The following is a 144179-nucleotide window of genomic DNA, read 5'->3' as shown; positions in this document are numbered from 1 at the left end:
TCATCGTTTTTTGCACTCCACACCACCCTAGGTCAGACAATGGCTATTTGCAAATCAGCCTTGACCCTGTGCCTCATGGGAACAGTCCAGCCAGTACTACCAAGCCATGCTTCCTAGACCGGAATCAAGCATCCAAGGACCGGTTTCTGGCTATCAGCCTTCTTCAGCCTGGATAGCTTGACTCCAGTTATGTGGGGAGCCTGGGACTCACGTCTGAGCATACCCAGCCCACTCGGGGTGAAAATTACAAAAAACACAGTTGATGGACAGAATGCAGAACAATGTCTTACATTCACCCCAGTACAAAGATCTAGGCCTAAATCCATCATTTTTTTGCACTCCAAACCACCCTAGGTCCGACAATGGCTATATGCAAATCAGCCGTGACCCTGTGCCTCATGGGAACAGTCCAGCCCGAACTACCAAGCCATGTCCTTCCTAGACCGGAATCAAGCTTCCAAGGACCGGTTTCTGGTTATCAGCCTTCTTCAGCCTGGCTAGCTTGACTCCAGTGATGTGGAGAGCCTGGGACTCACGTCTGAGCATACCCAGCCCACTCGGGGTGAAAATTGCAAAGAACAGTTGATGGACAGAATGCAGAACAAAGATCTTACATTCAGCCCAGTACAAAGATCTAGGCCTAAATTCATCGGTTTTTTTGCACTCCACACCACCATAGGTCAGAAAATGGCTATATGCAAATCAGCCTTGACCCTGTGCCTCATGGGAACAATCCAGCCCGAACTACCAAGCCATGTCTTTCCTAGACCGGAATCAAGCATCCAAGGACCGGTTTCTGGCTTTCAGCCTTCTTCAGCCTGGATAGCTTGACTCCAGTGATGTGGAGAGCTTGGAACTCACGTCTGAGCATACCCAGCCCATTGGGGCGAAAATTGCGCAAAAACACAGATGATGGACAGAATGCAGAACAATGTCTTACATTCACCCCAGTACAAAGATCTTGGCCTAAATCCTTGTTTTTTTGCACTCCACACCACCCTAGGTCAGACAATAGCTATATGCAAATCAGCCTTGACCCTGTGCCTCATGGGAACAGTCCAGCCCGAACTACCAAGCCATGTCTTTCCTAGACCGGAATCAAGCATCGAAGGACCGGTTTCTGGCTATCAGCCTTCTTCAGCCTGGATAGCTTGGCTCCAGTGATGTGGAGAGCCTGGGACTCACGTCTGAGCATACCCAGCCCACTCGGGTGAAAATTGCAAAAAACACAGTTGAGAGACAGAATGCGGAACAATGTCTTACATTCACCCCAGAACAAAGACCTGGGCCTAAATTCATCGTTTTTTTGCACTCCACACCACCTTAGGTCAGACAATGGCTATATGCAAATCAGCCTTGACTCTGTACCTCATGGGAACAGTCCAGACCGAACTACCAAGCCATGTCTTTCCTAGACCGGAATCAAGCATCCAAGGACTGGTTTCTGGCTATCAGCCTTCTTCAGCCTGGATAGCTTGACTCCAGTGATGTGGAGAGCCTGGGACTCACGTCTGAGCATACATTGCCCACTCGGGGTGAAAATTGCAAAAAACACAGTTGATGGACAGAATGCAGAACAATGTCCAACATTCACCCCAGTACAAAGATCTGGGCCTAAATCCATCAATTTTTTGCACTCCACACCACACTAGGTCAGACAATGGCTATATGCAAATCAGCCTTGACCCTGTGCCTCATGGGAACAGTCCAGCCCGAACTACCAAGCCATGTCTTTCCTAGACCGGAATCAAGCATCGAAGGACCGGTTTCTGGCTATCAGCCTTCTTCAGCCTGGATAGCTTGACTCCAGTGATGTGGAGAGCCTGGGACTCACGTCTGAGCAGACCCAGCCCACTCGGGGTGAAAATTGCAAAACACACAGTTGATGGACAGAATGCAGAACAATGTCTTACATTCACCCCAGTACAAAGATCTGGGCCTAAATCCATCGTTTTTTTGCACTCCACACCACCCTAGGTCAGACAATGGCTATATGCAAATCAGCCTTGACCCTGTGCCTCATGGGAACAGTCCAGCCGGAACTACCAAGCCATGCCTTTCATAGAATGGAATCAAGCATCCAAGGACCGGCTTCTGGCTATCAGCCTTCTTCAGTCTGGATAGCTTGACTCCAGTGATGTGGAGAGCCTGGGACTCACGTCTGAGCATACCCAGCCCACTTGGGGTGAAAATTGCAAAAAACACAGTTGATGGACAGAATGCAGAACAATGTCTTACATTCACCCCAGTACAAAGATCTGTGCCTAAATCCATCGTTTTTTGCACTCCACACCACCCTAGGTCAGACAATGGCTATATGCAAATCAGCCTTGACCCTGTGCCTCATGGGAACAGTCCAGCTCGAACTACCAGGCCATTCTTTCCTAGACCGGAATCAAGCATCCAAGGACCGGTTTCTGGCTATCAGCCTTCTTCAGCCTGGATAACTTGACTCCAGTGATGTGGAGAGCCTGGGACTCACGTCTGAGCATACCCAGCCCACTCGGGGTGAAAAATGCAAAAAACAGTTGATGGACAGAATGCAGAACAATGTCTTACATTCACCCCAGTACAAAGATCTAGGCCTAAATTCATCGTTTTTTTGCACTCCACACCACCCTAGGTCAGACAATGGCTATATGCAAATCCGCCTTGACCCTGTGCCTCATGGGAACAGTCCAGCCCGAACTACCAAGCCATGTCCTTCCTAGACCGGAATCAAGCTTCCAAGGACCGGTTTCTGGCTATCAGCCTTCTTCAGCCTGGATAGCTTGACTCCAGTGATGTGGAGAGCCTGGACTCACGTCTGAGCATACCCAGCCCACTCGGGGTGAAAATTACAAAAAACACAGTTGATCGGCAGAATGCAGAACATTGTCTTACATTCACCCCAGTACAAAGATCTGGGCCTAAATCCATCGTTTTTTTGCACTTCACACCACACTAGGTCAGACAATGGCTATATGCAAATCAGCCTTGACCCTGTGCCTCATGGGAACAGTCCAGCCCGAACTACCAAGCCATGTCTTTCCTAGACCGGAATCAAGCATCCAAGGACCCGTTTCTGGTTATCAGCCTTCTTCAGCCTGGATAGCTTGACTCCAGTGATGTGGAGAGCCTGGGACTCACGTCTGAGCAGACCCAGCCCACTCGGGGTGAAAATTGCAAAACACAGAGTTGATGGACAGAATGCAGAACAATGTCTTACATTCACCCCAGTACAAAGATCTGGACCTAAATCCATCGTTTTTTTGCACTCCACACCACCCTAGGTCAGGCAATGGCTATATGCAAATCAGCCTTGACCCTGTGCCTCATGTGAACAGTCCAGCCAGTACTACCAAGCCATGTCTTCCTAGACCGTAATCAAGCATCCAAGGACCGGTTTCTGGCTATCAGCCTTCTTCAGCCTGGATAGCTTGACTCCAGTGATGTGGAGAGCCTGGGACTCACGTCTGAGCATACCCAGCACACTCGGGGTGAAAATTACAAAAAACACAGTTGATGGACAGAATGCAGAACAATGTCTTACATTCACCCCAGTACAAAGATCTGGGCCTAAATCCATAATTTTTTTGCACTCCAAACCACCCTAGGTCAGACAATGGCTATATGCAAATCAGCCTTGACCCTGTGCCTCATGGGAAAAGTCCAGCCCAAACTACCAAGCCATTCTTTCCTAGACCGGAATCAAGCATCCAAGGACCAGTTTCTGGCTATCAGCCTTCTTCAGCCTGGATAGCTTGACTCCAGTGATGTGGAGAGCCTGGGACTCACGTCTGAGCATACCCAGCCCACTCGGGGTGAAAATTGCAAAAAACAGTTGATGGACAGAATGCAGAACAAAGATCTTACATTCAGCCCAGTACAACGATCTAGGCCTAAATTCATCGGTTTTTTGCACTCCACACCACCATAGGTCAGAAAATGGCTATATGCAAATCAGCCTTGACCCTGTGCCTCATGGGAACAGTCCAGCCCGAACTACTAAGCCATGTCTTTCCTAGACCGGAATCAAGCATCCAAGGACCGGTTTCTGGCTATCAGCCTTCTTCAGCCTGGATAGCTTGACTCCAGTGATGTGGAGAGCTTGGGACTCACGTCTGAGCATACCCAGCCCATCGGGGTGAAAATTGCGCAAAAACACAGATGATGGACAGAATGCAGAACAATGTCTTACATTCACCCCAGTACAAAGATCTTGGCCTAAATCCTTGTTTTTTTGCACTCCACACCACCCTAGGTCAGACAATAGCTATATGCAAATCAGCCTTGACCCTGTGCCTCATGGGAACAGTCCAGCCCGAACTACCAAGCCATGTCTTTCCTAGACCGGAATCAAGCTTCCAAGGACCGGTTTCTGGCTATCAGCCTTCTTCAGCCTGGATAGCTTGACTCCAGTGATGTGGAGAGCCTGGGACTCACGTCTCAGCATACCCAGCCCACTCGGGGTGAAAATTGCAAAAAACACAGTTGATCGACAGAATGCAGAACAATGTCTTACATTCACCCCAGTACAAAGATCTGGGCCTTAATCCATCGTTTTTTTGCACTCCACACCACCCTAGGTCAGACAATGGCTATATGCAAATCAGCGTTGACCCTGTGCCTCATGGGAACAGTCCAGCCCGAACAACCAAGCCATGTCTTTCCTAGACCGGAATCAAGCCTCCAAGGACCCGTTTCTGGTTATCAGCCTTCTTCAGCCTGGATAGCTTGACTCCAGTGATGTGGAGAGCCTGGGACTCACGTCTGAGCAGACCCAGCCCCCTCGGGGTGAAAATTGCAAAACACACAGTTGATGGACAGAATGCAGAACAATGTCTTACATTCACCCCAGTACAAAGATCTGGGCCTAAATTCATCGTTTTTTGCACTCTACACCACCCTAGGTCAGACAATGGCTATTTGCAAATCAGCCTTGACCCTGTGCCTCATGGGAACAGTCCAGCCAGTACTACCAAGCCATGTCTTCCTAGACCGGAATCAAGCATCCAAGGACCGGTTTCTGGCTATCAGCCTTCTTCAGCCTGGATAGCTTGACTCCAGTGATGTGGGGAGCCTGGGACTCACCTCTGAGCATACCCAGCCCACTCGGGGTGAAAATTACAAAAAACACAGTTGATGGACAGAATGCAGAACAATGTCTTACATTCACCCCAGTACAAAGATCTGGGCCTAAGTCCATCATTTTTTTGCACTCCAAACCACCCTAGGTCAGACAATGGCTATATGCAAATCAGCCTTGACCCTGTGCCTCATGGGAACAGTCCAGCCCGAACTACCAAGCCATGTCCTTCCTAAACCGGAATCAAGCTTCCAAGGACCGGTTTCTGGTTATCAGCCTTCTTCAGCCTGGATAGCTTGACTCCAGTGATGTGGAGAGCCTGGGACTCACGTCTGAGCATACCCAGCCCACTCGGGGTGAAAATTGCAAAAAACAGTTGATGGACAGAATGCAGAACAAAGATCTTACATTCAGCCCAGTACAAAGATCTAGGCCTAAATTCATCGGTTTTTTTGCACTCCACACCACCATAGGTCAGAAAATGGCTATATGCAAATCAGCCTTGACCCTGTGCCTCATGGGAACAGTCCAGCCCGAACTACCAAGCCATGTCTTTCCTAGACTGGAATCAAGCATCCAAGGACCGGTTTCTGGCTTTCAGCCTTCTTCAGCCTGGATAGCTTGACTCCAGTGATGTGGAGAGCTTGGAACTCACGTCTGAGCATACCCAGCCCATTGGGGCGAAAATTGCGCAAAAACACAGATGATGGACAGAATGCAGAACAATGTCTTACATTCACCCCAGTACAAAGATCTTGGCCTAAATCCTGTTTTTTTTGCACTCCACACCACCCTAGGTCAGACAATAGCTATATGCAAATCAGCCTTGACCCTGTGCCTCATGGGAACAGTCCAGCCCGAACTACCAAGCCATGTCTTTCCTAGACCGGAATCAAGCATCCAAGGACCGGTTTCTGGCTATCAGCCTTCTTCAGCCTGGATAGCTTGGCTCCAGTGATGTGGAGAGCCTGGGACTCACGTCTGAGCATACCCAGCCCACTTGGGTGAAAATTGCAAAAAACACAGTTGATAGACAGAATGCAGAACAATGTCTTACATTCATCCCAGTACAAAGACCTGGGCCTAAATCCATCGTTTTTTTGCACTCCACACCACCTTAGGTCAGACAATGGCTATATGCAAATCAGCCTTGACTCTGTACCTCATGGGAACAGTCCAGACCGAACTACCAAGCCATGTCTTTCCTAGACCGGAATCAAGCATCCAGGGACTGGTTTCTGGCTATCAGCCTTCTTCAGCCTGGATAGCTTGACTCCAGTGATGTGGAGAGCCTCGGACTCACGTCTGAGCATACCCAGCCCACTCAGGGTGAAAATTGCAAAAAACACAGTTGATGGACAGAATGCAGAACAATGTCCTCCATTCACCCCAGTACAAAACTCTGGGCCTAAATCCATTGTTTTTTTGCACTCCATACCACCCTAGGCCAGACAATGGCTATATGCAAATCAGCTTTGACCCTGTGCCTCATGGGAACAGTCCAGACCGAACTACCAAGCCATGTCTTTCCTAGACCGGAATCAAGCATCCAAGGACTGGTTTCTGGCTATCAGCCTTCTTCAGCCTGGATAGCTTGACTCCAGTGATGTGTGGAGCCTGGGACTCACGTCTGAGCATACATAGCCCACTCGGGGTGAAAATTGCAAAAAACACAGTTGATGGACAGAATGCAGAACAATGTCCAACATTCACCCCAGTACAAAGATCCGGGCCTAAATCCATCAATTTTTTGCACTCCACACCACACTAGGTCAGACAATGGCTATATGCAAATCAGCCTTGACCCTGTGCCTCATGGGAACAGTCCAGCCCGAACTACCAATCCATGTCTTTCCTAGACCGGAATCAAGCATCCAAGGACCTGTTTCTGGTTATCAGCCTTCTTCAACCTGGATAGCTTGACTCCAGTGATGTGGAGAGCCAGGGACTCACGTCTGAGCCTACCCAGCCCACTCGGGGTGAAAATTGCAAAAAACACAGTTGATGGACAGAATGCAGAACAATATCTTACATTCACCCCAGTACAAAGATCTGGGCCTAAATTCATCGTTTTTTGCACTCCACACCACCCTAGGTCAGACAATGGCCATTTGCAAATGAGCCTTGACCCTGTGCCTCATGGGAACAGTCCAGCCAGTACTACCAAGCCATGTCTTCCTAGACCGGAATCAAGCATCCAAGGACCGGTTTCTGGCTATCAGCCTTCTTCAGCCTGGATAGCTTGACTCCATTGATGTGGAGAGCCTGGGACTCACGTCTGAGCATACCCAGCCCACTCGGGGTGAAAATTACAAAAAACACAGTTGATGGACAGAATGCAGAACAATGTCTTACATTCACCCCAGTACAAAGATCTGGGCCTAAATCCATCATTTTTTTGCACTCCAAACCACCCTAGGTCAGACAATGGCTATATGCAAATCAGCCTTGACCCTGTGCCTCATGGGAAAAGTCCAGCCCAAACTACCAAGCCATTCTTTCCTAGACCGGAATCAAGCATCCAAGGACCAGTTTCTGGCTATCAGCCTTCTTCAGCCTGGATAGCTTGACTCCAGTGATGTGGAGAGCCTGGGACTGACGTCTGAGCATACCCAGCCCACTCGGGGTGAAAATTGCAAAAAACAGTTGATGGACAGAATGCAGAACAAAGATCTTACATTCAGCCCAGTACAAAGATCTAGGCCTAAATTCATCAGGTTTTTTGCACTCCACACCACCATAGGTCAGAAAATGGCTATATGCAAATCAGCCTTGACCCTGTGCCTCATGGGAACAGTCCAGCCCGAACTACCAAGCCATGTCTTTCCTAGACCGGAATCAAGCATCCAAGGACCGGTTTCTGGCTATCAGCCTTCTTCAGCCGGGATAGCTTGACTCCAGTGATGTGGAGAGCTTGGGACTCACGTCTGAGCATACCCAGCCCATCGGGGTGAAAATTGCGCAAAAACACAGATGATGGACAGAATGCAGAACAATGTCTTACATTCACCCCAGTACAAAGATCTTGGCCTAAATCCTTGTTTTTTTGCACTCCACACCACCCTAGGTCAGACAATAGCTATATGCAAATCAGCCTTGACCCTGTGCCTCATGGGAACAGTCCAGCCCGAACTACCAAGCCATGTCTTTTCTAGACCGGAATCAAGCATCCAAGGACCGGTTTCTGGCTATCAGCCTTCTTCAGCCTGGATAGCTTGGCTCCAGTGATGTGGAGAGCCTGGGACTCACGTCTGAGCATGCCCAGCCCACTCGGGGTGAAAATTGCAAAAAACACAGTTGATGGACAGAATGCAGAACAATGTCTTACATTCACCCCAGTACAAAAATCTGGGCCTGCATCCATTGTTTTTTTGCACTCCACACCACCCTAGGCCAGACAATGGCTATATGCAAATCAGCTTTGACCCTGTGCCTCATGGGAACAGTCCAGACCAAACTACCAAGCCATGTCTTTCCTAGACCGGAATCAAGCATCCAAGGACTGGTTTCTGGCTATCAGCCTTCTTCAGCCTGGATAGCTTGACTCCAGTGATGTGGAGAGCCTGGGACTCACGTCTGAGCATACATAGCCCACTCAGGGTGAAAATTGCAAAAAACACAGTTGATGGACAGAATGCAGAACAATGTCCAACATTCACCCCAGTACAAAGATCTGGGCCTAAATCCATATTTTTTTGCACTCCACACCACCCTAGGTCAGACAATGGCTATATGCAAATCAGCCTTGACACTGTGCCTCATGGGAACAGTCCAGCCCGAAACGACCAAGCCATGTCTTTCCTAGACCGGAATCAAGCATCCAAGGACCGGTTTCTGGCTATCAGCCTTCTTCAGCCTGGATAGCTTGACTCCAGTGATGTGGAGAGCCTGGGACTTACGTCTGAGCATACCCAGCCGACTCGGGGTGAAAATTGCAAAAAAAACAAGTTGATGGACAGAATGCAGAACAATGTCTTACAGTCACCCCAGTACAAAGATCAGGGCCTAAATCCATTGTTTTTTTGCACTCCACACCACCCTAGGTCAGACAATGTCTATATGCAAATCAGCCTTGACCCTGTGCCTCATGGGAACAGTCCAGCCCGAACTACCAAGCCATGTCTTTCCTAGACCGGAATCAAGCATCCAAGGACCCGTTTCTGGTTATCAGCCTTCTTCAGCCTGGATAGCTTGACTCCAGTGATGTGGAGAGCCTGGGACTCACGTCTGAGCAGACCCAGCCCACTCGGGGTGAAAATTGCAAAACACAGAGTTGATGGACAGAATGCAGAACAATGTCTTACATTCACCCCAGTACAAAGATCTGGGCCTAAATCCATCGTTTTTTTGCACTCCACACCACCCTAGGTCAGACAATGGCTATATGCAAATCAGCCTTAACCCTGTGCCTCATGGGAACAGTCCAGCCGTAACTACCAAACCATGCCTTTCCTAGAATGGAATCAAGCATCCAAGGACCGGTTTCTGGCTATCAGCCTTCTTCAGTCTGGATAGCTTGACTCCAGTGATGTGGAGAGCCTGGGACTCACGTCTGAGCATGCCCAGCCCACTTGGGGTGAAAATTGCAAAAAACACAGTTGATGGACAGAATGCAGAACAACGTCTTACATTCACCCCAGTACAAAGATCTGTGCCTAAATCCTTGTTTTTTTGCACTCCACACCACCCTAGGTCAGACAATGGCTATATGCAAATCAGCCTTGACCCTGTGCCTCATGGGAACAGTCCAGCCCGAACTACCAAGCCATGTCTTTCCTAGACCGGAATCAAGCATCCAAGGACCGGTTTCTGGCTATCAGCCTTCTTCAGCCTGGATAGCTTGACTCCAGTGATGTGGAGAGCCTGGGACTCACGTCTGAGCATACCCAGCCCATCGGGGTGAAAATTGCGCAAAAACTCAGATGATGGACAGAATGCAGAACAATGTCTTACATTCACCCCAGTACAAAGATCTTGGCCTAAATCCTTGGTTTTTTGCACTCCACACCACCCTAGGTCAGACAATGGCTATATGCAAATCAGCCTTGACCCTGTGCCTCATGGGAACAGTCCAGCCCGAACTACCAAGCCATGTCTTTCCTAGACCGGAATCAAGCATCCAAGGACTGTTTTCTGGCTATCAGCCTTCTTCGGCCTGGATAGCTTGACTCCAGTGATGTGGAGAGCCTGGGACTCACGACTGAGCATACCCAGCCCACTCGGGGTGAAAATTGCAAAATACACAGTTGATGGACAGAATGCAGAACAATGTCTTACATTCACCCCAGTACAAAAATCTGGGCCTACATCCATTGTTTTTTTGCACTCCACACCACCCTAGGCCAGACAATGGCTATATGCAAATCAGCTTTGACCCGGTGCCTCATGGGAACAGTCCAGACCGAACTACCAAGCCATGTCTTTCCTAGACCGGAATCAAGCATCCAAGGACTGGTTTCTGGCTATCAGCCTTCTTCAGCCTGGATAGCTTGACTCCAGTGATGTGGAGAGCCTGGGACTCACGTCTGAGCATACATAGCCCACTCAGGGTGAAAATTGCAAAAAACACAGTTGATGGACAGAATGCAGAACAATGTCCAACATTCACCCCAGTACAAAGATCTGGGCCTAAATCCATAGTTTTTTTGCACTCCACACCACCCTAGGCCAGACAATGGCTATATGCAAATCAGCTTTGACCCTGTGCCTCATGGGAACAGTCCAGACCGAACTACCAAGCCATGTCTTTCCTAGACCGGAATCAAGCATCCAAGGACTGGTTTCTGGCTATCAGCCTTCTTCAGCCTGGATAGCTTGACTCCAGTGATGTGGAGAGCCTGGGACTTACGTCTGAGCATACCCAGCCCACTCGGGGTGAAAATTGCAAAAAAACAAAGTTGATGGACAGAATGCAGAACAATGTCTTACAGTCACCCCAGTACAAAGATCAGGGCCTAAATCCATTGTTTTTTTGCACTCCACACCACCCTAGGTCAGACAATGGCTATATGCAAATCAGCCTTAACCCTGTGCCTCATGGGAACAGTCCAGCCGTAACTACCAAGCCATGCCTTTCCTAGAATGGAATCAAGCATCCAAGGACCGGTTTCTGGCTATCAGCCTTCTTCAGTCTGGATAGCTTGACTCCAGTGATGTTGAGAGCCTGGGACTCACGTCTGAGCATGCCCAGCCCACTTGGGGTGAAAATTGCAAAAAACACAGTTGATGGATAGAATGCAGAACAATGTCTTACATTCACCCCAGTTCAAAGATCTGTGCCTAAATCGATCGTTTTTTTGCACTTCACACCACCCTAGGTCAGACAATGGCTATATGCCAATCAGCCTTGACCCTGTGCCTCATGGCAACAGTCCAGCCCGAACTACCAGGCCATTCTTTCCTAGACCGGAATCAAGCATCCAAGGACCGGTTTCTGGCTATCAGCCTTCTTCAGCCTGGATAACTTGACTCCAGTGATGTGGAGAGCCTGGGACTCACGTCTGAGCATACCCAACCCATCGGGGTGAAAATTGCGCAAAAACTCAGATGATGGACAGAATGCAGAACAATGTCTTACATTCACCCCAGTACAAAGATCTTGGCCTAAATCCTTGTTTTTTTGCACTCCACACCACCCTAGGTCAGACAATGGCTATATGCAAATCAGCCTTGACCCTGTGCCTCATGGGAACAGTCCAGCCCGAACTACCAAGCCATGTCTTTCCTAGACCGGAATCAAGCATCCAAGGACCGGTTTCTGGCTATCAGCCTTCTTCAGCCTGGATAGCTTGACTCCAGTGATGTGGAGAGCCTGGGACTCACGTCTGAGCATACCCAGCCCATCGGGGTGAAAATTGCGCAAAAACTCAGATGATGGACAGAATGCAGAACAATGTCTTACATTCACCCCAGTACAACGATCTTGGCCTAAATCCTTGGTTTTTTGCACTCCACACCACCCTAGGTCAGACAATGGCTATATGCAAATCAGCCTTGACCCTGTGCCTCATGGGAACAGTCCAGCCCGAACTACCAAGCCATGTCTTTCCTAGACCGGAATCAAGCATCCAAGGACTGGTTTCTGGCTATCAGCCTTCTTCAGCCTGGATAGCTTGATTCCAGTGATGTGGAGAGCCTGGGACTCACGTCTGAGCATACCCAGCCCACTCGGGGTGAAAATTGCAAAAAACACAGTGATGGACAGAATGCAGAACAATGTCTTACATTCACCCCAGTACAAAAATCTGGGCCTACATCCATTGTTTTTTTGCACTCCACACCACCCTAGGCCAGACAATGGCTATATGCAAATCAGCTTTGACCCTGTGCCTCATGGGAACAGTCCAGACCGAACTACCAAGCCATGTCTTTCCTAGACCGAAATCAAGCATCCAAGGACTGGTTTCTGGCTATCAGCCTTCTTCAGCCTGGATAGCTTGACTCCAGTGATTTGGAGAGCCTGGGACTCACGTCTGAGCATACATAGCCCACTCAGGGTGAAAATTGCAAAAAACACAGTTGATGGACAGAATGCAGAACAATGTCCAACATTCACCCCAGTACAAAGATCTGGGCCTAAATCCATAGTTTTTTTGCACTCCACACCACCCTAGGCCAGACAATGGCTATATGCAAATCAGCTTTGACCCTGTGCCTCATGGGAACAGTCCAGACAGAACTACCAAGCCATGTCTTTCCTAGACCGGAATCAAGCATCCAAGGACTGGTTTCTGGCTATCAGCCTTCTTCAGCCTGGATAGCTTGACTCCAGTGATGTGGAGAGCCTGGGACTTACGTCTGAGCATACCCAGCCCACTCGGGGTGAAAATTGCAAAAAAACAAAGTTGATGGACAGAATGCAGAACAATGTCTTACAGTCACCCCAGTACAAAGATCAGGGCCTAAATCCATTGTTTTTTTGCACTCCACACCACCCTAGGTCAGACAATGGCTTTATGCAAATCAGCCTTGACTCTGTGCCTCATGGGAACAGTCCAGCCCGAACTACCAAGCCATGTCTTTCCTAGACCGGAATCAAGCATCCAAGGACCCGTTTCTGGTTATCAGCCTTCTTCAGCCTGGATAGCTTGACTCCAGTGATGTGGAGAGCCTGGGACTCACGTCTGAGCAGACCCAGCCCACTCGGGGTGAAAATTGCAAAACACACAGTTGATGGACAGAATGCAGAACAATGTCTTACATTCACCCCAGTACAAAGATCTGGGCCTAAATCCATCGTTTTTTTGCACTCCACACCACCCTAGGTCAGACAATGGCTATATGCAAATCAGCCTTAACCCTGTGCCTCATGGGAACAGTCCAGCCGGAACTACCAAGCCATGCCTTTCCTAGAATGGAATCAAGCATCCAAGGACCGGTTTCTGGCTATCAGCCTTCTTCAGTCTGGATGGCTTGACTCCAGTGATGTGGAGAGCCTGGGACTCACGTCTGAGCATACCCAGCCCACTTGGGGTGAAAATTGCAAAAAACCCAGTTGATGGACAGAATGCAGAACAATGTCTTACATTCACCCCAGTACAAAGATCTGTGCCTAAATCCATCGTTTTTTGCACTCCACACCACCCTAGGTCAGACAATGGCTATATGCAAATCAGCCTTGACCCTGTGCCTCATGGCAACAGTCCAGCCCGAACTACCAAGCCATTCTTTCCTAGACCGGAATCAAGCATCCAAGGACCGCTTTCTGGCTATCAGCCTTCTTCAGCCTGGATAACTTGACTCCAGTGATGTGGAGAGCCTGGGACTCACGTCTGAGCATACCCAGCCCACTCGGGGTGAAAATTGCAAAAAAACAAAGTTGATGGACAGAATGCAGAACAATGTCTTACAGTCACCCCAGTACAAAGATCAGGGCCTAAATCCATTGTTTTTTTGCACTCCACACCACCCTAGGTCAGACAATGGCTTTATGCAAATCAGCCTTGACTTTGTGCCTCATGGGAACAGTCCAGCCCGAACTACCAAGCCATGTCTTTCCTAGACCGGAATCAAGCATCCAAGGACCCGTTTCTGGTTATCAGCCTTCTTCAGCCTGGATAGCTTGACTCCAGTGATGTGGAGAGCCTGGGACTCACGTCTGAGCAGACCCAGCCCACTCGGGGTGAAAATTGCAAAACACACAGTTGATGGACAGAATGCAGAACAATGTCTTACACTCACCCCAGTACAAAGATCTGGGCCTAAATCCATCGTTTTTTTGCACTCCACACCACCCTAGGTCAGACAATGGCTATATGCAAATCAGCCTTAACCCTGTGCCTCATGGGAACAGTCCAGCCGGAACTACCAAGCCATGCCTTTCCTAGAATGGAATCAAGCATCCAAGGACCGGTTTCTGGCTATCAGCCTTCTTCAGTCTGGATGGCTTGACTCCAGTGATGTGGAGAGCCTGGGACTCACGTCTGAGCATACCCAGCCCACTTGGGGTGAAAATTGCAAAAAACACAGTTGATGGACAGAATGCAGAACAATGTCTTACATTCACCCCAGTACAAAGATCTGTGCCTAAATCCATCGTTTTTTGCACTCCACACCACCCTAGGTCAGACAATGGCTATATGCAAATCAGCCTTGACCCTGTGCCTCATGGCAACAGTCCAGCCCGAACTACCAAGCCATTCTTTCCTAGACCGGAATCAAGCATCCAAGGACCGGTTTCTGGCTATCAGCCTTCTTCAGCCTGGATAACTTGACTCCAGTGATGTGGAGAGCCTGGGACTCACGTCTGAGCATACCCAGCCCACTCGGGTGAAAATTGCAAAAAACAGTTGATGGACAGAATGCAGAACAAAGACTTACATTCAGCCCAGTACAAAGATCTAGGCCTAAATTCATCGTTTTTTTGCACTCCACACCCCCCTAGGTCAGACAATGGCTATATGCAAATCAGCTTTGACCCTGTGCCTCATGGGAACAGTCCAGCCCGAACTACCAAGCCATGTCTTTCCTAGACCGGAATCAAGCATCCAAGGACCGGTTTCTGGCTATCAGCCTTCTTCAGCCTGGATAGCTTGACTCCAGTGATGTGGAGAGCCTGGGACTCACGTCTGAGCATACCCAGCCCATCGGGGTGAAAATTGCGCAAAAACTCAGATGATGGACAGAATGCAGAACAATGTCTTACATTCACCCCAGTACAAAGATCTTGGCCTAAATCCTTGGTTTTTTGCACTCCACACCACCCTAGGTCAGACAATGGCTATATGCAAATCAGCCTTGACCCTGTACCTCATGGGAACAGTCCAGCCCGAACTACCAAGCCATGTTCTTCCTAGACCGGAATCAAGCTTCCAAGGACCGGTTTCTGGCTATCAGCCTTCTTCAGCCTGGATAGCTTGACTCCAGTGATGTGGAGAGCCTGGGACTCATGTCTGAGCATACCCAGCCCACTCGGGGTGAAAATTGCAAAAAACACAGTTGATGGACAGAATGCAGAACAATGTCTTACATTCACCCCAGTACAAAGATCTGGGCCTAAATCCATCGTTTTTTTGCACTCCACACCACCCTAGGTCAGACAATGGCTACATGCAAATCAGCCTTGACCCTGTGCCTCATGGGAACAGTCCAGCCCAAACTACCAAGCCATGTCTTTCCTAGACCGGAATCAAGCATCCAAGGACCCGTTTCTGGTTATCAGCCTTCTTCAGCCTGGATAGCTTGACTCCAGTGATGTGGAGAGCCTGGGACTCACGTCTGAGCAGACCCAGCCCACTCGGGGTGAAAATTGCAAAACACACAGTTGATGGACAGAATGCAGAACAATGTCTTACATTCACCCCAGTACAAAGATCTGGGCCTAAATCCATCGTTTTTTTGCACTCCACACCACCCTAGGTCAGACAATGGCTATATGCAAATCAGCCTTGACCCTGTGCCTCATGGGAACAGTCCAGCCCGAACTACCAAGCCATGCCTTTCCTAGAATGGAATCAAGCATCCAAGGACCGGTTTCTGGCTATCAGCCTTCTTCAGTCTGGATAGCTTGACTCCCGTGATGTGGAGAGCCAGGGACTCACTGAGGTTCCGTGTCAATTGTAAGTGATGTTTTCGACTCGCACGAATATGGTCGAGTCTGGTATCTATGAACCGCAAATGACGAGTTTAGTAAGTGTGTGCAGTTTCGCTGTGCTAACTTAAACCGTTCGTTTGTTATGTGGGTTTCTCATCTGTACCCACGGGTTCCATCTTAGATACGGCATACATTTTGTCTCTTGCCCTCAAGTAGCCAGCGAACGGACGCTGTCCGCTTAGCGACCCTGGGACTCCCAAGATATTTGCGGAAGACACATGTTCCTTGTAAGTGTCTTTATGACGAGGGGGATGATACTGTAAGGCAGATGGCTCCGCTCGAGGCTCATCTCGCCGTGCCGGTTTATTGTCTCAGCCGTGCATCTCATTAGGCACGTCCCTTTGATGCCTGTATCTCGTGTTTCTCGATACCTCCCCTTTTACACCCTTTCCGATCTCCCCACTGTCTCCGTCTTCCTCTGCACCTGTCTTTGTTCCTATTTCGATCTGTTTTACTGCCGATTGGAATGCACTAATGTTGGGAAGATGGGTTTTTACAGTTGGGAACCACCAAATGTTTCCGCACTTATGTTCCGGACCTTATGTGTATCAAAGTGACCAAAGCGACCCCTCTGGGGGATAATTATGGGAACCGGGTTGTAAACTTTTGTGTACCATGTTGTCTTATGGGTAAAATCTCTATAAAAGGAGCGATCCACAGAACCAATTTGAAGCAGTCTCCCCAAGTTGCACGTGTTGTACTTGTCGTGACTTCTGTGTTCCCTGCAGTAAATAAACCTTGAATCTTTGACGCCGAAGGAAGTGTCCCGTGTCTCTGTCATTCGTACGCCGGAGCAGGTTACCCACGAAGGTTTCAGGTGTTGTGCCCTGGCACCGCTGGGTCTTAAAGAACCCAGTCCTTCAGTTGGCGCCCCACGTGGGGCTGCATCAGTGGTACCGGTCCAAGCCCGACGATCGTGAGGAACTTCGTGTGAAATCTCCGAGGGAAGGTGCACTCCGCTTCATCGATCCTGTTGTCGAAACAAGTGGCCCGAAGACTTTTCCCGCGAAGATTCCCGCCTCCTGACGGCTGCGACGGACTGCTGCCCTGACTGTAGACCTGTTTTGGCGCCTGGCGTAGACCTTGGTATAGCGAGACGATTGACGGGCCTTCCTGGAGACGCCATCGATCTTTGAGTTAAGTATTTGTGGGTCGCTCCCAGAGTTCTTGGTTGTTGACACTTTAGCGAGTGTTTTTGTTGTTGACGCTGTGTGAGTGTTTTTGTCGGTGACACTTTCCTAGCGTACTTTGTTGTGTTATTTGACGACTGCAGCCGCCAAAAACCGAGGGTTTTTGTTCTTTGCTGCGACTTGGTAAATCCCGTAACCCTTGAAGTTTGTGAAACTCGGCTAGTGTGCAAGATGCCTGGTCGTAGTACTTTGTTCAGTTGTTTCAGACCTTGTGGTGTGGATTCCCGACTGGAGGACTTGTGTCCGATACCTCCGGTTGGAACTCCGACTTATGAACTGTACAGTAAACATGGGCTAGGCCCGATTACTTTTAATGAATACTGGATCAAATACACGAAGAAGGACGGTGACCTTCGCTGGCCACCACATGGTAGCTTCGAGGCCCCGATCTTAGATAATCTAGAGGTTAAATTGTTCGAAAGAAAGTCAAGGCCGGCCATGTTTGATGCCTTTCGGTTGTGGCGCAAAGAAGCCCGACAGAAAGAAATCAGACAGACTAAACGAAATCAGAGAGATAATGTCGCTACCATTGTAAAGAAAGCAGAGCAGTTTCAGCATGATAAGGAGGTTAAGGAAAAGGAAGTGTTTGACAGATTACAGCGTATGACTATAGATAAGTGCTATCCTGCTTTGCCTACGGAGTCGGAAAAGAAGGATGAGTCAGTTGAGGATCCTTTAATGTCCTATCTTATGAAATCGCCACCTCCGTATGTACAGGGTACCACAGCCCCTGTGATTCCCCCTGTACCCGTTCCTGCACCTATTCTCCCTTTGCCTGTTCCTCAACCTGCACCCGTTCTTCCGACTGTTCCTGCTCCTTTGGCTGTTGCTATTCCGACTGCTCCTCCGCTTCCACATACTCCTGCTCACGCTACTGCTCCTGCTCTGTTAACTCCTGCTGTTGTTTCTGTCTCTACTCCTTCACTTGTTAGTCCTGTGTCCTATACTTCTCCCTCTACTCGTAGTCGTAATTCTCCTCTTGCGGCTAGTTTCTTTCATTCGCTCGGACCTGTTCTTGGGTCCGCTGGTTCAGATGGTCCTCAGAGACGTAGTCAGCTTCCTGGTAATAGGGAACGTGCTTCGCTATATAATATGGCGATGGGTTGGATGACGCACCCCCTTAGAAATCCACCACGTATTGTACTCGACACGTTTTGTCAGTTCAATATACCGACCCAAAGATTTGTGTTCGAGGAAATGTGTAAGGTCCTTCGCGATCAGATATCGGCCGACGCACCTGACGAGGTGCTGACCGCTTTGTCTGATCTACAGCTTCAGTTCTCGGCTGGATTGATAGTGGATACCAATGTTCGACGTGCTGTTGAACGGTTGCTATCTTTTCGTCCCACTCCTATACCTCAAGCCTTGTTTGTTGAGGATGTCGAAAGACAGCCAGATGAGTCTGGTCAATTTCCTATGCACGAAGTTCCTCCGGTTTGGATGCCACCAAATCCTAATGCTGCTCCTCCGACACTGGGGCATTTCCAGAGAGTATGGATACATCTCCCATGGAAACGCTCGGAAGTGTTACAGGTGAAGCAATCTTTGCCTGACCCTCGCAAAAATCCTACAGGGTATTACAAAGAATTATCGCAGCTCGTAGACGCTACGATAATGAATCTTGCCGATATTGACATGCTGTTCGGCAATGTCGTACCGCAACCGGTATGGGCTAAGATTCGTCAGGAAAACCATCCGAATGAATTAGGTGGTGCTTGGGCTGCCATTGTAGCGGCAGATGCCGGACAAACTGGTGGTGCTAAACCCGACCAGCTGATTGTTGATCTTCCTCAAAGGATAATCACGTTAATGAAAACTCTTATGCCAGCTATGAGGGTAAATTGGGACAAATTGTCAGCTTGTAAACAGAAAAAGGACGAGAGTGTCTCCGACTTCTTTACGAGGTTCGAGGAGGCATTCATCGACCATAGTGGTCAGGATATGAGCACTGAGGGTGGTCAAAGGTTGTTCGTGGATAAATTTGTTTCGAACTTATTGCCCGATTTGAGCAATAAATTAAAGAATTCGGAAAGTGCATGGGCCGTTTCTACTTCAGCTCAGATATTGGCTACAGCGCAATATTATGAGAACAGAGAGAAAGAAGAGAGCGACCGTGCTGATAAAAAGACGAAAGAGCTAAAAACTAAAGTGCTGCTGCAGCAAGCGTATCCTCCACGTTCGAATCAGAATACTTCGCAACAAAATAGATCACAGCCGCAATCGAACAGATCACAATCTCGTAATGACTCCTCTTCCCAAAGATCTTCATTGGGATACAATCAATGTGCCTATTGTAGACAGGACAGTCATATCAAATTCAATTGTCCTGTTCTACACGAACGTAATAGTGGTAACTCATCTAGAGGAGGTCGTGGTGGTTCGCAGCAGGCACCACGTGGTAGAGGTCGTGGTGCTCAGAACGATCGCTCAGATAACTCATCAAATTCCGATAATTGTTTTGATCAACGTGGATCGTCGCAAGGACGATCTGCACAGTACAATGTAGACGATTATTACGTCGATCAGGGAACTGACGACAGTAATTACTAGGACAGCCATAGACAAGGAGAGGGAGTGGTATCAGTTCCGGTTGATCAGAGAGGGCCTTACGTCGCAGTTGCTACATCGGGCGTCGTTGAGCCTTTTCTGTTGGACACTGGTGCAGCGAAAAGTTCCATTAAGCATTCGAAACTCCCTGGCGCACCTTTGTCTGGCTTAACAAATGTTTCCGTTGGATTCTCTGGCGCCCCGGTTAGCAATCCAGTTTCGCGCCCTTTGCCCCTTACAATTGGGCCTCGTGAGCTAGAAGCTCCGTTGATTTTAACCACGGGTTGTGGTGAAAATCTTTTGGGCCTGGATTTGCTAAAACGTTTGTATGCAACTTTGTATTGTTCTCCTGCGGGTGTAAAGCTTACGTTGGGAGAGAGGGTTGTCTCTCCCATGTACTTGTCTCTCGATAAGCTTCCACCGGAATTGAGTTCTCTTCCTGCGTCTTTGTGGGCAACAGGTCCCAACGATGTGGGCCTACTTGATATCTCACCTTATGTTGTTCAGTTGAAATCTAATGTGCGATTGCCACGTATTCCCCAATATCGTATCTCTCTTGATGGTGAACGAGCATTGTTAGCAATCATCTATGATTTGATCGAGAAAGACGTTATTGAGGAAACACGGGGAAACGTGTGCAACAGCCCTGTACTGCCCATTCTAAAACGTACAGATCCTTCGAAACCACCTGTTTATCGTTTTGTTATCGATTTACGGGAGGTGAATAAAATTGTGATTCCTCAGTTCCCCGTTGTGCCTGACATCATGGCATTACTGACTCTGATTCCAGCTTCTGCATCGTGGTTTTCGGTGATTGACTTGAAGAATGCGTTCTTCAGCATCCCGATTGCAGAAGAGAGCAGAGACCTTTTCGGTTTCTCTCTTGGTGGACGCAGCTTCCGGTTCAAACGCGCTCCTCAGGGCTACTGTGAAAGTCCATCGATTTACAGTCAAGCCTTGAAGGGTCAACTGGATGCGTTTAGGTTGCCGGCTGGTGCGGCCTTAATCCAATACGTCGATGACCTATTGGTGGCTGCAGATACTCAGGACATTTGCAAAATTGCTACGGTGTCGCTGCTGCAACATCTCTGCGAGCTAAATCACAAGGTGTCACCTTCTAAACTCCAATATTGTTGTCAAGAAGTAACCTATCTAGGTCACTTATTGTCAAAGGAGGGAAGGCGGTTGACCCCAGAGAGAATTGCAGCGATTGCGCGAATGGCTGTGCCAACAACCCAAAGAGATGTGCGTGCCTTTTTAGGTATTACGTCGTACTGCAGGCAATGGATTCCTAATTTTTCATTGCTAGCGAAACCATTGGTGGCTCTTACGTGCAAGGATGTTTCGACTCCTTTACCATGGACGGAAGAATGTCAGAAAAGTTTTTCTGAATTACGTGATTCATTGTGTTCGGCTCCTGTGTTAGGTACTCCTGACTATAGCAAGCCGTTTACATTATATGTTCACGAGAGAGAAGGTTGTGCTTTGAGCGTCTTAACGCAACCTTTTGGTGGTAAGCAACGTCCATGTGCATATTTTTCCTCGACCTTGGACCCGGTAGCTAGAGCATTGCCGAGTTGTTTGAGAGCAACAGCGGCAGCCGCGGTCTCCATCCGACAATCAGCAGGATTGGTCATGGATAATATGCTTACGGTGATGGTTCCGCATGCAGTCGATACTCTTTTGAATCGTACGAAAACTCAGCACTTGACGAGTGCGAGGTTGTCTGGGTACGAGTTGACGCTGTTGGCAAGCCACATTCAAATAAAACGTTGTAATGTTCTGAACCCGGCAACTTTGTTACCAATTAGCTCAGGGTCAGATGAAATAACAGAACACGATTGTTATTTGAGGACAGAGGAGGAAACGAAAGGTCGAGTGGACCTTAAAAACACCCCATTGGAAGATCCAGATGGTACACTGTATGTGGACGGTTCATGTTTCAAGTTGCCGAATGGTGATGTGACTACTGCTTATGCTGTTGTAACGTTGAATACTGTTGTTGAGACTGCGAGATTAAATCAGAATTCTGCCCAAGCTGCAGAGCTGATCGCTCTTACTAGAGCGTGTGTGTTAGCGAAAGGGAAACGTGTGAATGTGTTTACCGACAGCCAATATGCATTTGGCGTCGCACATAGTTTTGGACGTTTGTGGAGAGAGAGAGGTTTTCTAACATCGCATGGTACGAAGATCCAGCATGGCCAGCTCTTGAATGATCTTTTGGATGCACTTACGTTGCCTAAGCAAGTTGCGATTGTCAAATGTAGTGCGCATCGTAAGGTGACGGATGATGTTGGTCGTGGTAATGCGTTTGCGGATGAGACTGCTAAGGAGACTGCCCAGAACCTTAGCACTCGAATGTATGTGACGAGTTCGGTTAGGTGGCCTATAGAATCGAGTGTGTGTGAAGACACTATCGAGAGTGTGAAAGCAATTCGGAATGAGGCCACCGAGACTGAAAAGACGAAGTGGAAAGAAAGTACGGGAAAGTTGGATGCGAATGGTTGTTGGATTGATTTGTCGGAACAGAAAAGATGGATGTTACCGGATGCGTATGTACTGGCCGTTGTGACAATGGCGCATGGGTTAGCACATATTAGCGCGAAAGGTATTTGCAAGTTGCTGTCCCCTGTGTGGAAGAATGATGGTATTACGAAATGTGCTGAACGCTTGGTTAAGAACTGTATGGTGTGTATGATGTACAATCCTGGCAAGGGAACCCCAACTCCTCCTGGCAGTTTTGCTCCCCCTTCATGTCCCTTTGAGGTGATTCAATTGGACTTCATCCATATGGAGCGATGCAATAACCTGAAATACGTTTTAGTTGTGGTTTGCGCATTCTCCCGATGGATCGAGGCCTATCCTCTCAAAGACAATACTGCTTTGTCTACTGCGAAAATCCTACTGAAGGAATACTTTCCTCGGTATGGAATGCCTAGAATCGTGTGGTCAGATAACGGAAGTGAGTTTGTGGGGAGTGTGATGAAGAGTGTATGCAAGGGCCTTGGAATTAATCAGAAATTCCATAGTGCCAACCATCCCCAGTCAGCTGGTTTGGTTGAAGGGTATAACGGCACTCTTAAACTAAAGCTAGCGAAGATTCAGGCTACGACTGGTCTCTCGTGGCCTGACGCTTTACCCTTAGCATTACTGTCAACAAGGGCATCTGTACACTCCCGAGTAGGGCTTAGTCCCTATGAAATAGTGTTCGGTCGTCCTGCGAATGTTTGGGGGGTTCCTAGGCCAGGTATTTTTTGTGATCTTGAGTATCCAATGTTGATCGATTATCTTCATGACTTGACTGCTAAACTGAGGTTAATTCACCAACAGGTTCACGAAGCATTGCCGACGCAGACGGAGGGTCCAGGCCACCAGCTCCAGCCCGGAGATTGGGTGGTGACGCGGAACTTTTCGCGCAAGACCAACTTGGACCCGAGGTTTACTGGACCCTACCAGGTCCTCCTTGCCACGAGAACTGCAGTTCGTCTTGAGGGGCGGAAGAATTGGGTGCACGCCACCCATACAAAGAAAGTCCCTATCCCGTTGCCAGCAGACTCGTGGGTGAGGAAAGGCATTGCATCAACTGAAACCGAAGGTTTGCCGGCGTTTGTACCTTTCAGCGACGCACAACCTGTCGGAGAATCCTCAGTGCAGCAGAAAGACACTGTTGAACATTTGTCAGCAAAAGACTCAAGACCAGAATATTCAGCTGATCAACAGGACGTGGTCCCTTCAACGGATCCTTTGTTTGACGAACAGACGCGTCCTGGGAAAACCCGATACTTTTTGCGATCCAGTACTAAAGACTAATAAAAGATCGTGTTCTGTCCCTTGATAATTGCATTATCCCGTTTTCCACGATCAGTTTGAACATTCGTACCATTGTAATTATTTTGTACATATTCATTGAGCTTCGTTCCTTACACTTTTTGCTTCCACAGCTGAGAAACATTGTTTTCGCATATATATATATTTGTGAAATAAAGGCCGTAGGGCCGCGCGCGTACTTCCTTCTGGTTAGTAGGTCTTGACGCTAGGTTAAAGACCGTCGGTTCCTGGGAACTCCTAGGGATTGACTGTTGCTACACAGAACGAAGTGCGTCAAGAAACGTTGCGGACTGTCATAGGGAATGGCATTTTCGAAGCTGACGGATTTGGAAGGAGCTCAGGCTCATAGATTCAAGCTGCAGCAACTCAGTCGTACCAAATGTTTTATATTCCAAATATTCGTATTGTTTCTGACTGTTTCTGCATTATTGGCGGGTGGGGTGTATTACACGATGTCTTACTTCTTACCTTCTGCTATACCTACTCCTACCCCTGACCCTAAACTTACCTCCACTGCTTCTCCTCATTCTTTTCATATCTTACCTGAACACGAGCAGGCTAGACGTGCAGAATTCCGCAACAATTCCTTTATTCAGCTCCTCCATCAGCATCAGTTAGTGGTTAACACTACTAATTGTTGGGTGTGTGGGTTGATGCCACATACTACGGATAAGGGAATTCCATATCTGGTGTTACCGTATAGTTCCCAAGGGTCTGCTCGAGCATTTCAGACAATGTTTCGAAGCGCACTGGGTTTCCACCCCATTCGAGAACCACGTTCCCCCTACTCTGGTCCTACCTCGTATCAAAAACCTTTGTCTATAGCAATAGAGGATTTAGATAGCGATATCTATGATCCCTCGCTTATTCCTGAAGAAGAGGTACAAGCCTATAGGGTCCTAAGTAGAGGTGAATATAGTGTGTTCACTAGTGAAAAGCAGCTTAAAAGCTCGCCTCCGATATGGGTCGTACCCCACATTGGTAATTTTTGTCTCATAGGTCGTGGCCGAAGATCGAAAGCCCGACTTGGAGAGAGTGCTTGCACTGAAAATTACATTCTGCCGATGGTCTCGTCCCCTGTGTTCCTGGCCGCCAAGGGTACATACTTTATCTGTCATGATCGTGCATATGCATGGTTGCCCTCTGACTTCATGGGCTCATGCTTCATCGCAAACTTGTTGCCTCCGACGTTCACTGTAGATGCAGATTATCACAAGACTAGAGTTGTGAGAGGCGTAATTAGCGAAAAGGATACTGCCGGTCAAGAGGCAGGAGACTTTTTCAAGGGTTTCCTCCCGTTTTGGGGACCTATGGTTAATAGTAGGAACCTGAGACAGTTGACTCGAGTGGTAGAATCGACAGCTAATATTACTGCCAGTGCCCTTGGTAATATCACCACTGAACTTCAGGCGGATAGACTTATGACGTTACAAAACCGTATGGTTTTAGACGTGATCTTAGCAGATCGAGGTGGGGTATGTAAGGTGATCCATTCGAGCTGCTGTATTTTCATTCCTGATAACGCTCCGACTGTCTATCAAGCCATCTCGAAGTTGCATAAGATCTCCGAATCCATACACGTGGATGTAGGGGATTGGACGCTACTTGGGTGGTTTTGGGGCTTGATGTCGACTTGGGGTTGGAAGATTCTGATGATCATCGGAGTCGTTGTAGCTTTCCTGTTCACGTGTTGCCTTTGAGTGCAGTGCGGTCCTGCCTTATGTGGTCTCTGTGCTACGACGTGTATGAGACAGCCACCTGTTACCGAGGGGACTCGGTTGGACAGAGCTATGCTACAACAACATCTGGATGGTCTGATGAATATCGAATATGATTCCGACTAGTGCTTGCCTACATGAGGGCAAAAGGAGCGTCTGAGGTTCCGTGTCAATTGTAAGTGATGTTTTCGACTCGCACGAATATGGTCGAGTCTGGTATCTATGAACCGCAAATGACGAGTTTAGTAAGTGTGTGCAGTTTCGCTGTGCTAACTTAAACCGTTCGTTTGTTATGTGGGTTTCTCATCTGTACCCACGGGTTCCATCTTAGATACGGCATCCATTTTGTCTCTTGCCCTCAAGTAGCCAGCGAACGGACGCTGTCCGCTTCGCGACCCTGGGACTCCCAAGATATTTGCGGAAGACACATGTTCCTTGTAAGTGTCTTTATGACGAGGGGGATGATACTGTAAGGCAGATGGCTCCGCTCGAGGCTCATCTCGCCGTGCCGGTTTATTGTCTCAGCCATGCATCTCATTAGGCACGTCCCTTTGATGCCTGTATCTCGTGTTTCTCGATACCTCCCCTTTTACACCCTTTCCGATCTCCCCACTGTCTCCGTCTTCCTCTGCACCTGTCTTTGTTCCTATTTCGATCTGTTTTACTGCCGATTGGAATGCACTAATGTTGGGAAGATGGGTTTTTACAGTTGGGAACCGCCAAATGTTTCCGCACTTATGTTCCGGACCTTATGTGTATCAAAGTGACCAAAGCGACCCCTCTGGGGGATAATTATGGGAACCAGGTTGTAAACTTTTGTGTACCATGTTGTCTTATGGGTAAAATCTCTATAAAAGGAGCGATCCACAGAATCAATTTGAAGCAGTCTCCCCAAGTTGCACGTGTTGTACTTGTCGTGACTTCTGTGTTCCCTGCAGTAAATAAACCTTGAATCTTTGACGCCGAAGGAAGTGTCCCGTGTCTCTGTCATTCGTACGCCGGAGCAGGTTACCCACAAAGGTTTCAGGTGTTGTGCCCTGGCACCGCTGGGCCTTAAAGAACCCAGTCCTTCATCACGTCTGAGCCTACCCAGCCCACTCGGGGTGAAAATTGCAAAAAACACAGTTGATGGACAGAATGCAGAACAATGTCTTACATTCACCCCAGTACAAAGACCTGGGCCTAAATTCATCGTTTTTTGCACTCCACACCACCCTAGGTCAGACAATGGCTATATGCAAATCAGCCTTGACCCTGTGCCTCATGGGAACAGTCCAGCCAGTACTACCAAGCCATGTCTTCCTAGACTGGAATCAAGCATCCAAGGACTGGTTTCTGGCTATCAGCCTTCTTCAGCCTGGATAGCTTGACTCCAGTGATGTGGAGAGCCTGGGACTCACGTCTGAGCATACCCAGCCCACTCGGGGTGAAAATTACAAAAAACACAGTTGATGGACAGAATGCAGAACAATGTCTTACATTCACCCCAGTACAAAGATCTGGGCCTAAATCCATCGTTTTTTTGCACTCCAAACCACCCTAGGTCAGACAATGGCTATATGCAAATCAGCCTTGACCCTGTGCCTCATGCGAACAGTCCAGCCAAACTACCAAGCCATTCTTTCCTGGACCCAAATCAAGCATCCAAGGACCGGTTTCTGGCTATCAGCCTTCTTCAGCCTGGATAGCTTGACTCCAGTGATGTGGAGAGCCTGGGACTCACATATGAGCATACCCAGCCCACTCGGGGGGAAAATTGCAAAAAACACAGTTGATAGACAGCATGCAGAACAATGTCTTACATTCACCCCAGTACAAAGATCTGGGCCTAAAATCATCGTTTTTTGCACTCCACACCAACCTAGGTCAGACAATGGCTATATGCAAATCAGCCTTGACCCTGTGCCTCATGGGAACAGTCCAGCCAGTACTACCAAGCCATGTCTTCCTAGACCGGAATCAAGCATCCAAGGACCGGTTTCTGGCTATCAACCTTCTTCAGCCAGGATAGCTTGACTATAGTGATGTGGAGAGCCTGGGACTCACGTATGAGCATACCCAGCCCACTTGGGTGAAAATTACAAAAAACACAGTTGATGGACAGAATGCAGAACAATGTCTTACATTCACCCCAGTACAAAGATCTGGGCCTAAATCCATCGTTTTTTTGCACTCCACACCACCCTAGGTCAGACAATGGCTATATGCAAATCAGCCTTGACCCTGTGCCTCATGGGAACAGTCCAGCCCGAACTACCAAGGCATGTCTTTCCTAGCTCGGAATCAAGCATCCAAGGACCGGTTTCTGGCTATCAGCCTGGATAGCTTGACTCCAGTGATGTGGAGTGCCGGGGACTCACATCTGAGCATACCCAGCCCTTTTGGGTGAAAATTGCAAAAAACACAGTTGATGGACAGAATGCAGAGCAATGACTTACATTCACCCCAGTACAAAGATCTGGGCCTAAATCCATCGTTTTTTTGCACTCCACACCACCCTAGGTCAGACAATGGCTATATGCAAATCAAATCCACACACAAAAGGGAAAGAGGGCCAAGATAATTATACTCCCATATCCCAGACCCCCTCAAAATTAACTATAATTACACACAAACAAAAGGGGCATGTGGAGTGTACAAACTCAAGGAAGGGAAATTCCCAAATTTGGAAAAACTGCCCTCACTCACATACCGAAGTATGTGACATGCTTCATCATAGGGCCTGCTACAAATGCCCTGGTGTAGCCACATCCAGGGCGGAGCATTAGGGAGGGGAAAAAATAATAAATTCCACGTAACACGACATACAACACAATCAGTACGTACAACGAGCAACATACATGAGTGATATAATGTGCAAAAGAACACCTCGTGGATCTGATGTAAGTGCGACAAAAAATAGTGCAGTAGGAATGTGAGTTAAAACTGATTAGGGGTGCCAATAGAAAGAAATACTTTATTAGACCCAATTGTGGTACCCTTATCAGGATTAAAAAAGAAAGAGGATGGGAAAAATGTCTCGTGAGAAATAAGGTTTCTCAAGACTTCCCTCCTACCACTGCTCGAGTCAACATGTTTCGACCGCTCTCCTTGTGCCCCGAGAGGTCACTTCGGTCTTCCTCAGGACTGTCGCAGTCAAATTACCCGCGTCGTAATGCGATCACCGGGTATCCCGAATGGAGTAGGTCTCAAGAATCCATACTCTCCTGGGTATTTCAATGGTTTAGTGGAGACACCGTCCCCAAGAACTCGGGGGAGACATTCACTGGAACAAAGTAAGGGATAATGACCGAATGTAAGAGCTCTTCCCCCTATAGCATTACTCAGTTCCCCCTGAGAATAATAATTAACTCAGGTCATTCTACAAAATGATAAGTGATATTCACAGTATTACCACACACTCTCATACGTATGTCATTTCAATAGGGATGGTCTTACTAAACCTTCCTCAAGATTAACTTCAATTCCTGGTTATGAAGTATAACCAACGATAAGATCATGAGTTTAATAGCACACTAGCGGTCTCCTAGCCCAGCCTGGGACCCCATATGTCAGCACACCCCACACCTATAAACCAACACGTTCTATGGCAAATTAGTATTAATGCTCCAAAGAGGTATTGTCAGTTTGGATCTCAAAACTTACCGAGTTTATGAAGTACATAAACTCGAACTGGTGTCCGTCCGGGAGGTCTGCCCATGAACACAATCTGCAAGGGATAACGAATGCGTGGTGAATGGCTATATCCCTTTCGTCAATGATATTGTTGTTCTAGATACTGGGTACACCGCCAGGATGTTACAAGTCTCTCCCCGTGCCCCTTACCGTTCAGTACGGCTCGGCCTGCTCACTGCTGCTCGGATCGGGTAACACCACGTAGATGCCAAACGCGGTGTCCATTTCCTGTATTTACCCATCCGGTTCGTTTGCAGCGTCACACGTCACGTACGTGATGGCGTTGTGACGTCAGCGTAAAAGAACGGCGGGACCTTCGGGAGTTATAGTTCTAGTAACTCCGGTCCCCCGAAAAATTAAGACTACCTCTGGGTCTAAAATAAACCCATAAGAAATCCAGTAGAGTAAGGGGAACAAAGAACCAGCCCATTTAGTGTTTCAGGGGATATGTAAAGCATGCAGTCTGTTTGCAACGTGGGCTGATAAAGATCGAATACGCCCCCGAAAAGTGTTAGTAAATGGATAAGAGATGGCCATCCCTATACACACTGCTAATAACAAATTCAAGCGGTGAGTCAGCTGTAGGGATTCACCCTTATCGGAAAGATTGGTATATTGTCGCACTTTGGTCAAGGGGCGACCCTTTATCTAAATGGTGATTTCCTGTAAGGTGTTATTCATTAGAAATCACACAAAACCACACATTGATTATGTATATGGTATATTTCCATCAGAATGATGTAGCTTCACCCAGGCTGAATCATGATCCTCAACAATAGAGAGGGTGGATCAGTTCAAGTACTACTCATGAATTGTAGCTCATAAATTGCGATGGCTTATTATGGCAAACCGGGCTTCCTCAAAAAATATATGTGTATTATAGAGGAATAGTAATATACATTAGTGAAGTGAAGTGAAGTGAAGTGAAGTGAAGTGACGTGAAGCGAAGTGAAGTGAAGTGAAGTGAAGTGAAGTGATCGGGTTTTATAGAGCGCGTCTGCTGCCCGAGGGCGTCCAAGCGCTAGTAGTGGAAAAAAGATTCTGAGGGGGGAAAGGGAGGGAGCAGGAAGGGATAGGTAGGAGGGGGCAGGGGGGATTAGTTTCTGAATAAGAGTGTTTTAAGTTCTTTGCGGAAGTGCAGGAGGGTAAGGTTGGATCTGAGTGGGAAGGGAAGAGAGTTCCAGAGTTTGGCAGCATTCAGAGAAAAGGACCTGCCTCCTGCTCTAGCTTTTTTGATTCTTGGGACTACGGCGAGAAATGCATTCGTGGAGCGAAGGTTTTTACCGGGACAGTAGGGGGAGAGAAGGGAATGATTAATTTCCTGGCTCGCTCTGTGAAATGCTTGGTGCGATATGCAGAGAGCTTTGAACTTTATTCTCTCTCTGACGGGGAGCCAATGGAGAGATTTGATCCCTGCCTTGACTGACTCTCTGCGAGGGATCTGGAGGAGAGTGCGGGCAGCACAGTTCTGTGTTCTTTGCAGTTTTTCCAACACGTACTCTGGGGCTCCTAAGTATGGAGCATTGTTGAAGTCCAGCCTAGATTGTACGAGGCCCTGGATGACCACTTGCTTGGCTTCAAAGGGTAGTATTGGCAGGATTTTTTTCAACATTCGGATAATCCTGAAGCAGGTTGCAGCTGTTTTTGTTGCCTGAGTATTTAATGTGAGTTTGTTATCTAGCCAAACTCCTAGGCTTTTTATATTTTCCTTGGGAGTTGGCATTGGTCCCAAGCTTGCGGGCCACAGCTGGTCGTGGGTGGTGGGAGGAGGAGGGCCGAGGATCATAATCTCGGTCTTATCGCCGTTGAGTTTTAAGGATGACTTTGTCATCCATCTTTTGACATCCTCCATGTATGCTGCCAGATTGGATTGGGGGAGCACGCTGCTTTTCTGTGTCAGGGAGACCACCAGCTGGGTGTCGTCCGCGTACGATATGATTTTGATACCGTATTTTTGGACGACTCCTGCCAGTGGCCTCATGTACACGTTAAACAGCGTGGGACTCAGTGAGGAGCCCTGGGGCACACCGCAGTTTAGGGGTCTGCTTTTAGAGTAAGAATCGCCGTCAAAGACCTGGAAGGTTCTGTTGCTGAGAAATGAACTCTGCCAGTCTAGGGCGTTTCCTGAGATGCCAAGATCGAAGAGTCGAGCTAGCACGGTTTTGTGGCATTCTGTGTTGAATGCTGCGCTTAGATCGAGGAGGACCACTGCCACTGTCCCCCCTCGATCCAAGATCTTCATAGCTTCTTCTGTAACGGCTAACAGCGCTGTTTCTGTGCTGTGTCTAGGGCAAAACCCTGTTTGGAATGCATCCAGTAAGAGGTTCTCCTCAAGGTAGTTGGTGAGATGGAGGTTGACGTACTTCTCCAGGATTTTGCTTGCCCATGGTAGCAGGGAAATTGGGCGGTAGTTATTAGGGTCTGCTGGGTTGAGATTCGGCTTTTTTAACAATGCTTTCACCATTGCTTGTTTCCATGCGGGGGGACCACCCCTGATGAAATGGAACTGTTGAGTAAGTCCAAGAGGCTAGGAAGAATGATTGGGTTGACCATATTCATCATCTTAGGGGGTGCAGGGTCGAGGGGGGAGCCAGATTTTACCTGAAGTGCAAGCGATTTGAGTGATTCCAGGTCTAATAATGGTAATTCACTCAGGTGAACTTGCGCAGGGTGTTCAGTAGCGCATGTGGGTTGTGGTAAGACAGTTTCTGAGTTGGGGGTTGCAAATGAAGAGTATATTTTATTTATTTTTTGGAAGAAGAATTCAGCTAATTTGTTGCAACGGGAGATGGAGTCAGGGGTTGTGATTGTAGATGGGGGGGTTTTGGAAAGGGTTTTAACTACCTGATAAATTTCTTTGGGTTTGGACCTAGCTGCCATGATTTTCTCACTGTAGTAGATGGATTGAGCGGCGTTTATTTCTATTTCATAGGCTCTGATATTTTCTCTGTATCTTTCTTTGTCGGTGAGGGCGTATCCCAGGCGCCACTTTCTCTCCATTTTTCTGCACTGTCGTTTTAGTTCCCTGAGTTTGTCCGAGTATCAAGGGGCGGTTTCTTGGGCTCTTTTTAGTTTGGTTTTTCTTGCGGGGAGGATGGTGTCAATGGAGTTCTCTAACCATTTGCTGAAGGTTATGCTGTTTTGTTCCGAGTTTTTGGAGAGGATAGGTTTGGAATTCGAGAGAAGGCCAGACCACGCCTCTAGCGGAAGTTTCGACCAATTTCTCATCTTCCGTGTTGTGGGAGGGGGGGCAGGGTGGCGTTCTCTGTAGACCAGTTAAAAAGGATTAGGTGGTGATCCGTCCAGGGTAGGGGAGTAATGGAGCCGACTGTTAGAGTGGGGCAGTTGGTAAAGACTGGGTCAAGCAAGTGACCTTTGTCGTGAGTAGGCACCTTTACTAACTGTTGTAATTGGATCGCAGCTAGACTGGAAGCGAGCTCGCTGGCGGTGCAGTCGGTGCTGACATCAAAATGAATATTGAAGTCGCCCAACAGCGTGAAGTTCGAGGAGGACATAGCAGTTTCTGCAGCGAGCGAAGGTAAAGAGGAGGGACAGTTGTTCAAGGGGCCTGGTGGGGGGTAAATAAGAGCACCTGTTAGGCTGTCGTTAGGAGTGAGCTTGAGGCAGAAGGACAAGCTTTCGCAGTCCAGGTTTGGGTCAGAGGTGCAGTGGCATTGATAGATAGATTTATAGATAATGGCGAGGCCTCCTCCTTTCCCGCATGGGAGGTCCCGGCGTTCGATTCGATAGTCCGATGGTAAGGCTTGAATTATATCTGGGTCGCAGTCTAGGGTTAACCAGGTTTCGGTTAGAAAGAGGACATCAGGGGATAGTTCGTCTAAAAGAAGTGAGATTTCTATTTTGTGTTTTGGCATAGACCTGCAATTTAGAAGCAATAGGGTAAAGTTTTGCTGTGGCTGCTTAGGTTGAGTCTATTTTAAGTTAGCATTACACTGTTGGCAGTAGGTGGGAAGATTAAGAGGATGATATCGGTGGAGGCAGCTATCCTTCAAGGGGGGTTTCAATGTGAAAAGGGTGGCAGAGTTATATTGCATCCTGTGAGAAGGATCAGGGGGGGTGGCCCCTGTCACCGGCCGGACGCGGACTGGCGCAGACGGGCTTGCCTTAGGCGCTCCCGCAGCGCTCGTCCGCTGCGCTTCCGGTAGATGCACATTTTGTCGTAGAGGGGCAGATGCTAGGGGGGGGCGTGGCCTTGAAGGGGCGTGGCCAGGCTGCACGCCGGCGATGGCGGCAGCTAAGGTTTGTTTTGCAAAAGTCCGCTACAGCGTTTAATCGGCTGTGCGGGTGAGTAAAGTGCGGGCTTCTGCCCCAAGAATGGCTTGAATAATGTGAGGTTAAAAAGCACAAGTAATCAGTGACTTTCAATTTTTAAAAAGCGACGCAGCTACTGCTCCCGGCTTCCGCCTCATGAGTGAGTTTTCCAATTAGGCGCTAGTTTACAGTGTTGTTTTAAGCTGGGCGGGGGGGCGTGGCCTCGAAGGGGCGTGGCCAGGGTGCATGCCGGCGATGGCGGCAGCTAAGGTTTGTTTTGCTAAAGTCCGCTACAGCGTTTAATCGGCTGTGCGGGTGAGCAAAGTGCGGGCTTCTGCCCCAAGAATGGCTTGAATAATGTGAGGTTAAAAAGCACAAGTAATCAGTGACTTTCAATTTTTAAAAAGCGACGCAGCTACTGCTCCCGGCTTCCGCCTCAGGAGTGAGTTTTTAGTGTATACCAAAGAAGGCCCCTAATGAGAGTTATTCCTTATTCCATGCCCATTCATCAAGATCGTGACCTACATAGTTTAGTGAAGTTCTGTATAGTATATTGCCCCCAAAGAAAGTTGTTTATTCAAGAGACACCCTCTAAAGTAAATGAAAGAGTGAGGGATAGGGGACAATAGCCGTACAAAGGCGGGATCAAATACTTTATAATTGTCTTCCCAATGTCTGCCACGGGATCTCATCATTTAATCCCATTATGTTACTTCTTAAACGATAGACCCAGCGTTGCTCTCGCTGCAGTAGTAATCTTTGATCCTCCATATGCTATCTGCTAGGTTTTACTTTTTCAATCACGGTCCATCTGATGTCTTCTATGCTGTGTCCTAGTTCTGCAAAGTGGGACGTACGTTTCGTGTTCGTTTTCCCACACCGTATGGTACTCCGATGTTCCGTGATTCTAGTTCGTATTTTTCTGCTGGTCATCCCTACATACATATTTTGGCAGACAGGTTAGCAGATAGATCACTCCCTGGGAATTACAATTGGTGTGTGTTCTCTGTTCCCAGGGAGTGCGGAGTCCTAGATTGATAGAAGTGGAGTTGTTCGTCAGGTGGCAAACACTACATGCCCCACACCGTGTATGTCCCATCACTTTAGGTAGGCGTGTCACTGTAGAAATCTCTCTCACTGTTCCCGGGTCCCTTGGTCTGGTGTGTATCAAAAGGTCCCTTAAATTTTGACTGCTACTGAAGGAGAAAAGGGGTGTTTCCATTTTCATGCCCCCTGTATTAAGGATCTTCCAATTTTTTAGGACCGGTTTTCTGAACTGTTGGGATGCCGTGTTAAATGTGGATACAAAGACCAGTTTCTTGGTCTGAGGTCTCATATTTTTAGACAAGACGGTTTCACGGTTGGCATTGAGCGCTCTCTTCCGTGCTCTTTTGATGACTTTGTTTGTGTGTATATGCAAATCAGCCTTGACCCTGTGCCTCATGGGAACAGTCCAGCCCGAACTACCAAGCCATGTCTTTCCTAGACCGGAATCAAGCATCCAAGGACCAGTTTCTGGCTATCAGCCTTCTTCAGTCTGGATAGCTTGACTCCAGTGATGTGGAGAACCTGGGACTCACGTTTGAGCATACCCAGCCCACTCAGGGTGAAAATTGCAAAAAACACAGTTGATGGACAGAATGCAGAACAATGTCTTATATTCATCCCAGTACAAAGATCTGGGTCTAAATCCATCATTTTTTTGCACTCCACACCACCCTAGGTCAGACAATGGCTATATGCAAATCAGCCTTGACCCTGTGCCTCATGGGAACAGTCCAGCCCGAACTACCAAGCCATGTCTTTCCTAGACCGGAATCAAGCATCCAAGGACCGGTTTCTGGCTACCAGCCTTTTTCAGCCTGGATAGCTTGACTCCAGTGATGTGGAGAGCCTGGGACTCACGTCTGAGCATACCCAGCCCACTCGGGGTGAAAATTGGAAAAAACACAGTTGATGAACAGAATGCAGAACAATGTCTTACATTCACCCCAGTACAAATATCTGGGCCTAAATCCATAATTTTTTTGCACTCCACACCACCCTAGGTCAGACAATGGCTATATGCAAATCAGCCTTGACCCTGTGCCTCATGGGAACAGTCCAGCCCGAACTACCAAGCCATGTCTTTCCTAGACCGGAATCAAGCATCCAAGGACCGGTTTCTGGCTATCAGCCTTCTTCAGCCAGGATAGCTTGACTCCAGTGATGTGGAGAGCCTGGGACTCACGTCTGAGCATACCCAGCCCACTCGGGGTGAAAATTGCAAAAAACACAGTTGATGGACAGAATGCAGAACAATGTCTTACATTCACCCCAGTACAAAGATCTGGGCCTAAATCCATCGTTTTTTTACACTCCACACCACCCTAGGTCAGACAATGGCTATATGCAAATCAGCCTTGACCCTGTGCCTCATGGGAACCGTCCAGCCCGAACTACCAAGCCATGTCTTTCCTAGACCGGAATCAAGCATCCAAGGACCGGTTTCTGGCTATCAGCCTTATTCAGCCTGGATAGCTTGACTCCAGTGATGTGGAGAGCCTGGGACTCACGTCTGAGCATACCCAGCCCACTCGGGGTGAAAATTGGAAAAAACACAGTTGATGGACAAAATGCAGAACAATGTCTTACATTCACCCCAGTACAAAGATCTGGGCCTAAATCCATCGTTATTTTGCACTCCACACCACCCTAGGTCAGACAATGGCTATATGCAAATCAGCCTTGACCCTGTTCCTCATGGTAACAGTCCAGCCCGAACTATCAAGCCATCTCTTTCCTAGACCGGAATCAAGCATCCAAGGACCGGTTTCTGGCTATCAGCCTTCTTCAGCCTGGATAGCTTGACTCCAGTGATGTGGAGAGCATGGGACTCACGTCTGAGCATACCCAGCCCACTCGGGGTGAAAATTGCAAAAAACACAGTTGATGGACAGAATGCAGAACAATGTCTTACATTCACCCCAGTACAAAGATCTGGGCCTAAATCCATCGTTTTTTTTGCACTCCACACCACCCTAGGTCAGACAATGGCTATATGTAAACCAGCCTTGACCCTGTGCCTCATGGGAACCATCCAGCCCGAACTACCAAGCCATGTCTTTCCTAGACCGGAATCAAGCATCCAAGGACCGGTTTCTGGCTATCAGCCTTATTCAGCCTGGATAGCTTGACTCAAGTGATGTGGAGAGCCTGGGACTCACGTCTGAGCATACCCAGCCCACTCGGGGTGAAAATTGCACAAAACACAGTTGATGGACAGAATGCAGAACAATGTCTTACATTCACCCCAGTACAAAGATCTGGGCCTAAATCCATTGTTTTTTTACACTCCACACCACCCTAGGTCAGACAATGGCTATATGCAAATCAGCCTTGACCCTTTGCCTCATGGGAACAGTCCAGCCCGAACTACCAAGCATGTCTTTCCTAGATCAGAATTAAGCATCCAAGAACTGGTGTCTTACAGTACAAAGCTTTATTTTGATACAGAAATATCTTAAAAGCACAAAACAATAAAAATACAATTCATGTTGTTAATAAAAACACTTGATAAATAGTTAAAAAGATGAGTTAAAACAGTATTAAACCATTTACAGCTTTGAGTTAAATGAAAAAAGAAAAACAAGGAATTGCCTAAAAAAGGGTTCATCACATAGGTTTAAATCTGATCACCCACGCCCAGCTAAGAAACTTGGCTACCCCACACGCCAATACTGTATTAGGGTTAGATTGTAAGATTCGTAGTGCTGGGGCATAGTAGGCGACAGACTGGTTTTAGCCATTTGGATCTAGGCTTATTGTAGGCACTGCAGACAAAAAAAACATGTGGGATAGTTTCCAGTTCAGTGCTGCAGTGCGGGCAGGTGGCAAGCGTCTGATAGGGGGGTTTCCATTTAGAGGTGCGTTCACGGGCTGGTAGGGTTCCCATTCTAAACTGAACATATAAAGCCCTATCTTTAGGTTTTCTAATAAAGTCCATGTAGGGTTCAAGCAGGGGTACTTATGCAGTCGAAACTCGTCAGTGAGTCTGGCCAAGTTATCCGCTCTAGATTCTTGGGCGTCGACCCACCGCCAGTAAGGCAGCTTGACTTTCAGTTTGGATAATGAAGCACCAGACTCCCACTCCACCCATAGGCCAATGGCTGTCAGAAGTTCCTTTATTTTAGAGAGCCAGACTATTTTGCGTGACCCCTGCAAGCTCATGACTTCTTTAAGGCCGTCTGCGTAGCTCTCTAGCTCCGGTGTGCGCCACAGGCAAGCCCAATAAAGAAGCGGACGCAGAATTATAAGATCTTTAATAGATCTGCGTCCGAGGTCGTATTGAACGGGCTTGCTAGGGGTTCTCCTGGGGATGGACAATAGCTCCTTATAAAATTTGTTTTCTGCCATTACGAGGGGGTCAACATTATTAAAACCCTAGAGCTCTGCCCCGTACAGTGCACTGCCTACTGCTTTTGCAGAATAGATCTCTAAAGCAGGAGCTATGGGTCTTGATACTGAGGATCTGTGCTCCCTGCTATGGCGCCCACAACCCGTTTATGGTTTAAAGTCATTTTTTCAATGTGGGGGTTCCACTTGAGTTGGTCGGATATCCTAATCCCAAGATAGTCGAACATTTTGACCCGCTCTAGTGGCTCTTCGTTAAGAGTGAGCGTACGATTAGCTTTTCTACTGGGATTAAAATAGAGGAGCTTGGTTTTAGAAGTGTTAATAGCCAAGCCCCTTAAATTACAGAAAGCACAAAACCGATCCAGTAGTTTTTGAAGTCCCATGGGCGTTTTAGAGACTAGTAACGGATCATCGGCACAGAGCATGGCAGGAACTTTCACACCGGCCAAACTAGAGGCATCAGCATCAATGTCAGATAAAAAAGAAACCACCCCATTAACAAATAAGGAAAAGAGGGCCGGCGCCAGAACACATCCTTGGCGGACACCTCTGTTCACCGGGATTTTATCTATTATCTGCTCCTTCGTGCCCCACCGAATGCGTTCGTAAGTTCCATCATGCATGCGGGCCAACAAGTGCAGAAGGGGCAGAGGGAACCCCATCTGATGGAGAACCGCCCACAGTCGCCCTCGGGGGACCAGGTCGAACGCGGTCTTCAGATCGATGAAGGCCAAGTACAAACCACCCTTGCTAATCGAGACTGTCTTCCAATGAAGTAGTAACAGCCTGAAAGCCTGATCTACGGTGCTTGTACAGGCCCTGAAACCCGCCTGGAAGGGGGAGATAATATTGTTCTCCTCTGCCCAGGATAGGATTCTTTCAAGAAGGACTCTGCCAACCACCTTCTGACCAGCATCAATCAAGATGATCGGACGATAGTTGGCAGGGTCACCCCTTGGCCCCTTCTTATAAATAGGGATCACTTCTGCTCCCCTCCATGAGTTTGGGACTGGAGACCCAAGGAGGAGGGCATTAGTCAGAAAGAAGAAGAATTTGGCCCATTGCTTGGGGCTGGCACGGAACAGATCCGCAGGGATGCCATCCTGGCCCGGTGCCTTGCCTTGGACAATTTTACTGATTGCAGACTCTACCTCCCTCTGCCCTATAGAATCAATAGGTGGGGGTGCATTGTGTTGGGGTAATATGCATTCTGCTGTCGCTTCGATGTTCTCAGGGACCCCTACCCCTGCCTACAGTTTCCTAAAGTGATCAAACCATTCTCAGTCGGTGATATGGTTAGGTAATAAATCTGTTCCATCATCATTATTTTTTCTTACTAGAGCCCAGAATCGTTCCCCGTTCCTATTCTGACTACTCAGTTTTAGCTCTTCCCAGTGGGAGTCATCCCAGGCCCTCTTTGCCACTAATAGTGCACGTCTGTAAACGGCTCGGGCTAGGCGAACCTCAGTTGGATCTCGGGTTTTGATGGCGCAAATCAATTTAGACTTAGCCCCTCTACATTCATGGTTATACCACTTGGCTGTGGGCTTCCTATGCTTCAGCTGGCTTGCCCCACGTCCATCAAGGAAGAGAGCGACCATCCTGTCTATTGTCTCCTCGTAGACCATGTTGGCCTGGACTGAGCCGGGATCATCAGAACAGAGTGTAAAAAGCTTCTCCGTCTGATCTCTTACAATTTCCCCCAAGGCGTTTGTCTTTTGCTCATTGATGGCAAATTTATGCCATTTAATGAACCTTTTGCAATTCGAGGGTACTATTTCTCTAGTCGCCATTGTTAATCTATTGCTAGACAGGGAGTTCCCCACAGTTATCAGGTTGCACAGGCTAAGGGATAGAGGGTTATGGTCGCTATGGATAGATGGAATAACTGCCATATCAGACACATATCTCCACAGTCTCTTATCTACCAGAATGTAGTCTATTCTACTGGGGCAACTAACCCTATTATAGGTATACGCACCGGATAAGTCAGACGGCGTGCGCCCATTCACTGCTACCAGAGCATGTTCTAACACCATGGCATTCATTTGGATAATGACAGGTGTCCACTTTTTAATCGGCACCGTCGTCAATTGCGGGATTCCCCATCTCGCATCTTCCTCCAGTAGACCTACCACGCCATCGGCAGCCAACGGCTCAAATGTGCAGTTGAAGTCGCCAGCAATTAACAGCAGAGTATCTGGGGAGCAGTTACAGAGTGAATCTGCAAGTAAGGCTATGTTTGGAGATTTACCACCCCCTGGTATACTTCTAGCATAGATGTTAAAAACTTCCAGGGTCACTGGGGCTTGGGGAACCCGAATCGTTAACCTCATCATGTCATGGGAGATGTTAAGGGAGTAGGAGATCTTACAGTTTAGTGAAATTTTGACCCAAACAAGCAAGCCACCAGACGGGCGACCCCTTCTAGAGGAAGTTGCTGGGACATGGAAAGTGGAATAGCCAGGCTTGTACACTGGTTCCAGGCACCATATTTCTTGGAAGATCCACAGGTCATACCTTCCTGTTAGTTCGTTCCAATCGGGAAGAGCTATTTTGTTCCCAAGACCTGCGACATTCCAAAAAACAACGCTCAAATCTCTACTCTTACCATTGATGTATAGTGTGACAGGTTCAGTCCCATGATCATCGGTGGGGATCAGGATGTTGGGGCTGGCCGAAACTATGAGCTCCTCAAGCCCAGCATTACCAATATCCAGCGGTGTAAGATAGTCCACCTCAGTTCTTCTCTCACATAAGGTACGATCAGTGCCCTGGGCCTTGTGGTTGTCATCCCCAGTTACCAAAAGGGAGAGCATTGATAGAGGGTTGCCACAGTCTACATTTGACCTCTGTGGACTGCTGGTTTGGTTTTCTGCAGTCTCAGTTGGAATTATAGGAGGGAAAGACAATGCTGGAGATTCCATGAGTCAATCGACAGCCTCCAGTGCGCTGTACCGATTGTAACAGGAAATGGGGGGTTGGGTAAATTGGGGGCTATACCATTCATCGCTACACTGACTACCGCCATAGTTAGACCACCCTCCTCTGCGCTGTATCAAATTCCATCCCTCTACTCCCCCGCCACCCGGGATGAAGTAGTTCAAGTCCCTACGCACCTCATGCCTCCTCCCTCCCCGGGTATGGTTGGTATCGCTCAGCCAACTCCAGCCATTATCCAGCTGCTCCCCAGGCATATCAAAATAGGACAGTGGTCTGGCCACAATCGCAGTACCATTGTTTCCTGGTTCCCCCAAGCAAATGTGCTCTACAGTACGAGGATCCTCAAAAGTCACTACAACACAATCTCCCTGCAAGACTTTCCTATTGGGGCCCACCCAGGGGGCTCTCTCAATCATCAGGATGTTACTGCGGGTGTTGGGTGGTAGTGGGTGGATGTTTGCTAGCCAAAGGCATACCTTGTTTTTAAGTGCCCAGAAAGGTTCTAAAGATGTCGGGCCAGTTCCGGTACACCTGTCAAAACGATTACAAAGCGACAGGCTTCTGGTGGTAAATTGATATTTAGACGCTTCTGGCTCTTAGCAGGATGGGATGAGTCCGATTTTGGAGTGGGGGCAGCGTGACTATTTATCTTAGTTTGATTAGTGGGCTCAGCTAATACGTGGGGCCGGGCACCCCCTTTGTTGGACTCAGGATTGGGGCAGGTCGGCAGTGGAGTCTTGGGTGTGTTATTTTTTGTTACTGCTGGGCGTTTGTTGACTAGTTGGGGGTTACTAGCTGGGTCAGTTGCATTTGTTACCCTATTAGCACGGTGTGATACCTGGGGTCTTAGATCCTTTTGAAATTCCTGGAGCAATTTTTCTATTCCAAGAAGCCTGGCTTCTAGGGGAGTAGGTAGGGTTTTAATGACATTGGTCAGGGCGTGGGCTAAGGGCTCATCCCCTTCAAGCTGAACCTCCTAGTCTATCAGCTCCTGATCTATCAGCTATAGGGCTATCTTCAAGGATAACAGCCATGGTGTTATCCAGGATGGTGTCATGGAATATGCTCAATGGTAAGCGTAGGGCCTCATTTCGAGGCTCTTCAATCCCCGTGTTGTTCCCATTGGGTACTCTATTTGGTTCCCTCACCTCTTCTATGCTGTCTCTCTCACTATTGTGAATGCCAGTGCTTCCGAATTTTGTTCCACTGGCTATCTTGGTGTTGGGGATAGTAGGCTTGGGTTGCCTACATTTAGGGATAGCCCCCTCCCGCTTCCCCCTCTTACGAATAGTTGAGTTATCGTTTTTGGGATCAGCCAAAGTGGCTGTTGGACTAGAGTCAGGTTGGGTATGGGACAGGGGCTGAGTATCAAGAGGTGTAAGGTCTAGTGTTGCTACTGCTGACTGGCTGTTGGTAACGTTATGAAGCCCAGCATGGATCAGTACAGAGTTAGTATTGCTTATAGAGGTGTTGGGGGTACGCACAGATCCGATATGGCCCAGGGATGACCTTTTGGCTGCTACTAGTTCTTGGGAAACCCTTCTTTCCATCAATACGATTCCTTGGTCTATTAAAGAGTTAGTGCGGACGATAAAATCGTCAAGAGTTCCAGTCAGTTTTTTCCTAGCGCCCGCCGCAGCCATGCTTCTAGTTTCCCGGCATTCCATAGGCTATACCAAATACTGAAAGCGATAAATCTAAGAACGGGAAAAGGAAAAGAAGTCCCTCTTTCAGTACCCAACAACGTTTGTAATTAGCACCAATAGGGGCCCAAGCAGAAACCACCATAGGTGGACAGATGTAACCAGTGGGGGCTTTCAGTTCTGGTGGTTAAGAGTCGATTTTCGGCCAGGGGCTATGGTGTCTGGCTATCAGCCTTCTTCAGCTTGGATAGCTTGACTCCAGTGATGTGGAGAGCCTGGGACTCACGTCTGAGCATATCCAGCCCACTCGGGGTGAAAATTGCAAAAAACACAGTTGATGGACAGAATGCAGAACAATTGCAAAAACAACAAGTGATGGACTGAATGTGGATCAATGTCACATACTCCCCCAGTCAAAAGATCTGGGCCCAAATCCATCGTTTTTTTGCACTCCACACCACCCTGGGTTAGACAATGGCGATATGCAAATCAGCTCTGACCCTGTTGCCCCATGGGAACAGTCCAGTCCGAACAACAAAAGCCATGTCCTTCCCAGAACGGAATCAAGCATCCGAGGACCGGACCGGTTTCGAGGTAACACCTCTCATCAGCCCGGCTAGCTTGACTCCAAGTGGTGTGGAGTGCCTGGGACCCACGTCTGGGCATCCCCAGCGCACTTAGGGCGGCAATTGCAAAAACAACAAGTGATGGACTGAATGTGGATCAATGTCACACACTCCCCCAGTCAAAAGATCTGGGCCCAAATCCATCGTTTTTTTGCACTCCACACCACCCTGGGTTAGACAATGGCGATATGCAAATCAGCTCTGACCCTGTTGTCCCATGGGAACAGTCCAGTCCGAACTACAAAAGCCATGTCCTTCCCAGAACGGAATCAAGCATCCGAGGACCGGACCGGTTTCGAGGTAACACCTCTCATCAGCCCGGCTAGCTTGACTCCAAGTGGTGTGGAGTGCCTGGGACCCACGTCTGGGCATCCCCAGCGGACTTAGGGCGGCAATTGCAAAAACAACAAGTGATGGACTGAATGTGGATGAATGTCACACACTCCCCCAGTCAAAAGATCTGGGCCCAAATCCATCGTTTTTTGGCACTCCACACCACCCTGGGTTAGACAATGGCGATATGCAAATCAGCTCTGACCCTGTTGCCCCATGGGAACAGTCCAGTCCGAACTCCAAAAGCCATGTCCTTCCCAGAACGGAATCAAGCATCCGTGGACCGGACCGGTTTCGAGGTAACACCTCTCATCAGCCCGGCTAGCTTGACTTCAAGTGGTGTGGAGTGCCTGGGACCCACGTCTGGGCATCCCCAGCGCACTTAGGGCGGCAATTGCAAAAACAACAAGTGATGGACTGAATGTGGATCAATGTCACACACTCCCCCAGTCAAAAGATCTGGGCCAAATCCATCATTTTTTTGCACTCCACACCACCCTGGGTTAGACAATGGCGATATGCAAATCAGCTCTGACCCTGTTGCCCCATGGGAACAGTCCAGTCCGAACTACAAAAGCCATGTCCTTCCCAGAACGGAATCAAGCATCCGAGGACCGGACCGGTTTCGAGGTAACACCTCTCATCAGCCCGGCTAGCTTGACTCCAAGTGGTGTGGAGTGCCTGGGACCCACGTCTGGGCATCCCCAGCGCACTTAGGGCGGCAATTGCAAAAACAACAAGTGATGGACTGAATGTGGATCAATGTCACACACTCCCCCAGTCAAAAGATCTGGGCCCAAATCCATCGTTTTTTTGCACTCCACACCACCCTGGGTTAGACAATGGCGATATGCAAATCAGCTCTGACCCTGTTGTCCCATGGGAACAGTCCAGTCCGAACTACAAAAGCCATGTCCTTCCCAGAACGGAATCAAGCATCCGAGGACCGGACCGGTTTCGAGGTAACACCTCTCATCAGCCCGGCTAGCTTGACTCCAAGTGGTGTGGAGTGCCTGGGACCCACGTCTGGGCATCCCCAGCGCACTTAGGGCAGCAATTGCAAAAACAACAAGTGATGGACTGAATGTGGATGAATGTCACACACTCACCCAGTCAAAAGATCTGGGCCCAAATCCATCGTTTTTTGGCACTCCACACCACCCTGGGTTAGACAATGGCGATATGCAAATCAGCTCTGACCCTGTTGCCCCATGGGAACAGTCCAGTCCGAACTACAAAAGCCATGTCCTTCCCAGAACGGAATCAAGCATCCGAGGACCGGACCGGTTTCGAGGTAACACCTCTCATCAGCCCGGCTAGCTTGACTCCAAGTGGTGTGGAGTGCCTGGGACCCACGTCTGGGCATCCCCAGTGCACTTAGGGCGGCAATTGCAAAAACAACAAGTGATGGACTGAATGTGGATCAATGTCACACACTCCCCCAGTCAAAAGATCTGGGCCCAAATCCATCGTTTTTTTGCACTCCACACCACCCTGGGTTAGACAATGGCGATATGCAAATCAGCTCTGACCCTGTTGCCCCATGGGAACAGTCCAGTCCGAACTACAAAAGCCATGTCCTTCCCAGAACGGAATCAAGCATCCGAGGACCGGACCGGTTTCGAAGTAACACCTCTCATCAGCCCGGCTAGCTTGACTCCAAGTGGTGTGGAGTGCCTGGGACCCACGTCTGGGCATCCCCAGCGCACTTAGGGCGGCAATTGCAAAAACAACAAGTGATGGACTGAATGTGGATGAATGTCACACACTCCCCCAGTCAAAAGATCTGGGCCCAAATCCATCGTTTTTTGGCACTCCACACCACCCTGGGTTAGACAATGGCGATATGCAAATCAGCTCTGACCCTGTTGCCCCATGGGAACAGTCCAGTCCGAACTACAAAAGCCATGTCCTTCCCAGAACGGAATCAAGCATCCGAGGACCGGACCGGTTTCGAGGTAACACCTCTCATCAGCCCGGCTAGCTTGACTCCAAGTGGTGTGGAGTGCCTGGGACCCACGTCTGGGCATCCCCAGCGCACTTAGGGCGGCAATTGCAAAAACAACAAGTGATGGACTGAATGTGGATCAATGTCACACACTCCCCCAGTCAAAAGATCTGGGCCCAAATCCATCATTTTTTTGCACTCCACACCACCCTGGGTTAGACAATGGCGATATGCAAATCAGCTCTGACCCTGTTGCCCCATGGGAACAGTCCAGTCCGAACTACAAAAGCCATGTCCTTCCCAGAACGGAATCAAGCATCCGAGGACCGGACCGGTTTCGAGGTAACACCTCTCATCAGCCCGGCTAGCTTGACTCCAAGTGGTGTGGAGTGCCTGGGACCCACGTCTGGGCATCCCCAGCGCACTTAGGGCGGCAATTGCAAAAACAACAAGTGATGGACTGAATGTGGATGAATGTCACACACTCCCCCAGTCAAAAGATCTGGGCCCAAATCCATCGTTTTTTGGCACTCCACACCACCCTGGGTTAGACAATGGCGATATGCAAATCAGCTCTGACCCTGTTGCCCCATGGGAACAGTCCAGTCCGAACTACAAAAGCCATGTCCTTCCCAGAACGGAATCAAGCATCCGAGGACCGGACCGGTTTCGAGGTAACACCTCTCATCAGCCCGGCTAGCTTGACTCCAAGTGGTGTGGAGTGCCTGGGACCCACGTCTGGGCATCCCCAGCGCACTTAGGGCGGCAATTGCAAAAACAACAAGTGATGGACTGAATGTGGATCAATGTCACACACTCCCCCAGTCAAAAGATCTGGGCCCAAATCCATCGTTTTTTAGCACTCCACACCACCCTGGGTTAGACAATGGCGATATGCAAATCAGCTCTGACCCTGTTGCCCCATGGGAACAGTCCAGTCCGAACTACAAAAGCCATGTCCTTCCCAGAACGGAATCAAGCATCCGAGGACCGGACCGGTTTCGAGGTAACACCTCTCATCAGCCCGGCTAGCTTGACTCCAAGTGGTGTGGAGTGCCTGGGACCCACGTCTGGGCATCCCCAGCGCACTTAGGGTGGCAATTGCAAAAACAACAAGTGATGGACTGAATGTGGATGAATGTCACACACTCCCCCAGTCAAAAGATCTGGGCCCAAATCCATCGTTTTTTGGCACTCCACACCACCCTGGGTTAGACAATGGCGATATGCAAATCAGCTCTGACCCTGTTGCCCCATGGAAACAGTCCAGTCCGAACTACAAAAGCCATGTCCTTCCCAGAACGGAATCAAGCATCCGAGGACCGGACCGGTTTCGAGGTAACACCTCTCATCAGCCCGGCTAGCTTGACTCCAAGTGGTGTGGAGTGCCTGGGACCCACGTCTGGGCATCCCCAGCGCACTTAGGGCGGCAATTGCAAAAACAACAAGTGATGGACTGAATGTGGATCAATGTCACACACTCCCCCAGTCAAAAGATCTGGGCCCAAATCCATCGTTTTTTTGCACTCCACACCACCCTGGGTTAGACAATGGCAATATGCAAATCAGCTCTGACCCTGTTGCCCCATGGGAACAGTCCAGTCCGAACTACAAAAGCCATGTCCTTCCCAGAACGGAATCAAGCATCCGAGGACCGGACCGGTTTCGAGGTAACACCTCTCATCAGCCCGGCTAGCTTGACTCCAAGTGGTGTGGAGTGCCTGGGACCCACGTCTGGGCATCCCCAGCGCACTTAGGGCGGCAATTGCAAAAACAACAAGTGATGGACTGAATGTGGATCAATGTCACACACTCCCCCAGTCAAAAGATCTGGGCCCAAATCCATCGTTTTTTTGCACTCCACACCACCCTGGGTTAGACAATGGCGATATGCAAATCAGCTCTGACCCTGTTGCCCCATGGGAACAGTCCAGTCCGAACTCCAAAAGCCATGTCCTTCCCAGAACGGAATCAAGCATCCGAGGACCGGACCGGTTTCGAGGTAACACCTCTCATCAGCCCGGCTAGCTTGACTTCAAGTGGTGTGGAGTGCCTGGGACCCACGTCTGGGCATCCCCAGCGCACTTAGGGCGGCAATTGCAAAAACAACAAGTGATGGACTGAATGTGGATCAATGTCACACACTCCCCCAGTCAAAAGATCTGGGCCCAAATCCATCGTTTTTTGCACTCCACACCACCCTGGGTTAGACAATGGCGATATGCAAATCAGCTCTGACCCTGTTGCCCCATGGGAACAGTCCAGTCCGAACTACAAAAGCCATGTCCTTCCCAGAACGGAATCAAGCATCCGAGGACCTGACCGGTTTCGAGGTAACATCTCTCATCAGCCCGGCTAGCTTGACTCCAAGTGGTGTGGAGTGCCTGGGACCCACGTCTGGGCATCCCCAGCGCACTTAGGGCCACACCACTGGAGTCAAGCTAGCCGGGCTGATGAGAGGTGTTACCTCGAAACCGGTCCGGTCCTCGGATGCTTGATTCCGTTCTGGGAAGGACATGGCTTTTGTAGTTCGGACTGGACTGTTCCCATGGGGCACAGGGTCAGAGCTGATTTGCATATCGCCATTGTCTAACCCAGGGTGGTGTGGAGTGCAAAAAAACGATGGATTTGGGCCCAGATCTTTGGACTGGGGTGAGTGTGTGACATTGATCCACATTCTATCCATCACCTGTTTTGTTTGCAAATTCCGCCCTAAGTGCGCTGGGGATGCTCAGACGTGGGTCCCAGGCACTCCACACCACTGGAGTCAAGCTAGCCGGGCTGATGAGAGGTGTTACCTCGAAACCGGTCCGGTCCTTGGATGCTTGATTCCGTTCTGGGAAGGACATGGCTTTTGTAGTTCGGACTGGACTGTTCCCGTGGGGCACAGGGTCAGAGCTGATTTGCATATCACCATTGTCTAACTCAGGGTGGTGTGGAGTGCAAAAAAACGATGGATTTGGGCCCAGATCTTTGGACTGGGGTGAGTGTGTGACATTGATCCACATTCTATCCATCACCTGTTTTGTTTGCAAATTCCGCCCTAAGTGCGCTGGGGATGCTCAGACGTGGGTCCCAGGCACTCCACACCACTGGAGTCAAGCTAGCCGGGCTGATGAGAGGTGTTACCTCGAAACCGGTCCGGTCCTTGGATGCTTGATTCCGTTCTGGGAAGGACATGGCTTTTGTAGTTCGGACTGGACTGTTCCCGTGGGGCACAGGGTCAGAGCTGATTTGGATATCACCATTGTCTAACTCAGGGTGGTGTGGAGTGCCAAAAAACGATGGATTTGGGCCCAGATCTTTGGACTGGGGTGAGTGTGTGACATTGATCCACATTCTATCCATCACCTGTTTTGTTTGCAAATTCCGCCCTAAGTGCGCTGGGGATGCTCAGACGTGGGTCCCAGGCACTCAACACCACTGGAGTCAAGCTAGCCGGGCTGATGAGAGGTGTTACCTCGAAACCGGTCCGGTCCTCGGATGCTTGATTCCATTCTGGGAAGGACATGGCTTTTGTAGTTCGGACTGGACTGTTCCCATGGGGCACAGGGTCACAGCTGATTTGCATATCGCCATTGTCTAACCCAGGGTGGTGTGGAGTGCAAAAAAACGATGGATTTGGGCCCAGATCTTTGGACTGGGGTGAGTGTGTGACATTGATCCACATTCTATCCATCACCTGTTTTGTTTGCAAATTCCACCCTAAGTGCGCTGGGGATGCTCAGACGTGGGTCCCAGGCACTCCACACCACTGGAGTCAAGCTAGCCGGGCTGATGAGAGGTGTTACCTCGAAACCGGTCCGGTCCTCGGATGCTTGATTCCGTTCTGGGAAGGACATGGCTTTTGTAGTTCGGACTGGACTGTTCCCATGGGGCACAGGGTCAGAGCTGATTTGCATATCGCCATTGTCTAACCCAGGGTGGTGTGGAGTGCAAAAAAACGATGGATTTGGGCCCAGATCTTTGGACTGGGGTGAGTGTGTGACATTGATCCACATTCTATCCATCACCTGTTTTGTTTGCAAATTCCGCCCTAAGTGCGCTGGGGATGCTCAGACGTGGGTCCCAGGCACTCCACACCACTGGAGTCAAGCTAGCCGGGCTGATGAGAGGTGTTACCTCGAAACCGGTCCGGTCCTCGGATGCTTGATTCCGTTCTGGGAAGGACATGGCTTTTGTAGTTCGGACTGGACTGTTCCCATGGGGCACAGGGTCAGAGCTGATTTGCATATCGCCATTGTCTAACCCAGGGTGGTGTGGAGTGCAAAAAAACGATGGATTTGGGCCCAGATCTTTGGACTGGGGTGAGTGTGTGACATTGATCCACATTCTATCCATCACCTGTTTTGTTTGCAAATTCCGCCCTAAGTGCGCTGGGGATGCTCAGACGTGGGTCCCAGGCACTCCACACCACTGGAGTCAAGCTAGCCGGGCTGATGAGAGGTGTTACCTCGAAACCGGTCCGGTCCTCGGATGCTTGATTCCGTTCTGGGAAGGACATGGCTTTTGTAGTTTGGACTGGACTGTTCCCATGGGGCACAGGGTCAGAGCTGATTTGCATATCGCCATTGTCTAACCCAGGGTGGTGTGGAGTGCAAAAAAATGATGGATTTGGGCCCAGATCTTTGGACTGGGGTGAGTGTGTGACATTGATCCACATTCTATCCATCACCTGTTTTGTTTGCAAATTCCGCCCTAAGTGCGCTGGGGATGCTCAGACGTGGGTCCCAGGCACTCCACACCACTGGAGTCAAGCTAGCCGGGCTGATGAGAGGTGTTACCTTGAAACCGGTCCGGTCCTCGGAGGCTTGATTCCGTTCTGGGAAGGACATGGCTTTTGTAGTTCGGACTGGACTGTTCCCATGGGGCACAGGGTCAGAGCTGATTTGCATATCGCCATTGTCTAACCCAGGGTGGTGTGGAGTGCAAAAAAACGATGGATTTGGGCCCAGATCTTTGGACTGGGGTGAGTGTGTGACATTGATCCACATTCTATCCATCACCTGTTTTGTTTGCAAATTCCGCCCTAAGTGCGCTGGGGATGCTCAGGCGTGGGTCCCAGGCACTCCACACCACTGGAGTCAAGCTAGCCGGGCTGATGAGAGGTGTTACCTCGAAACCGGTCGGGTCCTCGGATGCTTGATTCCGTTCTGGGAAGGACATGGCTTTTGTAGTTCGGACTGGACTGTTCCCATGGGGCACAGGGTCAGAGCTGATTTGCATATCGCCATTGTCTAACCCAGGGTGGTGTGGAGTGCAAAAAAACTATGGATTTGGGCCCAGATCTTTGGACTGGGGTGAGTGTGTGACATTGATCCACATTCTATCCATCACCTGTTTTGTTTGCAAATTCCGCCCTAAGTGCGCTGGGGATGCTCAGAAGTGGGTCCCAGGCACTCCACACCACTGGAGTCAAGCTGGCCGGGCTGATGAGAGGTGTTACCTCGAAACCGGTCCGGTCCTCGGATGCTTGATTCCGTTCTGGGAAGGACATGGCTTTTGTAGTTCGGACTGGACTGTTCCCATGGGGCACAGGGTCAGAGCTGATTTGCATATCGCCATTGTCTAACCCAGGGTGGTGTGGAGTGCAAAAAAGCGATAGATTTGGGCCCAGATCTTTGGACTGGGGTGAGTGTGTGACATTGATCCACATTCTATCCATCATCTGTTTTGTTTGCAGAATTCAGAACAATGTCTTACATTCACCCCAGTACAAAGATCTGGGCCTAAATCCATCGTTTTTTTGCACTCCACACCACCCTAGGTCAGACAATGGCTATATGCAAATCAGCCTTGACCCTGTGCCTCATGGGAACAGTCTAGCCTGAACTACCAAGCCATGTCTTTCCTAGACCGGAATCAAGCATCCAAGAACCGGTTTCTGTCTATCAGCCTTCTTCAGCCTGGATAGCTTGACTCCAGTGATGTGGAGAGCCTGGGACTCACGTCTGAGCATACCCAGCCCACTCGGGGTGAAAATTGCAAAAAACACAGTTGATGGACAGAATGCAGAACAATGTCTTACATTCACCCCAGTACAAAGATCTGGGCCTAAATCCATCGTTTTTTTGCACTCCACACCACCCTAGGTCAGACAATGGCTATATGCAAATCAGCCTTGACCCTGTGCCTCATGGGAACAGTCTAGCCTGAACTACCAAGCCATGTCTTTCCTAGACCGGAATCAAGCCTCCAAGGACCGGTTTCTGGCTATCAGCCTTATTCAGCCTGGATAGCTTGACTCCAGTGATGTGGGGAGCCTCTGACTCACGTCTGAGCATACCCAGCCCACTTGGGGTGAAAATGGCAAAAAACACAGTTGATGGACTGAATGCAGAACAATGTCTTACATTCACCTCAGTACAAAGATCTGGGCCTAAATCCATCTTTTGTTTGCACTCCACACCACTAAGCATGGGCGAATTTTGCGAATCTCGCGTTCGCGAATTTTGCGGATTTGCGAACTCGCAATCCGCAAAATCCGCGAATTCTCGCAAATTTGCAGATTTTTTTTTGTGTGTTCGCGCGGGTCTTTGCCAGTTCGGGAGGGTTTTGTTCAATTTCGCAAACGCGAACTTACCTGTCGGGTCGCAAGTTTTGCAAACTTGTTGTTTCTACGTGTCCAGCCTGTTTGGGACACTCTTCTTCATCACTGCCACTCTCTGTCACCACTGCCACTCTCTGACTACTCATGCCACCCTCTGGCCCACCCATGCCACCCTTTGTTTCATCACAGCACATTCTGGTTGTCCAGTCAGTGTACATTATTGTGGCAAAGCAAAGCACACCTTCCCTGCCTCAAGTGACCTGAATTAATTTGGGGCTGATTAATGTGTCACAGAATATTTTTTTAGCTGGCACCTGCTTCCTTAGTGCTTCCTGATTAGTGATCTTTTGCACTTGCTAAGTGCTTTCATTGTTGCAAAATTAGTTACAACACCTGCCCTGCCCCAACTGACAATAATGAATTAGGGGCTGATTAATGGATTTGAACTTCCAGCCTGGCTCCTGCTTGTCTCCCTTAGCTGTAATTCAGGACCTTTGTGGCATATGTGTAACTATTCTGAGGTTCAGAGCAGGGTCACATAATAGTTGCAACTGAACTCTGGAGGGGCCCCTCAGGAAGCACTACAGGAAATGGCTACTAATGATGAGCCTGAACTTTTGAACCTGGTAAGTAGTTTCAGTTTTGCTAAGATCGTATTTCTGCAATTTAGCGCTTATTCGCGGGGCGCGAAGTTGTACTGGGAAGCCGCGAACTCACGCGAACAGTGCGAGCAAGCCATAAAATCCGCTGCTCGCGGATTTGCGGATTTTGCGGGAGATTCGCGAATCTCGCGGATTGCGAATTTACCGAAAATCCGCAAAATCCGCGAGCGAAACGGATTTTCCTCCCATGCTTACACACCACCCTAGGTCAGACAATGGCTATATGCAAATCAGCCTTGACCCTGTGCCTCATGGGAACAGTCCAACCCGAACTACCAAGCCATGTCCTTCCTAGACCGGAATCAAGCATCCAAGGACCGGTTTCTGGCTATCAGCCTGGATAGCTTGACTCCAGTGATGTGGAGAGCCTGGGACTCACGTCTGAGCATACCCAGCCCACTCGGGATGAAAATTGCAAAAAATACAGTTGATGGACAGAATGCAGAACAATGCCTTACATTCACCCCAGTACAAAGATCTGGGCCTAAATCCATCGTTTTTTTGCACTCCACACCACCCTATGTCAGACAATGGCTATATGCAAATCAGCCTTGACCCTGTGCCTCCTGGGAACAGTCCAGCCCGAACTACCAAGCAATGTCTTTCCTAGACCGGAATCAAGCATCCAAGAACCGGTTTCTGGCTATCAGCCTTCTTCAGCATGGATAGCTTGACTCCATTGATGTGGAGAGCCTGGGACTCGCGTCTGAGCATACCCAGCCGACTCGGGGTGAAAATTGCAAAAAACACAGTTGATGGACAGAATGCAGAACAATGTCTTACATTCACCCCAGTACAAAGATCTGGGCCTTAAATCCATCGTTTTTTTACACTCCACACCACCCTAGGTCAGACAATGGCTATATGCAAATCAGCCTTGACCCTGTGCCTCATGGAAACAGTCCAGCCTGAACTACCAAGCCATGTCTTTCCTAGACCGGAATCAAGCATCCAAGGACCGGTTTCTGGCTATCAGCCTTATTCATCCTGGATAGCTTGACTCCAGTGATGTGGGGAGCCTCGGACTTACGTCTCAGCATACCCAGCCCACTTGGGGTGAAAAATGCAAAAAACACAGTTGAGGGACAGAATGCCGAACAATGTCTTACATTCACCCCAGTACAAAGATCTGAGCCTAAATCCATCATTTTTTGCACTCCACACCACCCTAGGTCAGACAATGGCTATATGCAAATCAGTCTTGACCCTGTGCCTCATGGGAACAGTCCAGCCCGGACTACCAAGCCATGTCTTTCCTAGACCGGAATCAAGCATCCAAGGACCAGTTTCTGGCTATCAGCCTTCTTCAACCTGGATAGCTTGACTCCAGTGATGTGGAGAGCCTGGGACTCTCGTCTGAGCATACTCACAGAGTGAGTAGGGCTAGGTGGTTGGACAAGCTAGGGTTTTCTTTGAGAACTAAGTAAGTGGTGACTTTAAGTACAGAATACTAGAAACAACTTTACTGCACATGCTATGTTGCATGTATGGTACGAGGGTGGAACGTGTGTTAGGTATCCTTGCAAATATTTTCAGACGCATATAAAGATGGACGGACTCCGCTGCAAACAGTGGAAGTAACGATGGCTGGCACATAAGACGAATAATGCAGTCATTTTGAACACTTTGTGCGGACATTATAAAACGCACAATTTGGCATTTAAACAAGTGACATCCTAATATTGCTCTCTGTAGGAGAATAGGGTCTGCTATCCTATGGTTACCCCAAATTTTTGCTTTTTGCTTCACTGGTTTCTGACTTAATGTGGCTGTGGGCCTGCTAATCAGACCCACAGCCTGCTGTTCTCTCTCTAAATTACTGCCAATGCACTTTAGGTGCATTACGAATTGGAACTGGTTCACCTTATGAGCCCCTGTATTAGTGCACCCTAGGTGCCCAGGGCATAGGTGTATCCAAGGCCTACCAGGGGCTGCAGCATGTATTGTGCCACCCCTGGCCTGGCCTCCATATTTGACACAACTGGCTGATCACTCAGCTGGGGTAAGTCGGTGTAATCACCTCTTACTTAGGTACAGTATGTCTGTGCCTAACCCTAAACTGGACACATATGTTCCTATCAGCCACTCCTATGGAAGGCCTCATCAATCCTGGAGGCAGAGTGCTTGGAAATATGTGAGATGGTGCTCTGGCATGAGCTGAGCCTGTCTGCAGCTGTCGGGAACAACTCCCTAAGCTGTTCCGGGATATTGCCATACCATATACTCTTAAGTGCATTATAATCCTCGCGGTTAAATGCTATCTTTGGTTTGGCTTTATCAAAACATGTCGAGTAAGGTGTCATACGAATTGGAATACTATCCCCTCGCCAATTCTGGCGACGGGGATAGCATTCCACCCTTCTAGAGGGACACGACATGTGCGTAGCCTTAACCCCGGTTAAAGTTAAACAGAGCCTCAGCTTCACAAAATGGACGCTGCCACCACAGACACAAGTCTGGCCTCCTGCTGCTGACCGAAACTCGGCAGATGGTGGCCTGGACAAAGGGTTTCCTGCCTTGGGAGGTGCGAGCACCACCCCAGACAGGATTTTGTGTATTGGGTAGGACAGGGCTGAATAGAATCAGACATGCCCGGGGCACACAAGGTGTCCCCGTGCATAGGCCAGTCCAAACCGGTTCTGGGGCCTTCCAGCCCCAGTCCTGGCGCGGAGCTGGACAAAGGAAAGGGGGTGTAACCGCCCCCCTTCCTGGTTCCTCCCAGAGGAGGGACCTAGTAGGTGATCCACCCCCAGTTTGGGAATAAGAGGGGGAGCAGTGCCATTGCACAGCAGATCATCCCGAAATCAACTTTAAACAAGAAGAAGACTGGACTTCGACATTCTGCTGCACAGAAGACTGAAGAGAATCTCCCTTGTGGCCTAGGAGTGGCCACCCTGTGAACACAGGTACCAACCAGCAACTCGACGTCTGCTTTGCCGCCACCTCCCGCCGGAGACCGAGCCCAGAGCCCGACAAGAACCAGACTCCCAGACCTCTCAGAGCCCGATCCACAGTCCCTGCGAAGAAGGGACCCGTGGAGGCACCGAGTGACGTGGGACCGGACCTCTTGAAAGACACCCGAAAAGCTGACTGCGCAGCTTCTGAGGCATCCTCGACGTTATGCTTTGGGGATTGAGAACCCCCACCACCGAGCAGCCCTTGCACCGAAGATCAGCCCTCCAGCATCTCCACGATCTGCGTGGGGCCCTTTTGCATTGTGCCACTCGACGCGCCATCCCGGCCACTAGCCACGCGGCCAGCGGCCATCTTGGCAACGAACCCGAAGATTTAAACAGCAGGTCTGGTTGCTCCAGACCTACCCAAGCTCCTGTGAAAAGGAGCACCCGCTCTGACCTTGCTGGTCCGAGTGAACAGCATCTTTCAACTTCTGCGTGGCTTGCATTTGCCAAGGCCTGTTTGCTCCGATCAGGTCGCCGACACCGCCAACAGCGAGAAGCCTATGTGGGACAGCTCGTGACCGACTCCTGGACGTCCTCGACCCCGGGTATCCACGTGGCTGCAGAAAGAAGCTACCCGACAACGCCTGTTTGCACCCGACATCGCCTGGTTCCAATCTGGTTCCACGGTAGTCACTGGCTAGTGACTTTGAACACTGTCCCCTCTGCTTTCAGGTCTTCACATCTTCAGATCCACCCTTGGATCCACCGGAACTCTTCTCATCGAGCCGCCTGCAGCATCTTCAGCTCCAAGCACCATCGACCAGCGTGACGAAACCCGACACATCTTCGACCCTGTGCACCCGCTTCCTGTGGGTGAGGTAACTCAGCTCCGCCGGTGCTCCTGCACTGGTACACATCCCAAGGGCCTGTGTTTTAAGTTTCAGCTCCGTAGGTCGCTCGGAAGGTTCCTAACTTTCTAACTTTGTGCTTTTTACGCACCATAGACTTTGTATTGAGAAGTGCGTGCACTTTGAACACTGCACCCGAGTCCCGTGGGCCTTTCCCGACTTAGTTAACTCCAGTCTCGAATAGCTCCAGCGATTCCCAAGGCCCTAGGCCTCTTCACTTTCCTCTTGGTATCTCTTATACCACTTTCTTAGTATATGGTTTAGGTGGCCCCTAGGGCTCATCCATATTGTGCAACTTTTGTGTATTTTAAACTGTCTTGTGATTTAACGCTTGTGCTTCTGTGCTCATAAAGAGTCCAGGGGATTTTAATAGTTAATAAATCAATATATATTTTCAATATATATCTGTGTGGTGTCCCTTTCATTTGGTATTCAAGGGGGTTGTGTATGGTATAACAGCTGGCTTCACATGCCTTTCAGAGTTTAGCCTAAGACTGCTTTGTCCACGTTACCACTAGGATAACTGGTCTACAAGGTTGAATTACAACCATCATCATAAGGGTTGCTTGGCATGGTACAAAGTGATCACTAAGAATTAGTGAGCATTATATACCAGGCCAACTTCTCACACTCTCACATTTAGAGCACCTAACTTTGTCCTTGTTCTTACCTGCTCACAACTAAGGGTTTCTTTAAGGAAGTTAGAGGAGAGTTTGCGTGCTGGCTGTCTTTAAAGCAGGCCACATTTAAACTTCTCTTCCTATGTTTTATTTTTTGTTAGTATTTCTTATGGTTAGAATAACTTAGTAAACAAAATATTACTTACTTGAAATTGGCTGTGTCTAGTTGTGTTTAAGACTCTTTCGTTGTTGTACTCACGTACAGTGACATGAGTAATTTTTCCATATTGTCCAATGTGTATTGTAAAGTTGGTCGCTTCCCTCCACAATGTAATTTTGACGTAGTCCGTTGAGTCTTTTAGCGTTATAGACTTTACGAAAGTTTCCTTTCCATTAATAAATAAAATTTGGTTTTGTTTCTTCTTCCTGCAAAAAAAAACTTTATGAATATACTAAACATTTGGCTGCTGTTAGTTTGTTAGTGTAAGGTGTTATATAATAATTGTTTCTTCCCTCTCCGCCCAGGAGAAATCTTATGTCCCTACAGTGTGAGGCTTAGTCCCGCCTCTGCTTCCATTGGCTAGCTCCATAAATGGAGGCTAGCCATTGGAACAGAGATCTGTCGGTCGTGGGCGTTCCCGAGATTTTTTTCTCTCTCCACCCACTTCTGATCGTCATCGCGGCGGTGGGTGGGTGTTATATTTTTTTTTTCGAGTCGGCCTGTTTTCTTCTTTTTCCAAGTGTTTGTTGTTGGAGTTGGCTGCAAGATTTGAGTTCCCACAAAGCGATCAGGTAAGGAGCATTTTTTTTATAAATGTGTTTTCCCTTAGTATGTTTACGTAGTTTGACGTTTTAGCTCTTAATGTATTGTGTCTGTTTCCTTTGTAGGTTCGGGCGTGTCGTGTGAGCTGTTATGTACTTTGGCTCGTGAGCTCCGTTGTACCGGTAATAATGTCTTTTTTCGGTTTCTTTTGTAGGTTTGTCCGTGTCGCTGAAGTGTCTGTTGCTGGACTTGGCTGCAAGATTGTAACTTTCCACGAAGCCATCAGGTAAGGAGCATTTTCTTTATGAATGTGTTTTCTCTTTGTAGGTTAACGTATTTTGACGTTTTAGCTCTAGCTTTCGCTCCTAATGTGTATTTTTTCTGTTTCGTTTGTAGGTTCGGCCGTGTCGTGTGACCTCTGTTTCCTTTGTAGGTTCGGGCGTGTCGTGTGAGCTGTTATGTACTTTGGCTCGTGAGCGCCGTTTTCCCGGTAAGCTTTCGCTCCTAATGGTTTTTTTTTCGGTTTGTTTTGTAGGTTTGTCCGTGCCGTTGAAGTGTCTGTTGCTGGACTTGGCTGCAAGATTGTAAGTTTCCACGTAGCGATCAGGTAAGGAGCATTTTCTTTATATAATTTTTTTTTTCTGTTTCCTTCATAGGTTCGGCCGTGTCGTGTGACCTGTTATGTACTTTGGTTTGTGAGCTCCGTTTTCCCGGTAAGCTTTCGATCCTAATGTCTTTTTTACGGTTTCTTTTGTAGGTTTGTCCGTGTCGTTGAAGTGTCTGTTGCTGGACTTGGCTGCAAGATTGTAAGTTTCCACAAAGCGATCAGGTAAGGAGCATTTTCTTTATAAATGTGTTTTCCCTTAGTATGTTTACGTATTTTGACGTTTTAGCTCTTAATGTATTGTTTCTATTTCCTTTGTAGGTTCGGGCGTGTTGTGTGAGCTGTTATGTACTTTGGCTCGTGAGCTCCATTGTACCCGTAAGCTTTCGCTCCTAATGTCTTTTTTCGGTTTCTTTTGTAGGTTTGTCCGTGTCGTTGAAGTGTCTGTTGCTGGACTTGGCTGCAAGATTGTAAGTTTCCACGAAGCGATCAGGTAAGGAGCATTTTCTTTATAAATGTGTTTTCTCTTTGTAGGTTAACGTATTTTGACGTTTTAGCTCTAGCTTTCGCTCCTAATGTGTATTTTCTTTGTTTCCTTTGTAGGTTCGGCCGTGTTGTGTGACCTGTTATTTACTTTGGCTCGTGACCTCCGTTGTGCCCGTGTACGTATTTTGACGTTTTAGCTCTTAATGTCTTTTTTCTGTTTCCTTTGTAGGTTTCGTTGTGTCGTGTGAGCTGTTATGTACTTTGGCTCGTGAGCTCCGTTGTACCGGTAAGCTTTCACTCCTAATGTCTTTTTTCGGTTTCTTTTGTAGGTTTGTCCGTGTCGTTGAAGTGTCTGTTGCTGGAGTTGGCTGCAAGATTGTAACTTTCCACGAAGCCATCAGGTAAGGAGCATTTTCTTTATAAATGTGTTTTCTCTTTGTAGGTTTACGTATTTTGACGTTTTAGCTCTTAATGTTGCTTTTCTGTGTGTTTTGTAGGTTTGCTCGTTTCGTGTTAATGATTTATATTTTTGTGGGTGGGGGGCGTATTTTGATGTTTTAGCTCTTAATGTCTTTTTTCTGTTTCCTTTGTAGGTTCGGCCGTGTCGTGTGACCTGTTATCTACTTTGGCTCGTGAGCTCCGTTGTACCGGTAAGCTTTCGCTCCTAATGTCTTTTTTCAGGTTCTTTTGTAGGTTTGTCCGTGTTGTTGAAGTGTCTGTTGCTGGACTTGGCTGCAAAATTGTAAGTTTCCACAAAGCCATCAGGTAAGGAGCATTTTGTTTATAAATGTGTTTTCTGTTTGTAGGTTAACGTACTTTGACGTTTTAGCTCTTAATGTCGCTTTTCTGTGTGTTTTGTAGGTTTGCTCCTTTCGTGTTAATGATTTATTTTTTTGAGGGGGGGGATGAGATTAGTTTGGGTCGATATTTTAAATTGCTTTTTTAGACGAAAGTGCTATTGATGATGTTACGTCCTGGGTGGGGCACGCTTCTCCGGTAAGGTAATTTCAATGATGTTACGTCCTGGGTGGGGCACGCTTCTCCGGTAAGCTAATTTCAATCGGCAGTTGACGATGTATCCCGCTTATCCAGGTAAGTGCGACTCTTAGTTGTTTAGCTCTTTCTACTTTTTCGCTCTTGAAGTCTGTGTTTAGTTTCATGTTTAGGTTCGCCTGCGCTTCGATGTCCCGGTAAGCAATTTTCTTCTTTTCGCTCCTAATGTGTTTATTTGTTTCCTTTGTATGTTTGCCCGTGTTGTGCGCTTTGCCCGTGGTGCAAGGACTGGCAGGTAAAGGTAAGCCATTTTGTCTTTTTGGGGTGTTTCCAAAATGCTTGCTTTGCCCGTGGTGCAAGGACCGGCAGGTAAAGGTAAGCCATTTTGTCTTTTTGGGGTGTTTCCAAAATGCTTGCTTTAGGCCGTTTGCACGTAAACTATTTCTTCCTTTTTGCTCCTAATGTCTTTATTTGTTTCGTTTTGTAGGTTTGCCCGTGTACGTATTTTGACGTTTTAGCTCTTAATGTCTTTTTTCTGTTTCCTTTGTAGGTTTCGTTGTGTCGTGTGAGCTGTTATGTACTTTGGCTTGTGAGCTCCTTTGTACCGGTAAGCTTTCGCTCCTAATGTCTTTTTTCGGTTTCTTTTATAGGTTTGTCCGTGTCGTTGAAGTGTCTGTTGCTGGAGTTGGCTGCAAGATTTAAGTTTCCACAAAGCCATCGGGTAAGGAGCATTTTTTTAATAAATGTGTTTGCTCTTTGTAGGTTTACGTATTTTGACGTTTTAGCTCTTAATGTCGCTTTTCTGTGTGTTTTGTAAGTTTGCTCGTTTCGTGGTAATAATTTATATTTTTGTGGGGGGGGAGTAAGATTGGTTAAGAACGATATTTTAAATTGCTTTTTTGACGAAAGTGCTATTGATGATGTTACGTCGTGGGTGGGGCACGCTTCTCCGGTAAGCTAATTTCAAACAAGGACCTGCAGGTAAGCCATTTTGTCTTTTTGGGGTGTTTCCAAAAAGCTTTCTTTAGGCCGTTTGCACGTAAAATATTTCTTACTTTTCGCTTCTAATCTTAGGTCTGTTTCCTTTTTAGGTTTGCCCGTGTTTTGCGCTTTGGCAGAGGTGCAAGGACCGGCAGGTAAGCCATTTTGTTTTTCGGTTGGACGCTTTGTCCGTGGTGCCAGTACTTGCATGTAAGCCATTTTGTCTTTTTTAGGTGTTTAGGAAACACTTGCTTTAGGCATTTTAGAAGTTAAGTATTTGCTCCTTTTCGCACCTAATGTCTCTTTTCTGTTTTTTTTCTAGGTTTGCCTGTTACCTGTGAGCTCCGTTGACCCGCTTTGTACGTTTTGTTTTCACTTTTTATGTTTAATTCTTTGTATGTTTGCCCGTCTACTGTAAGCTAGTGCTTCCTTTTTGCTCCTAAACTTGTTCCTGTTTGTTTTGTAGGTTTGCACGTGTTGTGCGCTTTGCCTGTGGTGCAAGGACCGTCAGGTAAGACATTTTTTCTTCTTTTTGTGTTTCTAAACTGTAAGAATGAACATGAATCTTTTTTCAGGCTCGTGTTCATCTCGTGTCTGATGGTAACAATGAAGGCTGTGTAAAGTCAGGTAAACGATTTTTTGTTTTTTCATATTTTAGTGCTCTTTTTCGCTCCTAATGTCTCTTTTCTGTTTCTTTTGTAGGTTTGCCTGTCACCTGTGAGCTCCGTTGGCCCGCTTTGCACGTTGTGTTTTCACTTTGTATGTTTATCTATTTGTAGGTTTGCCCGTTTCATGTGAGCTACTGTTTCTTTTTGGCGCTTTGACCGTGGTGCAAGTGTTCTCAGGTAAGGCATTTTTTATTATTTTTTTTGTTTATAAACTGTAGGAATGAAGATGCACCTCTTTTCAGGCTCGTGTCCATCGTGTCTAATGGTAAAAATGGATGCTGTGTAAAGTCGGGTAAACGATTTTGTGAGTTTTCATACTTTAGTGTACTTTTATATTTACTTTATACAGATTGCGCATGTTGTGTACTTTCTGTGTAGCAAAAACTTTACATTTTGTAAACTTGTGTTATTTTTGTAAATTTCTACAATTCCACTCAGCAGCACGTTCTTTTTTTCCCCTTTTTTTGCAGACCGTAAGGGGCATGTCTTCAACTTGTCGGACACCATGCTTTGTTATTCAAGATAGGCTGATGTCGCACATCGCTGCTAACGATTCTAACAAGCCACAACATCCACGATCCTTTCATTCTTACAGGCAGCCTCCTATCAGCAATTTACATACGGCGAGACAGCGACATCCTCAGCAACATCACACCTACATGCTGTTCTTTAGTACAAAGAGTTGACCGCTTTTGTTATTTAATTAAGTAACTGTTCTTTTTTCTTTTTTCAGTATTTAAAGAAGTAAGACAACCGTCGGAATCATTTCTTGGAGCGAGCCCAGCAGGTATACTTCGAGCCAGCGGACTAAAGCTTTTCGGGGAAAACAGTAAGGAACTTAGTCTATAGCTTTAAAAAAAAGCCTCTTGCAATAGCGTGTTTAGATTTTTCTCGGGTTTTGTTTTATCCTTCTCTTTGCTCATGTTTAATTTAATACCATTGTGTTAATATGTTGTTTCTTAGCGTAGACTTCACTAAGAATTTTTTTTTTTAGCAACGTTACTTACAAGCACAAAGTTCTATGCATTTATGTCCACTTTTGTTTTACCGTCTCTTTGCACATGTTTATTTTACAGACCATTCTGTTAATATATTGTTTCGTAGATCAGATTTCACTGAGAATTAATTATTTTTAGCAGTGCTACTTACGTGCACAAAGTTCGAGGCATTTATGTCCACTTTTGTTTTACCTTCGCTTTGCTTATGTTTAATTTACAGATCATTGTGTTAAGATGTTGTTTCTCATCGTATACTTCACTAAGAAGTATTTTATTTTTAGCAGCGCTACTAACGTGCACAAAGTTATATGTATTTATGTCGCATTTGTTTTACTTTCTGTTTGCTCATGTTTGATTTACAGGCCATTGTGTTAATATGTTGTTTCTTAGCGTAGACTTGACTCAGAATTATTTTGTTTTTACCAGCGCTACTTACGTGTAGTTATATAGTAAAAATTTATTGCATGTAAGCTTTAGAGAGTCTTCAACATTCCACGCACGTCACCACTAAATTAGATACATTGCGCGCAAAATGTAGTTACAGACATTCGTTTTAGCATTGCGTGTTTTACCTTCACAATTTACATGCATGTGCACTTTTCGATATCTTTACACACACATACTAACTAACGTGAAGCAGGGAATTAGCACAGTGATATCTTGTACAATCTAAGAGTAGTACAGGAATGTGGCTCCCGCACACTTTCACGACCTCATAGTAACTATTAGTTGCATGTGATATAATACAAATTTAGATGCTGCTCACAAGTAAAGTCTGTGCGCTATTTATGTGCACAGACTTCTACGCATTTATCTCGACTTTTAGTTTACTTTCTCTTTGCTCAGGTTTTCTTTACAGGACATTGTCTTAATATGTTGTTTCTGAGCGCAAACTTCGGTGTGAACTATTTTTTTTTAGCAACGCTACTTACGTCCACAGAGTTCGATGCATTTATCAAGAGTTTTGGTTTACGTTCTCTTTGCTCATGTTTAATTTAGAGACCATTGTGTTAATATGTTGTTTTTTAGCGTAGACTTCACTGAAGATTATTTATTGCAGCGCTACTTGCGTGCAGAGTTCTATGCTGAAATTTATTGCATGTAAGCTTTTTAGAATCTTAAACATTGCACGTACGTCACCACTAAATTGGAGATATTGCGTGCAAAATTTAGTTAGACTTTCGTTGTAACATTGCGTGTTTTACCTTCCCTATTTACGTACATGTGCACTTTTTAATCTCTTTACACACACATACTAAGTAACGTGACGCACAGAATAGGCACAGTGACATTTTGTAAAATATAAGAGAAGATCAGGAAGTGGCTCCTGCCCCCTGCCCCACCTCATAGAAAGTATTAGTTGCATGCGCTACAATACAAATTTAGACGCTGCTCACAACTAAACTCTGTCATATTTACAAACTGTTAATTAACTTAATAAACTAATTAAAATATACCACATTTTTGGAACGTTACTCGCTAATGTTCAAAGCCTTAGCTAAGATTGCATTTCCGGGAAAGATAACAAGCCTAAAGATAAACAATAACATGTAAGAAAGAGTTTGTTCACAGGTCCCTGCAGCAGATGCCTTCATGTACTAAGCCACCAGACGCAACTTACATACATCTCTCTTGCTTTTGCCCTCCTTTTCAATCTCTCTTCCTTTTGCCCTCCCTCTACATCTCTCACACGCTTGCCTTCACTCTCCATCTACCTCCACATTTTTTCAACACTCTCTATCCTGCACTCTTTATCTTTCCTAATCACACTCTTGTCCTGCCCTCCTTCCTGCTCTCTTTTTTTCCTTGTCCTCCCTATCCCTTCTGCCTTCTCTCACTTTATTCCTTCTGCCCTCCTTCTTTCTCTCTCTTCTGTCATCCCTCTCTCTTCTGCCTTCTTACTTCCTCCTGCCCTCCCTTTCCAGCTCTCTATTCTGTTTTCTTTACAGGCCATTGTCTTAATATGTTGTTTCTGAGCGCACACTTCAGTGTGATTTTTTTTTTTTGCAACGCTACTTACGTCCACAAAGTTCTATGCATTTATCTCGACTTTTGTTTTACGTTCTCTTTGCTTATGTCTAATTTACACACCATTGTGTTAATATGTTGTTTTTAACCGTAGACTTCACTGAGGGTTATTTATAGCAGCGCTACCTGCGTGCAGAGTTCTATGCTGAAATTTATTGCATGTAAGCTTTTTAGACTCTTAAACATTCCATGCACATCACCACTAAATTAGATATATTGCGTGCAAAATTTAGTTAGACATTCGTTGTAACATTGCGTGTTTTACCTTCACTATTTACATGCATGTGCACTTTCCAATCTTTTTACACACACATACTAAGTAACGTGACACAGGGAATTAGCACAGTGACATCTTTTTAAATATAAGAATAGAACAGGAAGTGGCTCTTGCCCCCTCCCCGACCTCATAGAAAGTATTAGTTGCATGCGCTACAATACAAATTTATACGCTGCTCACAACTAAACTCTGTCTGATATTTGCAAACAGTTAATTTACTTAATAAACTAATTTAAATATTCCACATTTTTGGCACGTTACTCGCTAATGTTTAAAGACTTAACTAAGGTTGCATTTACGCAGTATTCATAAAAAATGTATTGCTTCATTTGCTTGCGCTTGTTATCTTTTCCTAACACTATCATTTATTTACACAGGAGCAAAAAAACCTAAAATTATTTGTTACAGCTGCACCATCACCTACACATCTTAAAACTTCGTTCAGTGAATACGGTACGTTTATAATAACAAATGCTTGTCTACTTTACTTTATGCATTCTTCTTTGTATTACTTGCTGTCTGTCCTATGCATTATTTACTGCATAGTTACACACAAACTTTCACTCGTGATGCTAACTTAAAGTATTGTTTGTGAGTGAGCTCTGCACTGTTGAGGTCGCATTCAAAAGGAGAGATGACAAGCCTAAAGGTAAACGAAAACATGTAACAAAGACTTTGTTCACAGGTCCCTGCAGCAGATGCCTTCATGTACTAAGCCACCAGATGCAACATACATACATCTCTCTTCCTTTCGCCCTCCCTCTACATCTCTCACACACTTGCCTTCACTCTCCAGCTACCTCCACATTTTCTCTTGACTCTCTATCTTGCACTCTTTATCTTTCCTAATCACACTTTTGCTCCTGCCCTCCATCCTGCTCTCCTTTTTTCCCTTGTCCTCCCTATCCCTTCTGCTTTCTCTCACTCTATCAATTCTGCTCTCCTTTCTCTCTCTCTTTTCTGCCATCCCTCTCTCTTCTGCCTTCTTGCTTCCTCCTGCCCTCCCTTTCCAGCTCTCTATTCTGTTTTCTTTACAGGCCATTGTCTTAATATGTTATTTCTGAGCGCAAACTTAAGTGTGAATTATTTATTTTTAGCAGCGCTACTAACGTCCACAGAGTTCTATGCATTTATCTCGACTTTTGTTTTACCTTCTCTTAGCTCATGTTTAATTTACACACCATTGTGTTAATATGTTGTAATATGTAGAAATCAGTGAGGATTATTTATTTATGGAAACAAGAGAGGTCGCTGTACTGTTCCTATGGAAAGTGTGGGAAGTGTTTAGCTGGCATGACCACAGATGTTAGAGTAACATCCTGGGGCATCCATTTTGTTGGATATAATGGCCTCACACACCCCGAAGGCGGAGAAGGGTAGGTCGATCTGCGCGGATACAGGATGATTGAGCATAAACCTTGGGCTCTCCCTGATGTCTAAATCCCGCCGACCCCTCATGTGGCATGTAGTCCTCAACCTTTAGGCATAGGAGTACCCACAGAGGTAACATAAGACATACATGACACTAGCATGTTTGACACTGCACATTTATACGGTCCTGATGAATCGCGGGTGACTAGACCCACAGCGTGAAACATGTCGACCCTCATCACCTTTAGCCTCATTTAGGGTCACCTGACCTAACCTGTTGACTCTTAGTGAGCCTAACCCCTCTTTTTAACTGCAGCCAGGGGACCCCCAGAATAAATTGAATTCCGGTACCCCTTGCTACATTTTAATACCCCGCACACCACCACACCTAGCTCGGTCCACACACCCCCACCTCACCATAAGGCAGTTGGAAAAAGATCTCCGCCAAAGAGCCCCTCTTTGAGGTAAGCCCGTCGGGGATTGCACCGCCTCCCCGACGAGGAGCAACTGCCGATGATGAAGCATGACATCCTTCGGGGTGTGTGAGGCCATTATATCCAACAAAATGGATGCCCCAGGATGTTACTCTAACATCTGTGGTCATGCCAGCTAAACACTTCCCACACTTTCCATAGGAACAGTACTGCGACCTCTCTTGTTTCCTTAGTGCAAAACACGGACACAAGCTGCAACTGGACCTTCCACCCACCCCCATGGGTGGTTAACCGTGTCCGTTGATCGATTGATCACCTTCTCTAAACTCCCTTCCTTTGATACAGATTATTTATTTATAGCAGCACTACTTGCGTGCAGAATTCAATGTTGTAATTTATTGCATGTAAGCTTTTTAGAGTCTTAAACATTCCCCTCACGTCACCCTTAAATTAGATATATTGCGTGCAAAATTTAGTTACAGACATTCGTTGTAACATTGCATGTTTTACCTTCACTATTTACATGCATGTGCACTTTTCAATATCTTAACACACACATACTAAGTAACGTGACGCAAGGAATTAGCACAGTGACATCTTGTAAAATATAAGAGTAGAACAGGAAGTGGCTCTTGCCCCCTCCCCGACCTCATAGAAAGTATTATTTGCATGCGCTACAATACAAATTTATACGCTGCTCACAACTACACTCTGTGTGATATTTACAAACAATTAATTTACTTAATAAACAAATTGCAATATTCCACATTTTTGGCACGTTACTTGCTAATGTTCAAAGCCTTAGCTAAAGTTGCATTCCCGCAGTATTCATAAGAAATGTATTGCTTCTTTTGCTTGCGCTTGTTATCTTTTCCTAACACTATCATTTATTTACACAGGAGCAAAAAACCTCTAACCATTTGGTACAGCTTGCACCATCGTCTACACATCTTAAAAGTTCGTTCAGTGAAAACGGTACGTTCATAATAACAAATGCTTGTCTACTTTACGCATTCTTCTTTGTATTACTTGCTGTCTGTCCTATGCATTTTTTACTGCATAGTTACACACAAACTTTCACTCGTGATGCTAACTTAAAGTATTGTTTGTAAGTGAGGTCTGCACTAGTAAGGTCGCATTCAGAAGGAGAGATAACAAGCCTAAAGGTAAAGGAAAACATGTAACAAAGACTTTGTTCACAGGACCCTGCAGCAGATGCCTTCGTATACTAAGCCACCAGATGTAACATACATATCTCTCACACTCTTGCCCTCACTTTCAATCTCTCTTCCTTTTGTCCTCCCTCTACATCTCTCACACTCTTGCCTTCAATCTCCATCTACCTCCACATTTTCTCTTCACTCTATCTTTCCTTTTCACACTCTTGCTCCTGCCTGCTCTCCTTTTTTCCTGTCCTCCCTATCCCTTCTGCCTTCTCTCACTCTATTCCTTCTGCCCTCCTTCTTTCTCTCTTCTGCCATCCCTCTCTCTTCTGCCTTCTTACTCCCTCCTGCCCTCCCTTTCCAGCTCTCTCTTCTGTTCTTTCACCTTCTTGTCCTCCATCTCTCTCTTGTTCTCTCTCCTTTCTCTTTTAATTTGTCTTCTTTTTGCCCTCCCTTTCAATCTCTCTTCCTTTTGACCTCCCTCTATATTTCTCACACTCCTGGCTTCACTCTCCATCTACCTCCATATTTTTCTCCTCACTTCCATCCTTCACTCTTTATCTTTCCTTTTCCCACTCTTGCTCTTGCCCTCCTTCCTGCTCTCCTTTCTTCCTATCCTTCCTATCCCTTCTGCCTTCTCTCACTCTATTCACTCTGCCCTCGTTCTTGCTCTCTCATCTGCCATAGCTCTCTTTTCTGCCTCCCTTTCCAACTCTCTCTTTTGCTCTCTTTCACCTTCTTGTCCTTCATCTCCTTTGTTCTCTCTCCTTCCTGTCCTCTCCTCCTCTTGCCCTTTTTCTCCTTCCTGCCCTCTCTCTCCTACCTGCCGCCCTCTCCTTTCTGACCTCTCTCATACACTCCTACCTTCTCTCCTGCCTTCCCACTCCTTCTTGCCCTCCCTCTCCCTTCTGTCTCTTTTCTTTCCTGCCCTCCTCTCTCCTGCCCTCTCTTCCTTTTGACCTCTCTTCCTTCTTCCTTCTGCCCTCCTACATGACCCCCTTTCCCTTCTGTCCTCTCTCTTTCTTGCCCTACCTCCCTCCCACTCCCTCCTTTTCCCTCCCTCCCATTATGTTCTGCTGTCTTACTTTTGCCTTCAATCTCCTTCCTACAACATCTCTCTTTGGCAATCTATCACCCTTTATACTTCTTGGCCTCTCTTCTGCCCTCCCCTCCTTCCTGCTCTTCCTCTCCTTTGCCCCTCTCCCTGCTCTCCACCACCTTCATGACCATCCTCTCTGTTTGCCCTTGATTTTCTTTCCTCACCCTACATCCCTCCTACCTCCTTTTGTTTTTAACATCCCTCCTTCTCCTGCCCTTCCCCTCCATCCTGCCCTCACTCTCCCTCCTGCATTCTCTATCTCTTATTCTTTCATTTTCTCTACCTGCACTATCTCTCTTAACTGCTATATCTATCACTACTTCTCTTGCACTCAGTCTCCATCTCTCTCCCTCTTGTCCTCTCTTTATACGACACTTTCTCCTTCTTGCCCGCTCTCTCCTGTCTTTACTCTCTCTAATGCCCTCTCTCTTGACCTCTCTTTACCTCTATCCTCCCTCTCAATGTTTGTCCAACATCTCCATTTCTCTTTTCTTATACACTCTCGCTTTTGCTCAGTCGCTCTCTCCTTCCCTCTCCTTCCCTCTCCCTCCTGCCCTCCCTCTCCTTCCTACACCCTCTTCTTTTTGCCCTCTCTCCTTCCTTCCTTCTTACTCCTGCCCTCCTTTTCCCTTCTGGTCCTTGCACCACAGCCAAAATGTACAACACGGGCAAACCTACAAAGGAAAGAGAAAAGATATTAGGAGCGAAAAGCAAATATGAGCTCACAAGAGACGGGCAAACCTACAAAGAAACCAGAAAATAGATATTAGCAGCGAACACGTTCTAATAGCTTAACATACAGAGTGAAAACACAACGTGCAAAGCAGCCCAACAGAGCTTACAGGTTATGGGCAAAACTACCTAGCAGCTCACACGACATGGGCAAACCTACAAAAGAAACAGAAAAGAGACATTAGGAGCGAATAGGAGAAAATAGCTTACATGCAAAAGGCATAAAGCAAGCGTTTTACAAACACCAAATTAAGACCAAATACCTTACCTGCCAGTCCTTGCACCATGGGCAAAGCGAACTATGCACTACAGTACACAGAGCTATAAGAACACGACCAAAATGTAAAACACAATTGTAAACAAATGCTCCTTACCTGATCGCTTGGTGGTAACTTAAATCTGCTGCCAAATCCAGCAACAAACAGTTCTAAAAAGAACAAAACATGGTGAGACAAAAAAAAGAGATGGCATACGCCCATTGCCGCAATGACGATCAGAAAGGAGTTGAGAAGGAAGAAATCTTGGGAACTCCCACGAATCTGGTCCGGCAGAAGAGACACATCTGTCTTCAAATGTCTAGCCTCCAATTCAGAAGCTAGCTAATGATAGACCGAGGCAGAACAAAAGCAACATACTCAAATGAAATGATTACGCCTCTCTTCTACTACTGCCCACCCTTCTGCCCTCCCCCTCCATTCACCCTCAATCTCCCTACTGCCCCCTCTGCCTCTCATGCTTTCCATCTCCCTTCCTCCACCATCTCTCCATCACTTCTTCTCTTGTCCTCACTCTCCATTTCTCTCTCCCTCTTGCCCTCTCTCTTCATCCTACACTCTTTCTACCTCTTCCCTCTCTGTCTCTCCTATCTTCACTCTCTCTCAGGCTCTCCTTCTCTCTCTCCTGCAGCCTCTCTCTCTACTTTCTTCTCCCTCGAGTCTCCATCTCCCTCCTTATATTACGCTCCCTCTACATCTCTCACACTCTTGCCTTCACTCTCCATCTACCTCCCCATATTCTCATCACTCTCTATCCTGCACTCCTTATCTTTCTTTTTCACTCTCTCTCCCTCCTGCACTCTTTCCTGCTCTCTTCTTCTTTTCTGTTCTTACTATCCCTTCAGCCTTCTCTCCCTCTATTTCCTCTGCCCTCCTTCTTGCTCTCTCTCTTCTGCCATTCATATCTCTTCTTACTTCCTCCTGCCCTCCCTTTCCACTACTCTTATGCTCTTTCACCTTCTTATCCCCCATCTCTCTATTGTTCTCTCTCCTTAATGTTTCAATATCTTCCTTTTGCCCTTCCTCTACATCTCTCACACTCCTGCTATCCTGCACTCACTTCCTTTTGACCTCTCTTCCTTCTTACTCCTGCCCTCTTTCATGCCCTCCCTTTCCTTTCTGCCCCCTCTCCCACTCTTTTCTGCCCTCCCACTCCTTCTTGCACTTTCTCATTACTACCCTACCTCTGTATCCTGCCGTTCCCTCTTTGCAAATGCCCTCTCGACATGCGCCATCACTGCACACAGCCTCTCTACACACGGCCTCTCTGCACATGCCTCTCTCCATATGATCTCTCTGCAAAGGTCCATGTGTAGAGAGGGCAAGTGAAGAGAAGGCATGAGTAAAGAGGGCGTGTGCAGAGAGGGTGTTTTCCGGAGAGGGCAAGTACAGAGAGATCAAATGCAAATAGTGCATGTTTAAGAGGGCATGTGTACAAACTATAAGTTGACAAGTGCTTATGATGAGAAAATGAGTGCAGGTGAGAACAAATCTGCAAACTCCAATGGTGTTGCTTACGTGAGGCACTGTCAACTTTTCCACAACTTTTTTATCCTTTTTTCCGTCTACATTACTATACTAATACCTGCCCTCTCTCTCCCTTCTACCCTCTCTCTTTCTTGCCCGACATCCTTCCTTCTCACTCCCTCCCTTTCCCTCTCTCCCACTCTGTCTCCCTTTCCACCTCTCTTTTGCTCTCTTTCACCTTATTGTCCTCGATCTCTCTTTTTTCTCTCTCCTTTGTTTCAATCTCTCTTCCTTTTGCCCTCCCTCTACATCTCTCACACTCTGCCTTTCACTCTCCATCTACATTCCCATTTTCTCCTTACTCTCTATCCTGCACTCCTTATCTTTTCTTTCCACACAGTCCTCGCTCCTGCCCTCCTTCCTGCTCTATTCTTCTTTCCTGGCCTCCCTATCCCTTTTGCTTTCTCTCACTCTATTACCTCTGCCATCCTTCTTGCTCTCTCTCTTCTGCCATCCCTCTCTTCTGCCTTCTTAGTCTCTACTGCCCTCCCTTTCCACCTCTTTTCTGCTCTCTTTCAACTTCTTGTCCTGCTTCTCTCTCTCTCCTCCTTTACTTCTCCATCCTGCCCTCCCTCTCTTACCTGCCTCCATCTCCTTTCTGTCTTTCTCACACTCTCCTACCTTTCCTCATGCCCTCACACTCCTTCCTGCCCTCCCTCTCTCTTCTGCCTCTTTTCCTTCCTGCCCTCTCTCCCTATCCTGCACTCGCTTCCTTTTGACCATTCTTCCTTCTTACTCCTGCCCTCTTTCATGCTCTCCCTTTCCTTTCTGCCCTCTCTCTTGCTCTCCCACTCTTTTCTGCCTTCCCACTCCTTCTTGCACTTTCTCATTCCTACCCTACCTCTGTATCCTGCCCTCTTCTCTTTGCATATGCCCTTTGGACATGCACCATCACTGCACACGGCCTCTCTGCACATGCCTCTTTCCATATGATCTCTCTGCACAGGTCCGTGTGTAGAGAGGGCAAGCGACGAGAAGGCATGAGTAAAGAGGGCGTGTGCAGAGAGGGTGTTTTCCGGAGAGGGCAAGTGCAGAGAGATCAAGTGCAAATAATGCATGTTTAAGAGGGCATGTGTAGAGGCTATAAGTTGACAAGTGCTTATGATGAGAAAGTGAGTACAGGTGAGAACAAATCTGCAAACTCCAATGGTGTTGATTACGTGAGGCACTGTCAACTTTTTCACAACTTTTTTTTGCCATTTTTCTGTCTACATTACTACACTAATACCTGCCCTCTCTCTCCTTCCTACCCTCTCTTTTTCTTGCCCTACATCTCTCCTTCTCACTTCCTCCCTTTCCCTCTCTCCCACTTTGTCACCCTTTTTACCTCTCTTTTGCTCTTTCACTTTATTGTCCTCCATCTCTCTTTTTTCTCTCTCCTTTGTTTCAATCTCTCTTCCTTTTTCCCTCCCCTTAAATCACTCACACTCCTGCCTTTCACTCCCCATCTACATCCCCATTTTCTCCTCACTCTCTATCCTACACTCCTTATCTCTTCTTTTAACACTCTCTCGCTCCTGCCCTCCTTCCTGCTCTATTCCTCTTTCCTGTCCTCCCTATTCCTTCTGCCACTCTATTCCCTCCGCCCACCTTCTCGCTCTCTCTTTTCTGCCTTTCCTCTGCCTTCTTAATCTCTACTGCCCTCCCTTTCCACCTCTCTCTTCCGCCCTTTCACCATCTTGTCCTCCAACTTTCTCTCCTTCCTGTCCTCTCCACTTCTAGCCCTCCTTCTCCTTCCCGCCCTCCCTCTCTTACCTGCCGCCCTCTCATTTCTGCCTTTCTCACTCTCCTACCTTCCCTCATGCCCTCACACTCCTTCCTGCCCTCCTTCTCTCTTCTGCCTCTTTTCCTTCCTGCCCTCCCACTCTATCCTGCACTCGCTTCCTTTTGACCTTTATTCTTTCTTACTCCTGCCCTCTTTCATGCCCTCCCTTTCCTTTCACTCTCTATCCTACACTCCTTATCTCTTCTTTTAACACTCTCTCGCTCCTGCCCTCCTTCCTGCTCTATTCTTCTTTCCTGTCCTCCCTATCCCTTATGCCTTCTGTCACTCTATTCCCTCTGCCCTCCTTCTTGCTCTCTCTCTTCTGCCATCCCTCTGCCTTCTTAGTCTCTACTGCCTTCCCTTTCCACCTATCTCTTTCACCATCTTGTCCTCCATCTCTCTCTCCTTCCTGTACTCTCCACCTCTAGCCCTCCTTCTCCTTCCCGCCCTCCCTCTCTTACCTGCCGCCCTCTCCTTTCTGCCTTTCTCACTTTCCTACCTTCCCTCATGCCCTCACACTCCTTCCTGCCCTCCTTTTCTCTTCCGCCTCTTTTCCTTCCCGCCCTCCCACTCTATCCTGCACTCACCTCCTTTTGACCTTTCTTCTTTCTTACTCCTCCCCTCTTTCATGCCCTCCCTTTCCTTTCTGCCCTCTCTTGCTCTCCCACTCTTTTCTGCCCTCCCACTCCTTCTTGCACTTTCTCCTTCCTACCCTACCTCTGTATCCTGCCCTCTCCTCTTGCATATGCCCTCTCCAAGATGGCGGATTGACACCGCCAGGAGTGGAAGCGCTGAAGTCGGGTCCAGGTCTGAAGCGGGAACGGCGCAGTGAGCGCTACATCCCGACACAGTATGCAGCGTATACAGCGTTGAATTGTAAATTACAGCGTGCAGCATAGAGCACGGAGGAATCCTACCTCGGCTATATCGTGAACAGCAAGCGGCGAGCAGCGAGTGATGTGGAAATTGCGGCAAGTCCGGAACTGCTTTCAGAAGCTATTTTTCACCACTGCTGCCAAAAAGCCTGCTAAAGGAAACGAGTTACCGCAGCAGCAGCAGCAAGTAACTGCAAGGTCTCGGCGAGGCTGGGGAAGCTTGGTAGCGTGGATTAGGCTGGGTTCGACTTCAGCCTCAGCAGCGATCCGTTGGCCAGGTCTGCGTTCCACCACAGCACCGGCAGCAGCCCAACCAGAGAGAGTGAGCGTCGGCAGGATGGCGCCGAAACCGCCCACACGGACAACGCGCAACACTACAGCGAGCGGGAGAGCAGGAGCAGCGGCAGTTTCTTTGTCAGTGACTGCTATAAACGAGATCCTTGCAAGCAGGAAGAACATCGCGGACACGGCGCAAAGCTTGGCTCAGAGCGCTGGGCAGGTGATACAGAACGGAGCAGGCGCAGGCACAGGCACAGCAGCGGCAGAAACGGCGGCAGTGGCAGTGGATAACAATGTTGAAAAGGCACAAGGTAATGAAACGGATAAGGGTCAGAAGGGAGGCAATGCTGTAGATGGGGCGGAAAGAGAGCAGAATAACTTAAAGGACCCAGTGAAGCCTTTTCAAAATGATACTATCACAGTTACTGTTGATATCACAGCTCCTGCAGCACAGGGCAATATTGGGATACGGAGCACAGACATTGTGGTGATGGAAGATAGCACTGATCTAAATCCCAACGCTAGTACTACCGCTACCTCTACTGAATATATTAGCAGTATTTTTGCCCTTCGTAGCGACCCTGAAGCACTCCAGTCTTCTGACTGCACTGACTGCACTGACACTTACGTTATAACTCCCACAGCTACTACTAATGCTACTACTAGTCTTTCTCTCGATAAAAGCTGCGCTGGGGAGGTTACTGAAGCAGAAGGAATCGAGAATGATGCTATCGCTGACATAAGTGAAACAGATGAGGAATATGTGGATGTCAACGAGCAGGGGAGTAGCATACATTCATGTTTGACGAAAGACAAAAGTAAAATAGTATCCAAAAAACCCAAGGGGAAAAGTAAGAATAAACTGGCTAAAATGGCGGGCAAATCAAAGGCAAATGTCTTGAAGGCTATCGCTGAAAACAGCCCTATCAGACAGTGGGTGCAGGCTAAAGGTGGAGTGAAAACCATGGCTTTACGTCTATCTGGCAACAGCCCCAATGATGTAGGCATTGTATCCACTGATAAAACAAAAGGTGATGCTCCACCCAGCCCTATTCAGTCTACTCTTACAAAGAAATCAAAGGAAGCCAGCACGGGAGCTGGCACTGAAGTTAATACCATGGTTCAACCACAGCCTCAGTCTTTTGTATCCACCATGAAACCCACTGAAGATAATATTGCTTCAACTTCTGCTTCTGGGTTAATGGATTGCAATAATATCAGCAATAGTGATAGCCTAAGTGGTGACATGTGTGATACACCGAAAGCTACTACTCCTGAGGTTGCTAGGACCCTGCTAGGTGAACCTACTTCTGCTGGGGGCATGGGTGACAACGCTTCAGCCTCATCTTCCGGGGCTACTGAATGGATACCGCAGGGCGAAGTGACTGCTTCTTTTCAGACAATCTTACACCTCTTAAACGAACAGAAACAAGAAGCTAAAATTCATTACCAGCAAATGAGAGATGATAACAGTAGAACTCAAATTTCTTTACAGGAGATGGCATGTAAATTGGGAGCTGTGTCACAGGACATAGAAGAACTGCAGCAGAGAGTGACCACTACGGAGGAGAGATCGCAAAACTCTGAAGCAGAGCTGAATAGGCATGATTCACAAATAACCCAGATGCAGGCCAAACTGGAGGATTTGGAAAACAGGAATAGAAGGCAGAATCTCCGCGTTTTTGGTATTGCGGAAGGAGCGGAGGGGGCAGATCCAAGGGCATACATTACCCATCTGTTTCAGAAGGCTTTTCCTGATCTCTCTGACTGGGACTGGGATTCACAGATCCAACGGGCGCATCGTTTACCCTTATTCCAGAGAGATAAGAGCGGGAAATTTCCAAGACCTATTTTGATTTACATTGGCAATTTTCTGCTTCGACAGGCCATCTCTCTGAAAGCACGGCCTAATACCCCAATCACTATTGAGTCAGTCACCTTTTTTGTGAGATCGGATTTAAGTAAGATATCATTGGAGAAAAGGTGGAAGCTAAAACAGTTCATAGATCCGATTAAAGAACTTGGATTTCAAGCTTATCTGCAAGAGCCTGCAAAGCTTAAAGTGATCAAAAATGGTCACTCAAATTTTTTCTTTGATGCAGTTGAGGTTGAAAAAGCAATTACCTCCTGGAAAACTGGGAAATGATGATTGGATTGATTGAATTTAAGATTAATGTGAAGTAAATACTGATGTAATTTTTCTCTTTTTTCTAGCTTCTCATTATATATATCAATGTTTTGCAGGGCATGAATTTAATGCTTATATGACATTGAAATAACCAAAAGAAACTCAGTGAGAAATATATGTTGGACTGTATGGCACGGATTAACTATAGTACCTGGACCCGATTAGCGTCCTTTCCACCCACCTACTGCCAAGTGAACGGCAGTCAACAGGAAGGGGGGATCCACAGGTAAATACGGGGTGGGGGGAGGTAATATCAGAATATGGGGTGGGTTAAGGGTAGCTATGGTTGGGGGCAAAAACTGCATCAAAGGGCACAAAAATTACAAGGAAAAAATCAAGAAACTTTACAAGACTCTGATTGTGGTTATTTTTTTTGGTTACACAGGCTACATAGGGAAGGAAATATATAATTTAGGATGCATTTAATAAAGTGCTTAACCTGGAATGTTTCAGGATTAAACAACAAAATTAAACGCCGGCTTGTCTATGAGGAACTCAGGATGTATAGTCCACAAATAGTAGTCCTAACTGAGACACATATTGCCTATAAAGACAAAAAATTTACTAAACAACTAGGATTTGATCTTATAGTTAGCACGGAATTCAATGCTTCTATTAGGGGGGTAGCGATTTTAAAGCATAAAGGGCTGAAATGTGAAATAATTATGACTTTAACCGATAAAGCGGGGAGATGGGCGATAGCGCAGATAAAGCTAGAAAATGTCCGACTTGCAATATGTGGAGTTTATGCTTCTAATCAAGATGAACCTTTAATCTTTGACCAAATTAACATGGAATTATTGGGATGGAGGGGTGAGATAATTGTGCTAGAAGATTTTAATTGTATAATGAATTATAAATTGGATATTACAAGGAAAAATGCTTTTCAAAGGATGAGGAAAACTAGGGCGGCAATTTTGGATTTGGCAGCAATTCATCTTCTAAAAGATGTATGGAGATCTTTATATCCTGATACAGGTGGATATACTTTTTATTCTGCGGCTCATAAGGTGTGCTCACGTATTGATATGATCTGGGCATCAGGTTTGATTCTTGATAAATGTAAATGTTCAATGGACATATATCCAAGGGTGACATCTGATCATAATCCGATCTCTATAACATTCACACTTATAACGGAGGAAAATACTACTCGCTCCTTCTCCTTTCCACGCTATCTATTTTCTGACACCATGTTTATAAATCAACTTAGGGAGCATATAAAGGAATTCATTGACATCAACAGACAATCAAGCTTACCATGGATAGTCTGGGATGCATGTAAAGCTAGTGTACGGGGATTTACCCAACAATACATATGGCGACAAAATAAAGAACTTCGAAATATTAATCAGCAAAGGTTAAATGAAATAAGGGATATCGAACTCCAGATATCTGAGGCCATATGTAACAATGCTTCAAACTTAGAAGATTTGAACCTCAGATTAATCGATCTTAAAGCAGCAATTAAAAACCTTCTGAGGGATAAAAGTATTAATAAACTTAGAAAGTATCATATGGAACAGTATGAAAGTGGAGATAAAATTGGGAAATTGCTAGCTTACAAAGTGGCGGAAGATCGCTCCATTAACATGGTTAAAGAAATTAAAGGGGACAATAATCAATTATTTTCTGATCCAAAATCAATTTTACAACAGTTTGCCTCCTTTTATCAAACTCTTTATACACCGGAAGATGTTATTTTAGATGAATGTATTAAGGATTATATTGATGTTAATAAAGTTAAGCACTTAGATTTAGACCAATCGGCTCAATTAGAGGCCGAGATCACGCCTTTAGAAGTGAGGGGTGCAATAAAATCTCTGGCAATGGGTAAAGCGGTCGGGGAAGATCTTATCCCCTTGGAAATGTATAAATATTGCACTGAAGAACTATTACCACTATTTGCTGATGTAATCAGCGCTATTGGTAATGGGCAACAAGCACCCAGATCGTGGAATCTGACCCAAATTATTTTCTTTTTGAAAAAAGGTAAAGCACCACAAGAGAGGGGATCTTATAGGCCTATTTCCCTTATTAACAGTGATGCCAAAATCTTCGCTAAAATACTGGCTACTAGATTAGCTCCATATATGTCCCAACTTGTCTCTCCCCAACAACATGGATTCATCCCTAAACGGGACACCACAGCACACATTAACATGGCTATTTCAGCCTTCGATGCGGCACGGATTAAACACACCCCACTCGGTATGATTTTACTAGACGCTGAAAAAGCATTTGACCGGGTGGGGTGGGGTTTTTTGTGGGCCACATTACAAGCATTCGGGATTAAAGGAAAACAATTACGATGGATCCAATCTCTATATGATAATCCAATGGGTAAGGTTTCATATATGGGAAAATGCTCCTCTTTGTTCCCTATTAAAAGAGGGACAAGGCAAGGGTGCCCTTTATAACCTTTACTTTTTGCTCTTGCAATAGAGCCCTTTTTAATTGCTCTACAACATCAAACTTTAATTTCCCCTCTTTTTAATGGATTAGAAAAACTAGATATCACGGTATATGCTGACGACATAGCTGTTTTTACCCCAGACGTCGCTAAGACTATGGAGGGTATATTAAAAGAAGCTGGCATTTATGGCTCAGTTTCTGGCTACAAACTCAATACCACCAAAACCCAAATCGTCATGAACTATCAAGCTACTACCCCTGTCCTTGGAATTAGCAATATAGCCACCTACTTAGGTGTCAAAATTTGTGCGGATATTGATTCCATAATAGGATTGAATTATGAGCCCTTATTAAAAGAAACTGCTATGCAACTTAAGAAATGGCATAAACTCCCTATCAACATCATTGGTCGAATAAATTTAATAAAAAGGAAAATCTTGCCTAAATTCCTGTATCTGTTTCGCACAATCCCTCTACGGGTCAATAATTCTTTCTTTTCCAGGTTAGAAGGTATAATTGGCAGTTTTATATGGGGGTACAAAAAGGCCCGGCGTGCTCTATCATTACTTAAACTTCCCTTTAGTCAAGGAGGATTGTTACTTCCGGACTTCAAATTATACTATTGGTCAGCATTTATGACTCGGATCCGCAGCTTAGCTGTTCTGGATAAATGCACATATTTCCACAAGTTTTTACTAGGACTAGATGTCAATATGTTTGTGTATAGGATGAACGACCCCAATTATTTTAAAAGGGTAAAATTCAAGACCATTAAGGATACTATGAGCATTTGGCGATCTATTATGGCTAAATGCAATACCTCTCTTCTTCATAGCCAAACACCTGTTTGGGGCAACCCCGGATTTCCTAGTATTTTTCATGATGTAGCTTGTCAAGTGTTTTCAAACTCTGGTATCAGATTTCTGGGGGATTTATATGACAATCTTGGTTTTATGGCTTTTGATAAAATGAAACTATGCTTCAACTTACCAGAAATAGCTAGGTTTAAGTATTATCAGATCAGAGATTATCTGGTGAAAAAAATAGAACTTACCACAATCCCAGAATCTGAGATATGGGACTGCATTTATAGGGATGATGATAAATCTATCATAAGTTTGGGCTACAAGCTCTTTTCTGATCTCAAGACCAGTGATATTACCATTTTAACCGAGAAATGGAATAGGAAACTGGCCATAAATATCCCTACAGATTTGATTGGTAAAACATTCATAAGCCTAAACACAACAGTGCTATCATCCAGCTTAAAACTGCAGATGTTTAAAACAATATGTCAATTATATTACACGCCTGACAGGATACATAAATGGTCAACAAATAATACTTACTCAGATAAAACGAAATGCCCTAAATGTGATTTGAGGGGGGCTGATATTGTTCACATGTTCCTTACTTGCCCTCATCTTAAGGAATATTGGGAAGGAATAACTAAGGTTATTACTGAGAGGCTGGAGCAACCTTTTTTACTCTCAAATACAGACGTTTGCGTAGGCATTAGTGGGGGGGATAGGTTTAAAGATCTGCTGAATGTTCTAATTACTTGTGGAAGGCTAATTGTTGCTAGAGCTTGGATTGAAAAGAACCCACCAACAGTTCTAGAATGGTGGAGGTTAGTAACTGAAACTTATAGTATGGAAGCCGCTATTGCAGATTCAAGAGGAGTGCAGGCCAGGTGAAAAATTGACAGAATATGGGGCCTATTTATGTCTTAGTAGGTGTCTTTCAAAAATACAAGTTTTTTTTTTTTTTTGATCCTTTATTGTATGCTTTGCACTGTACAAGTAATGCTATGTTTATTTTTATACTTATCTAAAGGTAATTATGGAATCTTGCTATCTTCTAATTTCTGCTTCTGTATTCTTTCGTTGGAAAAATGAATTGTTTATTATTGTTTATGTGACCCCTTGATGCAAATAAAAAACACTTTAAATAAAAAAAAAAAAAAAAAGCATATGCCCTCTCGACATGTGCCATCACTGCACACAGCCTCTCTACACATGGCCTCTCTGCACATGCCTCTCTCCATATGATCTCTCTGCACAGGTCCATGTGTAGAGAGGCTCAAGTGAAGAGAAGGCATGAGTAAAGAGGGCGCCTGCAGAGAGGGTGTTTTTGACAGAGGGCAAGCACAGAGAGATGAAGTGCAAATAGTGCATGTTTTAGAGGGCATGTGTAGAGGCTATACGTTGACAAGTGCTTATGATGAGAAAGTGAGTGCAGGTGAGAACAAATCTGCAAACTCCAATAATGTTGCTTACGTGAGGCACTGTCAACTTCTTCACAACTTTTTTTCCTTATTTCTGTCTACATTACTACGCTAATACCTGCCCCCTCTCTCCCTTCTACCCTCTCTTATTCTTGCCCTACATCCCTCCTCCTCACTCCCTCCCTTTATCTCTCTCCCACTCTGTTCTGCTCTCTTACTTATGCCCTCCCTCTCTTTCTTGCCCCCTCTCTCTTCTGCACTCTCATCATCTACCCTCTCTCGGCCTCTCTTGCTCTTCCTCTCTCTTCTGCCTCTGTCTCCTGCCCTCCCCCTCCTTCCTGACCATCCTCGCTTTGCCCTTCCCTTTTTTCCTCAATCTACATCCCTCCTCCCTCCCCCTTCCTTTCTGACTTCTCAATCCTACTCCTACACACCCACCCCCTCCATCCTGCCCTCACTCTCCCTCTTGTCCTCTCTATCTCTCATTCTTTCCTTCTTCCTTCTTCCACCATCTCTCTTAAATTCCATCTCTATCACTTATTCTCTTGCTCTCAGTCTCCATGTCTCTCCCTCTAGCCCTCTCTCTTCATCCTACACTCTCTCTCTCTTTCCCTCTCTCTCACCTATCTTTACTCTCTATCTTGCCCTCTCTCACCTTCTTGCACTCTACACATGCACTCTTTCCACACACACTCTCTACACACAATGTATCATACACACTTATCAACGTACAATATAATACAATATATGCTACATTATTCTATAAAACTTACTCAAATACAGGTTTCATTACTACAAATGCATTAATTAAAATCCTCTTTGCTAATTACTTTTAGATAGTACATTATCTAAGAACATACAGACACTTTTCTAAGACCATAGATCATTTTTTTAAAAAACATTATGTGAACTCATTTATAATGCTTGTTTTCAATCTTTACTAGGTTGCCAGTCATATATTGGAGATCAGACTTGAAACATTGTTTGTCAAAACATCAGCAGTGAAAACATCACCAAGGTAGAAGTATCTATTTTTTGTATATATCCACCTGTAAGTACAGAAACAGTTAGAAAAACAATAGATGCCACACATATCAACAGTTAATATATATATATATATATATATATATATATATATATATATATATATATATATATATTCACTGAAAAAACCATAGGTTATAGACCATATATAGTTAGGAATTCGCATTTACAAAACCTTATTTTACTCACACAAAACCATTGAAATTCCATATATAGTTAGTTGCACTAACTATATATCGCGCACCCGCAATCCACTGCTGATGATGTCACATATTACATCATTCATGACATGGTCAGTGACATCACTGATGACATCACTGATGACATCTCAAATGACATCACTGATGACATCTCAAATGACATCACTGATGACATCACTGATGACATCTCATTTGACATTACTGATCACATCACTGATGATATCATTCATGTGATAATACGATGAACCTCTTCAGACTCTAACATAACCTTAGATACAATCAGTGTAAACAGACACTCACAGACTGTCACTCATCCATGGAGTTACTCACACACCTAGTCAGTCATGCAAAGAATCAATCACACCTCCATTTCCTCAACTATACAGTTATACAAACTTTACTTATTCAAACATATACTAACACATATTTACTCTCTTATACAATCCCTGATACAAGTTCACAATGATCCATACAGCCACTCACACATTCACTGGCTCTTATGCAGTATATATATGTCAACTCTCACATGTACTGTGTTTTACATATGTACTTACTTTGACATGTAGCACTGAGATATCCATTCACTCACCAATACACTCATGCACACAGTCAACCGCCCATACAGCTGTTTCCACATGCACTTTTGAAACCATACATCTAGTGAATCAACTGCTCACACATCTATGCACAGAGTCATACACCTCCCAGCCACCCACACACACACTCAGTCTCCCATACAAATACTTGGGCAACCAATCAATAACCCATATAGTTACTCATATAGCTACTTATCAACACATGCAACAGTTTACAGAACAACAGACATTATGATGCACAAATTAAGACAGTTTAGTCACTAACCCATGCACTCAGTGAGACACATTTAATCACTCACTCATACAGTCAGTCATGCACCTACTAAATCCTTCATCCAGACACTTATACATCCACTCATTCTTCAATATGTAAGACATATTTTAACTTTACAGAAACATACAGTCACTGGATGTTGTCATCAGTGATGCCATCAGTGATGTCATTTGAGATGTCATCAGTGATGTCATCAGTGATGTCACTGACCATGTCATGAATGATGTAATATGTGACATCATCAGCAGTGGATTGCGGGTGCGCGATATATAGTTAGTGCAACTAACTATATATGGAATTTCAATGGTTTTGTGTGAGTAAAATAAGGTTTTGTAAATGCGAATTCCTAACTATATATGGTCTATAACCTATGGTTTTTTCAGTGAATTTTCAAGGTTTTGTAAATGCTAATTCCTAAGGTCTATAACCTATGGTTTTTTCAGTGAATTTTCAAGGTTTTGTAAATGCTAATTCCTAACTATATATGGTCTATAACCTATGTTTTTTTCAGTGAATATATATATATATACATACATATATAAACATATATCATCTGTATATCTATATAAATACAAACATAAATGCATGCATACATATACTTATATGCATACAGATGCATGTTATTTACATGAAAGTTGAAAAAACACTAATAAAAGCAAAGCTAAAAAGCCACCTCATTACAAACAGAATGGCTTTAACTTAAACGAGGGCGAGATCTATTGCATTTTCAATGCTTGTTTACTTTGGTTCCATCAAGAAGGCATTCAGATGTGTCACACATTTGCCATAAATTCTGAATGTTAGCACTCTAGTTGCACATTAGATCACTGTAGTAAAGCTACTGCTCACCAGGGACGTCTGCTGCTGGTATTCAAAGTGCATGTTTCAGTCTGCATGTCAGAATTTTTTTAATGAAATAGAAGAGGATTTGAGAAGTCACTCAAAATGATCCCTAATTTTTCTTTCTGAAGCACTAATCATACTTTCTATGGCAAAATTAACCCCCTCATGTTGTTCCTTTTTAAATTGAGTGTTTTCAGACTTACCACTTCATTCCAATCAAGATGGCTTCTGGTGTGCCATACTTTTGTCATAAGTAAGACTGTTAGCGCTCTAGTTGTTCTTTAGAACACTCTGGGACATTTTGTCATTGGGCAATACTTGGGGTACATCTGGGTGATATTTGGGCTACATTTAGGCTCTTTTGTCTCTGGTGGCCATCTTGGGAGACTGTATGTCAGAATTTTTTAATGAAATTTAAGAGGGTTTGAGAAGTCACTCAAAATGTGCCCTAATTTTTCTTTCTGCAGCACTAATCATAATTCATATGGCAAAATATACCCCCTCATTTTGTTCCTTTTTAAATTAAATGTTTTAAGAGTTACCACTTTATTCCAATCAAGATGGCTTCAGGTGTGCCATACCTTTGTAATAAGTAGGACTGTTAGCGCTCTAGTGGTTCTTTAGAACACTCTGGGACATTCTGTCATTGGGCTATACTTGGGGTACATCTGGGTGATATTTGGGCTACATTTAGGCTCTTTTGTCTCTGGTGGCCATCTTGGGAGACTGTATGTCAGAATTTTTAATGAAATTTAAGAGGGTTTGAGAAGTCACTCAAAATGTGCCCTAATTTTTCTTTCTGCAGCACTAATCATAATTCATATGGCAAAATATACCCCCTCATTTTGTTCCTTTTTAAATTAAATGTTTTAAGAGTTACCACTTTATTCCAATCAAGATGGCTTCAGGTGTGCCATACCTTTGTAATAAGTAGGACTGTTTGCGCTCTAGTTGTTCTTTAGAACACTCTGGGACATTCTGTCATTGGGCTATACTTGGGCTACATCTGGGTGATATTTGGGCTACATTTGGGCTCTTTTGTCTCTGGTGGCCATTTTGGGAGACTGCATGTCAGAATTTTTTAATGAAATAGAAGAGGATTTGAAAAGTCACTCAAAATGTGCCCTAATAATACCTTCTATTGCATAATATACCCCCTCATTTTGTTCCTTTTTAAATTAAATGTTTTAAGAGTTACCACTTTATTCCCATCACGATGGCTCCAGGTGTGCTATACCTTTGTAATAAGTAGGACTGTTAGCGCTCTAGTTGTTCTTTAGAACACTCTGGGACATTCTGTCATTGGGCTATACTTGGGCTACATCTGGGTGATATTTGGACTACATTTGGGCTCTTTTGTCTCTGGTGGCCATTTTGGGAGACTGCATGTCAGAATGTTTTAATGAAATAGAAAAGGATTTGAGAAGTCACTCAAAATGTGCCCTAATTTTTCATTCTGCAGCACTAATCATACTTTCTATGGCAAAATATACCCCCTCATGTTGTTTCTTTTTAAATTAAATGTTTTAAGTGTTACCACTTTATTCCAATCAAGATGGCTTCAGGTGTGCCATACCTTTGTAATAAGTAGGACTGTTAGCGCTCTAGTTGTTCTTTAGAACACTCTGGGACATTCTGTCATTGAGCTATACTTGGGCTACATCTGGGTGATATTTGGGCTACATTTGGGCTCTTTTGTCTCTGGTGGCCATTTTGGGAGACTGCATGTCAGAATGTTTTAATGAAATAGAAAAGGATTTGTGAAGTCATTCAAAATGTGCCCTAATTTTTCATTCTGCAGCACTAATCATACTTTCTATGGCAAAATATACCCCCTCATGTTGTTTCTTTTTAAATTAAATGTTTTAAGAGTTACCACTTTATTCCAATCAAGATGGCTTCAGGTGTGCCATACCTTTGTAATAAGTAGGACTGTTAGCGCTCTAGTTGTTCTTTAGAACACTCTAGGAGGCTGCAGTAGAACACAAAGGAAGCAACTGACAGTCTCTGTCCTTGTTGGATGTACATGTTTTACTGAGAATGTCAGACTTCATTTTCACATGACTAAGAAAGATAATGTGAATTTACAGAAAATATGCTTTCAGTTTAGCTTATAGATCCCCTTCCAAACCACTGTGGGAAAATCATGAGATATTAGTTTTCTTTCAAACAATATTCATGATATCACAGCAGAAGGTTTTTTCACATGGTAAAATCACCTTAGAACCCACCACAATTCCTAAAACGAGTATGGTACCATCAACAAATGATTTATAATGTAACTAAAGTCCTAAAACCCTCTATTAACTACAATGCTTTTTAATGAGGTGCTATCATGTATATTGGTCCCAAGATGGCTGCCAACACTTCTTGGATGAAGTGCTGACAGCCAATCAGATCAGATGTGTGGTTAGGCTCCGCCCAGATATATATCTTTTTTTGAACCTAAATTACTCAAAATCCACTGGAGCACATATATTGAGACCTAGCAAAGGCACATCGGGCTAACAGTCCCTACAATTTTGCCAAGTTTCGTGCAAATCCATTCAGCCGTTCGAGCTAAAAGTGAGGCCAACCGCCCTATGGAAATTAACATGGGAAAAACGTGTTTTGGGAGCCCCCTTTTTTCTCGGCCCCCCCCTTGATGAAACCCCCCCAAATTGTCAGGGGCTGCTCAGAAACAAAATGTTCCATTTTCCTGAAAATTTCAGCCAATTCCGTCCACAAACGCCAAAGTTATTAGACATAGAATTTTCAAAAATCCCATAGAGAAAAAATCCTAACTATATATACCTACTGGCGACCGAAGATGAGTCGCCACAAACCTTGCCTTTAACCATTTATTCATGCAGGGTAACAGGACAGAGCGTTTTTGCCGACATGTTTCATTTCTGCTGGAAACTTTTTCAAGGGGTTGGTATATATATTCTCCAACGTTAACAATTGTTCATTATTATTAGGCATTGCTAATTCTTTAAAAACACTCCACAAGGACAAAGTACCTTTATTTTATTAACAGCCTAAATAGTAAAAAACATAATCACAATATCAGAAGAGTAAATATATATCAGAACAAATAGAACTCCTCAATATATCTATCTATATCTATCTATATATCTATATATATATGTATATATATATATATATATATACATATATATATATATATATATATATATATATATATATATATATATATATATATTTATATAATACATAAAAGATAGGCATGTTTATTTAACTTCAAATATAGTAACCTAAAAAATGTAAATAAATAACTATATATGTGTATATATATAGATATATATATTTATACATATACTATATAGTAGATAAATGTAAATCTATTCTTAGTAGATAATTAATTAATATTCTCTTTTACAGGTAAAACAAAAATTAAATCAATAAAAAAATTAATGCAATAAGGAATTGCTTTTACAATTAGTAAAAGATGCTACAAATACTACCCGCAGATTATCATCAAGGCCATAACAAATTTTCAGCTAATTCAAGAGGGTATCAATGCTTACCAAATAGTACATTTGCAATTTTACACAACTATTCCAAACATGCCAATACATGGACGAAAGAAGACTTGCATTACATTATGGAATTAGGTGATGCTTTATATACAGATATGCATTCAATTCATAAACAAAAACTTATGCATTCTGATGAGTTACCAAACTTTATAGAACACAATAAGACTATCTATTCACCTAAGCTTAAAGAACCTTCTTATGGAGACATATTACACCAATTTGACCCTTCTTTGCCAAATTTGCAAACAATATTAAAACAAGCACTTGATTTTAACTCGGGTGTTTTAATTTGCATGGAAATTTATGTCATATCCATTTTTAAAACAAATAATTCATTCTTTGTATTTGACTCACATAGTCGTGATAGCACTGGAATGCCTCACCCAGATGGAACATGTATTACTATACAGTTCACATTTGAAAAACTTTTTGAGTACATCACAAATCTGGCACACTATCTTAAGAAACCAAATATAAATTCTGTACTCTATGAATTAACTCCAATACAGCTTAGTACGATAAAAAAAGAGTCACTTCAAAAAGCAATGGTAATTAATGAACAAAATCGGAATGCTGTAGCACCTAAAAATCTTTATGTGTATTCTACTAAAGTAAGTCCGAATTTTTTCACACAGGCATTTCAAACACGGATAGAAACTGCAAAACAAATCATTTACAGATCTAAATGTAAACAAAACACATTTGGTTATACAGAACAGCCATTACTATCTTTACATAATACTCCTGGTATTAGTACATATTCCAGTACACTTTTAACTACAACAACAACACCTAGAGATATACATAAAACAAACAGCAAAAACATAACTGCAACACAATATACTAATACACCACAAGACACTACTATTACTAACACATATGCAAGTATACTTAAGAAAACACTTAAAGGCAACACAGAAAGAGAACATATTAGTAGCACACACATAAATGTACAACAACACACAATATCAACAAATGATTTACATACTAACACATATTCAAGTAATTGCTATCATACACCTAAACCTATTACTGAAAGTAATGCCATAATACTTTATGAAAGTATATACAATAGCACATAGCACAACAAGCAAACTAACACACATAATACCAACATACATCAAAAGATTTTAACAGAAGCACAAGAATTAGCTTATTTAAATAACACACATACACAGGAAACAATTACACATAATGCAAATAGTATACAATATACACAGTCTTTACAAAATAGTAGATTTGCTATTCTACAGAACTACTGTAAACCAGCATATATTTGGGATACTGTAGATTTACAATATATTATGAATCTCGGAGATGCTTTGTACACAGACATGCACTCTATTAATAAACAGCATTGTATGCAACCTCAAAATTTACCTAATTATATAGATAGCAATGACATAGTATATTCTATTAAGCTGAAGACTTGCTTTAAAGACGAAGTAACAAAATCAGCACAAACTTTACATAGTAAATTGATAACAACATTAGCTTCTACAATTAATTCGCAAAATGGTGTATTGATCTCTATAGGTAAATATGCAATTGCTGTATTTAAAACTATTCATCCATACTTTATATTTGATTCACATGGCCAAAATGAAAATGCAATACCACATCCTAATGGAACATGTATTGCTATACCAATGGACTCTATTAATCTTATTATGGAATACATCATAAAGCTAGCTGATAGAGAAAAGATTACAAATTCAGCAAGTGTTACTTTACAGTTCACTACAGTGAACATAAAAAAAATAGCAAAATATAATTACAGAAGACACAACAAAACCATAAAAATGGAAAGTGTAAGTCTATTAAAAGCATATATGTTCATAAGACACTTGTATCTCTAAATGCATTACCAGAGATTCCTTTAAGTAACTTACAAGTAGAAAGTACTATGATAAACACACAAAGCAGCAATAGTCAAGCCAATACACTGCATTTACCAACACACACTAATTTGCATTCACACATAGCTATTACCAATACTGATATAATAAACACAATAACAGCCAATAATGATTCAGCGACTCAAACAACAAATAGTATACAAAATCAACAAAATATCAGGAATAGGAAAAGAAAACATACCCAACGCACAGAAAATGCACTTAATAACAGCATGAATAATACAGATCAAACAACAAATGATATAATTAGTATATTCCATGCTGAAATAAGATATGGTCCTGAGTACACTTGCACTATTTGCAATCAACTATGGCATAAGCAAAGTCTACTAAAAACAAACAATATTAGTAAGCGGGCAAAATTCATAGAATGTAACATTAGCAAATATACAACTGATGAGATATGCCAAACATGTTACACGTATATTTGTAAGGACAAAATACCTCCATGTTCAGTTTATAATGGGATGACATTCCCAGATATCCCACCAGTATTACACTTGCATAACTTAGAAGAAAGATTAGTATCACCAAGAATACCTTTTTTACAAATTAAAACATTACCACGTGGATTCCAAAAATCCCTATCAGGTGCTGTAGTAAATGTACCTGCTGATGTTATGACAACTGTAACTGTTTTACCAAGACAAATGAATGATAACATGACAATTCCTATAAAATTAAAAAGAAAATTAAGTTATAAATCTTATACCCATTTTGAAAATGTTAGACCTAACAAAGTAAAACATGCAGCTTTATATTTAGCAACTACTAGCAGTTTGTTTCAAGAATATGGAAAAACTATTAATAGAGATTGGGATTATACAACACAAGATATACAGTCTTGTGATGAGACTTCAGATACAAATGATACATTTGATTCTTCAGACAACATTCCAGCAGGAAATTTAGATACTATGTTAGATAATGAAACAATTACTACAGAAACAAATAATATTTTAAGTTTAGCACCTGCAGAATATAACACCCCAAGAGGCTTATATGAAGGCAAAGATTCAGAATATTTAGCATTCCCAACTATATTTTGCGGGAAACGAAGGCCAACTAATAAAGAAAGACATGTACCAATACATTACAGCACAATCTGTCAAGCTGAAGTAAGAAGTAATGATCTAAGAGTAGCCAAGTCTATTACTAATATTTTCTTTAAAGTAAAAGCATTACACATTAAACATACACAGAGCAAAATATTTATCTCGCTTAGAAAATACTTTACAAATGGAAACATTATAACTGCAAAAGACATAAAAGATAAATTAGATCCTATTTTACAGTTTAATGAAGGTTACAAAATCCTTAAAACAATACGTAGTTCACCACCATATTGGGAGCAATGCAAAAAAGACCTCTTTGCTATGATTAGACAATTAGGATTACCAACGTTTTTTTTAACATTATCAGCAGCAGAAACTAAATGGTATCACTTAATTAACATATTATTGCGTATAGAAAAACAACCAGAATGCACAAAAGAAGAATTTGAAAATATGTCATGGGAAATTAAATGCAAATTAATCCAGCAAAATCCCATTACATGTGCAAGACATTTCGACTTCCAAGTTAGGAAATTATTTAATTGTATTTTATTGCATAAAAGTAATCCAATTGGCAAAATTATTGATTACTTTTATAGAGTGGAATTCCAGCAACGTGGATCACCACATATACATGCAATAATATGGATCGAAAATGCCCCTCTATATGAAAGTTCAGATATAGATGAAGTCATTACTTTCATTAATAAGTATGTTACATGTGCAAAATCTCAAGATCCAGCTATACAGTCTTGACTACCCCTACAAAGACACGGCCATACCAAAAACTGCTGTATCAAACATAAAAGAACATGCAAATATCATTATCCCAGATATCCAATGCCTGAAACTTTTATCCTAGAACCAATAGAACTAGACAAAACAGATACAGAGGTCTTACAGCAAATTGAACTAATACATCTAACTATAAACAGCCAAGAATTCCAAACTTATACTTTTGAACAGTTTTTACATACAATGGACATAGATCTAAAACAATATACTTTATGTATACGATCTGTAATACAAAAAAATACTATTTTCCTAAAAAGGACACCAGCTGAATGCTTTATAAATAACTACAATCCAACTATTTTGCAAGCATGGCAAGCAAACATAGATATACAATACATTTTAGATGCATATGCATGTGCTGTGTATATTGTATCATATATAAGTAAATCACAGCGAGGAATGACCAAATTAATTGCCCAAGCTGCTAAAGAAGTACATCACAATCCAAGTATTAAAGAACAACTTAAGCATATAGGTAACAAATTTTTAAACTGTAGCGAAATAAGTGCACAAGAAGCAGCCTATCTTATACATCAAATTCCTTTACGGAAAAGTTCTAGATCTTTTGTATTTATTAATACAAGTCCTAATGAAAAGCGTACATACTTATTAAAAGACCTTGAAACCATCAATGTGTTACCAGATACATCTTGTAAAATATAATATGATAATATTATGGTGAGGTACAGCAAACGCCCTAATAAATTAGAAACATGTACATTGGCTGACTATGCATCTATGTATAATGAAAAGAAAAAATGTTAAAAAAACAAGGGCATGACAATTTCCTTACTGAAAATAACTTCCATAGCTAAGATGACGAAGAACTTGAGATAAATTTACTAGACGAAACAGACTACATAAAAAGAAAAAAGCAAGAGTAATTCGCTATTGCAGATTTAATGTAAAAAATGACTCAGAAAATTACTATAGAGAATTGCTAATGCTTTTTTACCCATGGCAAAATGAAGATGAGATAATTAATAATAACGAAACATATTATGAATGCTATCTACAACTTAAAGACACAGTAGACTTTAATCATAATAAATATAAAAAGCATGATAGACAACTAACAACTGGTAGCAATGAAAACAGTGTATTAGATACATTAATACCACCAGTAGATAGTGAAGCAGATGACCCCATATCCCATGAAATGCAAGATAATGAAAGGCCATTATATGACCATTCATTTGATTTAGGCATTAGAAGTACAAGTATAGAAGAAACACTCACAAATAACATAATGCCAAAGGAGCAATATGACAGTATAATGCAAAATCTTACAGCAGAACAACTTAACTTTATATATCATCATTTGCATTGGGTTAAAACAAAAGAAACACCCTGCTACACATTTTGTACTGGTGGTGCAGGAGTAGGCAAAAACTTCCTTATTACAGCACTTTACCAAACATTTGTACGTTATTACAATACAAAAGCAGGAGAAAACCCAGATAACATATATGTATTGCTTACAGCTCCAACAGGCAAAGCAGCATATAACATTCAAGGCAAGACACTACATAGTACCTTTAAAATACCAATTTCACAAACACTAACTTATAAACAGCTAACTCATGAAAATAGAAGTACACTACAAAGTGAGCTAATGCATCTAAAATTGCTAATAATAGATGAAATATCAATGGTGGGGGCTAATGTATTCAATTTCATACATAATAGACCACAAGAAATAAAAATGTCTAATCTCCCTTTTGGCGGAATATCCATTTTAGCAATAGGAGACTTATACCAATTAAAGCCAGTTTTTGACACATACATATTTGACAATCCAAAACATTCATACAGGCCAGTAAGTACCAATTTATGGAAAACACATTTTAAGTTATTTGAGTTAACTAAAATCATAAGACAACAAAATGATTTAGCATTTGCCGAACTACTAAACAGTTTAAGAGAAGGGAAACAAACTAATGAAGCTATAAGACAGAAACGAACACGAGAAATAGAACCACCTGAAAACATTAGCAAAACTATCCCATATATTATGGGAACTAACAATGAAGTGAATAATATAAATAATGCAGTTTTATTAGAACATATAACACAATACACACTATACACAGCTACAGCAATAGATACAGTTGCATCAGACCTAAGTGAAGTAGTAAAAAAAAAATACTAAACAAGTTACCAGCAGACAGTACTAAAACAATGGGCCTGCCATCAATATTACATATTGCATTGCAATTAAGATATGACTTAACATGCAATATAAATGTCAATGATGGATTAACAAATGGTGCAATAGGTATAGTGGAATTTGTAGAAACAATCAATAACAGCCCAAGTGTAATTTGGATAAGTTTTGATAAAGAAACAGTTGGAAAACTAACAAGACAAGCAAACAGACACACATATCACAGTAACATTTTGCCTCATTGGACACCAATTCATGCTATAACATGACATTTTCAATTTACACAAAATATATATAACAATTATACGCAAACAATTCCCATTACGCCAATTATCTGCACGTACTATACATAGGACACAGGGAGAAACTATAGAACCACTTTACATACACTTTAACAATAGCAAAGTACATCATTTGCATTACGTATCTTTAAGCAGAGCTAAATCATTAGCCAACATATATGTAAAAAACTTCCAGCAAGACAAAATAGCTGTTCATCCAAAAGTACATGAAGAAATGACACGCTTACGCACAGACATGCAATTGCACATATAAGTACCACAGTTAGAGTGCTATAACGAACACTGTAACATAATTGTGCATAACATAAGATCCCTGCAAAAAAATTACACTGCTATAAAATCTGACAAAAATATCATGAATAGTGACATAATATGCCTCACTGAGATAAATACCACTAAAAAAGCAGATATGAATAGTTTCTTACTAGAACAATATCATCTAGTAATGTTTGATACATTTAACACTCAGCAAACAAAACATGGAATTGCCATTTATTACAGAAAAAATATTTGCTTATTACCGATATATGAAACACTACATGAAATCGACATTTTATATTTCACTCAGCATCTTAATAATTGTGACTACTTATTTGTTACACTATACAAACCACCACATGTACGTCTACAAACATTATTACAAGTTTTAACTACCATACTCAACTTTTATCCAAATTATAAATATGTAATCATGGGAGACTTCAACATAGATTTAACGCAAACCACACAAAACACAACTTTGCTATTAGAATATATCCTAGAACAATTTCAATGTCAGCAAACAGTACAACAATACACAACAGACTACAATTCAACATTATACCATATCTATAGTAATGTAGATCTAATGCACTATGGTACATTAGAATCATATTATAGTGATCACAAAGCATTATGGGTAGCAGTTTAAATGCAAACAATCTCCTTTAACATGTACTTTTATTCCAGCTAATTACAAAGGGGAAAGCATGTCAAGAATGTGTACTAACATTTACTCTCATTTCAGATGATTTCCATAGAAGAACTTAAACAAGCAAAAGAAGCCGAAAGCAAACCTTACCAAAAATCCATCAGAGCAAACGTTGTGAAATGTTCAACAAAAACAAACTATAAAAACGCAAAACAAGAAGACAGAGTATTATATACCTTGCTCTAGCTGATCACAGTGCTTCCATAAAAGCAACATGCTACAATGAGGACTTTTATCAACAAACAAAAGAAGGAAATGCAATATTAACCCCTTGCCCGCGGCCGGAATTCCGCTCCTGTGCGGCACATTCCGATCGCGGGCGTGGTCATGAGGGCTGGGAGCCGTCATCAGCACACGAGCACTGTGTGCCATGACGGCTCCCAGCCGTCATCAGCATCGAAGGGGTTAATTTGGAATTTCCTAACCAAAAACAATGTGGTCATCATCACAAAGCAAACTAAGATAGCAAGATTAAAACCCTTAACTATACCTACGGAAATAATGCAGGAAGCAGAAAATATTCTACAACCACCTGCTCCACCAATTTCACCAATAAAAACTGTCAAAGGAGCAAAACTACGCACATTGATGAGCATATCAGGAACAATATCTGAAGTAAGCTCTTACACAATCTTTACACACACACCCTTTCCAAAACAATCTTTCAAACACACTCTTCGCACAAACTCATTCGCACACACACTTTCACACAGAAAAAAACACACACAATCTTTCACAAACACACTTCCTCAAACACAGTCTTTTAGCCACACTTTGTCGCTCCCACACTCTGTCGCTCCCAGAGTGTGGGAGTGTCAGAGTGTGGGAGTGTCAGAGTGTGGGAGTGTCAGAGTGTCAGAGTGTGGGAGTGTCAGAGTGTGGGAGTGTCAGAGTGTGGGAGTGTCAGAGTGTGGGAGCGACAGAGAGTGGGAGCGACAGAGTGTAGGAGTGTGGGAGCGACAGAGTGTAGGAGTGTGGGAGCGACAGAGTGTAGGAGTGTGGGAGCAACAGAGTGTAGGAGTGTGGGAGCGACAGAGTGTAGGAGTGTGGGAGCGACAGAGTGTAGGAGTGTGGGAGCGACAAAGTGTAGGAGTGTGGGAGCGACAGAGTGTAGGAGTGTGGGAGCGACAAAGTGTAGGAGTGTGGGAGCGACAGAGTGTAGGAGTGTGGGAGCAACAGAGTGTAGGAGTGTGGGAGCGACAGAGTGTGGGAGTGACAGAGTGACAGAGTGTGGGAGTGTGGGAGCGACAGAGTATAGGAGTGTGGGAGCGACAGAGTGTAGGAGTGACAGAGTGTAGGAGTGTGGGAGCGACAGAGTGTGGGAGCGACAGAGTGTGGGAGCGACTCCCACACTCTGTCGCTCCCACACTCGCACACTCTGTCGCTCCCACACTCCCACACTGTCGCTTCCACACTCCCACACTCTGTCGCTTCCACACTCCCACACTCTGTCGCTCCCACACTCCCACACTCTGTCGCTCCCACACTCCCACACTCTGTCGCTCCCACACTCCCACACTCTGTCGCTCCCACACTCCCACACTCTGTCACTCCCACACTCCCACACTCTGTCGCTCCCACACTCCCACACTCTGTCGCTCCCACACTCCCACACACTGTCGCTCCCACACTCACACACTCCCACACTCTGTCGCTCCTACACTCTGTTGCTCCCACACTCTGTCGCTCCCACACTCCCACACTCTGTCGCTCCCACACTCCCACACTCTGTCGCTCCCACGCTCCCACACTCTGTTGCTCCCACACTCTGTCGCTCCCACACTCTGTCGCTCCCACACTCTGTCGCTTACACACTGCCACACTGTCGCTCCCACACTGCCACACTCTGTCACTCCCCCACTGTCGCTCCCACACTGCCACACTCTGTCGCTCCCACACTGCCACATTCTGTCGCTCCCACACTGCCACACTCTGTTGCTCCCACACTGCCACACTCTGTCGCTCCCACACTCCCTCACTCTGTCGCTCCCACACTCTGTCGCTCCCACTCTGTCGCTCCCACACTCTGTCGCTCCCACACTCTGTCGCTCCCACACTCTGTCGCTCCCACACTCCCACACTCTGTCGCTCCCACACTCCCACACTCTGTTGCTCCCACACTCTGTCGCTCCCACACTACCACACTCTGTCGCTCCCACACTCCCACACTCTGTCGCTCCCACACTCCGTCGCTCCCACACTACCACACTCTGTCGCTCCCACACTCGCACACTCTGTCGCTCCAAAAACTCGCACACTCTGTCGCTCCCACACTCTGTCGCTCCCACACTCTGTCGCTCCCACACTCTGTCGCTCCCACACTGCCACACTCTGTCGCTCCCACACTGCCACACTCTGTCACTGCCACACTCTGTCTTTCCCACACTGCCACGTTGCTCCCACACTGCCACACTCTGTCACTCCCACACTGCCACACTCTGTCGCTCCCACACTGCCACACTCTGCCGCTCCCACACTGCCACACTCTGCCGCTCCCACACTGCCACACTCTGTCGCTCCCACACTGCCACACTCTGTCGCTCCCACACTCTGTCGCTCCCACACTCCCACACTCTGTCGCTCCCACACTCCCTCACTCTGTCACTCCCACACTCCCACACTCTGTCGCTCCCACACTCTGTCGCTACCACACTCCCACACTCTGTCACTCCCACACTCCCACACTCTGTCGCTCCCACACTCTATCGCTCCCACACTCTGTTGCTCCCACACTCCCACACTCTGTCGCTCCCACACTCTGTCACTACCACACTCTGTCACTACCACACTCCCACACTCTGTCGCGTCCACACTTTGTCGCTCCCACACTCCCACACTCTGTCGCTCCCACACTCTGTCGCTCCCACACTCTGTCGCTCCCACACTCCCACACTCTGTGGCTCCCACACTAAATATTTCAATTTGTCTTACAGGAAGAAGAAACAAAAACAATTTTTGTCGCTGGCCAAGAAACAAAACTTAAATCAATAACAGTAAACGATACAACTGACTCAATCAAAATAACACTTTGGAGAGATGCTACAGATTTCCCAATACAAATCGGCTCCTACGTCAAAATAACTCACCTAACAGTGCACGAATTTAACAACAATAAAATATTAAATACAACGCGGAATACGCAATTTCAAGTAAGTAAAACTATTTATACAATATTATATCTTCATTTACTACTACATCTATAATAAAAAGTTTTTCTAACTTTCTAAAACTCTAATAACACACTACTAATAACTCTGCAACTTACTAATTACTATATACAACTATAGCTCTATTTATTTATTTATTTATTTATTATAGAGTTTTGTATAGCGCGAACAAGACCCGTGGGTATCAGAGCGCTTCACAGTATGAGGTCGGTTATAGTTCACATAGGTAGTAACACTTTTAAAATAGTCCATAAATGAGGTAGATACTTGTGTGAAATACTGAGGTAGAACCTTAAATGCCATTGGGGGTTGGGAGTATATACAAATTTAAATAGCATGGGCGTCTACATTAAGAGTTAGATTAGTGATTAGGATATATAGCATATGGGTCACTCGTTGAATAACTATGAGGTAGGTAGTTATAATACATATCTGAGGTAGATTAGGTAAATATGCGTATACATAATAGCAGGATGTACTAGGAGGATACAACCAATGCGTATATGTATTAGCAATAGGTAATAGTAAGGATACAACTAGGTCTCGGGAGAGACTCCTGACCTGAGTCAGTGTTCTGCATTATCTTTGGTCAAGTCAGCATCTTTCCCTTATAGTCACGTTGATGCTGTGAATTAGGATAGACAATAGTTCCAGTCAGTGGTCATCAGCCTCCACTATGTAAGGTATTTACTCATCAAGATGCTTTTCACTTCCTTCTTAAATGTTCCTGTATTCCTAATTTTCCTAATGTTTGGAGGTTATGAGTTCCAGATTCTGGGGGCTGCGCCCGAGAATGCTCGATCGTACGTTTTTTTCTTCCGGAAAGAGGCTGGTCGCAGCAGCAGCTCCTTGGCACTCCTGGCTGGTCTCTTTCCCCCTGATATCTCAATTTTCCCTGCTAGGTAACTGGGAGTGTTATAGTGGAGCGCTTTATGGGTGATACATGCTATTTTTAATTGAATTCTTGCTTCATATAGTAGCCAGTTTAATGCTTTCAGGTGAGGAGAAATATGATCAAATTTCCTCGATCCAGTGATAAGTCTTGCCGCTGCGTTAAGACATGCTTTTAGCGGTGCTGTGGACAATTTGGTGGACCGGCCAAGGTTGAGCACCCATATTCAATTCTTGAAACAACTAATGATTGGACTGCCAGTTTAAGATCCGCCTCTGATATGTATGGTTTCAGTTTCCTCAAGTAGTTCAGGTGGAAACGCGCATTTCTAGCCATTGACCTAATGTGGGCTTGCATGTTGAGGTTCTCATCTAAAGTGATTCCTAGCGATTTCGCTGAGTTGACTAGGGTTGGGGTGCAGTTTAGCGCAGTCACCAGCTTGGTCCATTCCTTCATTTCTGTGTGGTTTCTTGGTGGTGCGATTAATAGGAACTCAGTTTTGCTCGCATTTAGCTTCAGATGATTGGTTGTTAGCCATTCCAATGTCATTTTTAATGTCTCGTTCATTCGTTCAATGTCTTCCAAGGACACGATCTTTATGTATATTTGCGTGTCATCCGCGTACATGTGATAGGATATCTGTGAATTACGGAGGATTTCTGTAAGCGGTTCAACATACAAGTCCAATAGAGTTAGGGCATGGTGGTGAGAGTGCTTGGTTGACCAGGAATCTTTGTGTTCGGTTATGCAGGAATGATTCAAACCATTTCAACACATTTCCAGATATTCCCATCCTCTCTTGCAGCCTGGTCAGTAACGCTTCATGATTTACAGTGTCAAACGCGGAAGATAAGTCCAGGAGAATCAGTAGGCATGCTTGGTTTTGATCTAGGGCATGTAGGGCGTCGTCAACAATATGGAGGATCGCTGTTGCTGTACTATGACCTGCTCTGAAACCTGATTGGTAATCGTCCAGCAGGGAAAAGTTGGTAATGTGTTGACTCAGTTGGCCTTGCACGCATTTCTCAATTAGTTTGGCGAGTAGAGGGATGTTGGTCACTGGACGGAAATTATTCAGATCTGTTGCATCCGCTGTCGGGTTTTTAATTATGGGTACGACTTGTCCTGTTTTCAGGCAATCCGGGAGGATCCCTTGTGTTAGTGATGCATTTATCATTTTGGTCCACATTGGTACCACAACATGTCTGATTTCTTTTAGGCATTTCGCCGGTAGCGGGTCTTGATAGTGGTTGTTAGGTTTGATATCCGAGAGCGTTTTGGCGACGGTATTCTGGTCATATAAATCGAAGGTGTCCCAATGTGCCTTATTTTTGGCCTTCTTACAGTTTGTTTTCAGGCTGGTATCTTTTGTCGATACTGGTTGAGTGGGTAGGTTATCTGCAGCGCTCTTGAGCTCTCTCTCAAGAGTTTTGGGCTTCTCCGTGAAAAATGATGAGAATTCTTCACAGTCAAGTAGTATATTTGTGTTCTCTTGGGCAGATTTTGCTAGTTTATTTGATTGTTGCTTTAAGATTTCGAACAGTTTCTTCGGTCTGTTATTGGCATTATCAATTTCTGATCTTATAAATCAATCTCTATAATCAAATTCTACTAATCACGACTACAAGAGTAAATAATACTCTTTCCTACTTAATACACTACTAGCACTTTACTACTCACTCTTTACTACTCCCTACTTAAAACTAACACTTTACTACTCTAAAAATAAGGCTCAAAACAACTCACTTTTCACAAATAAAAATTACCTACTCTACCTTTACTACTCTCACTTTCATACTCACACTTTACTCCAAAATTTTGTAATACCACTCTAATACTCTATATACTACTCATTCTACTACTGTACTATATACTCAACAAATATATAAAAATGCACCCACAAATATCTAATCCCTCTTTACCAACTCTATTAAACTAACTACTAATCTCAAATAAGCCTATACTATTAACTCTACACTATATGCTACACCCTAAAAACTTAAACAATATACTACTCCTTTTACTACTCAATACTACTAAACTCACTAATACTCTCTACTACAAACTACACTAATACTACTCACCATTAATACTACTTAATACTAACACTTTAATACTCACGCTCTACAATTTACATAAATACCTCGAATACTCTACAAAACTAAATAAGCCTATATTAACAGCTACACTGTCTACTAATAACTCAACTAGTCACCACACACAGTACTGTATTCAATACTTACTATACAACTCTACAACTAACTAATATTACCCAATACTCACTATATAATAATACCTCTTTTAACTACTACTAACTCTAACACTATCAGCACACTCTCTAGCCCTTTACTAAATACTATATCATAATAACTAAGTAATATATTAACTCACATAAATGCTATCTTCTATTACCTTCACCATTTATTAACTTCATTTGTCCCGAAATATGACAAATTTGTTTTTCTTTAGGTCAAAAAAAAAGTAAATAAAAAAATTATACAGCAACTAACGCATTTCTTTTTACTTCACAGAAAATACAACCGCCACAAGAAGAAATTAAGTTAACAATATATGCAATCGAAAAAACAAATCAAGAACAATGTACTATAACAATACTGTGAGAAGTTGGCCTGATATATAATGCTCACTAATTCTTAGTGATCACTTTGTATCATGCCAAGCAACCCTTATGATGATGGTTGTAATTCAACCTTGTAGACCAGTTATCCTAGTGGTAACGTGGACAAAGCAGTCTTAGGCTAAACTCTGAAAGGCATGTGAAGCCAGCTGTTATACCATACACAACCCCCTTGAATACCAAATGAAAGGGACACCACACAGATATATATTGAAAATATATATTGATTTATTAACTATTAAAATCCCCTGGACTCTTTATGAGCACAGAAGCACAAGCGTTAAATCACAAGACAGTTTAAAATACACAAAAGTTGCACAATATGGATGAGCCCTAGGGGCCACCTAAACCATATACTAAGAAAGTGGTATAAGAGATACCAAGAGGAAAGTGAAGAGGCCTAGGGCCTTGGGAATCGCTGGAGCTATTCGAGACTGGAGTTAACTAAGTCGGGAAAGGCCCACGGGACTCGGGTGCAGTGTTCAAAGTGCACGCACTTCTCAATACAAAGTCTATGGTGCGTAAAAAGCACAAAGTTAGAAAGTTAGGAACCTTCCGAGTGACCTACGGAGCTGAAACTTAAAACACAGGCCCTTGGGATGTGTACCAGTGCAGGAGCACCGGCGGAGCTGAGTTACCTCACCCACAGGAAGCGGGTGCACAGGGTCGAAGATGTGTCGGGTTTCGTCACGCTGGTCGATGGTGCTTGGAGCTGAAGATGCTGCAGGCGGCTCGATGAGAAGAGTTCCGGTGGATCCAAGGGTGGATCTGAAGAGTTGAAGACCTGAAAGCAGAGGGGACAGTGTTCAAAGTCACTAGCCAGTGACTACCGTGGAACCAGAGTGGAACCAGGCGATGTCGGGTGCAAACAGGCGTTGTCGGGTAGCTTCTTTCTGCAGCCACGTGGATACCCGGGGTCGAGGACGTCCAGGAGTCGGTCACGAGCTGTCCCACGTAGGCTTCTCGCTGTTGGCGGTATCGGCGACCTGATCGGAGCAAACAGGCCTTGGCAAATGCAAGCCACGCAGGAGTTGAAAGATGCTGTTCACTCGGACCAGCAAGGTCAGAGCGAGTGCTCCTTTTCACAGGAGCTTGGGTAGGTCTGGAGCAACCAGACCTGCTGTTTAAATCTTCGGGTTCGTCGCCAAGATGGCCGCTGGCCGCGTGGCTAGTGGCCGGGATGGCGCATCAAGTGGCACAATGCAAAAGGGCCCCACGCAGATCGTGGAGATGCTGGAGGGCTGATCTTCAGTGCAAGGGCTGCTCGGTCGTGGGGGTTCTCAATCCCCAAAGCACAACGTCGAGGATGCCTCAGAAGCTGCGCAGTCAGCTTTTCGAGTGTCTTTCAAGAGGTCCGGTCCCACGTCACTCGGTGCCTCCACGGGTCCCTTCTTCGCAGGGACTGTGGATCGGGCTCTGAGAAGTCTGGGAGTCTGGTTCTTGTCGGGCTCTGGGCTCGGTCTCCGGCGGGAGGCGGCGGCAAAGCAGACGTCGAGTTGCTGGTTGGTACCTGTGTTCACAGGGTGGTCACTCCTTGGCCACAAGGGAGATTCTTCTTCAGTCTTCTGTGCAGCAGAATGTCGAAGTCCAGTCTTCTTCTTAGTTTTAAGTTGATTTCGGGATGATCTGCTGTGCAATGGCACTGCTCCCCCTCTTATTCCCAAACTGGGGGTGGATCACCTACTAGGTCCCTCCTCTGGGAGGAACCAGGAAGGGGGGCGGTTACACCCCCTTTCCTTTGTCCAGCTCCGCGCCAGGACTGGGGCTGGAAGGCCCCAGAACCGGTTTGGACTGGCCTATGCACGGGGACACCTTGTGTGCCCCGGGCATGTCTGATTCTATTCAGCCCTGTCCTACCCAATACACAAAATCCTGTCTGGGGTGGTGCTCGCACCTCCCAAGGCAGGAAACCCTTTGTCCAGGCCACCATCTGCCGAGTTTCGGTCAGCAGCAGGAGGCCAGACTTGTGTCTGTGGTGGCAGCGTCCATTTTGTGAAGCTGAGGCTCTGTTTAACTTTAACCGGGGTTAAGGCTACACACATGTCGTGTCCCTCTAGAAGGGTGGAATGCTATCCCCGTCGCCAGAATTGGCAAGGGGATAGTATTCCAATTCGTATGACACCTTACTCGACATGTTTTGATAAAGCCAAACCAAAGATAGCATTTAACCGCCAGGATTATAATGCACTTAAGAGTATATGGTATGGCAATATCCCGGAACAGCTTAGGGAGTTGTTCCCGACAGCTGCAGACAGGCTCAGCTCATGCTAGAGCACCATCTCACATATTTCCAAGCACTCTGCCTCCAGGATTGATGAGGCCTTCCATAGGAGTGGCTGATAGGAACATATGTGTCCAGTTTAGGGTTAGGCACAGGCATACTGTACCTAAGTAAGAGGTGATTACACCAACTTACCCCAGCTGAGTGATCAGCCAGTTGTGTCAAATATGGAGGCCAGGCCAGGGGTGGCACAATACATGCTGCAGCCCCTGGTAGGCCTTGGCTACACCTATGCCCTGGGTACCTATGGTACACTGTTACAGGGGCCTATAAGGTGAACCAATTCCAATTGTGTTATGCACCTAAGGTACATGGAGTCCATTTTAAGGAGAGAGCAATCAGCCTGGGGCCCTGAATAGCAGGATCCCAGGCCAACTAAGTCAAAAACCAGCTAAACACCAGGCAAAAAGTTTGGGGGTAACCATAGTCAGATATCCACCTTCCTACAAATACAAATAGAAAATGCAGAAAACTATCAATCCTTTGACATAAATAATACAGTTATGATGGACTACTTCAATATACCAGCCGACGTTGATGACTTGGAAGAAGCATTAATAGAACACCTACCAAAAACAGTTAATGTGATTTTCCAAAATGGATACATCATACAAATACTTAACTAATAAAATACTGCACAAAACTTTGCTTTAATAAAAAGTAACAAAAAATACAATATTTACTTTAATAAAAAAAGTTAAACTTTTTTTCTTGTCTTGTCATTATTATATACAAAGTACATAAATATATATTACTGTGCTATCATATATATTACAGCTCTAAACAAAATGCTAACATGCTTTATGAAATAACTTGTATTATAATTCAATGTGCATCTGCAAATAATTGCATTATAAATGCAATCCATATTTCTGTGTAAAGTAAAACACATCTACGTTTTACACATAATTCAAAGAAGATACAAAAGACCATTTGTCAAAAGCAATACCAAAAGCTCAAACTTTAACAAAGGCGAAACCATTGCATTGTAAATCACAGGCAGGGTGGAAAAATAAGATAAAATAACATTTAGTGTAATTTAAAAAATGTTAACCTCGGACAGCCAATTAGTGATATCACGCACAGTGTGCAGAGTGAGTGTGTAGAGTATAAGTGCAAAGTGTGAATGCAGAGTGAGTGTGCAGAGTGCACAATATAAATGCAGAGTGGGTGTGTACAGTGAGTGTGCAGAGTAGTGAGTGCAAAGTGCACTCTGCCCTCACTACTCTGCACACTCACTCTACATACTCACTCTGCCATCACTACTCTGCACACTCACTCTGCACACTCACTCTACACACTCAAAGTAATGAGTGCACAGTGCAGAGTAGTGAGTGTGCAGACTAGTGAGTGCACAGTAGTGAGTGTGCAAGCTAGTGAGTGCACAGTAGTAAGTGTGCAGACTAGTGAGTGCAAAGTGAGTGTGCAGAGTAGTGAGTGTATTTGTCCCGAAATATAACACATTTTTTTCTTTAGGTCAACAAAAAAAAACAACAAGTAACATTTATTTTTTCTTCACAGAAAATACAACCGCCACAAGAAGAAATTAAGTTAACAATATATGCAATCGAATAAATCAAGAACAATGTACTATTACAATACAAATAGAAAATGCAGAAAACTGTCAATCCGTTAACATAAATAATACAGTTATGATGGACTACTTCAATATACCAGCCGACCTTGATCACTTCGAAGAAGCATTAATAGAACACCTACCAAAAACAGTTAATGTGATTTTCCAAAATAGATACATCATACAAATACTTAACTAATAAAATACTGCACAAAACTTTGCTTTGATAAAAAGTGATAAAAAAATTCAAGAAATTTGCTTTAATAAAAAATGTTAAACTTTTTTTCTTGTTTTTCATTATTATATACAAAGTACATAAATATATATTACTGTGCTATCATATATATTACAGCTGTAAACAAAATGCTAACATGCTTTATGAAATAACTTGTATTATAATTCTATGTGCATCTGCAAATAATTGCATTGTGAATGCAATCCATATTTCTGTGTAAAGTAAAACTCATCAACGTTTTACACAATTCAAAGAAGATACAAAAAACCATTTGTCAAAAGCAATACCAAAAGCTCAAACTTTAACAAAGGCGAAACAATTGCATTGTAAATCACAGGCAGGGTGGACAAATAAGATAAAATAACATTTAGTATAATTTAAAAAATGATAACCTCGGGCAGCCAGTTAGTGATATAACGCAGAGTATGCAGAGTGAGTGTGTACAGTATGAGTGCAAAGTGTGAATGCAGAGTGAGTGTGCAAAGTCGGTGTATACAATGAGTGTGCACAGTAGTGAGTGCAGAGTGAACTCTACCATCACTACTCTGCACACTCACTCTACATACTCACTCTGCCCTCACTCTGCCCTCACTACTCTGCACACTCACTCTACATACTCACAGTACTGAGTGCAGAGTAGTGAGTGAGCAGACTAGTGAGTGCGCACAGTAGTGAGTGTACAGACTAGTGAGTGCAGAGTGTAAGTGCAAAGTGAGTGAGCAGAGTAGTGAGTTTGCAGAGTAGTGAGTGTGCAAAGTAGTGAGTGTGCAAAGTAGTGAGTGTGCAGAGTGTGCAGAGTAGTGAGTGTGCAGAGTAGTGAGTGTGCAGAGTAGTGAGTGTGCAGAGTAGTGAGTGTGCAGAGTAGTGAGTGCAGAGTGGGGAATGCAGAGTAAGGAGTGGGAAGTGCAGAGTAAGGAGTGCAGAGTGGGGAGTGCAGAGAGGGGAGTGCAGAGTGGGGAGTGCACAGAGCATGAGGAGTGCAAAGTGCATGGCAAGGGCAGAGTGCATGAGAATTGCTAAAGAGTGCTAGAGAGTGCTAGGGAGTGCAGAGTGAGTAAGGAGTACTAGAGTGCAGAGTGAGTAGGGAGTGCTAGAGAGTACAGAGTGACTGCAAAGATTAAGCTAATGGCAATGTAAATGACAATGCCATTTATTTATCTGTTTTCAAAGCCAACACATAAATAACATTTTTATCATTTACTTGTTTGTTTTTGGTCCTCGTTTTCTATCCTGGTCACATTGTAAGAATCAGTCGAGAGTGACACACTACCTCAGAAATCTGGTTTGGAGGGCATGATATAAACCTGCCTACCAATTAGTGAAGTCAAAACTTTCTTAGACCCACACACAAAGACCTTAGAGGTAATGTTTTGCTGTACGGGAGTACCCACAACTTAGGCAAAGTCTAACCAGTCTGGGTTCTGCCAGCAGAGGTAATGGGAATAACCAAAGCAGCATAATCATTGGACCCGGCGGGGGAAAAAAACCAAAACGTATTTTAATCGTAGACTATGCCCACTTTAAAAGATGCCAAAATTCTCTTTTAATTAGATTGCCAGATCTTAGTAGATTAAGTCTTGATACCCGCAAAATTGAAGCCTGCCAGTCAAAAAAGGAGAGAGGTACCGGATCCTTCCATTTCATACAAATTTCGCTCCTGGCCAGAAGAATGGCATAAAAGAGCAAACTTTTTGAAGACCCACGACCCCCTCCGTGACTCCAAAGATTATTAAAGCAGGATTCAACGTGACCGGGCAACCCAAACTGGCTGTAAGAAAAATACTGATAGAGTGCCAAAAATGAGTTAAAAGTGGACATTCATAAAACATATGTAAGTCAGATGCTGCAATGGCCCCACACCTTGCACAAGAAACTGGACAGTCTGTCGAAAATTTAGAGAGCCTTTGGGGCAAATAGTAGGCCCTATGCAACAGAAAAAGATGGTTTCTTCGAAGCCATGCTGGTTTATAACCTACAAGGGTTTATTGGGTTTCCCCTGTTACAATCACGGTTTGACAATGTCCCATAACAATTTAAATGAGGCAGTCCAAAGGCTTCCCACCTTCAGGTCCGGAAAAGATGTCGCCCAAATAGTTACTGGCAGTTGGAAGTCGCCGTCCATATACTCCAAAATTAAATGATACCAAAGTGATACCTCCTTTTTAGCTGGAGTTTTGTCAACAAGTTGGGATTCTACCCAAGTACCACCATCTAGTTGGAATTTAGACCTAGCGGTGGCCTGTGTATGTGCCCAGCTAGTTATTTTAATGTATTTAAATCTAGAAAGATTAGGGCCGACTGTAATACTCAAAGATTCCCATGGGATTAGAACTCCATCAAGGAACAGGTCACCCCAGACTGCCAAGCCGGCCTCCCTCAAGGGCAAGGCAAGACTGTCCATGAGCCAGCCCGGGCTCCCTGATGAATCCCATAAGGGCGCCCTACTTGAGAAGTAACCCGTCTTTGTGATAGTATTGACCTTGGCCCATGTTCTGGCAAGGCCCTGTAGAACCTCCAGTTTAATTTTTTTTTAAATTTAGGATTTCCAAACTTAAAAAGAAACCCTTCCTGTGCAAAACCTTCCCCGCTGAGCATGGCACTAAACATACCCCCAATCCCGCAGCTAATATGTACTTTAAGTAACATTCGCGAGTGACTAAGTTGAAATGCCCATGCATATATTTGAAGGTCTGGGGCTGCTAACCCTCCCTTTTCTCTGCGGCGTCTTAACTTTTTCCAACTTATTCTCGATGCGTGCTGTGCTCAAATAAAATAATTAATATCCCTTTGTAATTTAACAAACAATAAAGGTTCAAAATAAAGAGGGATGGTATTAAACAAAAAAGTGATCTTTGGCAAGACCGTCATCTTTATGAGGTTAACCCTTCCTATGAATGATAATGGCAGCAAAGCCCAGGATCTCATAAGTTGCCGACACTCCTTAGCGATGCGAGAGAAGTTAATGTCGACAATTTTATTAATGTCCTGGACAATTTCCATCCCCAAGTATCGCATTTGTGAACTAGGTTGAGCCCCAACTGGTAAGTGCTCATGGTTCCAGGTCATAATCTCGGTTTTAGAGGCATTGACCTCATATCCGGAGATTTCGCCAAAATTCTGAGCCGGACTTAATAACAACCGGCAGGGCGGAGCTAAGGTCTGAAGAAAAAATGAGGATGTCATCCGCGTACAGGGCCACCCTCTTATCCCAACCTCTGTAACTAAAAGATTTGATGTTAATATAGTCCCTCAGCCGCTGCGCAAAGGGCTCGATGTACAAGTCGAACAAAAGAGGGGAAAGAGGGCAGCCCTGCCGTGTTCCACGCGAGATGTTGAAGGGGTCAGTCAATGCTCCGTTCACCAAAAGAGAGGCTGTAGGGTTCCGATTAAGTAGTCTCACTGCTCGGCGGAAACCCTCTCCAATGTTGAACTTAGCCAAGACCCCAACAGGTATGACCAATTCACCCTGTCGAAGGCCTTGGTAGCATCGAGTGTGAGAACAACCAATGGTAAACAGGCATGAGAGGCAATATCAATGGCCCCTATAAGGTCGTATGTCAACTAGAAGAGTTGTCAGCCCTTAAGAAAGCCCTTAAGAAAGCCTCTCTGATCCTGGTGTAAAATATTCCCTGCAACTAAACCCAATCTATTAGCCAAGATGGAAGCAAATAGCTTATAATCAGCATTTAAGATCGAAATTGGTCGATATTACCCACATGATGATGGTGGCTTGCCTGGCTTTAAGATTAAGGTTATTGAGGCGTTGTCCCAGGATTTTGGTGGTGACATCCCTTGCAGAAAGATTTGATTGAATAATATGGTTAGAAAAGGTTCAACCACATGTTCAAGAACCCTGTAAATCTCAGCAGGAAGGCCATCCGGGCCAACCGCCTTCCCAGACCTGCTACTCTGAATAGCTTTTTAAACTTTTTCCTGAGTGATAATTTGGTCTAAAGAGATAGATTGTTGTAGGGTCAGTGAAGTCAAAGACATCTCATTTAGCCATTCATCAACTGAGTCCTATTTAATAGTCTTATCCTCAGTATAAATTTCTTGGAAAAATGATCGGATAATTGTCCTGATGTCCTCATCTGAAGAATAAGACACGTTGTCCATCTTAATTAGACTAATGTTGTTCTGGATCCGATCTGTCTTAGCTTTCCATGATAAAAGCTTCCCTGCACCTTCGCCATATTGAAAGTGGGCAATTTTACTAACTTCCCACCTTTGTAGGACACAGGCGCTCAACGCTGAGTCTAACTCCCCCTTTGCACGAACCAATTTGTTCTTTAAATCTTGTAAAAGAAAAGGGGAGGCAGCTGAATGCAAATCTATTTCGCTTTGAAGACTAGCCATTTTGAACTTGCAGGAGGATATTTCACTTTTATAAACCTTACTCCTATAAGAGGCCATGCTAGTTATTTGGCCCCTAAGAAAGGCCTTAAAAGAATCCTAGATTGTTACAGAGGTAGCAGAACCAATGTAAACATTCATAAAACTCTCACTTTATTTTAACAAAAAGGAAATCTCCTCTGGTATCGCAAGCAATGAACGATCAAAGGACCAACTTCTAGGAACTACTCTAAGCGAACCAGTCATAGCCAATGTCATCAAAACAGCAGAATGATTGGATAGATGTAAGGGGAGATACGTTATGCTCTTAACTACACTTTCCAGTGACCGTCTAATTAAGACCGAGTCAATCCTGGATTGATGATGGTACTTGTAGTTGCGAAATGAGATTCCCATTTGTTTCTCCGACCTTATTCTCCATAGCCATATAATTTCATATTGGCCAATAGGAAAGATCTTCGAATGATTCAAGGCTCGACTGCTTGATGACTTATCAAACAAGGGGTCAAGAACTAAATTAAAATCCCCAGCAAAAATGACCGGCTTTGGAAAAGAAAGTAAATGAAGAAAAAGAGATTCTAGGACAGAGGGATCATCCAAGTTGGGGCCGTAGTATCCTACGATAGTAATTTGACCCCCTGCAGTAGTAACTGTAGAGATAACCCATCTGCCACAGGGATCTATTAGCTTAGATATTAAACAGGCTTTCAACGATTTTTTTAACAAGAGCATGAAGTTCTGGCTCAGTCAAATGTGTCTCCTGGAGAACAATGACCCGCGCCTCGCAATCATGTAGATATTGTAGAATCCTATCCCTTCAGGGTCTAGTGCGGAGGCCATTGATATTCCAGGAGAGAAATGGCCAACTATTCATAACTGGGTTGCGAGGCACCTACTATACCCCATGAGCCTGACAAGTCTTGCGGGACGCCCTCCAAAAACAGTAAGATCATGCCAAAGATCACTTCAAAACTAATTAAGAAAAAAGCAGAAGCAACCAGGAGAAAAATGAGGAACTTTTTAACTTTTTCCCCCAACAACACCCATCCACTAACCCCGTGCCCACTCCAACCCCACCGCCCACCCAGGGAAACCCTTGCCCTATCAATCCGGAACATGTCCAGAGATAGTGCATCTCCCTCTAGGCATTTTTTTTTCCCCTAAAGAATAACCCCTAGTACACAAGGGTGTACGTGATTAAAGGATTTATCCTACTATTGTAATTGATAATTAAAGAAGTGTAGCCTCCATATTGTGTGTATTTGAATTTCCTTTATTTCCTAAAAATCTTACATTTAATTGATGATTTTTTTTCCCTTAGATTTATTTCTTATTATTATCATCTAGACACTCTCACCTTTCCTTTTTTTCCCTTTGTTTTTTTTTTATTAGCAAAAAAAGACCAAAACCAGCAAACCGTCAAGAAAAGTAAAACCAAAACTAAGGAGATGGTAGAATCATGTTAAAGTGTTGTGTCAGAATGCGTCGGGACCATAGTTAACCCGACAACCCACCTTTTCCACCCAAGGCCAACAGTAATTCATCTGCTGCTTGTACCGATCTAACGTTGTACATTTTGTTGTTGTACATAATCTTTAATGCATCAGGAAACTTAAGTTGGGCAGTGGCACCTAGCTGTCTGAAGGCGTCTAATCTCATCCCCAATTCCCACTGCTTGTCTAGTGTAGCCCTGGATAGATCTGACCTAACCTGAAAAGTAAAACCCCTATACTTTAGGGATTTTAGTTTCAGGGCTTGTTTGAGAATCAACTCTTTAAGGCTATAGGTATGAAAGTTGACAAGGATTTTCCTTGGTTTAGTTCTTTGAGGTCTACTCCTAAAAGGGTCCCGGTGAATCCTTTGGATGTCAACACTCAGGAGTTCTTCTGTTTGCTCAAGCTCCAAAGACTCCCTTAATAGCATGATGACAAATTGCTTTATGTCTGTACCCTCACTTGCCTCCGGTACATTCAGAATCTGCAAGTTACAGCGCCTGGCATTATTTTCCAAGGTCTCCATTTGATCAGAGAGGACGGTCTCTTCCTTTCTAATTGCTACAATGTCAACCTTGGCCTGATCCAGCCACTGTTTCTTCCAGGGCCGTAGTTCTAGAGTTGAGACCATCAATTTTATTATCTAGCGTTTCACAAAAGCTCCTTATTTCCGATTGGTTAGCAGCAGAGACCTCAAAACCCTTAGCGTTGTGGGGGCCGTTGTGGAGATTAAGCAAGCTAATGCCCAGAGTTGCAGAGTGGGACTCCATGATTGGAGGCGAGAATTATCAGGTCCGTGGAATTTTGAGCCCAAGACCTGCCGAGGCGGAGAATTGAACCCTGGCCCCGGGCTAGACCTCTGCATCAGGGTCTGCCGCTCTAATCATTGAGGCATAAACAAGCGGAGGAGTGGGGGTAAGAAAAGGTGAGATCGGAGAGGAGATAACCTGAGTCTCTTTAGACAGATCCAAAATCTGAGGGAAACTTTAAAATGTGACACTGTTGATATTGTCACTGCAGGATTATTTTTGACCTCTCGCTTAGCCCTTTGTTTTCCCCTCACCACCATACCCACAAGCAGAGAATCTGAAAGGGCTAAATCATGCTGTTCCTGCCCTTGGTCCTGCTCCTGCTGTTCCTGCAGCTGTTTTGGACCCACACTCACCTTTGCTGTGGGGGCCCCCACCTCTTGCCGCCTCCCAATAGTTGTCTGGCTCACCTCACCCGCAGGGGAGCCGATAGCGCAGCCTCACGTGTCGCGGGGAAGACTCCGGATCTTATGCCCCCTTCTCAGCTCCAGGGTGGCTGAGTTCCAATGCAGGAGTCCATGCTGAGGTCCCAGCAGCAGCGTAGAAACAAACCCAAACTCCTCCAGCCAGCACATGGGTGTCCTCCAGGCCAAGCAGGCGAAAGGCGAAACGAGGAGGAGGAGAAGAAAAAAAAACTCGCAGGCCCCCGTGCCGGCGCCGACAGAAAACGCCACAGGGACCGGCAGAACCTGCCACGGAGCTCCCAGAGGCTCAGAAAAGAAAAAAGCGCCCAAAGTCAGACCCTCAAAGGTAAGCCTAATCTAATTCATCCGAATTAGGGGAAACTGGGCCTTGATGCGGTAAACTGACACTCCGCAGACGCCTGGATATCGGGAGCGCTACAGCAGCTCCCTCACTGCCGCCATGTTTCCCGTGAGGGCCACCTCTGTTTTGGAAAAGGAGATTCAGATGACTGAGAATGCTGTTGGAAAGTGTATGGAAAGACTGTAATGCATGTTGAAAATGTGTAGATAGTAATGTAAAAGCTGAGTAAAAGAAAGTATGAATTTGTTGTGTATTGAAGTCTCAATATTATAGCATGTTAGAAAGAGTTGAGAGAAGAATAAAAGTAGTATTTTGTTAAATGCGTATATTGTAGGGGTTGTGGAGATATAGCATGTCGAGTAGTTGTTTATATATTGTAAACAAATATGTAAATGTAGAGAATAAAAGTTATTTTGCTGTGTTGCACTATTATGAAGCCTTACTGTGAACACACTAAAGTGTAGGACTATTATTATAATGTATTTAGATCTCAAATTTGTGTTGTGTAAAAATAGGCTTGTAGTTGTTTTTGTAGAGTAATGAATTGTTTTAAGAGTAGCAGTTTGTATTTGTAAAAGTTACGCTCCTGTAGTTTAAGTATTGTCTATGTAGATTTCTTTGTATATGTGTGGTGTGTAAGAGGTGACAATACTTATTTATGTAGGCATATGTATGTTGTGAACCACTATTGCCTTGTTATTATTATGGTATAGTATTGTAAAATTAGTAGCAAAATATAAAGTAGTGTTGAATTGTTAGTGAAAGTTAGAAATAGCATAGAAACGCAGTAAGTGATAAAGTTAAGTGTTTGTATTTGTATTTGTTTGTTATTGTTTATGGTCTACTGAAAGCAGTATAAAAGTAGTTTAAGGGCTATGGTGTATTGTATGAAGCTAAAGAAGAACATCAAACTATGTTTATTATTGATATCTTGTTTTTCTTTGGCTTTATTTAGGGCCCGATTCCGATTCTGGATAAAAAACCGTCGGATGATTCGTATTTGTAGCCATCTCCGTACAAATTAAAATAGACCGTACGAATTGCGTAGTACGATCTGTATCCCAAAAATACGTCCGAATATCAGCGAACCGTACGAACAATAATGGAAGACCTGTACGAAATGGGGCGTAAACCCAAACCGTACGATTTGTAAACATGCCGTACGAACTAACAAGTACGATCCAGACTAGGGCAAAAGTAGTCGCGCATGATTCATGATTCGTACGGAAAACATCACGTATAAGTGAGCCGCACCAACATATACGACCCGCACACCCCTCAATCAAGCGTACACGAACCCCCCCCGAAAACGGACCGTATCAGCCAGCCGCATGAGCAAATATGACCCGCACACCCCTCAATCAATCGTACACGAACCCCCACCCAGAAAACGGACTGTAACAGCCATCCGTACCAGTAAATACAACACGCACACCCCTCAATCAAGCGTACACAAGCCCCCCCAAAACGGACCGTAACAGCCAGCTGCACCAAAAAATACGACACGCACACCCCTCAATGAAGCGTACACGAACCCCCACCCGGAAAACGGACCGTAACAGCCAGCTGGACCAGTAAATACGACCCGCTCACCCCTCAATCAAGCGTACACGAACCCCCACCCGGAAAACGGACCGGAACAGCCATCCGCACCAGTAAATATGACCCGCACACCCCTCAATCAAGCGTACACGAACCCCCACCCGGAAAACGGACCGTAACAGCCAGCCGCACCAGTAAATACGACACGCACACCCTTCAAACAAGCGTACATGAACCCCCACCCGGAAAACGGACCGTAACAGCCAGCGGCACCAGTAAATACGACCCGCACACCCCTCAATCAAGCGTACACGAACCCCCACCTGGAAAACGGACCGTAATAGCCAGCCGCATCAGTAAATACGACACGCACACCCCTCAATCAAGCATACACGAACCCCCCCAAACGGACCGTAACAGCCAGCCGCACCAACAAATACGACACGCACACCCCTCAATCAAGCGTACACGAACCTCCACCCGGAAAACAGACCATAAAAGCCAGCCGCACCATCAAATATGACCCGCACATCACTAAATAAAGCATACGCGAACACCCCAAAAACCTCCCTTATGAGCCATCAAAACAACAAAAAAGAAATGCACCCCCCCACTAATAAAGCACACACAAACCCTGAACCCAGCACAAGGAGGGTGCAAAGGAGTCGCACAACCCCACAAAACATGTCTCCTGTGCATACACCATAGGAAAACAATGTCCTGGCAACATGCAAACAAAGGGCCCAAGTCACACCCACCCCTTATATCACACCCACTAAACATTCTACAAAAGCCACACCCACAAATGGACCAATAAAAGGGCCCACACATACAACCCATCATCCTTTGAAACATACATATCTGCGCAAAGACACTGATAGCACACCAACAACTGCAGCCAAACACCCTCACACATACACCCTATCTCATTCACACACACACCACCACCTTCACAATCAGACCCACACACCCTCATCTATACACACCATCACCCCCCCCCCACTTACACACACACCCCACACCATGACCAAACCAAAGAATCCAAAGTTCACTAACCCGGAGATGGAGATCCTTACAGATGAAATCATCGGAGTTGAGCCACAGCTGTTTGGCACATTGGTCAGACAGACCAGCATAGCGGACAAAACACGCCTGTGGGTGAGGATAGTTGATAAGGTAAATGCTGTTGCACCCATCAAGATCACCAGGCAGGAATGCCAGGTCAGGTGGTACGATCTGCGGAGGATGGTCAAGAAGAAGATGGACCAAGACTATGCCAATGCACACTACACTGGAGGCGGTGGTCCCCGCAGATCTCCACAATACCATCTCTGGAAGGAGAAAGTCATGGCCCTGTTACCACTGGTGGGAGTACGTGGAATCGAAGGAGTCGTGGAGCCTGGTGAGTGTACAACCAAATCATGTAACATGGGGGGGCTCCCAGCAGTGCCCCACAGTATAGGTTTAGGTGGCTATGACTCCCAGCAGTGCCTAACAGTATGGGGGTGGTGTGGGGGTGTGTGGCCATGACTCCCAGCAGTGCCCAACAGTATGTGGGTGGTGGGGGGGTGTGGCAATGACTCCCAGCAGTGCCTAACAGTATGGGGGTGGTGGTGGGGGGTGTGGCCATGACTCCCAGCAGTGCCCAACAGTATGGGTGTGGTGTGGGGGGTGTGGCCATGACTCCAAGCAGTGTCTAACAGTATGGGAGGGTGGCCATGACTCCCAGCAGTGTCTAACAGTATGGGGGTGGTGTGGGAGTGTGTGGCCATGATTCCCAGCAGTGCCTAACAGTATGGGGGTGTGGGGGTGTTTGGCCATGACTCCCAGCAGTGCCTAACAGTATGGGGGTGTGGCCATGACTCCCAGCAGTGCCTAACAGTATGGGGGTGGGGTGTGGGGGGGTGTGGCCATGACTCCCAGCAGTGCCTAACAGTATGGGGGTGGTGTGGGTGTGTGTGGCCATGACTCCCAGCAGTGCCTAACAGTATGGGGGTGGGTGCAAGGGGAGTGCCAGAAGCCTGCAAGGGGGAGGGTGAGAGGGTGCAAGGTATAGGTAGGAGGCTGCACTCAACCCATATGGCCCAGGTACACACCCATGCACCATGCTTAATGCACATGAACTGTGAAAGTACTGACAAGATATCGAACACTGGGCCCTGGTGTAGGCAGCACAAGGGCCTCCTGTGACCAGTGCAAACACTAACACCAGGGAAAGGCCAGGTATCCTGCACAGGAACCCACAATCACGAGCATGGCAGCATGCTTCATGGGGGACAGACACACCACGAGGGACGCCCACTTGCAGATCACACTCAAACTACTAGCATGGGGTGTGACACACACCCCTTACAGGAACTGATCCCCTGGGGACAGGCAATGGAGTGCACCACTGTCACAATCGTCATGTAATACAACATAAAAAATACTGATCTAATGACACATCCAAGCAAAAAAAGCACAGGGCTGAATCACAAGTCCATTGTGCCACTCACACAATGCTGTTGTCAGTTTTGTGACGCTGTGGATGCACTCAAGTAGCACCATGGACCTGGGTATTGACAAGGTAATGCATCTTGGAGACGTGACCCGTTCTAAAGCCCTCTGCCAGAAGTAGGTGTACTGGTCCTGGGGGGTTGGCAGTGGGTGGCCGTCACGGCACAGCAGCACCTCTCAAAAGTTGCTGAATGAAATCAGCAAAATTCCACTCAGTCCACATCATAAACAGGCTGCATTACGAACCCTGTGCATGCTTGAACCAGGAATTAGGATTGACTCTGCATTGTGCAGATTGGCCCACACAGAGCAGAGCTATCTGTGTGGTGGTTGCGACACAAGCCACAGCAATGGCTCTGCCAGTCACTGTAAACAGTACCCAACATGTAGAGCACCCCTGAGCACATGTCAATCTCATCCCACAACATACCTATACACAAGTGAACAATTACAACAATCCAAAGCAGGTGGAACAGTGCTAACGGCAATGGTTTTTACAATAGGATGTTGCATGATAGTGCATTAACAGTGTTTGTCTCTCACACCCACAGGGGAATGTGTGGAAACTACCCCTAATCAGGGGGGAAATGGATCCCTGTCCCACGCTCAGCAGGACCCTGACCCCACCGACAGCGACGCCTCTCAACACACCGTGGCAGACTCCAACCAGGCCCCTCTGGATCCCAAACCCATGCAGCAGCTGGATCAGATACATCTGTGCTAACCACCACACCCATTCCCGCCACATCCCAGCAGACATCTGGGAGCCCAGACCATAATCCACAACAGAGCCAGTCTGACAATGAGGGACAAGGTTCGCCAGGCACCCACGAGGTGGCAGATGACACCACCACTGCCAGCACTCATGGGTCCCGTCGACCTGATGTGCCCACAAACGCAGGCCGTGCTCGTGTGGCCAGGGGTGTTGGGAGTGGTGCAAGGTGGAGGCGAGAACCTGACCAGCCAGCTGCAGGGCCCGGTATGTCAGAACTCAGAGACATCATGGATGTATGCCTGCGGGCCACCGGGGAGTTCAGCCTGGTAGTGGAGGCCCTCAACAAAATGACAGATCAGCAGGCCCATCTACATGCCAGTCAAGAACAAAACCAGGGACGGATGGAGGCAAGACTGAATGAGCTCATGACGGTGCATAGGGAAATTAACCAATCACTCCGTCTGATCGCTGCCAACATGCAGCACCCTCCCTGTGTCACAAGGCCAGAAACATCTAGGCAAAGACAAACAACAGGCACAGGGAGGGAGGACGTAGCATCCCATGCATCGTCAAGGCCTGCACGTGAGGGTCCCCCAAGGAAGGTAGGTCGTCCACGGACAAGACATTGAAAGGCATAGGGCCATGAACAACTCCCAGGTCACCTGGTCTGGCATCTTTCCTTGGTGTGCAACAGCATCACCTTTTGACTTACTGACTCGCCCACATGGACTTGCTGGTTGCAGTATGCCCAATGATGCCAAGCACTGTGGCCTGGACTCTGTTGACTCAACCTGTAAGGCATCACATCTCCAGCTGTGAACTTTGGATTCCCCCCCCCCTTTTTGTACAGCACCTACTCACTTCTCATGCACAAGATCAGAAAATAAATATAAATAACATAATACGCAGTGGTGGAGACGTTTTTTACCCGGATGCAAAAACATATGTGTGGGGACATGGAAATAATACAAGAGTTTTTGAACAAACAAACAACTACATACATGGATAGCAATACACACCTGTGATGGTTATAAAATGCAGAAAGGGGGGTTGGCTTGTAATACTGCAATTAAAGACCAGTACACAAGAGTCACTTGGAGGTGTACAGATCATGGGTAATATGTAGGTGTCCACGGAGGGAGTACCAGGATCTGTGTACAGAGGTATGAGAACTATCAGCTGCATGCAGTTGTACTGTGGATGTCATGACTGGTGTCCAGGCCAAGGGTGGCAGGACGGACTGCGGGCAACGGGGTGTTGGATGGTAGACGTCCATATTAGTGTATTGGCCTGGGCCTGTGGAGTGCCTACTGAGTGTGGCTGAGGATTATGAAGAAGAACCTGCAGTTGACTGTGGGACTATTGTAGGTATCTCAGGTGGACGGTCATGTGGCAGTAGCAGGGGATGTTGAGGATGAGGTATGTGCATGCACTTTGGAGTTGCACAAGTACTCCTGGAGTCTGGTACTTGTACCTGTGTAGAGGTTCATGCTGTAGTTGGGCTGCCTGGTGTCGTTGACTGCGACCAGGCTGAACAACACCTCGTCAACAGACATCCCATAGCCATCCCAGAAGACCATAAGATCTCCCGCAGACAACGCACCAACTGAGTGAGAGGGGGATTCGCCATCATCCACATGAACACTCCAGAGTCACTACCAACACCAACACACTCCACACCGCCTAGCACATGCACTTACAGATACACACTGACACCAACAACACCCTCAGAGGAACACTCATCGACAGACCACCTGGACCACGACCCATCAACCCCATCCCTGACCTCATCTGCACGCACAGCCTTGGCTACACGGATTCCATACTCCTTGGGGACATGAACTTCTAGCTTGAGAACAACAACGCAAGCTCCACTGCCATTATTGACAACCTCGTCAACCTCTGATTAAAAGTACTCATGACAACACCCACCCACACCGCTGGACACACACAGGACCCCATATTCTTTGCAACTCAACACGTCTCCTTCAACCACACCACCTTAAACCCCTGGACAGACCACAGATGCCTCCACTTCATCTTCGGTAGACCCACCACACCACCCCACACACAGTACCTGCCACGCCGCTGTTGGTGCAAGGCCACCGTGGAATAAGTGACCACCACCCTCGCCCTTGGACCACCCGCCGACCACACCTACCCCGACTTTGCTGCCATCAACCTCAAACAGTGGATCAACAACTGCGCCAACATACTCGCCACACTCAAGGCCTCCACCACCTACCACAACAACAAGATAGCCACATGGTTCAACAAAGACCTCAGGACCTACAAGTGCACCTGTTGGAAGCTGTAGAGGAGCTGGCTCTGCAACCAAACACCATACAGCTACACTGCACACAAGAGCGGACATGCACATGCAGACACGACCAACTCATCAGGACCGCCAACAGGACAGCCTAGACAGCAACACACATAATAGCAAACAGCACACCAACATTGTGGTTGAACTTACAACTCCCACCTACAACACCAATGACATAGCACCATCACAAGACCTGTGTGACTCACTGTCGACCTTCTGACCCTGTAAGATCATCCACATCCACAACAGCTTCCACTCCGCTATCCCCCCCCTACAAACTAGTACACCCCCCCTTAGACCAACATCCACAAAAATAACCTGACCGCCCGGTACTACGTCAGCAATGAAGACACCATCAGAACCATGGACTCCATCCACTCCGGATCCTCATTCGACAGATGGCTTCTCAACATTTCAAACAAATCCAGCTAAGCCAGCGCACCTCTTCTCCCAAAAACAATCCACATCACCTTCCAGACAGCTACCTTCAGTGGGAGCTGGGAGAATGCTGAGCTCAGCGTCTCAGTGAATATACAAAATGCTGACCACAAATACCTCAGGAACTTGTGGGCCATCTCCCCGTCACAGAAAAGGTCACATAGAAGATCGTCAACAGACTGCTGACCCGCTACGTCGAAGACAACATCATGGTACCATCCCAGTCTGGATTCCGCTGCTGCCACTGCACGGACACCGCCCTCATCACCGCCAACAAGGACATCAGCATCCTCATGGACAAAGGAGAAACAGCCGCCCTCATCCTTCTGGACCTCTCACCAGCCTTACACACGGTCTGCCAAGACACCCTAACAGCACGCATCTATGACGCCGGAACACTAGAGATAGCCCTGGCCTGGGCCACATCCTTCCTCTCCTGCAGGGCCCAGAGCGTCTGCCTCCCACACTTCCATTCCAAGACCACTGAGACCATCCGCAGCGTCCCACAGGGATCATCCCTCTGCCCGACGTTGATCAATATCCACATGGCAACACTCACCCATGTTGCACAACAATATATCCTCACCATCATCTCCTACGCCAATTACACACAGCTGATCATATCCCTCCCCAAAGAACCACAGACTGCCAAAGGAACCTCCACAGAGGAATGAAGGCCGTTGCCAAATGGATGAAGGACAGCAGGCTGAAGCACAATTCTGACTAAACGGAGGACCTCATCCACGGCCCCACCACCTCAGCCTGTGACGACTCGTGTTGGCCAACATCGCTAGGAACTGCCCCAGAACCCACCAACCACCCACACAACCTGTGGGCCATCCTCAAATCCTCCATCACCATGAACATGCAGGACAACGCCATCTCATTTTCCTGCCTCAACACCCTCTGCATGCCCCGTACAATCTTGAAATGGATCACCTCAAAGTCTTGATAAACAGTCATCTGGACCCTCTCCACGAGCTCACTGGATTACGGGAACGCACCCTAAGCAGCTACACCAACCAAACACATGAGACGGCTGCAATGCATCCAGAACGCCTCGTCACGTATGATCGTCCACTCCCCCAACACGGCCACATCACACCACACCTGAGAGGCCTGCACTGGCTCCCTGTCAACAATCATCATCCATGCACACAAAGCTCTTAATCACGCAGGACCAGCATACCATTACAACCGACTCAGCTTATACACACCCACCCGCAGCCTCCGCTCTGCAAACCTCACACTTGTCACAGTCCCTCACTTCCAGAAAACCACCGTCAGTGACAGATCCTCCTCCTACCTTGCCTCAAAGACCTGGAGCATACTCCCTACAAGGCTACAAATGACCGAGGACCTGCTGGCCTTCAGAACACTTCACCAGACTGGGATTTTCGATCTGTAGCAGCCCCCCCACCAGCGCATTGAGACCCTCACGGGTAGGTAGGGCGCTTACAAATAGAATAGATTGATTGTTTGAGAGATGGCTTAGCCTAATTGTGTGTGTAGGATTGGAGAGCTGTAGATGATAGTCACAATGAGGGTGGACAGGCAGTTGGTGTGATCCCGGATGTGCAGATGTTTGACAATGCGGAGTGTGTCCTTGCTGTTGTATGTGACTGAGGGTGTACCTCCTTAAGTTGGACCAATCATAATCCTGGTTTTGGTCTGTGGTCCCTGTGGGTTTTGGACTATCCATCTGTGATGGCTAGGTAGAAGCGGTGTTCTGATGTTGCGTACTACCACGTTACAGTAATGAAGGCGATGTGTGGTGCAGTTGTGTTGACGAGGTAACACAGTACAATGTGATGCTGCTGGAAGTTGTGTGTGTGCTGTACGAGGCCCATATCCTGGTTGCACGTAGACGCACTGTTAGGTAGGGCTGCATCGTGTTGCCAGTATGAGTTGCACACACAGGCTGAGAAGCTGTCATGGGTGTGTTTGTGGTAGCGTGATACCAGGTGGATGATTGTCTGGTGTTCACTGGGTGAAGGGTGGCTGGAGCAAGAGTCTGTTGAGTAAAATGAGTCATGAAAAGAGGTGAGCGTCTTGCAGTGTGCTTGTTGCCGGTGCTGACGGACCTGCCTTTCTCATGGAGGTTGTGCAACAGTGGCATAGACAAGCTGCGGCATTCTTTAAGAATAGATGGATGGAGGAGTGTCTTGTTGGTGTGTGTGGTACAGGATCTGGCCACTCGGTGCTGCGTTGTGGCTGGGGATGCAGCAGCACAAATGATTGAACACATGACGGCAGAAGGGGTGTGACAACATGCTAAACAAGCACACAAATCCAAGGATTCTAGCAGGGCAAAAAGTGACATGTGTATGTGAAGGCTGGAGTGTCTGGTCACCCATGGCTCACCGCAAGCTAAATGTTTGAACAGTCGCCAAAGATCATGGGCACAGGATTAGGCAGCCTAAGGCCAAGCGGGGCACAGGACACACAGCGCCAGCAGGTGTAGCCTGCACATCCATTGTAGCAAGCTAAACAACACATACACAACCATGTACGTCAGGCACTATATGGTACATTTGCCATTCCCAACAGCATGCATGTTGTCACTGTACAAGTAATCACATATGAACAACCATCGTAAACAAGGCCATATTGAACGCATGCAGACTGGCAAGAGATGTGCGTTGACAGCAATAAGGCAAAATGTACTGTGTTAAACAAATTTACTACACAATAGGATAACGTTGTTTGTGAGGCCATGCTTCATTAGCCATTGTACATGCCCAGTGGCATTGCTCTGAAGACAATAACAGTCATGCAATGATGTCACCTGTAATGCGGCTGAAAGATTCTCCACACGACTGCCAGGGACTGGCCGTACCTTTGATCATCAGAGTGGTGCGATGCTGAAAGGGTTCCATCTCCAAATAGACCCTTGGTCTGAGTACAAATGACAGACACAAAAGGGAGATCAGGCGAGGGAAGGAGAGGATGGGAACTGCATGGAGGGAGATCTGACACAAAGTTCAACATGCATAAGGATTCAATACGTTTGTCACAGAATCACAGAATACCTTTGCACCTACACTGAACCAGTCACACCTGTGAAGTGTAACCACTGGCACTGTACCCTATGTGTGATCACAGATTTAGCAATGAGACTAGATCAGATGCTTCAACACCAACAGTTAAATAGGTAGTACAGTTTCTCACCTGAACAAAGCAAGTGTAACGCTCATGAGGCTGCTACTATGCAATTAGATCCATGCGACCATCAAATATTTCACAGTGTATGATTGAGGGTCCTAATCCCAGAAAATGTAATGTATAGCAGTGCTACTGAGACAAGGCCAACAATCCGTATGTAGCCCTGTGATTCTGTAAGGGCCATCACAGGACAGTAGACATCACCCGCAGGAGCCGTTAGCAGCTCCTCAAAGGAAGGAAAGGAATGACCTAAACACAAGGAAGCCCCATAGGAGCCAGTCATTGGCTCTTGCAACTGTGCCTCACTATGCTAAACATGACAAGCAGGTGTGACCTAACTCAACAGCGAGTAATGAGGAACAAATCCACAAAAATAAGCCTATAGTGACAATGAGATGCTGCACGGCAGAAGATAATCCAGTGAATTACCTCACTTGACTGGTGCCACGGGCATGTAACATTTGCTACAGCCTAACGTAGTGATGACATCAGCGCAACATACCTGGCATCATGGGAATGGAAAGTGAACATCAACTCACCGAGAAGGCTAGAGAAGCAGTGTTCTCCACAGGCACTGAGGTAACGACATGACAGTGACATGACATACTGCCACTAGGGGCAATGCATCCATGCAAACAGACTCACAGGACAGTTGACAGAACATGTGGGACATACACTGGCCCACACCGACACAACATTGTTATCTGGAAATCAAACTGTACTGGCCCACAAGGTTGAGTGGATGATTGGGACACATCTTGCTGCCCACAGTGAGGCTGCAATTCTCCACGGAGCCTGTGTTTGTGATGTCACACACAATGGCAAGCCGTGTTATCCCCAATGTGTCAGGGTCAATGTTACTACACATTGATGCATTCACCAAAGTCAATACTCAACTACAGATGACTGTCAAGAAAGGTGAGTGTCTTGTCATGGGAGTGGCGCAACATAAAAATGATACATGGTAACGTGACAGTGTAGGTATGGACCTACAACATGAGCATGAACAGTTTCCACACATTTATGTACCATACCAACAATAAACTGCCTGTTTGTAATCCTTACCCAAACTGACAGCCCCTCAGCAGCACTGATTTCAGGCTGAATGTGGCTGTGAGAGGGCACTTGCCTGCACAACATTGGAGTGGACAACACTGCTGCTGTCTCTGCATTCCCTGGACCCTGATTTTGCTGAGCATGGAGAGGGCATCTGCATTCAGTGAGGAGGAGAACAAGGCCCTGCTGGATGCCCTCCTGCCAAACTACAGCAAGCTGTATGGGAGAACAGGGGAGCAGGTGAGTGATGACTGCACTACCTTGGACTGTGCACCTGTTGTGTGTGTGACACTACAGCCATTGTGTATTAATGGAACTGAGATGCAATGTCGTTTTGAGTGAGTGCCGGGTGTGTACATTGTGGTATCTCCCATGCAGTGAATGATGTGGTGAAATTGTGTTTATTGCTCACCTGCATTGTGCTAACTGTGACTTTCAATGCAATGTGAATCACACTTTCTGTTCTGCCACACCTTGCATGGTTTTGTGGCATGATTTACTGAGGTGTGAAAGTGTACCCCCCAGAGTGACAGATAATTGTACTCACTGTTGATGATTGTTATTCACCACCTGTGTGGATGTTGTACAAATGCATGGTTTGAAGTCATGGACATTGAAGAGCGTGAATGTTCTTCGTTACCAGGCTAATTGTGTGTGTGCTGTTTAGCAACACTGATGCATGACGTATGCCACAGCTGTACCCATCTGATGTGATAAGTATGCAGTGCCGTGTGCATGACTTGGACAGTTAGCATGAGGCCTGTGTCACATCTTCCTAAAGTGTGACATGTGCAAAGAGAGGTTGTAAACACTGTTGACAATGACAAGCAAATGATATGTGCCAGGGTGTGCATGTGTTGTCTAATGAGGGTTCTTAGGTGTAGTGAGATATGTGACAGCCTGTCACGTGCTGCCAACACCCTGAAGTAGCATATCTTGTGCAGTGTGTGCCATGCTCAGTGAGTGGTTTGCAGCCCTTATGGCATCTGTAGCCTTTCAAAGATATGTAGTGCATTGGTGTTGCTCACAGGCCACATTCACATGGACAATGATGCAAGTACAGTCAGCATCCTATGCCCTGTTGTCATCGTCAATGTGGTGCAAGTGTGTGGCTTTGGGACTTGGACCAGGTGTACTGATGTTTTTTCACTTTGTCTTCCTGACAGGTATCTGCCTATGAGAAGGGGGAGATCTGGCTGGACATAGCCAGGGCTATCAGGAGTGAGAGGGGCCCTCGCGGGAGGATACGTAACATCCGCAAGAGGTGGCAGGACATCCGGTGTTGGACCCGCCGTATCGCCCGGGTCCAACTGAAGCTTGAAGCTCCACGCCGGCATGGTGGCACCCGTCACCTCAACCCCCACATGCTCCGGGTCCTGGAAGTGGTTTTCCTAGACCTCCATAGGCAGTTGCAGGAGGGACAGCAGCAAGGAGGGGGTAGGTACATGTCTGTTTGTTGTCATGTGTGTCACATGCTACCTGCAGTGCTCCGAAGCCTGGTAACACTCCCACAGTTGGGGGTGTGTGGTCAGACAGGCACTTTATGCATTGTCATTTAAATGCCCCATTTTCAGCAGATGCTCTTTTACATCCCTTCCCCTCCTCCACATTTGTCCCCTGCTTTGGGTCTTTCATTTTTGTGCATGTCCACCTAGGGTGCAATGTATTAGTATGCATATTACTTATGACATCATCATGTCGGAGGGAGGTCTGTGACACGTGTTGGTACCTTAACTGTTGCACGACATGTGCACTGTGTTTGCCCTTCATGATATTTTGGCACTGATCATGAGTCTCTACATGGAGTTCAGCAGGGGTCTGCCTCAGTGGCCTTTGTCCCTGGTATACCTTGTACTTCTCATGTGTTAGCTACATGTGCACACTGTCCATGTGTACAGAATTTGGCTGGTGCATACTCCCACTGGGCAGTGCGTGTGTGCATATTCGCAAGAAATGTTGCAGGTTGTTTGTAAGTAATATTGATGGGCAGCCACACAATATGACCTTGGCTTACTTGAAATAGCTGCCCAGTTATTGATACCCAGATTATGAGTTCTCACTACTTGGGCTGTATCACTCACATTGACGGAGTGATTGGGGTGTTGTGCATGGGAGGTGTGATGGGCCTGCCGGTTTGGCCTTGTCAGTGGTGTGCTGTGTATGTTATTTCTGATGTGAAATTGTCACTGTACACTTAGCCTGTGCTGCTGGACAATTCAGTCATTGTTGGATTTACAGGCGATGTTATAGGCTTCCAGAGATGATTGTTCCACATCGTTTATTGCTACATGTATGGATTGGTGGTGCAACACAGTATTTTCTTGGTGTGCACACTACAGTATTCAGATTTCCCATGTGGTTGCGGGTGTGTCAAGAATGCATCAATGTTTTTCACATTCACAATTGTAGGGACCTTAGCTTTGTCATTTTCAGAATTTTGGACATGTGTGCCACTTCAATTGACAGCCAGTGTGTGTTCTGTGCTAGCAACTGTATGGCGTGGTGATAGTTGCCCCTGTGAGGAGTGGCTCATCATTGTGACTCTCATACAAGTGGTGGCCTTGTCTGTTACTTGTATCTTTGTATACAATGAGCGTTGTGTCTATTACAATTGCGCATTACTAGAATTATATATGTGCTCAGTTATGTGGCATTTGACTCATGATGCATGCCATGCTTGGATCTACATTTGTGTCTTTAATGGGGCATTAAAGACATCCCTTTGGGCACACCTAGTTCTCCTCCATAGACAAAAGAGGATTCCACACACTTTGTTCCTTTGTTTCTGTGTATATGTTTATTTTTCTTGTTATTCCACTTTTATTTCACGTATTTTATGTAAACATTTTGATCATGTTTAATCTTTTCTCATGTTCACATCAGCGACAGTATTGTATTTGTATCCAATGCATTTCGGACGTATTCATGTCGCCCTTCATCAGGGAATTAACTCAGACAGTTATCCAGAAAGGGATTTTGCAAACTCCTCCGCGTCTACTCTTTGGCACGTTTTAGTAAATAGTCCCCCTGATGGTACCTGAATTTCGGAATGTTCCCCAGACCTGTGCAGCCGCCGCCGGTGCGGGCTCCAGTTGGAGCAGCTGTTCCAGGAGCATCAACGCGGGAGGGCGTGGCGTGGTGATGTCACCTCGGAGCCAGCGTGGCGTCGCGAGCACCGGCGCGCGCACAGGCAAAGCCCCCTCTGTCACACTGGAATTCCGTGATGCCCAGGGACGTCGGCCGCCACCTACGGAGCACCCAAAACGAAAAAAACAATTGCAGAAATAAAACTGTGCACTTATCCTTACCCTAAAATACGCATGCCATGCTTAGAAATCTCTACAAAAGATTTGTTGCTGATATGTACAGGCAACCAATATATTTTTCATTTTCTCCTTGCCAACAGCATTATCACCACAATCTGGAGGAGACACAGGCACAGAACGGACAGAGGGACCCAGCAGCACTGCCACCAGCTTTGAGGACTCTGAGGGAGGCAGTGGCACAGAGGGTGAGGGGAGTCAGGCGGCCGGACCTCATGAGCACAACACCCCTTACTATGCGGACGGCTCGGATTCAGACTCCTAGGAGGAAGGGGAATATGCAGCTATGCCATCTACAACAACTTTGTGTGTCCCCTCCTCCTCCGGAACCATCTCCACCCTCCCAGTTGCTAGGGTCCCTGCTACCCCCGTGTCTCCTTTGTCCCCGGCACCGCAGCCCCTGCCCCTGTCTCCCCTGCTGCCCTCAGTGCAGAGTCTGTGGACCTGCTCCGGCAGATCCAAGTTGGTCAGACATCAATGCTGACTGTCCTCCATGGCCAAACACACATCATGACCCAGTTGTTGTCATACATGGAGGACATGTCATCAGCCATGTCTGGCCAAAGTCGGAGTTTGGCAGCCATAGAGTCTTCACTGACGGCAGCACTGTCCATCCTGCAGCATCAGCCCCCCCCCCTCCTTCTGACCCATCCACATCACCTTCTCCCATACCTGTCCAACTTAAACGCAGACGCCACAGGTCAGACACCACAACAGACACACCCAGCACACCCACACAGAAGTCAAAACGCAAATCTCCATGCACCCAATCTCAAGGGGATGTAGGCACACCCACAGGGAGAGGGGACAGACGCCACGCACCCATCCACAGACACACGACAACTGACTCACAGCCCTCTACCTCCACCCCCATTGTATCCCCGTGTTCAGGTGGTAGTTTTTCAGAACGGGCAGCAGTGTGCAGCGCTGAATATTTGTCAACCTTTGGCGCTGCACCAGACACTGTGGAGGATTCCACCCCACCTGCACCCACTACACCTGCCCTTCCCTCTCCTGTCCCTGCGGTGCCAGACAATTACCCCGATGATGCCCCCCATGTGTCCACAGACATCTGATCTCCATGTGCAGGCAAGTTTGGGTGTGACAACATCCACTACGCCACCACTGTTGGGGACACTTATTTGGACTGGCCATTGGCCTTCTGTGAACCTGGACTCATTTTTTTCCTTTTTCAATTGTGGCACTGAATAAAGCTTTTTTATTTTTCATTCTGAACTTTTGCATTTCAGGACATTCCTTCGACTGCTGTGTTCCTTCGAGTTGTTGTGATGTTCATATTTGCTTACTGCAACATATGTCTATTTCTTGATGGTAATGAGCTGGACCATGGTATGTTTGTGCTATCCCAATGTTGCAGCAATCTATCTAGATTGTTGTGTCTGCAGTTTGCATGCAGACATTGTCCCAAAGAGTGTCCCTTCCTCAGTGACACATGTGATGTTCACTACGGACAGTTACACATTAGTGGTGATGACGTTTCTGTTGATTCCTTATAGATTTGTACCTTCCCTTCAGCAATGGCCATGCCTGCTCACAAATAAATTCAGATAATTGCTCAGTGCTATCCATGCTACTCACTGTGCTTGGGTTTGTAGTATGTAGTAATGCCTTCAGGGAGACCATCATACTTTATCAGACTATGCATGACAATGTTATCAGCCTTGACTTTATGATTCAGATGGTACATTTCTAATATTTGGACACACAAAATAGAATTTGTTTCTTTGTATGTAGGGGATTTATACCCTGTTACATCCATGAGGGAGTACATGTTGCACCACCTGGACATTCACATCATGTCCGGGATGTACATGACACTTTATTTTAACATTTGTGCTTCATTTATTTTGTGGTCTGTTACATTACTGCACACTATTGAGTCAGGATGGAGGAGGTGGGGTGTGCCAGCGAACTAGACGGGTGAATATACATGTGGGATCTGACAATACACCCACAGGTGGTGTGTCACACAGTGTGTGACAGGATAACATTCTCCGTGGAGTAGGTCACTGCTGTGTGTGATTTGTTGCTATGCAACTATTATGAGTGTTCCCAGTTAGGGATGTACACATACAGGCATGTACTTAAGGTTTACTGTTGGACATGCACAACCCTATGACTGGGCACTGCTGGGAGTCCTGTACACACCCCTCTCCTATGTCTGGGCACTGCTGGGGGTCCTGTGCACGCCCCTCTCTTATGTCTGGGCACTGCTGGGAGTCATATGCACCCACCCCTGTCATTTCTGGGCACTGCTGGGGGTCCTGTACACACCCCTCTCCTATGTCTGGGCACTGCTGGGGGTCCTGTACACACCCCTCTCCTATGTCTGGGCACTGCAGGGGTCATATAGATATACTTTGCCTATATGCTGTGTTAAGTTAGCATGAGCTTATTAGGAGTTTAAACACCATTTTACCTTTCTGCTGCTTCTGCACACAACACATAACTGTTGCTTTAGCTTTGAGCCTAGTAGAATGTTTTGATTCACGCGAGAATAATATGTTGTTACTCTGATATCAGCCTTGCTTTGAGAGCTGTGTCTGTACAGTGAGTGCTGAAACCTTCAAGAATATCTCAACACAGTGGTTGTTGTGAGGTCTGATCTTCGCACGTTCCAAGACATAACATACATGCAGCTGCGGCCAAATTCTGGCTTTAGGCGAGTTTTATATGGCTTTGCACAGAGCATACACACACACTTGATGGTGCTTCGCATGCAGAGAGCTGGTGGAAGATGATGTGATCCCTTACCACTCGGATATTGAGGTATGGGGCCGCCCTGCTAAAACCCAAGGAGACCTTCTTAGATATAAAATAATATATTAGCTAGGGAGGATGAGAATTAGGTGTTACTGAACCCTATTCGTTTTAGCATTTTACCATGCTTTCACCGTTTGTGTTCTATGGACTAGTGACTATGCTGATTACTTTGTTTCTTATAATATGTTTGCTTGTATTAGCTAAGATACTGCGCTTGAGAACACTGCATTAGTAAATGAACATTTCAAATGTGCACGCGTCCTCATTTACTCCTTGTTCTGGATTGAAATCATTGTATAACAAAAGAGTGTTCATGTGTTCCACGTTACCTGAGGTGTACTAAGTCCATGTTCTGGTTTGTCTAAGCATTGGGAGTCTTTGATAACCAATGAGACACTGTAGCTAGGGGATGTTGGGTACTAAGGTGAGTTTTGGTACACCCTAATTCACTAAGGTTCCAAGTCTCTATGCACAGTTCTGTATGAGAACGGAATCCCTGCGACATGGCGAACCAATCGTTGGTGGTCTCAAGTAGTGCAATATTCAGTCCTTAACACCTTCACTATTGTTTCCCGTTAACGGTGGTGTTGGACAAACCTACCTATATTCGTATAGGTCTTTTCAAGCTTGAATTTTTCTAAACGGTTTCCTTGAATTACTACCCAGTTGTGCTACAAGGTTTACTTTGTACCTCTTTCTTTCTGTGTCACTATGGCCGCAGTGAACATTCCGCAACATGGTCACATTGCGGTGCGCAATCATTTGCAGACTTATAATGTTCCAGTGGATTTCATGGCCGTGATTATGGTAGTGAGTGCAGAGGTGGCTTACCCTTACGAAATCTTTTATTCGTGGGTGACCTTCCCGGCTGTGAACGCAAATACTAATGTGTTCGACACGTACACTCCCACTGCTGTGCCACAGGAATATGCTCCATATAGGCCACAGGAAATTCCTATTGATACTTGGCAGCACGGCTTTTGCTTGGATGGCGCCCTACCCCATTCTTTGGCAGCTTCAAGGTTAGGTCCTTTGTCCATTCCAGGCGTAAATTGGCCTGTTTTGGCTGGATTTACGCCTCATCCTCAACACGGGGCATGTTCCGTGGTTGATTTAAGATGACTACATCTAGTCGCAATTAGCGTGATTAGGTCGTTAGTGCAATACATTACCCGTAATCTCCAGGGTCGGGCCCCGGGTGGTGCGGCGCTTCCTGCCGGACAGGGCGGCATGAAGCTCAGTCCCGTTATGGTCAATGCTGTGATGGGCAAGCATCCCCAAATTAAGGATGATTTTCCTTTCTGGCTTGCGAGAAGTTTGACCAGCTGGAAGCAGTATTTCCTAACACAATTCCTGGTGAAAAACACAGGATTCTGACAATTAGCTTACCGAAAGACTTGACCCGTGAAATTGGTGACTGTGAGACCTGGGGTAAAACATTTGCGGCGGTCTATACGAGGTGTTACGGCACTCCGTCTATGACTGTCCTGCCGACGGTCCTTAAACGTGTTCAGGATGAGCACGGACCTGAGGCTGCTGTTGATTTGGGTATGCGCCTCTGTGGCACCTTTGATGTAGTTTTCGATCTCATACTTGCTAATGTTAACGGGGATGCGTTGAACTTTCAGGTGGCCAATGCTTTGCAGGCAATTCCCGATAAACCCCGACAGTTGGCGAGGATTATTGTGGCGGCTTATAAAACCGTGGGCCGCAATAGTAGGGGTCTCAAATCTTTTTCTACAAAAGAGAAGAAACAACCCCAATGGCAGAAGTCAGAAACTGACGAACAGCCCAAGTCCAAAAAACAAAATTTGCCGAAAAAAAAACAGGGAAAGCAACAAAAACAGAAACAGGAGTCTCGTCCTGCGTCTCCATTGCCTGCGCCCCAGAACGTATTTATGACTTGCGCGATCACGCGATGATAAAATCACCGGATTGATATCAGGTTTCTGATCAACGCTCTCCTCGTTCTTTTCAGGAGTCAACGGCCTCATCGTCCAGTGGTGGAGGAGGCGGCAGGGGTTGGGGTGGCTAGCTAGCACGCGACCAGCCCCGCTCGAAAGACGGTAAAGGCAAGCAGGACGATTCTATACCGAAGAGACCCCAGTTTCAGAAAAAGAAAGTCGCCACTTTATCAGCGAGATATGCCACAGATAGTGAGAACGCAGCTTCGGAATCAGACATGGGCTCTGACCTTGCTGGACAGCGCGGTGGAGATTACCATAGTGCCAGAGGCCCTGCGTCCACTACTGAAGGTGACAGCGACTGACCGTTATGTTGTTGTGGAGAAAGCTGACACTAGAGTAGCTCCTCCTGACAGACTTTATGAAATAGTCTTGTTCATTGAAGGTGACATACAACGAAAAATAAAAAGGGGTATTCTGGGAAAATCTTACAACTACCTATGACATTTTGTAAGTGGACGCTGACTGGCCCCCACCTTTTGTTCTCGCAGCTCCCAGAGGGGAGGAGGTGATCCTCCCTAGTTTCGCGCACACGGTCTCGAAGGAGCATGCGCAGAATTTTGCAGAAGAGTGGGCTAGAGCCCTTGCGCCGGCTTTGTACCGTACACATTGTGGATGGGATAAATATTCCCCGCACCACGAAATATCTTTGCGGTCGCAGCAACAGCCTCAACCTCAGTACCCCATAAGACGTGAAGTTAAGGCTTCCGTTGCGGAGCTCCTTGAACAACTGGAATATCAGGGAGTGATTGAAACTTGTGTGTCACCAATGAATAACCCTCTTTTTACTGTGACCAAGCCCGATGGTTCATATCGTTTGGTATTGGATTACCATAATTTAAACTTGCATTGCCGTACTTGTGCAGTACAGAATACTCACGGCTCTGCCTTAGTGGATAGTCTTGTGCGTAAGCGGTTTAAAACCACGCTTGACATTTCCAACGTTTTTTATGCCCACCATTTGGATAGTCTGAGTTCCCAATGGACCTCCTTTACTTGCGGCGGTGTGAAAAACAATTTTGACGTTTACCCATGGGCTATAAGAATAGTCCTGGGGTGTTTGCTGTCCTCATACGCTCTCTCTTGGAGAGAATCGACCCTGATGCATGCTCGTATTGTCAGGATTCAGACCGAACTGCGCCTGCTTCACTGAGGAAACTACACTTCCCATGATTCCCTGCCATGTTGCACAGGAAGTACTTTAGGAGTCCGGACACGCTTCCTGTTGCGTGTTATTCCGGAGTTGGTTCTTGTCGCTGTCGGGCGTGAGAGAAGGTTCTATTCACGCCGTGTTCTTTGGCTGCTGAGCGGAGTGGATTCGCCGTTCAGTTATTTCAGACTCCAAGGTAGGATTCAGAGGATTGTTTATTCGGCGTGCGCTGCCTTCCGCCGCGCTGCCGAAAAGAAACATTGGAAAAGGCTGGGACAGCAAGGGGCTCTCTAGCTGGCTGCTACGAGTCTCTGACTTTTTCTTTGGTTATTTTACAAGACTTTTGCTAAGAGAAACTAGGATTGTTCTTCTAAAGGACTTGGACTTGCCAGTGTTCTATTTTCCTTTTGGTCATTGCAGCTTTGGTTCTGGGATATATGTTGCGGAGCGCAGTGGTGGAAGCAACTACGCGCTGCCGTGATTATTGACTTAATTTGAATAAGAAGGAGGAAAGAAAAGCGGAGCGTGGTGGTGGCCTCCACTACGCGTTACCGTTTTAACCTATTTTTACTTTATATGTTTCTTTGAGGGGAAAGTAAGCAGAGCTTGTTAGTGGTCGCAACTGTACGTTACTGTTTATTCTTATCACAGTGGTTTCTGCTCAGGTCTAGCAGAATTGAGTGGAGCGGAGTGTTGTGGTTCTTGCCTCCTACATACTGCCGTATCCATCTTTTCTTCATCAGAGACCATTGATTTACTTTGTGGTTCTTTGAGGATATATTCTCCGGCTTCTCGTCTTCTTTCTATTCTGTGGTATGTTCTAGGGGAGGTGGAAGGAACGCTTTACCAACCTTTGATCAGTATATCTAACGGATATTGTAACATGGTTGTTTATGTTTCTAATAGGCAATATTCAGTCGCAAGAAGAAGGGGAAGAGAGGCTGACATCAGAGAGTCTTGTTTGTTTTATTTTTAGCAGGTATACAATGTTCATGTAGCAAGAGTTCATGAGTGTAGGCCAACTAAGCATGAGCGAATTTTGCGGATCTCGCGTTCGCGAATTTTGCGGATTTGCGGATTCGCAATCCGCAAAATCCGCGAATTCCCGCGAATTTGCGGATTTTTTTTTTTTTGTGTTCGCCCGTGTTTCTGCCAGTTCGCGAGGGTTTTGTACACTTTCGCAAATTGCGAACTTACCTGTCGGGTCGCAAGTTTCGCGAACTTGTTGTTTCTACGTGTCCAGCCTGTTTGGGACACTCTTCTTCATCACTGCCACTCTCTGTCACCACTGCCACTCTCTGACTACTCATGCCACCCTCTGGCCCACCCATGCCACCCTCTGTTTCATCACCACACCCTCTGGTTGTCCAGTGTACATTATTTTCGGCAAAGCAAAGCACACCTTCCCTGCCTCAAGTGACCTGAATTAATTTGGGGCTGATTCATGTGTCACAGAATATTTTTTTAGCTGGCACCTGCTTCCTTAGTGCGCCCTGATTAGTGATCTTTTGCACTTGCTAAGTGCTTTCATTGTTGCAAAATTAGTTACAACACCTGCCCTGCCCCAACTGACAATAATGAATTAGGGGCTGATTAATGGATTTTAACTTCCAGCCTGGCTCCTGCTTGTCTCCCTTAGCTGTAATTCAGGACCTTTGTGGCATATGTGTAACTATTCTGAGGTTCAGAGCAGGGTCACATACTAGTTTCAACTGGCAACTGAACTCTGGAGGGGCCCCTCAGGAAGCACTCCAGGAAATGGCTACTAATGATGAGCCTGAACTTTTGAACCTGGTAAGTAGTTACTTTCAGTTTTGCTAAGATCGTATTTCTGCAATTTTGCACTTATTCGCGGGGCGCGAACTCACGCGAACAGTGCGAGCAGTGCGAGCAAAATCCGCTGCTCGCGGATTTGCGGATTTTGCGGGAAATTCGCAAATCTCGCGGATTGCGGATTTCCCGAAAATCCGCAAAATCCGCGAGCGGAACGGATTTTCCGCCCACGCCTAAGTCCAACCTGCTTATTGGTGCTTATGAAAGTATTATTTGTCGTTTCAGGTTTCCCTTTCCCTGCTGACCCCATCCTTTCCCTTCCTTTTTTCCCTCCTCCTATGTTTCCCCCGCCTAATGACTCAAACACCTTGTGTAACATAATCAGGGTGTTAGTGACATTTGGAGGTGGACCATTGTATGCAACAACTGGATTCCGTGGAGTTAAACCTGACACGTATGTGGATGACATTTATCTCACAGACGACGAACTTTGGGAGCATCTGTGTCGAGTTGACAGCATAATTTTTAGCTTTGCGGACTTCGGTTACAAATTCAACTTTGCAAAGTCGCGCATTGCAGAGTACACAGTGTTGTTTCTGGGCTACGAGCTCAACAATGAAGGTTGAGGATTGGCTCCTCGCTTCTTGAAATGAAATGAAAGCAGATTTATAACGCGCAGACTCAGCCCCATGGGCATCAAGGCGCCTAACCAAAATTATTTACATGTCCCGAGGGCTAATTACTAGTAGGTTTTCTTGAAACACCATGTTTTAAGGGCCTTTTTAAAGAGGGGCAGTGAGGATAAGGACTTAAGCTCCAAGGGAAGTGCATTCCAGAGACGCGGGGCAACTGTAGAGAAAGCTCTTCCTCCCCATCTGGTCTTCTTAGTCCGAGGGATCACCAAAAGATTCTGTTGTGATGAGCGTAAACATCTGCTGGGGACATAGCCAGAGAGAAGTGATCCCAGCCCATCAGATGTTCCAGCTTTCAGAGCCCTATGCACTAGACAGATGATTTTAAAGGAGATACGGTGCTCTATAGGAAGCCAGTGAAGGCTCTTTCTGGCTAGTGTCACAGAGGAGGAGCAGGGAATGTCTAATACAAATCTTGCTGCCGCAATCTGTACTATTTAGAGGCACTGGATCAGTCCCTTATTGATCTCTGCATACAGTGAGTTGCAATTGTCCAATCTTGAACCGACCAACGCAACCACTGTCTGTTTCCTAGCTTGCGGGGAAAGGTAATGCACTATTCGTCGGAGAATTTTGATGACTCCCCAACAAGTAGCCACCATTCTATTGACCTGAAGGGTCATTGCCAGCGAGGTATCGAAGATGACCCCTAGGTTTCTGGCTGAATGAGAGGGGACCGGGCAGGTTCCCAAAGATGGCGGCCACCATTCATTTGACCACACATCCTGGTCCCTTCCAAAGATCACCACCTCGGTCTTGTCGCCATTCAGCCCCAAGGAGTTGAGTATCATCCAGTCAGAGACTGAGTGCATACAACTCCTGAAGCTGAACGCGGAGGTGCTAACCGATTGGGCCAGTGACACCATGATCTGAGTGTCGTCTGCGTACGACACTACTTCCATTCCCTGCGCTTTTACTAATCTCGCTAGCGGGGCCACATAAATGTTGAATAGGGTCGGGCTTAGAGCCGACCCCTGTGGTACCCCACATTGCAGAGATGTAGCAGGGGAGAGGTATTCTCCCAGTTTGACCCTCTGTTCTCTAAGGTCTAAAAAAGAGGACAGAAGGCTCAGAGCTGGCCCCTCCACTCTTATCTCCCTCAAACGAGATATTAAAATCGAGGGAGATAAGGTGTCAAATGCTGCGGTCAGATCGAGTAAGACCAGTAGCGATGTCTGTCCCTGGTCCACTTTCATTCTGATGTTATTTGTCACCATGGTGAGTGCAGACTCCGTACTATGGAGTTTCCTGAACACATGCTGGGTCTGATCTAAAAACCTAGAGGAGTCCAGGAAGGCAGACAGGTGTGAGTTCAGGTCGGACTCAAGCATTTTGGCGGGGGCAGGGAGTAAGGAAATGGGTCTAAAAATTTTTAAGATTGTGGGGTCAAGGGAGGACTTTTTAAGTAGTGGTTTGACAATCGCTTTCTTCCAAGCTGAGGGAAAAGCCCTGTGCAGTAGGGCACTATTCATTACCTCCAATAGAGGAGGAAGTAGTGTGTCCCTACACTCCTTCATCACTTTGAGAGGACAGGGGTCCAAAGGAGAAGAAGATTTGGTCCTATTCAGCAGTGAATTAAGATTGTCAAGTGTGATCAATGGGAAGTTAGAGAGAGTCTAGGTAGGATCTTTAGACCAGGCTTCTAAGTTTGTGAGGGCCTGGATAGTGTGGTTCCCAAGGGATTTTTTCTGCATTTCTAGATTGACAGTGATCTCATCGATTTTGGTATAGAAAAAGGTTGAGATCTTGTCACAGAGCTCCTGCGATCCTATCACTGGGTCTGGAACTTGTAGTGAGCAGAGGGAATCCACTACCATGAACAACTCCTTCGATTAAGTGAGAGAAGCTGTGAGGTCGGAGAAGAATTTTTGCTTAGTCTTGATGACCTTGGACTTATATTCACCTAACATTCGTTTGTGAGTCTCTCTGTCCATGATGTCCCATGTTTTCCTCCATTTTCTCTCCTGTCTCCTGCACCCCTGTTTCATCAGCCTAAGTGGCTCAGAGAACCAGGGGGCGGAGGGCTTGCGCCTCGCTGAATATCGGCGTGTAGCTGGAGCTAGAGCATCTATTGCCCCAATGATGGAGTTGGCCAGATTTTGTGCTGCCTTCTCTGGGTCTGACGGCAGGGAGACAGAGCTAATGAGAGGGGCCAGAGAATCGTTAGTGATGCTTTTATAGTTCCTTTCGCCCTCTCCCTGAGCCTGTCCCTTCTTGGGTGGATCTAAGTGAGGAAGGGTCAGTTCTATAGGTATTGCCAGATGGTCTGTCCAGACCAGCGGTTCAGGAGTACCCGTCTTAACCCTGGGATCGTTGGAAAAAACTCCATCCAGTGTGTGGCCTGCCCGGTGAGTTGGACCTTTTACCAGTTGAAAAAAGTTACAAGCTTCAAGGGGATCGACCAAGGAAGAGGTGTCTTTAGAGGTGAGGTCATCTAAATGAAAATTTAGGTCCCCTAAGATAGTGAAGTGGGGCTTGCCAACATAAGGCTCCTGGATTCTAAACAGGTCACTGCTAAAATTGGATCTAGGGCCGGGGGATCTATACACAAGAAGGCCTACAAAGGATGCTGATGGAGATGAAGAAATGCAGTACCTGGAAGGGGTCGGATGGTGCCGACATAGCATTAATACGGCAGGTAAGATGCGACTGGTAGAGAATCGCTAATCCTCTGCCCCTTCGCTTGGCTCTGTCAAATCTGTGCAGTGCATAACCCTCTGGAATTGCCATTAAAAGGTCTTGTCCTGAGGTCTCCTTGGCCCTGGTTTCCGTAACAAAGACCCATACCGGCCTTCTAGACAACACAAAGTCATGGAAAGCTACATTGTTTTTAATTAAGGAGCGAGCATTAATAAGGTATCCTTTCTCCGAATGAATACTTTTAGACGAGGGGTGAATATTTTGAGGTGGATAGTTAATTATGGAGGAAGTGTCATGGCTCCGAGTACATGCGTTATGTGAGGCCATGAGCAGTAATTCCTCTGGGGTATACCTATGGTGGCATAGGAGGTCACTTGGTTCCCAGACCAACATTTCCTCCAAAGTGTAGGAATGTAATACCTGAGGGGGAGGCTCGGGGAACCCGGAGCGCAGCCCGTCCTCAGCGCGGACGGTCGCAGACGGGCTGAACTCTGGCGTAACTCCGGCGCTAATACGGCGCGTCCGCTGCGCGGAGCCATAGCCGTATGTTTTTATGCTGGTGACTCACCCAAGATGGCCGCCCCTATCACTCCGCCCGAGTCCCAGGTATCTCAGCCCTAATATCGGCCGGACACTCTGTGGGGAGGCAGCGCTGAATTTAGTAAGTGCAAATTGTATTTTTAAAATCCACAATTAAAAAGATGCCTTCACCCTAAAATCGGTGAGGCAACAAACGACGCGCTAAATCGGCGCGCTAGTGCTGGGGGGGAGAGGACACACGGGGCAAGTGCAAGTGCTCACAAGTAAAGTAGTGGAGAAATGCGCACAACTGCGCGCTCCGACAACTCTGAAAAAATGACAGTCTTTGCTGGGTTTTTTGAATTTCGGAAGGACATACATTCCGGAAAATGCCCAGCATATCAAGCCTTTGTATGCTTTGATACAACCTACTTTGACCAAATCGTGCTGGCTGCCAGAGCACTCGGCTATACTGCAATCTTTGGAGGCTGGTCTGCTCGCTTTTAAATACTTACTGACTCGTGACAACCACACCAACCTGGTGATAAGAATCATCCCTCGGACGGTGGGTTTCACATACCTTACTTTTAATGAAGGAGACACAGTACCTATTGCCTTCAAGTCACACTTGTACACTTCGGCTGAAATGCGATTTTCCACTGTGGAGAAAGTTTTAATGGCTGTGCAGATGGCGATTCTTAAGGAACGTGCACAGGGAAAACGCATGTTGGTTATTACCTCGTGTCCTGTTTTGGAGGCAGTTACAAAAGCCAGTGTACCTAATTCTAAAGCTTTGCACCCTCAGTGGATACAATGGGCTGCTTCTTTGACATCTCCGCATGTCACGTTTGTTTTTTATGCCTCCTTATGTCGCAGGAGTTTTTGCAGTATGAATTTGTTCATCCTGCACCTTTGGCTATGCAGCCTTTGGAGGTTTTCCATTGCATCATATACACTGATGGTTCGGCACAGGTTGCGCATGGTTCTAAACACGCCTACGTTTCCACATGCGCCATTGTGGTAGGTGCCATGGTGAACGATGAGTTCATGTCCAGAGTCGTGCACACGCAGACTCTAGGGGACTGTACCGCACAATTGGCAGAGCGTGGGGTGCTCTGATGCTTGCATTTAAGTACGCTGATCCTAGTGTGACGACTCTAACTGTAAGTGATTCTTACTACTGTGTCCAGTCTTACAATGAAAACTTGTTCTTTTTGGATTCAGAATGATTTTCGTGATTCCAAGGGTAGCAAAATAAAACATAAAATGATCCGGGTCCGAGTGGCTGAGCTTAAAGAGCAGTTGCCACTGGTGTTTGTAATTCATACTCTTGGTCATCAGCACGTTGGAGTTCACGCTGTTGGCAACTCGCTTGCTGATGAGGCAGCGAAATAAGCAGGATCGACATATTTAGTTTCAGCAGTTACACGGTCCAAAAGTAAGATTGATGATGATATCTTGGCGGCTGTTGCTGCCACCGAGAAGGGAGGTAAATATCCTAAGGGGTTCCCTTTGAAGTACTCATACCACTTAAGTCCCGATAAGGTTCCTTATGTGAAAATACCTGAAGTTGGGGGGAGATTGATTCCCAACTCGGATTGCAGAATTACATTGATCACAGCAGCCCATGAAGGAGTTGCGTCTGCGCATGCGGGCGTTTTTGCCACTGTATCTCAATTGCAACAGCATTTTTGGTGGCGGGGACTGTACAAACAGACGCGTGATTATGTCCTTCAATGTGACATTTGCCAGCAGATTAAGCCTTCAACTGCTGCGCGTCCGCCCCAAACACAGTTGTTCATTTCTAATAAACCACTAGGTTGTGTTTATTTAGATCACTGCGGTCCTTTTTCTTCTGATACTGCATATAAGTATGTCTTAGTCGCAGTTGATTCATGCACACGCTTTGTATGGGTGTGGCCTCACCTCAGCGCTGATTCATGGACTGTCATAAGAGATTTGCGCGTCTTTGTAGGGATTTTTGCCTGTCGTACTTTTCAGGGTCCTGCTTTCGCCTCTAAGGCATATAAGGATGCCATGGCTTCGATGGAGGTCGAAGTCAATTCTTCGTCTCCATACAGACCTGAGGGTAATATTGTAGTGGAACGAATGAACCGTGACTTAAAGCAATCATTGACGGCTCGAGTTATAGGCACTGGCAGGAACTGGCTGGCCCATCTCAATGGCGTGCAGCGCGCTCTTAATAATCTCCTTAGAAGGTCTCGGGGTGGGCGGAACCCACACGAAATGCTCTTTGGTATCAAGATGTATGTACCGGACCTTGACGGTCTAGACTCGGTGGCTGTTGCTGCCTCCTTTGATGTAGATGAACATTGCAATGTTTTACAGACACTACAAAAGACAAGAGACATTCTTGCAAAGGAACATTTGCCCTCCACTTCGGATGATGCGTTGCAGATCCCGGTAGTTGGCTGGCTGCCCCAAGTTGGAGAATTGGTTACGGAGAAGATCGATAGCAAGAAAGAATTTGTCCCTCGTACCGAGCTCCAGTTCCTGCGCTTGGTGTGAAGGGCACAAGAACAGTCATTTTACCACCACTTCCAGGTCGTAAAGAAAACAGGTATATCTCCATTGACAATGTCAAGATACACAGAGTGGCCGATTCTTCTTAGTATGACACCGGCAGTCTCCTGTCCTTCTATTGTGGGAAATTCTGTGTTGACCACTGCTTCGGATCCTGTGCCTGAGGTGGCCCTCAAGATGCCTGCAATTTCTAGTCCTTTATTGAGTACATTGCCTGGTACTCAAATTGATGAAACTGATTACACTTATCCAACTGACTTATCGATGCCTGATTTGCAAACTCGTTTGGCCACTGAATCCAGATTTCCATTTGACACTGTTTCAGGCACGTCAGGAAAGCCCTCAAGGATTAGAGTCTATGCAACATTATTTTTAAAAAAAATGTGATTCCCCCTTGGACATATATTTGGCTGGTACTTTTTTCTATTTACCTTTTTATGTCAATTGGTTTTGTGTTTTATTTTTTCTGAATCGTCAATGGACACTATGTCGAAGAGAGAACGTGCATTCGACATCTAAATGGAACATTGGCACCCCATTCCTCATCACATACTGCACACAGGTTGAAGAGAGACTTGGCTTTTGTTAACATCACTGCTTGGCCTGTTCTGGATGGGATTGTATGGGATGCTGTTAAATTTCAAATCCATGGCCCCACTGAGGTTATAAATGTCCCTAATGTGCTTAGAGTTAACATGAGGGATGTGGTTAAACAAAACATACGTTCTGATGCTGAGGTGTTCAGGCAGTAGAGGCTTTGTTTGCTGATTTGAAATATTATACTGTCTTTGATGCTGAAGATTTATATTTAGAATCTGCTAATTATGGTGATTTATTTTATTTCCAACATTTTAGCAATCACTACCTACATAAAACTAATTCCAGGAGGAGTACTGGAAATTATACACAGTGGGAGCATTGCCCAGCTCCTTTGCGAGGCAGCTCGAGTACCTTTTTGAAAAAGTACACTTATTTTACTGATTTTAATCAGTCCAATCCCGCATCGTTTTATTTCAGAATGACAGAAAAATCCATGTCCAAAGTTAGACTTACCGATACTAAGTTATTGTACTCTAAGTCCTTTCTAGACCAGCTAGCTGTTGGAGGCTACAAGTTGTGGAAGGAAACAGTTGACCTTAAATCTGTTTGGGGTTTTAAAAGTTGGCAGGTTCAAGGCACTGAGGCTTTGCACCATGCATGTCTCATCCCGAATCATATGTTGTTTTTGAATTCTACCATTTCACAGACAACATGCTTTGGATTGGCTACTTCTAAAAAATTAAATACTCCTTCCTTCCCTGATTTGGAAGAATATTCTGGTTGGGGTAATACTACAGAATTTTTGATTAGAGAGTTGCAAACTCTATTGCAAAATTTGTCCTTTAACATATCCAGTTTGGATCCCAAGTGCTGACTCGTGCCAACATCGGTATCTTGGTATTACTGATGGCTTTACACAGGTCAGGTTAGATCCCCGTTTTGAGAGTGACCATTCTGTAACTACCTATTCAGTGGGAAAATTATGTCAGAATTGGCTCAAACATTCTACCTTGGCGTCAGTTAAACTGCATTTATCTAAACTGACTGATGATGTTGATCACAAAGCCCTGCACAACCAAGGCCCAGGATACCTCAACAGCCGCCTCAACTTCTACGCTCCCAATCGCCAGCTTCGATCTACCGGCCACGCCCTCGCCACCGTCCCCCGCATCCGAAGAGCCACCACAGGGGGAAGGTCCTTCTCCTACCTCGCCACCAAGACTTGGAACTCCCTCCCGACCCACCTCCGCCTGACCCAGGACCACCTCGCCTTCAGGAAGCAGCTCAAGACCTGGCTGTTCGAGCAGTAGCGGACCCCCCTCCCCTAGCGCCTTGAGACCCTCCACGTGAGTAGCGCGCTATATAAATGCTTTGATTGATTGATTGATCATGTTTACATTTACATCTGAATGATTTCACAAAAAGGCCCGGGTAAAGGTAGATCTAAAAGATGGATATATGCTATTTATAACGAATTCTGGAAAACATCACAGATTGAGGCGGCTACCCCCCTTAGGGCTATTGATCAGG

Source organism: Lissotriton vulgaris, chromosome 6, assembly GCF_964263255.1.
Source record: "Lissotriton vulgaris chromosome 6, aLisVul1.2, whole genome shotgun sequence".
Classification (NCBI taxonomy): Eukaryota; Metazoa; Chordata; class Amphibia; order Caudata; family Salamandridae; genus Lissotriton; species Lissotriton vulgaris.
Note: the sequence above shows the minus strand (reverse complement) of the source record.